Below are 144,179 nucleotides of genomic sequence, written 5' to 3' on the forward strand. Positions count from 1 at the left end.
ATAAATAATAGAATATAGTAGTTAAATATAAAAATTATGCAGTCAAACATTTAGGTAAAATTATTAAAAAAATTAAAAATACATAAAAATAAAATCTGAACTAGGTTTAACAACTTACTAAATTTGGAATTTACTGATGTTAAATTTGAATTGAACCATTATTATTTTTTACTAGATTGTTCATTTTATTTATGAATAATGACTCTCTTGCGTTATGTTCGTTGGGTTTTGTTACATGTTTCAGTAATTTAGTATTTTTTAAATTCAAATTGTGTGCTCCGTTTTTAAACAATGTTTCGCTATTGCTGATCTTTCTTGTTGTTGTGTGTTTTGTGAGAAGCGTTTTCCTTGAGTCTAGTTTTTATATTTCTTTTTGTTTGTCCAACATACTTCATCTTACAACTGTTACATTGAATTTAAATAGTTAAAATTAAATTTAAATGGTTGTTGGTGTACAGTAATTTCTCACCACAATGTGCCAAACGTATATCTGACCATGATGACTACGGTAATATATAATTCTCTAATACATAAGAAGAAAATACAGGGTTTACTGTAAAAATAAGTTTATTCGTGATTCACATAAACAATAAATAACAAAGAAATTAATTAAGCGTCAATGATAATATTTGTACAAAGTATATAAAACTAAAGCTTAATCGTTTTCCCCTTAAATACTAAATATATACATCATAAAACTTTCACAAATCACGTTGCATGCTACTATTAGAACACCTAGTGTAAATACACTTTGATATAACAAAACATTCCAACCTATACAAAGTTTATATATTCTGTTTTAAAGCTACTTATTTAAGGCTAACAACAACACAAATCACTCAATTTTAAATAGTAATTTACACAATCACATTAATAAAAAACTTGAGCATGGAAAATTTGAAGGTAGATAAAGTATCTACCATAATGTTTTGCCAAAAGTTATTTGAATAGTATTTTGTATAGTATATACTTACATAAAACATATACAGTAATGTAATGACTGGAGTAAACTTATTTGTGGCTTTCTTATACATTACAGAACAATTGTAATTTCCTGCATTAATTTAAATTAATTGGAACTTCTTAAGGCATATGAAACGATTTTTAATCCATATTGTACTCTAAAAATAATCTGTTAACAAAAAAACTTATTAGTTTGAGCAATGTTCTGAAAAGAAGACATAAAGAATAATTTAAAACTCAACGAATTTGATAAAAAATGACTTACAAAGATTAAATAATGTTGATGTTTTAAGTATTGAGATAGATTACGCATTCATTGTTGATCAAATGGTTTGTGAAATCGATCTTATTAGATTGTACAGCTTATACTAAATCAAGTACATAAATTACTATCATCACATAATTATTTTCACGTTTTACATTGTGTGAAAAATGTTGCTCAGCCTTCAAAACTGCTCAATAAACTCTATGATCTATGACATCATAACTAGTATCACAGTATCGGAACTTCTCCTCCTCCCTGGTATCTTATTTCAAGGAGTTCCTCCTTTTGTGACTCTTTCAACAGAGCTTTCCAGATATTATCCATTACCGGTTTCTTCTTCTTACTCGAGGTAAGCTCTCTCCGGGATCTGACTCAAAGCTTGGTTGGCAAAGTCTGTCAAAACTCCGCTGAAAACCGACGCCAGCTTCTTCTTGATTATGGAGTAGATCTCGTTGGAGTTCTCATTCAAAATGACATTCATTGCCTCACCTGAAAAAAAATATGTAAAATAAATAATAATAACGATAGGACTTACTGGTTCAGTTGCAAAATAAAAATACAATCGAAAATAAAATCGAAGACAGTCTATTCTAAACCGAAATAATATGCTTAACCATTTCTAATAATCAAAATGGAATGTCCGTTTAAATAAAATAAAATAAAATAATAAATTCTTTTATATTTATTATGTGCATTCTTAAGAAAAAAAGTGTGGCGGGTTTCCAGTAGAGTTTTGAATTTAAAATAGTCGTATGAATTTCAGTTCAATTGACCCCCGTTTAGATTTTGTATATATTACATATACAAAATCTAAACGTGCACCTCAATGTGACATACTCACAAAAATCCAAACTTTCACATTTATAATATTAGCAAGATGAAATTCTATAACACATTGGAATGTTCTGCAAATGCATAATCTGGAGTATCAAATTGTAAGTTATATAACATTCAGGTTTGTAAAATCGGAACGTAAGAAGTTAAACGAACACACAAAGGGTTGTGAAGCACGAGTTACAAGGTCATTTACCTTATCTACCGGTTAATTATAGGAAAACGCCCATCAACCAGTTCACAGACTAAATTGCCATTTTAATTTCCCCGACCAAGGTCACCATGTGTTATACAATAATTTAATGATTAGTGCAAATCTGTAGAACAAGAAAACCTTTGTACTCGTTTGGTCTGACAAGTCACATGTGTTGCAAACTAAATAATTTGCAGATAAAAGGTTTTTTCCCTGTACTCAGCTAGTCGATCCTAAATATTATGTAGCTTTGGACTCTAACTAATGTAGTAACAAAGCTACACATAGTTATACTTCTGGAGAACCAAGGTACAACAACCTTTTGTTTACAGTGTGTTAATGCAATTCAACACTAAGCAAAAATAACTAATTTTGAAAAGCTTTTAAAGTATTTAATGATTCTGTCAGAAACATATAAATAATAAGAAACTATCCAAAAATAAACTAGCCTATTCACGCAAATGATTGTATGATGACTATGTTAGTTTTTATCGTTACTTCGAGTCCTCTTAGATTAAGTATTTATTGCTGAGCTCATAAGTGACTTGGCGTTTTCTGCATGAAGTAATTTGTTTACAAGGTGTCATGTTGAAGATAAAACGACCATTAGGTGAAGAAACTCTAGAACTCTGAAGAAACTCTAGTTTTTGCAGAAGAGAATTCCAAAAGTGAATCTGGCAAGTAGAAACTAATGTTCTTAATCCAATATTCTTACTAAACGTTAAAGATACATTTTTAAGCTACTGAAAACTGTTGGCAAAACATCGTTGGAACTAGGATATCACGCTTACAAGCAAAATATCAATAAACAGCATCAATCTTTGTTACGAAACCCTAATCTTTGTTTATGTTAGGACTTATTTGTGTAAACGGGGAATATCATTTAGTCAAACGATGTTTTGCTTTTTAGTTTACATTTCGGTTTTAATTTACCTTTTTATTTTTTAGTTCACGTTCTATATATTGATATATAAAAATTTGAAAGAATGGTGTTTTTGGCCTCTGGGGACATCAAAATGAAAAAGTAAATCGGTCCCGGGCTTAGGTCTTACCATGAGACCTACGGTAATAGCTACTTCCCTATAGGGAAATTCGCTAAAACCTATAAATTATCTACAATAGTTAGTTAAAGTTTCAAAAGTAGCGTTAACTAAGTATGTTTAGTAAAGTTTAAATGAACAAATGTTCTGTACCATAGTGAATTTTTAACATACAAGTCCAGAAGAATTAACAATGATTTATAATATTGCAAACCAATGTTGGGCTAAATTTCGACCTAACCTTTGCAGGTAGTTTAACCAACCTTTTAACAATTATTTTGCAAGTACTGTACAATATGAACGGCATGGTCAAATATATATATTTGCTCACCCAAATGATTGTCACCATCCAGCTGTTCAGCAGGTCTGAAGGAGATTGTTATTGGCATCATGTCTATGTCGAACCCGTCAATCTCCAGATGTTTGACTCCATCACGTGATATCTCCCTCAGGTACACCACCCATGATGACGTCACATCAGCTGTAAACAGGTGATCATTGTTAGCGAATAATATCAACCGTATAATGAATGTAGATTGCATTCAGATATGGAAAGCGTTTATAGTTTTGTCAATAAACGGATTTGAATAACTAACAAAATGTATCAGGTCATATGATAACCATCTGTCTGGCACAGCTGATTTAATTTAGTCTACATTGGAAGAGTAATATATAGCTCAATATATTTTTGTTTGATTCCGTTTATGTAATGTACTGTGTACAGTATACACTCTGTTAGTTGAATATTGAATCAGAGATAGAGAACAAAGTAAGATAGTTTTGTGGGAGAATTTCGTGTTATCGTGTAAAGATTTATAATTATGACATGATATTTTGAAGAATTGTATTGATGATAGTAAACCTACCATGAATCAGATTTCATAGGCACGTACAACTTAAAGATTCAAAAGGACTTAAGAAGCCTATAGGAGCTTCAAGGTTTGAGTTGAATGATAAGTTTATTTTCTAAACTTCTATCTCATGAGTCAGTGAAATCTCCACAACACCAAGGTTGACGTTTGTTTTCAAAGCCATTCTTCTCTTTGAAATTGAAACATTTTTTATTTTATATCGAGTGCACCATGATTATTTGTCATTATTTATTGTTTACTTGTTTAAATACTTACTCATGTTGACAGAGAAGGCACCAGCACTGTGAAGAGGGAAGTTTACTATCAATCCTTCACTGTTGTACTCTCCTGTGATATGCAGGAACGGTGTCTTCCCGGTAACTTCCAGCTTGTTGATGTCGTCTAGAATAGTCCTGCAGAATAAAGAGAACATTTTGGGATTAAAAACACAATATTTTCTCAAATGTATGACTAAAATAGAGATAAGTTATACCAGAAGTAAACTAGTAACACAATAATAAAAGAGTTTTTGTTTCGTCCTTTGAGCGTTTCAAGTAAAAAGTGAAACTTAGACATGAAAGTAATAGATTAGACTCAACTAATGTTAAGAGTTTGAATAAGTAATTACCAAGTTTAAAGAAATTTCCAAAAGTTATAGCCCTTCTCATAGCTGACCGTTGATGAATAAAAATTGTGTGACAGATTATTACACTACTCAGACACAATTAGAACTCGCTACGTGTGCATTTGTTTGCCCAAACGAACAAGATGGTTCAATATTTGAACTTGAAATCTTGTGTGTTGCTAGCCTAGAGTTTAGCGTCCCGGACTTCGGTACGGGAGGAATGGGTTCAATTTCGGTCACACAACACATATGTGTTTGGACCGCTTTGTCTAAAAGCTTCGATTTAGTACACTGCACATTGCCTCCCTGTAAAAAATACCCCTGGCGTCAACATCAAGCAAAAAATAAGGAAAATGACTCACGTGACTTTGGCAATTTCGATGTCTGTGAAGCCAGTGATGACGACGTGCTTCATGTTGATGTCTAAAGTCAGGTTGTGTTCGTCGTGTTTGATCTGAAGGAATGGAACTTCCATCGGGTCCAGCGGGGGTACTCCCAGCAGCATGCTACCTGAAATAAACAACCAGAGAATGTGTTAGAACAGTGGAAGAATAGTTCTCTAGATAATTAACGGATCTTAGTGAAAAAGAAACGATGAGTCGTCCATTTTACACTCGCCCTTAAATAATTTCGGTGTTGTACTTAATTTCTTGGTTAAGCACTTTTAATTTAATATTAATTTTAATGCTAAAATAAACAAGAGAAAGTAAAGAAAATGGAAAACTCAACTAATCTGAAGACTTACCAGATTTGAAGTACTTTAGGACATTTTCTAGACCCTCCTTGACACATTCGTTTAGTCTTGGACTGGTCCTGGAGCATCTAAAGGGCGATACTGTAAACAAAACACAAAAGTTAATAAACACAGCTTAAAACAAAGAATATTCCAAACACAGTCATGAAACACCAGGGACAAATATAATAAAGGAAACAATGTGCGAAACATAGCAATGAAACACAAGAGCCAATACAGACAACATGATGGCAAAGAATATACAAAACGCAGCTAAGAGACACAACAAACGACCATACGAATAGCAAAATACCCCCACCACAGCAAACCAATTACCATTTGCCTTAATTGAATTTAAATTAAATCCATTTATATAACATTAGGTTTAAAGAGGACCTAGGTTTGCTGCAATTTTCATAAACAAGCAAACTACAACATTTTACAATATTCTCCATAAGAATAACATGGGAATTTTTAATTCACAATTTTCACCGTAACCAATAACCATACAAAAACACTTCTATGTACTACATTATTTGTTTTTAAGCTCTTCAAAATGGTCTAGAGAAAAATTGGAAAATTTTGTGTTTTTAGGGTAAAAAGGCTTCTAGGGACATCAAAATGAAAAAAATAAATCGGTCCCGGGTCCAAGTCTTACCATGAAAGACCTACGGTAATAGCTTATTCCCTATATAAGAAATTCGCTAAAACAGGTAACACACAATAGAATAACAGACCACACGCATAGCAAAGAAAGGCAAAAGATATGTAATACAAATAATACTTGTATTTACAGAAACATTCTTTTTAAGTACAGTACTATTATATTCGGATCATTCTAGAACACGTCAACACTTGTTTTGTCTCATAAAGAAATCGTACACTAGACTTGATTGCACTGATGTGAAGCGTCATACGAGTTTCGTAATCTTGACCTTAAACGTGTGTTGTCAATAAGTTGTTAATGTTGCTATTACTAATTGCCAATCATCATATAATTGGTTAATGGGTATCCAATTTACAATATTCATGTCCAGCGCGACATTCCAATCATGTGAGTCAGGTGATACTTTGAATACATCGAAAATGTCGTAGTAGCCAAAGACAGTGATTTTACAATAAGCTTTGACAATAAGTTTTTTTATCTTTAATGAAGCATTCCTAATTATGGTGACTTTTTTAGTTAACTGATCAATTTTATGTTTGTAAAATATACGAATATCATTTCATGCCCCGTTTAAAATAAATCAGTTAGTATTTAAACGTTTCATGTGCTTGACATAAGTACCTGAAACCTATATATTGGAAATGAAATTCGTTGCATTACTGAATAGTTTTTACAAACTTAAACGCCTGAATTAATAGTTTTAGTTAGAACTGGCATGCACCCAAACCCCGTCACTGTACTAACTCTTAGTCATACATTATAAGTGTATAAATATTTCTATTTGTAATTGTCACAATTAGAACTTTGTCACGACAATCAACTTTGTAAAAAAAGTCAGCACAAATGTGACAATGACCAAATAAAAACACAAAAAACTCTACTCCTAATGGAAAGCATAACAAGCAACTAATTGAATCTGATTCCCAAACCAAGCATAAGGCCTGGCGCACACGGTCGATTTTTCGATCGGCCGATAAAAATATCGGCCAAAAATAAATTGCCCTTGATTTATGTCCAGGCGCACACGTGGCGATTTTTTAGTCGGGAAATGTTTTTTTTTTTAGTGCGTTTATGCTATCCAAAAATGGACTTTGTTGAATTAACCTGTGTTTGTGCTCTTCTAATTAGATCAAAGAAAAAAAGAAGACAACTTAAATATTGGGTTCATCCGATAGTAAGTCAGAGACTTTTAAATCGACAGTTTCATAAACTATACACTTTACGTGATGACAGTAAACAGTTCTTTAATTTCTATAGAATGTCTGTTTAAAGTTTCAGTTTTTATTATAACAGCTGTGGTCTTTTTTAGCAAAGAAAACAACACAACTCACAATGAAGTTCTGACTCCTGTGGAGAACAACAAGCAACTGGCCGATTTTTTAGTCGACCGTGTGCGCGGACTGATAACAATCTGTACGTTACAGATTTTCGGGCGACAATCGCCTCGCCTTCGAATCTGTGGCAAAACCCAGATTTTAAAATCGGCGTAATTCTCGATCGCCTGTGTGCGCGCTTCCATTCAAATACATGATGCACAGATCGGCCGATGAAATAGTCGCCTCAAAATAATCGCTCGTGTGCGCCTAGCCTAAGAGATACCGGTACATGAAGATTTTTTACCGGTAAAATAAATTTCTCATAATAGTCAGTCATCATCCCCTTAAAACATGCCATAAAGGTTGTAGAACGCCTCCAATCAGTTTTTATGACGTACAATTTTCACGCTGCTATGTAATAGGTGAAATTATGGCAAGTAATTGCCCTGAAGTAGGCATAAAATGCGCCTTCAGACAATAATAATGTTGAGTTAAGGTAGGATGTATCAATTTAAGCGTTTAATAATCCTCTAATTTGTTTCCTCATCAGAAAATGCAAAATTATCGTTAACTACTTGTAGTACCATTTTAAATAAGCGTTTTTTCACCGTAAGTTAATTTCAATTATTTTTCATTGTTATAATACTTTATTGCTTGCCTGAACCCATAATATTTTTAGCATATTACTATTTACCTTTTTAAATTAGTGTTTTGAATCATTCAATAGCTTTATACGACTATACAAGGCAGGTATACATCATCGTTAGAGTCGAAAATACCATGTAGGTCTTTGGTAGATTATGGTGTTAATTTTATCTGGTCAAAATGGTTGTACTATGGATTGGGAAACACAATGGTACAGTGGTGAATTTTACTTTTGTAATCTTTAACTTCTTTGCCTTTAAACTGAACAATTATAGGCCTAACATTAAAGCAAGTTAATCCTTTTTTGGCAATTTGCTTTCATACAGAGTCGTGGATGACAGAACAAATTGGAATTTCAGGTTGTCCACGAACTTATTTCAACCAATATTATTTGTAAACAACTACATAAGGTCAATACACCCTACTTAGTCAAGTGTTATTGTCAATGTAAGCGATGCCAAGGTCTATAAGCCTTCCACCCAAGAAAGACTCAAATGAAACCACGGATTCGACAGCAAGGAAGTCACCTTATCGTTTGTTAAAACTGTTTATATTGTAGTGTTGTACCATGTAATTGTATTTATGTAAATGAAAAACAAATTGTTTTACATTTTTATCTGTTCTATGTTGTTTTTGGTTCTGGTTTTAGTTTCGCTGGTTATATCTATGAATTTTTAGCATGTTAAATGTAAATGAAATGAAATGAAAAAGCTCCTTTATTGAGGCGAACTGAATAAAGAAGCATTTTCATTAAATGGGTCTATAGTCTTTTTCGATCAGTGTTTGAAAACATTATTCCATTATTATAGCATTACTAACCTTAGGAAGAAGAAGCTTTAAGTATTAAAATAAGGAGAAATATTTATAGTAATAATATTTAGGAAATTGTATCAACATATTAACAAAATAGTCTGAATTTTATTTTAAAGAAACCCACTAATGCAAGGATTAAAAGATGTAACGATTTGCTCACGCTTGCATGTTTAAATAGGGATATGTGTGACGCCCAGTATAATGGAATTAAATACATGAATGTTTAATCTAAATTAACTCAGCCACAAAATGTACTAAATTTTTATTCTGATCAGTCACATTAATGTATTTTTTTCCGTTATTCAAATGTTGTTATGGATAAATACTATGAGTAGACAACAAAAACCTCCCCAATTAATATTTGACACCTAGACAGATTCGTTACTTTCCACAGCTAAATCCTTTGTATGCAAGAGATTATAGTGCTAGCCTTCAAATCTGAATGTCACCGGTTCGATTCCAAACGAGATAGTTTAATTGGGCTATATTTAATAGAACTGTTTGGAGTTAAAATTGTCACGAGATCAGGGTATTGAACCCTCTTACGAATAATGTAAAAAATACAAAACTTATCTATTCTTACCTGTAGGGAACGCTTCATATTTCAGCAGCAGGTGTACCACTACCACGAATATCATCAGCAATGTCTGCGCTACGGCCATCTCTGCTAGTGTCTACTACTTGAGAACTCACACTGCACACTGCGCCACTAACTCTGTAAACACAACACCCTTCAGACTCGCTAGAATGTTCTATAGCTGCGCACAACAGTCTAGTATAACCTAAGATAAGGGGTTTCCTAATGTGAGGGTGTTTACGTCATGGAGATTAGGGAACGGTTGTGGAAGTCATTGATTGTTAATACTTCGCCTGAGGGGGTAACGGTCAGGGGGTCTTTCCACTTAGCTTTCCTGCGTTGTTTCTATAGAGTAAATTTGTTAGAGTTCTATTTATGTGCTATGGCTTGGGGGAGTGCTGGTTTAGGGGCTAGAGCACGGGTCTTCGGTCACTGAGTTCCCGGGTTCAATTCCGCCGGATAACAAATAGATCTTTTCTAAGTGATAATACCGCAATTTCTAGGTCTAGCCTGATGTAATGTGAAAACCAATACCGGGCTAGTGTAAAATGCGCCATGAAAAAATGTACCTTGACTATTGCAGTAATATTCTGCTTAGTAAAAGTTATTTTATATTTGCTTATAATAAACCTAAATAGTTTACTGCCTCAGAGTTTAGGTTTTTCGAAAATTTACAAAGAAGGTTATAGTTGATAATATTAAAATACATATTTTAAATTAGAAACTATTTTATAAAATCTTTGTATTTAAGTTTTTAGAACGTCGAAAACGTTGTCTTCCCAAACAAATCTGAAGAAAAAGATAATGCATTAGAGTTTTAGCTGGTTAAAACCAATCGGATTTATTCTGTGACCTAATTATATTTACTCTTCATTTTGGAACATTTTAACTTGTGTTTTAACAATATTGGCAAACATTTCAGTACAGAAATGTTGTTTATTCCTTAAATACATTTTCAAGGTCAATACAGTACATACTTTCAAGAACACGATTAATGTGCTGTATAGGATTTTATTTATAAGATTACCACCTATTAAGAATACAAACCAAGTTCAGTCAGAATCTTTTAATTAAAGCCCCAATGATCAGTAACAGCTGGGTCCAGTTTCGAACCATAAAAAAGCTACTGACACAGCGTCGAACCAGCAACCTTTTGATTGCTATGCAATCACTCTAATCACTGGGCTAACCAGCCAGTCTAAAAACAATTAAATTAAATGGACTTTTTACTAAAAGGGAAATATAGAACTTTATTTTCACATATTATAACAGTCCGAAACCGTACAATATCCCAGGAAAACGTATTAAAACATACTGAGGTTTGATTATATCGTATGATTTCTGCAGTAACCACTGAATAATATATGAGTAAAAATTACCTTCTGTTCACACATACAAAAAAGGACATTATATATTTCATTACTAGTACTGAAAGTGGTATTTTCTGGTTCGTGCTCAAGTTTTATGAGTGAGGCCAAAAGCTCAACACAGGAACACCAAATTTCTCGTGCGAGGCGAAGCCGAGCCTGTAGGGGGCATTTCATGTGAGTATGCGGTGAAGAAGAGGGCGGGAATAATTATTTCGGTATATAACTGTGAAATGAACTGTTTTTGTTACATGTTTATCACTGCGTAAATTCATCATTAGATTGTTTACTACGGAAAAGAATGTTTACTATGGAAAAGTAATGTTCACTATATTTTTTGGATTTTGCCGACGTAAACAAACAACGATTTGTTATTGTTCCAACAACTGTTTTAATTTGCAACAACCAACGCTGAAAAATCAATGTAAAATTTAAGTTTAAATTGGTGGCTTGATCTAAAACTTGCCATAAGTTTTGTATTGCTACTAACTGTAATAAGGAAATATCCAACGTCTGTTTTAATTAAGAAAATAATTAGTTTTTGTAGTGTAGTGAAAAGTAATGTTCAAAACACGAGTCGGTGGTCATTACATATTCTCGACCATAATTAAAGTGCTTGATAAATCCATCGATGTATAACTACTACATATATTGTTATAGTGTTACTCGTTCAAAGTTATGATCATTGTTCAGTAAATACGGACTTCAACCTAAAACACAGCAAAAGCAGCATTTTGTTCCCATTTTCTATTGGTGACAAATAAAACAGCTGATATTATATTATAAATAAATTGTGCAAAAACAATAGCGCCCGTGGTGTGCGAATCGAGAACTGATTGAGAGCAAGGAGAAGTAAATTTAGAGCAAGGGGAAATCAGCTGATCGCATTTTCCTTGCAATGAATTAGAGTTTGGCAAACAATTACTTTCTTTACTATCAGCTGTTTTAGAAAATAGCTCCTTTCTTCACGGAGTAATAAAAGTAGTTTACTAAGATGGGAAGGTGACAAATAACAAAACTAGATAATTTTACACTTTTAACGCGGCCACTTATTACATTTACAAATGTATAGTAATTTATAATCGTAACAAACCTAACCATATCGTCATACGTTTAGAAAGTGTAATCTGACATTGTAGTACCTTCCAAATTTAGAAAGGAAACCTTATGCATAAATAATACTTCCAATTCTAAAAATTTACCATGTACCTAGAATTATTGTGATCAGCAAAGAATCTCAAAGAATGTTATCTACCTGAGAAGCAAGGAGAACCAGCGTAGTTTCTGTTGTAATCAAACTCGGCAACAAAGAATCATACGAAGGTCGAGGACGAGAAAAAAACTAATATTCTCATGTTTTGCTCGTTAGAAACTTCACTATATTGACGTCAACATTGTTGTGTACCAACAGCAGATAATATGTATTTAAACATCAGCTGTTGTTTCACACTTGTCACGACACGACAACATGTTATCGCACATATAAATCATGTGGTTTATACAATCAAAATTAATGATTATCAAAAATGTATTACGTCGTAGTTTAGAAACTGATTTCCATACATAGAGATGAGTTTCACTTCTTTATGTACTGTCAGTGGGTCAGGATTTGAATGGTTTATAAATTAGGGAATTTCTTGTGACTCGTTCTCACTAATACTTTCTAATGTCAATTTAACAAATGATTCCAATACATTGGATTGACTTTCCCAAATTAGTTCATCAGCAATCTAAAAAAGTTGATGTAGTAGGTTCCACTTTTTGGTATTATTTTTGTTATTTTAATTAGAAAAGCATAAATTTTAAATTCTCTCGCAACAGTGTGTTTTCAACCCAGATGGCTCAAATAAATTAGCACTATGTATCGTGTGATGATTATTTTTAAAGCTATTCAAAGTAATAACTATTTTAAAATATAACATTTTACTGATACTTATTACAAAATAAATTCCAAACGAAACAGAAATTACAATCTTTAAGGCTTAACAACCGATATTTCCTTGTATAGCAGAAAATATTATATTCTATGAACAATTTTTCAGTAAGTTTAGTTGAAATATTCATGGAGGATTACTCAGTGAAATTGGATACGGTTAAACGGACACGCTTCCTCAATCAAATCTATCTAAGGTCAACGTTACTATAAAACGCGTTTCCGTGTTTTATTTGCAATTTTAAAATCTACATACTATTTTAAATTTGTATAGCTAGGTTAAATATTAGATTACTCTAATTTTTGTGCACTCAGCTTCTATGAGCTTTTTTTATGTCTGAACATTTACTATCATTAAAATTCTTTATCTGTAATATTACTTTTGAAAGTGTAAAAATTAACACTTAAGTAAACCACAGGTTCTTCTGTAGATACTCTTATTAAAACATTAGTGTAGGTTAAGCTATAACTCACGTTTAATTACTTAATCATTTTCTATATGGGATTGAAAGTTATATATGTTACCATCATATGCCACATTATTAGTTTTCCTAAACAAATAAACTCACACTCCGTCTTCAATCCTTAGAAAGTGCAATCATTCCCCAACCCCTTGAATATTTCGTGTTCGTGACTTTCTTGTTCTTTGAATTTAACATTTAACCTCCCTGCGATCTGCTCTATACTCTCATTAATCTGTAAAATGTTGGGTAAAGCAATTTTCTAAGAACAAACTATACAATCTAAGCCAGGTAATTTATTATTGGTTAGTGAATAATCGAACCTATCGTTAATAGCATATTCTAGTTTGTTTGTAAGGGGATGTTATGTAACATGTAACTCTCAAAGCGTAAAATCGAATCCATGTGAGGATTAAAAAAAAACCTAAATAATTACAGTATTTATGTTTTTCAAATCTGTAATATTCTTCCAACGTAATTGGCATTTTTATCGGACGATAATTCGCATAAATTCCAACAACGTGCGATTAAAATCGTTCCAGCCGGCGTTTAACTACTACCATTATACAGATTATCTACTTCCTTAAAACCGCGCGTTCAAGTCACTCTTTTGACATGAGATGTTTTGATACATCTACTATGCAACAAGTGCTATGATAGGTAGTTCACCTTGGGTATAGAACTCCTCATTGCCATATCGTTGAGTTTGGCCAACACTTGGGGATTTTGTGTTAAAAACTTTTTCCCCTGACTGAATTTGATACACTACCGGTACGGTTTGATTCTCTTGGTCATTGTAAAAATTAAGGTTAAACAGCTGTTTTCCTAGCCATTCTTAATCGAAACCAACTGATGTATCATTCAAGGTTTGGGTAGTATTATTTTATATCTTAAGGTCTGTTCAGTTTTAGCATAGATAAAACATTCTGCGTTAGTAGATTCGTCATTTATATGGATTAGCTGAAGCCTATTTTATTGTTATTTCTGTCCTGTGCACTGAAGAGGTCATGTTTTGTTTACAATTTGTTTCTTGTTATTTCAGTCATTTAAAACCTCATTTATTCAAATAAAACGATCTAATCACTAACAATAACTAATCTCTAAGTTATATAACCAAATAGTTTAAGTCATAACGTCAAACGATATGGCAGAAGATGAAAATAACCCTAAAATCTTAGAAAAAATTTCGTCTACGCACATGAACTAGACACGAAAAACAAGCATCAACATTTACAATGGGGTGATAAGTCGACTTGTGTTGCTCCTTCTATGGTTTTAGTTTAGATGTTCAACAATTTACCTTATAGGGTTGTTGGTTTTTTTATACGATATTTTTCTAATTATCATTTCTTTTTCCATACCCTTAGCAATTTTTGGTAAATCTTTTTTTAGCAATTTCAGGGGTGGTCATACTAAGAGTGTCCTTATTTGCTTAGGGAATAGTAATTTTGTTTGTTAAATATATTGTAAAAGTAGAAAATACAAACTAATGTGCTCATTAAGTCATAGACAAGCAAAATCTACACGATTAACGACCGAACTACAAACTATTTTTATCTTGCATCGTTATATAAGCTACACTAATAGAAATTCTCCTGAGGTTCCTTAACATTTTATGATAACGCATACATCTATTCGTACAGGATTTCCTAGTCATTAGTTTTATCCTAAGTGGATTGATCCTGTTATAATCGTTGCCAGTAATATCGTCTGTAAGTATACGTCACGGCTTCCAACAAACAAGATATTAAAGTACAAAAACACGGTAGTTTAAGCCTTGATATGTAAATTAGTTTAGTACATTGGTAGGTTTGATAGTATTGGTTAGTTTAGTATATGTAAAACTTTTTTTGTATGAATAGGCTAATTCTCAAATAAATAGTAATAGTTTTTTCTGTAGTTAACATTGTATATTGTAATAGTTTTATCATCATTGAGGTTACTCGAAATGTAACAATACACAATAACAATGATAGATTGTTAGCTTACAATTAATTTGTCTAAAATTTTTGGAGTGGCAGTCCAACAAAAACTTAGCTTTATGGACTAACTTTATGGATAATAATAAAAAATATATTCCAATATCTCAATAAATTAAACTAAAGTCTTAACTTAAACTTCAGTACTGTCAAGCCCACTTCAAAATCTATTGATTACGCTGTCCCAGGCGCCTGTTAAAGACAGTAGCCAGAGTAACCTTTGAGTTTAAGACAAATTAAACCGAAATTGTGACTGGTAATTTTAGTGCTCGTATGGAATTCGTTAAGGGGTGGTTACACACCAAAGCATTTAAAATAACGCTTAGTTTATTTATATTTTGTTTATTTCAGTTTTTGTTTACAAAATAAATTTGTTACTAATTTGATATTATTATTTTGCTATTTAACTAATACACAAACCATTAACACAAACTTTTGTTTTTAGTTATTTTAATTCTATTAAACAGGCTATAACATTAATTGTTCATATGAAACAAATAAGGCTACAAGAGATGCGATTGAAAGTTTTTCGTAAAATAAATATGTTGTTTGTTTTGTAAAATAAAATTCCAGCTAAACTTCCATGTCCATCATTTAGATAAATATTTAGTTTTTAACCGCAAGTCTCTCAGCCTCAATTAATTCTGACAATGGGACCTTCAATAGTTTGTATTCCTAACATGAAGGAAACTGACGTGCCGAAGTTGCGAATAACTTTATTAAAGGTAGGATACCCAGCATGCATCACAACAACTTGTTTCCACTCAAAATATTTGTCATTTATTATAAAAAACATATCAAGATCATATTGAGGAATTATTCTGTAAATACTAATAACTTCAAAAGGTTGGTTTGTAATTTATGTTGTCTTTCTTATCAAATCATATAGCTTAACTTATATTGAATGTCTATAAAAGTATTGTTATTAGAAAGGTTTACCAACACCACAAAAACTGTGTAAACTCATAAACCTAGAAAGAAGGAATTAAGTTTCTATAAAGGAGTTTTATCACTCTTAATACTGGATATTTTGAATTTTTAAGTACTAAACGGAATCAAAATGTTTTCTTAAATTATGCCTAACATTTAGCTCTGAATAATAAACCTAATGAATCTTTTAAAATATATCAAAATCTTCACAATATTTGTATTTATTAAACATGCAACTTTTAAGAAGTTAAAATGAACTTTAAGTTTGTGAAACTATGTAATGATTCTTCCAAATAATGCACTATTTCTTATAAATTTATTACAAAACAAAATCGTGACATTGCCATTGTTATTAGTTGCAAATGAAATGTTACATTGAAGTTAGTGTACGTACCTAGTATACAAAGAATGAATTGCACATTGTCAAAACGAGTATAATACCTGTACTACGCCAAATTACGAGATTACAGTATCGATTGCCAGTACAGTATTAAATGCCATATTTGTCTCAGAATACAAATATTTTAGATAATCTCATATAAACATATTTGAATTAAAATATGTATCACATCTGCATCTTTTTTATCAATTATGATTTAGATTTGGTAACAAAGCTTATCTCATTTAACTTTGTAAACTTCAAGTTAAATTACTGTTATCGATCACTCACTGAAAGACAATACATCAAAACAACTAACGACCCTTAATACTTTACCTACTTTCAATAAATAGTAGTGGTCCTAAAGCGCATCCCTGGTGCACACCACAGTCACTCCCCGCCTTGCAGCTCCGAGCAATGTAGACTGAGATGACGACAGGGGCAACAGGGTTTACCTTGACCTTGCCGGACTACTCCACTTGACCGTGCCCAGCACGATAATGCGGTACCATAATTATCGTGCCGCACGATAAAAACCAGTTTTAGTTTTTTTTAAGTGTTGTATAATGTTATGTTCTAGTAGTTTTCGTCAGAAGTCAGGAAACACCATTAGTAAAAGGGTGTGTTTATTTCCTGTATATTTGGGTTTCCTGTGGAATCATTTGATTTTGATAACGTCTAAGGGGTGGGGATTTTGGATTTAATTGCAAAATTCAAACTGACATCTATATCACTGTTTACCCATGCACACATACATTTCAATATAAACAAGTAAATACTATTGATATACATATTGTTTAATACCATTGATTGTTTACGAATAAATCTTTTTAAAGGTTTAAAGTAATTAATTATGCCTAAGATATTTGATAATACCACAATAGGTAACAGATTCAAAGGACCCCTAGTGAAACCATTTCAGTTCCCTCTCAAGGTATGTTCGTATAAATGGAAATATTTAATAAATATTAATTATTCAATAATTTAATTTTTAACCATGAAAATTAAATACGATAACACAACAGTGGAACAGTGTAGCTTATGATATCGTTAAAGATCAGCTTAAATAGAGTTTTTTTTTTTTTTACTTTGTCTGGTCAGCATATTTCCACTCGGCCGCTGGGTGATCCATCCACAGAGTAACGATTACATGCTTTATTTACTATTCTTTGCTCTGTGGACCCATCTCACTTGATTGCCGATTACTTCGATCACTCATTAGTTGTTCAATTAAATTTGCAATAAAATTATAAATGTGTGTGTATGTACTATTTATATTTAATGTATTATATTTAATATTTCTTCCATATAGAAATAATATTAGTTTAACGAGTACTTAGAATTGCTGCTACAGGAAAGGTAGGGTCCAATAAAGATTTTTCTTCTTTTAGTGAAATGTTTATTATTTCAGTATGATATGGATAAATTTTCAAAATTTTTTCAGAACATGTTCATTAAACAAGCAAACTACAACGATTTACTTATTCTTCTTAGGAACAACATGGGAATTTTAAATAACAGATTTTTGGAATTCTCTCCTCAACTAAGCACATAACAACGCTTCAATATACTAATGTTTGGTCTTAAGCTCTACCAGTCGGTCGTCGGTTTTTAGCAGTGCGTGTGCCTTAATGTTTTCGTGTCGTGTCCGTGACTTGTGCTGCATGTATTATTTATTAAACTTTCACGCAATGAAAATGAAGAAACCACGTAAAAAATGTAATTATGTAAATAGTTCAGTTTAATGTATGATGACTACGCACCCGACGATGGAGTTATCTCCGAAACGGCCGTAGTGCTCAATTAACAGGATTGCGAAGACTGTACCCTTTATACCCCTTTGTACCCTTTAGCCTTTATATATATACCAAATGGTTTAGAAATAAACTGGAAAACGTGTTTCTGTAAGGGCCAAAAATGGGGAAAATGTCGTACATTTTTGTACAGTTTTCGTACCATAATGTTTTCTCGTAGTTTCCCCGTGTTCCGACACCGATACAGTAACCGGTTCAAACAATTTAACCTGGAGAGGAACTGGTTCTTCCTTCGGCCAAAAACGTGAACACCATCCTGACCACGTGAGTATTAATTTATGAGAGATTTTATCCGCATAATTGCAGAACATTCCTGATCTTATAGTGAGGTATCTGAGCGCTGTTATTTAAGTGAGGTGTTAAGTATTAGTTTGGACTGTCCAGGTATTTTGCGGTCCAAGGTTTAAGGAAGGGCATATACTAAAATGAATTAACTTTTTGTTAGCTATAAGTGGGGTGTGGCCTATTCTGGGGTATACTGTTAAAGTATAGAATAATGTCCCATTTGTTTTACAAAGTTCTATTAAGTCCGATTATAGTTTCATCTAATTAATAAACACAAGGGGATACGTGCAGAATTTGCGTATTTTGATAGGGGTCCGAAACTCGATTCCGAGGAAAAAAGAACATTGGAATACCCTTATACTTTTCAAAGGTTGGTTATTAGGTAAATAAAACTAAAGTTATAAGTTTTAGTAAATAAAATGTGTTGCTTGTAGATATACACCATCAAGTGATTTATCTATTTCAATCAGTGGCAATTATAAAACAGTAGCCCAGACCCCATTTTCAATAACTGTGCTGACTCTTGTTTACAATCTGAAATATGACTGTGGTTAAACATTCAACCATGGTCAGCTGTTAGATAACTATTCATATTTAAACCGTTATAAAGAAAGTTTGTCAGCAACACGCGATTTTTGAAAGTGAGCTCAAAAAAATATTGAAACGCAAGGGGGATGAAGCCCTTAAGGAAATTATTTTTTTCATTACCATTCACAGGCACGCTGGACCATACGCTTTAAATGACACATCAATCGTAGACATCTGTTAATAGTAGGACAGCTGAAAATGGATGTTACAGAAAAAACCTTTATTGTATTAAGTACATATATAAATAGATAGATTAAATGCACATAATCTATAAAAATGAAGAAAACACAGAATGTTATTTTACTTGTTGGTTACGTGCTGATAAATGTTATAAAATTGTATGTACTGGTTCGAAACCGTGTCCAAATATAAATAGTAAATTTATGCCTCGAATTACCAACGTGGTTGCATTCTTAATATTAAATTTTCATGCACTAGGCCTAAATGCATTTACACTGTATCCTATGTTTGTTTTATGTGATAGTTTCTGAGAAGCATCTATAAGTATAAAAGAGGATGTTTGTATATATATTTGACAGTGATAAACTCAGACACCGCTGAACCGATTGCCACGAAACTTGGTACATACGTGTAGAATTTCATGGAATAGACAACATGGTTTATTTCATGGTTTATACACCATCAATTTCGTGATCCGTCCAATCGGCTCCGCCCCAGTGGCTCTGGAGTTTGCCATGTTAACCTTATGAGAAATGGAATTAATGAATCTTAACAGCTGTTTCAATTAAACAAGTTGGTTCTGTTCTATGATGTTCAATAGCATTAAAGTTACAAGGATTACCAACAGGGTGCAGCACTATTATTTCTTTTACATTTATGACAACAGCTAATTTGCAACCAAAAGGTGAGTGAGCATAGCGAACGAACTTCAACCTGGAGGCGAGTTAGCGTAGTGAACGAGCTAACCTGAAGGCAAGTGAGCGTAGCGAACGAGCTAACCTGAAGGCAAGTGAGTGCAGCGAACGAGCTCCAACCTAAAGGTGAGTGAGCGTAGCGAACAAGCTCCAACCTAAAGGTGAGTGAGCGTAGAGAATGAACTTCAACCAGGACGTGATTGAGCCATGCGAACGAGATCATCTTGAAAATTAAGAAGTTAAACGGGGCAAAGCCCGCGGGTTACAGCTAGTCACTTATAAAAACATATATGGCGGTTCAGATTAATCTTAGGAACAAGAAAAACATTTCTGTTTTTGGAACTACCTAGGTGGAATTTACCAAACCTCGCTGTCTAAAAAAGGTCGGGATTTGGTAATTTCCTAGGTCGACTTGTTAGAAACCTACTAACAGCTGACAACATCGACTTCCGTTGTGGTATCCAAGGTGATTTCAAAGCCTATGTTGTTGACATTGTTTTGTAGGTTTTGATATTGCCCTGTGCTCGTGGCTTTGTGTTGTATTACTGACACATCCTGTAAGCTACATCAGGTTCAAGTGTGAAGGTTGTCCTCAAGGCCAGACAGTGTAGAATGTAAGGCAGAGCTAGGTGCCGTTCACAAGGCAAACGACTTGATTCGTCATCTTCTTTGTGAGACAAAGTCAAGTTTTGTTCGACTAGTTCAGAAGGAGTTTTATTGTACATACGTTCGGCTGACTCATAGAGGCAATACAACCTTCCCCTTGTGGTCAAAATGATGCTTCATCAAAGTATAACTCAAAAACTCATTTATTTAGCCAGATTGACAATATACATGCAACTTTACTAAGACTAACTATTAACTAACTTGTTAGGTATACAATTAAAATTGAAATGCATACGACTGTCCGTCAGCAAGACATGCACAGACACAGTAGTAGTCTTTACCCACGAGAAATTTCTTTTGAAGTATCCCGGGTCGGCCGTGTCTGATGTGTACTTGATTTGAAGAGGGAGGGAATTACATAGATAGATGAATTAAAGGTTTGATGTCTTTCAAAGAAGGTATACGAATGAGTTGAATTCTCAGCTTTAAGTTATTAAAGATCAGATTTGAGTAGGTGGTTATGGTGTGAAAATTATAACAATTTGACCCAGAAAAGTCAGGACTTCCGGACTTCCAGAATGTTAACTAAAAGAAATGATAGAATCGCAGATTTAAATACAGCTTCAAGTGTGTTTGTAGGGGAGTCCGTGGCTCCTTTGAAGAAGGCAAAGGAAGTGGGTTCTTATGCGTTTATAGGGTAGTTTCATATAGCATGTGTGGATAAATTACACCGTAATAAGTAGTAGGAAATACCTCATTGTTTGGAAATGTTGCTAGTTGAGGCAGAAGGAAACTTTCTAAACTGTTAATTAATTGCTGATGTTTTGCCATTAAAACAGACATTGCAAGGGTAGGGTTGCAGGACGTAATTGTTCGACAATAGTAAGTAGGTTTACAAAGTAAGCGATTCTGTTGTGTTGTTAATTATAGACCAAGTGATCAATTTGCAACTACGGAATACACTTCAGAGTTCAAATATTTAATTCCCATGGGCCTATGATGAAAAGGAAATACCTGCCTGTTGTTACTAGTCTAATATATCAATTAATCAATATATTTAACATCAGTTCTAGTATTATTTTCAGGACACAGGCGCTATTTATAATTAAATAACTTCTTGATCAGCATTGTACGTGCTATTAAATTTACGCAAAGTCGATTTCAATTGGAGTGTCCAATCGAAATCGATCACCACTTACCATCTGTTTTGTATATTTACCGTCTTGTGAGTCACAGTATAAGAGTAAATATATGTTTTAAGTGTTATAAGACGTTTCTTTTATGTACTTTCCGTTTTTATAATTAGTATAAGGAAAACATTAATTTAAATGAACATGTAAAGGGATAAAATATCAGTTGAAAAAAACGTAGATCTACTTGCAAGTCCTAAAATTATTCGGGAATTATACTTGAAAAACGTACAGAATGATTATATAGCCCGACGTGTATCGGGAAGAAATTTACATAATTGATTAGTGTTCAAAATTACAAGAGGCAGTTACAGGCTGGGAAGTAAAAATTACGGTTCAAAACGGTTAAAATGATTTTAAAGATAGTTTAGTGACAAGAAAATAACATTAAATATGAAATGCACTCTTCATATATACCTAACAAAAACATACATTAAATTTGTTTTAGCTAAATGAACTGGATACCCCGCATCAGCAAAACCTGTGAATTTCAGGTTAAGACCTTAGATTTATTAGTCTTCAACCAGGATCACAGACAGTACTACAGGCATTTAACCTTTTATTAGTAAAATACGTGATCCAGAAGCTAAACATGTTAAAATGTGAATTTCAATTTGCCTGATTGGAATTTTTCTAAAATATTTCTTTATACGTCCGATCTATTCTCATTTATATTTATTAAATAACTTTAGGATTAACGAGCATGAGTTTTTTCGCTTTGAATGATGTGTTTTTTTTTCAGTGAAACGTTATTAATGAACATGCTACTAACATGAACATTTTTACCATACAGTTTTAAAAATTTCCTCCGTAACCATTAAGCGTACAAGTGCGCTTACTAAATTGGGGTTTAAACCTCTACAAAATAATTTCAAAGGGAATTGTGAGATATTTTGTTTTGATGTTCAAAATGGACATAACACCCCCCAAAAACCCTGGTCCCATAGTCCAATCATGTATGCTGATTCTCGAACTCAATCGATTAAAAAGAGAACTCGTTTGTACCAGACTTCGTTAAAATCGGATGGATTTTAATAGAGTTCTCATGCTTGTCCTCTTACGTCTTGCTATGTATTTAAATTTGACCGAATGTATGGCCTTTGAGACATCAATTCGACAAGAATTAAGTGGTCCTGGGTGTAAGTCTTACCAGGAGACTTGGACCACGGAGCTTATCAACTATTGGGGAAATTCGCCCTAAAGGGAGTACAGTATTTTTAATTCGTATGTAGTTTATTATAATTAGTGATCTTATAATGCACGTTTACCATCTGCGTTTCTAAAGTAAATTCAGTGAAGTATTCTCTCTTATTGGTGGTTGGCAAAACGACAAGGTGTGGTGAACTTTGAAGAGAAGAAATTCCTACGGACGAGGAAAAGAATCCCGTGTGTCCCCACGTGATGTGGACCAGTTTTACGATCCCAAGAGGTTTAATACTGGGACAACCTTGCTAAAAGGTATGCAAAAAACGTACAGTCTGTCTCATAAGTAACAGCCGAAGTCTGGAAAATGGTTTATGTGTCAAAATAAAACAAAAATCAAAATAATATTTTTTTTAATGGCGGCCGTTTAAAAAAAATTGTCACCGTTTGATATTTTTTTTTTAAAGACGAGTTATTATGCCTAATGCTTTATCTTAAATTTGATACCGAATTTCATAAAGGCAGCTTTAATATTTTTTAGATACGCGTATACATTTTACATACTAAACAAAACATAATGGTGGATATCCCTCTAACAAGGCATAGGTAGTATTATTTATTTTAGTATTATTTTCATCCATAAAACCATTTTCCGTAGTTTGGCTGTTTACTTATGGGTCACTTTGTATACAGGCTGATTTGTTGATTTGTGTCATTGATACAACATAAACAGATTGTTGTTTTCAGCAACGCATTAGAGGTTTTGAAAAGTACGCAGTGAACCAAGATAATAATGCTTAATAAGTCTGGATTTAATAAGTCAATAAGGCATTTATTTGGCCAGATTTACATTATTTATTTTCATATAACAAATGCAGTTTATCTTATAAACTAGAATATCTTATAAAATAGAAAATAGCAATTAACAATCGTTATAAATTTTATGAATAAATTAATTAATGAAGAAAGCGCACTATATGCCTATGACCAGTGACCACCGGACACTGCAGTAATATTTCTAGATACCTACTAGTAAATTAAGAAAGTTTTTTTTAATAACAATATTTGACTAAAATTGTAGATGGTTTGGTAATCTCAATACATTGGAAAGCAGTATACCGTTATAATAAAGATGTTTTTTTTAAGGGTGTTAGAATAATTCTTATGGGTAGATTAAGACTGTTTGGCAAAGAATATGGGCACGACCTGGAACTTGTAAAAATATAAATGTAATTTTTTTTTTAAAGAGAGGGGTTTAAGAATGTAAGGGAGGGTGATGAGTACATAAATGATGTACAACGACATTATGTATATGATGTTATACATCAACATGTATGTATACATGCAGCATGGAATACACGCCAACTGCGGCTGGCTTAAAGCCCGACGGCGCACCTATACGAGGATTTGAGTTTTGGAATCGTCGTTTAAGTATTCTATATACGTTGTTTTAAAACCTTTCTCCAAATATGATAAGATTTTGACGATTCATTTTTTTATAATCTATTACCTACAAACTTTTATATATAGGCTAACAATCTAATTGTGGATTTTATAGTAAACACTTGCATAACTCAAGAGCAATAAATTATTAAAAGCCAAACTATATATAATACATAATATATACTAGTGTACATGTTGCTCGAATTCGAGCAATTGTAAAGTATTACATGATTTGCAAACCAATAACAATCATACTTAGCTATCAACATTTCAACAAAAACACACCTACCTTCCCTGTAGCAGCAAATCTAATTACTCATATTAAAATTAACTTAATGCTATTTAAATAGGAAAAATGACCATGTTAAGGGAATAATTAATCTTTGTATTAAAAGCCAGGTAAATGGAAATTCGCTTAGTCTGAAGGTTTGCTGCGGATACACAATTTTAATAACAGCAAAGATTGAAGAATCTGAATTATTACTTATATCCATGAATTTATCTAACAATTATTTCCTGTAAAATATTATTACAGCAGTTCAAAAATATTGAAACTAACTCGATCAACAAATGATGTTGAAAGAATTCCATACTTATGACATTAATATATAGTTTGACAGTTTCATTTAATCAATGTTAAATGTTTACATTCGGGCATAGACAAAAATGATTCGGGCGAGTGACATATTTGATTAATGTTTATGATCCCTAACGTTCCTGTTCTAATAATCATGCAGTATTTAATATGTTTGAACCAGCTGTGTGGAATTGTGAAATCAAAATTAATTTGACAGTTAGTTCTGCTTGTTTACATTTTAAAATTTTGTGGGTTTGTTCTTTGTTACCATGGATACCATCAATAAATATTTCACTCTTAATTTCTGACAACAGCTGGAGTTCCATAACAAATTTTGTTTTGCATGTTAATCTTATGGATAAATACGAAACTTTAAAGGGCCCCAGGGCCTCACTCTCTAATTATTTCCTTAAAAAGAAAGTTTCCTGCAGAACTTCACGTTACGCTCTTTCAAATGACACCAAAAACATGTCAATTGGTTCAGTAGTTTCGGAGGAGTAATTGTCACAAAAAACCTGCTTGCGTATTAAATAAGTATAGATATAATATGTAATCTGTATAATCTATACCGGGTGTCTTAATAATTTTATTTTTATTTATCTCATTTAATAACAACCACACCGAATTCACTGGAAGGCTCTGCTATGTTACAGTCTGAGGGATAGTGTCAGATGGGCCAAACCACGCTAAACCTTCTTACGCCCTCAGCCCTCCTCGGATATAGATCGACAATAAAAAAAATAGCTTTCTCTTTAATAGGCCTACATAAAGTTGTTCGAAAATATGATATTTAGAACCAACATAATGGTAATATGGTAACCAATAATTCATGGACGCAGCAAATTGTCCTACTTAGCTAGTATATATATATATTCATTTCCACTGGCAGTGTTGACCAAATAATAACTCCGGTAAGTTATTGGTTCTTCAATAATTTAGATAGAGTAAAATATAAGGATAGATAGAGTAAAATATGGAAAACTTTCTAAAAGTATTATCGTGGTCCAAATATATGTTTAAATCAAACCATATACAGCTAGTTTATATAACTTTTCCTTTCCCCTACTGGACCTCCGTATAGGTAGCCGGTTACCTTTCTTTATGTTGTTTTTGTTAGTTTAGTTTCTGTTTTGCGTAAGTGATTCATGATTACTTTAATATGGAATATTAGTTACAGCCGGGAGCTTATATGTAACAAAAGGTCAGTACCCAAATGGCTTTAAGTTTTTAGGTAACTTTAATTAGAAAAATATCATTTCTGTTTTTTGAATTGGCAGAGCTAAGTTATCCTGTTATAATATGATAAGGGCATTCTATACCTACCTTAAATAATATGCTAATTAAAATATATCTTAATCCTGCAATGATTTAGATTTCCGTAATTATTTATTATACATTTGTTACTGTATGACACTCTACCGTATGGGATTTTGATTTTGCTTCTTGTCTGTGTGGGTCACCTATGTCACTTTTCCCCAGAGGGGAATGTTTTGATGTTTTGTTGACATCCAATAATGGAATGGAATGTCAAAGAAGGAAGGAAGAGCAGGAGCAGAGCAGCAGACGGAGGAAGCGGAATTCCAGGGAAGGGTTAGTTTTAGGGTTTGGCTTGACAAAAAATTAAGTGGTGACTCTAGTAGCAGGTTAAAATATGCGTAAATTTTAAAGTTATTATTAGGCCTACCTTTAGTTTAAAATTTGACGTTTGGGTGACACAAATGTTTTTTAAGGCAAAGTTTTAAATTTATTATTCTTCTATTGAACTTTCACATCTAGGTCAATTCGACCTAACCATGGATTCTATAGAAAACAATTTGTGTTTGCTGTTAGATGGCCTGGCTCTTCAAGACAGCGAAGAATTGTGTGACTTTTCCCTTGCAGATCAGAATGAAGCTATAGGTAAGCAAGAAACAATTTGATTATCTGCATAACTTACTAAGTTAAGGCTAGACCACTGTAAGGTTAATATAGGCCTTTGGGGCCTAACCTAGGCCTGATTTGGGGTATAGTTTCTTAACTGGGCTACGCTAATAACTTATCGATTGAAACTATCGATTCGATTAGTAAACCTTCGGCTGCACTTTACTAAATATCCGTCCTACACTCATTCAAATGATATTTTAGTGATAGGCTACTATTGATATTTTATATCAATAGTAGGCCTATATAGATTAGGCCTATTCTATATAGCCTAACTTAGCCTATCGATTGATTTTTTAATTCAAATGAGTGTAGGACGGATACTTCAGTGCAGCCAAACCTTCATTTGATTTGTCATTATCTGGTTAGGTTCAAACTTATATTAGGCTATAGGCTATCAATATTTTCAATCGATAATTTAGTTTCAATTGATGTTAGCTTAACCACAGAAAACATACTAGGCCTACTATAACCCAGAATGCCAACTGCATGGTAAAAAGCGTTAAGTACTTTGAGAGAGCTTTGCCTGTCAATTCGTAGGCAGTGCCACCAGCGTTGCAATGCACTCAGCAACTTAATTTTTAATCACATTGTTAAAATCCATTTGACAAAGTTCATAGAGAGCAATAGAAATATAAGTTAATTTCAAGAAGTAGGGTTCGCCATTAGTCATACATAAACCGAAGTCCAACACGCTAACCGCTAAGCTGGCAAAAGATTCTTAAGTTAGTTGGTTGAAGCTGGAAATAAGTTAGCCTACTTATACAACTTAAGTAACTTACCTAGGTACTTATAAATTACTTCTAAGCTACCATCTAAATTAAGTTACTTGCATTTTACACTAGTCATTCAGAATTTTCTCTTTAAATAGCCTACGGTACTGCCAATGTCCTACATATCTAAAACACACCTTGGATTCTTGCTACTGAGATATATATTGACAAGTCAGGGTTACAGTTTCTTAACTGGGCTACTGGGCTAAGTTACGCCACAGAAAACATACTACTATAACCCAGAATGCCAACCGCATGGTAAAAAGCGTTAAGTACCTACTTTGAGAGAGCTTTGCCTGTCAATTCGTAGGCAGCGCCACCAGCGTTGCAATGCACTCAGCATAGCAACGCTGGTGGCGCTAACTTAAGAATCTTTTGCCAGCTTAGCGGTTAGCGTGTTGGACTTCGGTTTATGTATGACTAATGGCAAACCCTACTTCTTGAAATCAACTTATATTTCTATTGCTCTCTATGAACTTTGTCAAATGGATTTTAACAATGTGATTAAAAATTAAGTTTTTGTTTCAACCCCAGTGGCATTTCTGCAATTTAAGTTAAAACAGAAACCCTTTTAAAGGAAAGCAATCTAAGCCTCTGAAATGTTTGTGGAATGCTGAATATCCTGTCCCTCTTGAATTGAAGTCCAAAATGCTAACTAGGAAGCTAGAGCAACACGGCACTTGAGTTGGACTTGTAATACTGATAGGCTATGTAGACATTTTGGTAGGTAGGCCTACCAGCTAATAATTCCTGAACAAGGGAATATGGTTTGTTAGTGCATCACTAAGTATCAGCATCGACCAACAAAGTAGAGAAGACACCATCGTTGAACAAGGGTCTCTATCGGACTCGTGCCTTGGCTGGTAACATGAAAAAAGACCAAACCACATTAGCTGCTGGTTCTAAAGCATGTTTTGTTAGCCTACTGTAGGCCCTACATACTTTGACAACCCCTTGGTATAAAAAGGTGTAAGTTAGGGCCTATGTTGTATTTAATAGTAAGTTACTGAACATTTAATAGGTCTAAGTTTGTAATGGAGACATTTATTTTTCAGCTGCTAAGGGGGTTACTCCCTCGACACCATCTGATTTTGTTCCTGTTGTCAAGAACACTGTGACATACATTGTTATGGCAGTACTTTTCAATGATGACGGAGAAATATTGATGATGCAAGAAGCCAAAAGCTCATGTGCAGGCCAGTGGTACCTCCCTGCCGGCAGAATGGAACCTGGAGAGGACATTGAGGTTAGAGTGAACCCATAAGTGCTAAAACCATTGTTAGATCTTGATCATATTTTAAAACATGAATACATAAAAGCCAGCTGTTCTTTTAACCTCAATCTAAGTAGGCTAATCAGCAAAAGTTATTTTTTGAATTTACAGGTTTCAATTATCCTTGCATTTGCCCGTCCAGGTAGTTAACCGAAGAGTAAACTGCATAGACTAGGTCTACTGATAAAATTTAGTGGTAGACACCATGACGTCGAAACACATCGTTACCATATCTTATGGGTTTGTAGACTGTCACGCTAGTGACTGAGCCACGAAGTTACTATCAGGATGTATTTAGGCCTACAGTAGATTCCCTCTTATCCGAACACCTTTTGACCGGACATCGGTTTAACCCTATTACAATCGGCAGAAATGACATCTCTTTAACCAGACAATTTTTATCAGCACATTGGTTTAACCGGACTAGATCGGCAGGAAGTGGGCGGTACTGAAACAACTGTTCTCATGGGAAAGATTTGAGACCAGTGATCACGAGTCTAAATACAATGCTCTCCTAAATTTAAATCAAATATCAGTAAAAGGTCCGTTTTAACGAGTTTTGGAAACATCGGTTTAACTGGAAAACCCGTTATCCGGATTGGCCTCGGTCCCGAGGAGTCCGGATAAGTGGGAGTCTACTGTGTAGGCCTATATACTTATATTAAAACAAAAATATTAGTGAACCCAAAAAACTACTTAAAAATGCTAACACCTTTCTTTAAGTACCTATTAATTACCCAAAAGTAAAAATAAAATAAAATAAGTACCGTACGGTAGGTATCCAACACAAGTAATGACTATATCTCACACTATAGTGCTCTAACTTAAATCAGTTACAAAAAGCAAGCTGTTCCCTAATTGAGTTGTAGGGCCTAAATTGAGATTTGTTACGCATCTGCCTGTTTTATTAACCTGTTTCAGTTTGCTTTTTTGACGGTAAAATTTTAATAATGTTGCCAGACTAGATGTCAAATGTTTATTGGTCAATATTTGAACAATAGACAGAAGTTACTAGAGACGTACCTAGATAGATAGATGGTGAAACAGGTAGATGTTGTTGCAAATTTTTAAAGGGTCCTCTTAGAAACTCCAGTTTAGAACAATAATAATAATCATTATCACACACCATAAATTTTGAAGGTGTCTAAAAAGGTTTATGTCTAACTTGCTTAAGATTTTTTGTAGCCTAGTCAATATTTTGTTAGATCTGTGACCTAAAATTTTTAATACCCTATTGGCCTTTTGTACCAAACAAATGTGTCTCGGTAGGCTATGGCTATAAATTACTATTTGCTTTCGTAAGAGATCAAGTCTAACCGTAAAACGGTGTTTTGTGAACAGGAAGCTGTGAAGAGAGAAGTCCTCGAAGAGACCGGTCTGTACATGGAGCCTACCTCTCTCATCATGGTCCAGTGTGCCAGCAAAGCTTGGTTCAGGTTCATACTAGCTGGTCATGTCACCGGTGGCACACTGAAGACTCCTGGGCAAGCTGACTCTGAATCCCTACAGGTTAGTTTTGCCTGGATTTGGTAATAACTAAGGCTATACCTAATAGCATACATAAACTAAGGTGGTATATCAATGAAGTACTTACTGTTTTTTTTAAATTAAATTACCGTAATTCCTGATATTAATTTTGACTGGAGACATGAATTTCAAGGTGTACAAGGGAATCGTTTTAAGTCGAGCATTACAAGCAAGTCTTATGTGAGTGAAAATTCACCCAGTAGTCAGGCGCAGTTGAATATCCTGATTGGCTTTTCCTGAGGTTAAATTTGGGGACCATCAACCCAATCAGTTAACATCTTATGTGGGATAAATTTGTTTGGGCTCTCACTAATCCAGCCAAACACCATAACTGGGTAAATCTATCTATATATTAATAGGCAAGCATCTATATATTAATAGGCAAGCATGTTTCTTTAAAACCTTTTCTCTCAGCTCGTGTGTATCGTAGGGAAAATCTACGCATACCGTTAGAAAGCTATTTTCCTGTAGGTGTGCAGAATCCCTTTAAAAATTAAAATAGACTCAAAAATAAGCACAAAAATGAATTTAAATTTAAAAAATTAACATGGGTCATGTGGGTTGCTATGGTGACTGACGAAATAACAACAAAATATAAACAGAAAATCAAAACAAATGGAAGACATTCCAATCACATGTTTTATTTACAGTGTGGGGTGATAATAGAGAAGTTTGCACAAAACATACTTTTGGTCGATTTTTCGACCACGGGGCGTGCTCTCGTTCTAGATTAATGCATGCCTATGAGACAAATGGGGAAACAGTAAAGATTGATTAATTAGAACCACGACAGGCAGAGTCATAAAAATTCCTTACAGCCACAGTTACAATGGCATTGCTTCCAAATCACAGCAAAACCAAAACCATGAATATCTTTTTGTTTTAAGAGATTACAAAGACATCATCATCGTATCCAGCCATCATGGCAAAATTGTGACCATTTCTACGGATGCATTCTGCGATTGCAAAAATAAAATGAGATTAAAAACTTGACTCAGCTCAACTTTCTAACTTTCTCAATCAGTTTAACTTTAAGGTAAAGCTCAGCTCAAATACCTAGCCACACCCCACCTTGGTGTATACGTATTCATATAGGGCCTACATGTGATGTGGTATTGTAGGCCAAATGGGTGAAGGACCCAGAGCAGATGAGTCTGAGATGCAAGGACATCTTGTCATTGGTGGAGAGAGGACATCAGTTCAGACTGAGACAGGAGCCTCAACACCCTAGCATGTTGCCTGCAGTGCGACCACATCACAATCTGTTGCTGATAGACTATGTTGTGTGTTGTAGGCCAAGTGGGTGAAGGACCCAGAGCAGATGAGTCTGAGATGCAAGGACATCTTGTCAGTGGTGGAGAGAGGACATCAGTTCAGACTGAGACAAGAGCCCCAACACCCTAGCATGTTGCCTGCAGTGCGACCACATCACAAGCTGTTGCTGATAGACTATGTTGTGTGTTGTAGGCCAAGTGGGTGAAGGACCCAGAGCAGATGAGTCTGAGATGCAAGGACATCTTGTCAGTGGTGGAGAGAGGACATCAGTTCAGACTGAGACAAGAGCCCCAACACCCTAGCATGTTGCCTGCAGTGCGACCACATCACAAGCTGTTGCTGATAGACTATGTTGTGTGTTGTAGGCCAAGTGGGTGAAGGACCCAGAGCAGATGAGTCTGAGATGCAAGGACATCTTGTCAGTGGTGGAGAGAGGACATCAGTTCAGACTGAGACAGGAGCCCCAACACCCTAGCATGTTGCCTGCAGTGCGACCACATCACAAGCTGTTGCTGATAGACTATGTTGTGTGTTGTAGGCCAAGTGGGTGAAGGACCCAGAGCAGATGAGTCTGAGATGCAAGGACATCTTGTCAGTGGTGGAGAGAGGACATCAGTTCAGACTGAGACAGGAGCCTCAACACCCTAGCATGTTGCCTGCAGTGCGACCACATCACAAGCTGTTGCTGATAGACTATGTTGTGTGTTGTAGGCCAAGTGGGTGAAGGACCCAGAGCAGATGAGTCTGAGATGCAAGGACATCTTGTCAGTGGTGGAGAGAGGACATCAGTTCAGACTGAGACAGGAGCCTCAACACCCTAGCATGTTGCCTGCAGTGCGACCACATCACAAGCTGTTGCTGATAGACTATGTTGTGTGTTGTAGGCCAAGTGGGTGAAGGACCCAGAGCAGATGAGTCTGAGATGCAAGGACATCTTGTCAGTGGTGGAGAGAGGACATCAGTTCAGACTGAGACAGGAGCCTCAACACCCTAGCATGTTGCCTGCAGTGCGACCACATCACAAGCTGTTGCTGATAGACTATGTTGTGTGTTGTAGGCCAAGTGGGTGAAGGACCCAGAGCAGATGAGTCTGAGATGCAAGGACATCTTGTCAGTGGTGGAGAGAGGACATCAGTTCAGACTGAGACAGGAGCCTCAACACCCTAGCATGTTGCCTGCAGTGCGACCACATCACAAGCTGTTGCTGATAGACTATGTTGTGTGTTGTAGGCCAAGTGGGTGAAGGACCCAGAGCAGATGAGTCTGAGATGCAAAGATATCTTGTCAGTGGTGGAGAGAGGACATCAGTTCAGACTGAGACAAGAGCCCCAACACCCTAGCATGTTGCCTGCAGTGCGACCACATCACAAGCTGTTGCTGATAGACTATGTTGTGTGTTGTAGGCCAAGTGGGTGAAGGACCCAGAGCAGATGAGTCTGAGATGCAAGGACATCTTGTCAGTGGTGGAGAGAGGACATCAGTTCAGACTGAGACAAGAGCCCCAACACCCTAGCATGTTGCCTGCAGTGCGACCACATCACAAGCTGTTGCTGATAGACTATGTTGTGTGTTGTAGGCCAAGTGGGTGAAGGACCCAGAGCAGATGAGTCTGAGATGCAAAGATATCTTGTCAGTGGTGGAGAGAGGACATCAGTTCAGACTGAGACAGGAGCCCCAACACCCTAGCATGTTGCCTGCAGTGCGACCACATCACAAGCTGTTGCTGATAGACTATGTTGTGTGTTGTAGGCCAAGTGGGTGAAGGACCCAGAGCAGATGAGTCTGAGATGCAAGGACATCTTGTCAGTGGTGGAGAGAGGACATCAGTTCAGACTGAGACAGGAGCCCCAACACCCTAGCATGTTGCCTGCAGTGCGACCACATCACAAGCTGTTGCTGATAGACTATGTTGTGTGTTGTAGGCCAAGTGGGTGAAGGACCCAGAGCAGATGAGTCTGAGATGCAAGGACATCTTGTCAGTGGTGGAGAGAGGACATCAGTTCAGACTGAGACAGGAGCCTCAACACCCTAGCATGTTGCCTGCAGTGCGACCACATCACAAGCTGTTGCTGATAGACTATGTTGTGTGTTGTAGGCCAAGTGGGTGAAGGACCCAGAGCAGATGAGTCTGAGATGCAAGGACATCTTGTCAGTGGTGGAGAGAGGACATCAGTTCAGACTGAGACAAGAGCCCCAACACCCTAGCATGTTGCCTGCAGTGCGACCACATCACAAGCTGTTGCTGATAGACTATGTTGTGTGTTGTAGGCCAAGTGGGTGAAGGACCCAGAGCAGATGAGTCTGAGATGTAAGGACATCTTGTCAGTGGTGGAGAGAGGACATCAGTTCAGACTGAGACAGGAGCCCCAACACCCTAGCATGTTGCCTGCAGTGCGACCACATCACAAGCTGTTGTTGCGATTTGTCATCCTCGCCAGACAGAAGAGCAGGTAAAATTGATGTTGTGAAGCTTCAATTTAAAGAATTATGATACAGTTCTCCTTGTAGGCCTATAAAGCTAGTTAAATTAAGCCCATTCAAATTTATTGATTAAAAATTTATCAATTAAAGATGCTTTTGAACGTTTGCCAGCTATGCGGAGTTCATTAGGGTTGTTTAAGAATTTAACCAAAGTTAGGGATATTTTGAAAGTTACACGGTGTTACTGAACAAGATGTTCAGAATTGATATTGTCTTCAAGACAAATAAGGACAACAGTAAGCCGGGCTCGACTGATGGGCCAATCACCAAGCAAATTTTTTCAACTTTAATCTCTGTTGTGATGGAAACTGATGGACATCAGCTGCCTGGTTGTGCACCCTTCTCCAAACTACCTAAGCCAATTACGATAAATATTTTACCTCCCAAACAGTTATTCTGCTTACGTATTATGTATCCATTTACTGCCTATAGATAATAGAGCTAACCTTACCCCCATCTCACGGAAACCTAATCACGAAACGTGATTCATATTTGGCTGGTGCTTCAATACCACTTTGCCTTTGGCTACTGTCACAAGTCTAATTGTCACAAAGGGGTGGGAATAAACAACTGAAATAGTAGAGAATAAAGACAAAAACTCAGTGCCAATATCAGATTTTAACTACCTCGCTTTGCCATGGTTGTGTTTGTATCATTGTCCATCACTTTATTGAAAGGCTGTTTACTTTTCTTATGTTTCTAGCAACCGAGTACACATATTGCTGTCAGAGAAGACTGAAGTGCACTTGCCAATTTGTGAGGTCAATCATCATCACAATTTACATTCAACCATCCGAAAGTTCATGGTGGTGAGTTGGCTGATACTTTTAAAGCAAACTAGGCCTATAATTTTGTCATTTTTAGTATTAGTAATGAAATAAATCGCCATGTCATTACTGTAGTTTAAATTGGTAAATAATAGTTAAATAATAACATATTTTAACAAATTTTACATTTCATAAGATTTTATATTATTTGCTTCAATAAGTTTTTGCTAAAAGTAGTGTCCCACTAATACATTGTTGTCCGCAGGAGATCTTTGGTGCAGACGTGCCTCCTCACAAGCCCCATGGTGTGCTGAGTGTAGAACACTGTGGTAATCCCGAGGGTGCTCATGACGGCCTCCTCATGACCATTCTGATAGCCTTCCGGGTGCCTCTAGAACAGGTCTGTACACGTACTGGTATCTTGTAGTGATGTGATGTAGTCATTGTAGAGTTTTACGGCAACACCCATGTGCGTAACTTGCTGTCTCCGTGACTTCGGTAATTGTCTCCCGCAACTGCGTCAGTAGTGGTAAGCATAACTTGCAGTCTCTGCGACTTCGGTAATCGTCTCCCGCAACAGCGATAACATATGTGAGCGTAACTTGCAGTCTCCACAACATCGTTAATCGTCTCCCGCGACTGCGGCAACACCCATGAGCGTAGCCTGCAATTTCCGTGACTTTGGTAATCGTCTTGCACGATGGCGGCAATACCTGTTATCGGCACCTTTTAACAAACAGTGCTAACATCCACCATTGGTAGTAAAAGTGGCTTGTCTTCAATCGCCATGAATAGCGAGTATTGACTTTGCCGTATTACAATTCTGTTGAGGTTTGACGTTTGACTCGTGTGTGGGACGAAAATGAAGTTTTTCTACCCTGAAGAAGTGGGATGTTTTTGGGTTTTGTGAAATGTTAGACTTAATCTCCAGGATGATGTAATATGTGTGTGTGTGTTAACTGTATATGACGAGTTCTGTATTTCACCGGACAATTAAAGGTGAGTAAAGCCCACAAAATTGTCACAAGTTAATAAATACGTCGCCTACAGAAATGCCATTAAAAAAATAACAATAGGCCCTACAATATAAACAAATTCTACTTTGATTAAAATTTTTAAACTTATTTATTTCCAAGCAACTAACTGACGTTAAAGCATATTTTGATAAATTTTATGATTTAAAGCAGGGCTTTAAAAAAATATCCTTAAACTTAAAGAAATGAGTAATTTTGTACAGGGAAAGTTATAAACGCATGGCCAAGCCAGAGTAAAGTAAAAAATGTAAATTACAATCTGTTCTAATGCAATGGAATTTCTTCTTAATCAATATTAGCTTTTTCGATTAGACTGTTTTGGTAGTGGTTGTTAAAAGGTCAACAGTCGTTTATGTTACTTCTAAGATAAGCCATCCGATTTGATCAAAACAACCATTGCATAGACTTGTGTAGTTCATTTTATAAAAGTACAGTAGACTCTCAGTAATCCGGCAGATATAGGACCGTGATACTGCCGGATTAGTGAAAATACCGGATTACTGGAATGTTATCAATAAAAGCACTTCAAATGCAATTAAAACACGTCTCCGAAGATTGCGTGATCGGAAACCTCTATTGCCGCGATCGGGCATGACGACGATGACGTTACCGTAATCGTGGGAGACGATGATAACGTCCACACAGTCGCGGGAGATAATCATGATTTTGCCACGATCGTTCATGACGACGATGACGTTTCCGTGACCGCGGGAGGCAATGATAACGTCTACACGTCCGCGGAAGATGTTCGTGATTTTTCGCGATCACGCATGACGACGATGACATTTCCGTGACCACGGGAGATGTTCATGATTTTGCTGCAATCGCACAAGTCGAAGATAACGTTTCTGTGACTGCGGGAGTAGACAATGATGTTTACACGGCCGCGGGGGATGATAAAATCTTTGCCGTGACCGTGGAAGACAACGATAATGTCTACATGACCACGGGAGATGTTCATGATTTTGCCGTGATCACGCAAGTTGACGATAACGTTTCTGTGACTGCGGGAGTAGACAATGATGTTTACATGGCCGCGGGAGATGATAAAATCTTTGCCGCGACCGCGGAAGACAACGATAATGTCTACATGACCGCGGGAGATGTTCATGATTTTGCAGCGATCGCGCAAGACGAAGATGATGTTTCCGTGACTGAGGGAGTAGACAATGATGTTTACACGGCCACGGGAGATGATAATATTTTTTGTCACGACCGCGGAAGATAACGATAATGTCTACATGACCACGGGAGATGTTTATGATTTTGCAGCGATCGCGCAAGACGAAGATGATGTTTCCGTGACTGCGGGAGTAGACAATGATGTTTACACGGCCACGGGAGATGATAATATTTTTTGTCACGACCGCGGAAGATAACGATAATGTCTACATGACCACGGGAGATGTTTATGATTTTTCCGCGATCGCGCAAGACGACGATAACGTTTCCGTGACCGCGGGAGGCGATGATAACGTTTCCGTGATTGCAGGAGGCGATGATAACGTCTAAACGTCCGCGGGAGATGTTGGTTACTTTGCCGCGATCGTGCATGACAACAATGACTTTTCCGTGACCGCAGGAGATGTTCATGATTTTGCCACAATCGCGCAAGACGACGATGACGTTTTCATGACCGCGGGAGAATGTCTACACAGCCGCGGGAGATAATCAGAATTTTGCCGCGATCGCGGAAGACCTCCTGTCAAAATAAGCCGGAGTGGTGCAGTGTCGGATTAGAGAGGGTCTACTGTACTATGCTTGGCTCCTATAATTTTGCTCAGGAAACAACATCTAGTTTAATTAACTCACCACTATAAGTTTAAATTTTTGTGGACTGTCTCAGCAATCTTCTCTACAGTGTCAAACAATATACTTTTAATAATTTCTTAGAGTTTCTGAAATTTTTGGGAGTAATATGCAAAGTGTGAATTTGTTTATTAATTTTGACTGGTCACCAATCAACAACCACAATTAACAACTTAGGCTTGTCCTGCAGTTCGGCTGGAGCCATAATCATTAATCATATTTGTCAAAGGGAAAAAATCCATCTTGCAATTTCTTTTAATAGCATACAAAGAAAGAACACAACATGAAACAACCTTTAACAAAATTAATCAACATAAATGTGCAGTCCTAGACCCTCGATGCCAAAAACTATGTTTAGATTTTCATAAAAAGTGTACCGTGTTTTTGTGTTGTGTTATGTGTTCTTTGTCTGTGAATCTCTTCATTGTCTACTGGTCATGAATATCGGATATCACATGCATCACTCATTTTGCTAGGGGCCACAGAAGTCACTGTAGTGTAAAGCAACAAATTTTTATTTGAAGGTCCCAAAAGTAAAAAAAAAATATCTGGCCTAACTAACTAAAATACAATTCCCGGACCTTTCTCTTGTTTTGTGCCTTGCTGCAGGCGATGATTAAATTCACAATTCAGAATAAGTGAGAAAAAACATATTTTGGGAGCAGCCAACCGGCTCAAATTGTTATTGCACAAAATACTGTATGCCCAACTATCTCGTGTTCAAATCATTGAAAAGGATTGTCTTATTGGTACCATAGGTCGTACGTTTTATCATTGTCCCCCTCCCTTCTAAATTCACTGAAATTTACTTTGATCAATGAAGAACTTGGAAGCGAAATGCTTATGGAGAATAGTCAGACTCGAATTTTACTGCCGAAATGAGCTTCGTGCGGTAGCCGCAGGGATGTGATCGCGCTGTGACCACTTTGCTTTATTTCTCTCTCTTTCTAAGCTGATTCTTTGTCTCACTCAGTCAGTTGACTTGGCCGTACGTGGTTGCAATAGTAGCCCCTTTGCTACTTAGTGGCCGCCGTGGGAACTAGTATATCCGGGATTCAAATATTCCCAGACTGAATTTTTAACATAGGCGTTGCTAGTTTGTAATTTGTATTCATTGCTTTGGTCAGCTGGACACCCTGAATCGCAAGATGTATTATTTTGAGGCCCTGTCATATATTATGATGGAATCCAAAACATGGATCATCCAATGATGAGTTAGAGCTGTCACGGAATCATTTGGTATGGTACCATATTTTATTTTTTAATAGTTCAATACAATCTGTTCTCCACAGTCCTTTTCTCCACCTGGCAAATGTTTGATCAGCTGTTTGAGTTGTGTCGTCTGTTCCAGGTGTTTCCCATAGACAAGTATACCTGGCTGATGGTAGGTGGTGGTTTGGGAGATAAACTCATTCAGCGTGTACCTCGTAACATGACTGTACCACTGCACGTCATCTCCTAGTGTACTGTACACTCTACAAGTAAATATTAACCTGGTACTATCACAATGCAAAGAACTGAAGAGGGCTAGGACTCCAAATCACGGACAAATTTTATTTGATTTGTTTAGTAGATATTGACTGAATGTTTACTTTACTTCTTATAAATTACGGTAAGATTGTCAAAATTTTCTATTTTTTGATTTGATTATAAAACTTTATGTTATTACAGCTAGGAAACAAACATTTAACTTTTGAATATAGTTGCTGATAAAATTATTTAGATTTTTTTTATCCGTGTAGAATTTCTTATCCATTTTTCTACTTGACCGCTGAACTTGACTATCCTGATAGTGAATTTCCCGTAGGGAAAGGGAGTAAGCTACATTTCATCTGAATTTTCATCTTAAAATTGAAAGTACATTAATATGACATTAAATTTTGTCAGGACATATATGAACAATTTACATTGAAGGTTGATGAGTGTTATGGATGATTCAATTTTATCCAAGCATCTAGTGAAAAAGAAACTAGGGTGAAATTAGGATTTTGCCTGAGGTGCCACCAAAAATAAATATAAATAGGCTATGGAGTTTTTGCAGGCAAATTCAATGAATACTTAACAAATTCAATTGTCTTGGCTGTTATGCTCAAGTTTTAACATAATTATAGCTTATGTAGTTTTAAATGTATTTAAAAGTGCCTGATTAATATTTATTGCATTGTTGAAAATGTTTTAAGATTTTAATGAGCTTGAATGGCTGAACATAATTCTATTTTGTTATTTTAATCTCAATGTAATGAAGTACTAGTAGAAAAAAAATGTATTTATGAGCTTAAATAACATTTAATTTTAGTTTTGCCTATTGGATGTTTCTAATGGTAAATACAACAAATTAGTTTTACAATCTAAACAGGTACTCTTTTTGATACTTGAATAAAGAGAGTGAGAATTAAAAAAATTAACAGTTGTACAAAATAGATATATTCATATATGGTTTTATCGTTTTTATCTTTACTTCTTCTACGTGCTGTGTATATTTATTTTATACTATTTTAATTTTGAATGATGTTTTATATTGTTTATAATCAAATATATTTATTTTATTTTTCAGTTATTTTAAGCATTACTACTTGTAATAATATCCTATCCTATATTTCTTTTGTATGGTGATGGAGACTGAATTTGTACTTAACTATTGCCATTTACATTCATGTAGATAAAAGTAATGTTGGCCCTTGCCTCTTTAGAGGAATTTTACGAATTTTGAATCCACCGTCAATACATTATTTTTGTATGTTATAAGACTATTTAAATGTTACTAATTGTTTATGACCTTGATTGTGCTTATACATCATCATCCATTTGTTCATCACATGTTAGCAATTTTATTGCTTTTTCTGTTACCGAAAGGTTTATGAATTTGATTAGAATTATTTATTGTTGTTGATTGATTACTAACAGAGAAAAAACATCTCTAACCGAATTTTATTACAGTGATGCTGGCAAATTGTATCTATATAATTTATTTTAAGGTTGGTTATCAAAGTTTATATATTGTTTATTTTTGTTAATAAAATGATTATAAAATTGAGTTGAAGGAATTTTATCATACTGCACCTTTTTTTAAGCTCTCTAAATCATAAAAGAATATTTTTTTACATGTTATATCTTTACAGTTAGCCTATCACCATCACACAAAACTGCATCCATCTTATTCGGCTACATAATAAATCAGCTGTTTACTAATGTGCAGTATTCAACTATTTGGCTATTTTTGTTTGAAGAAAGTTAGATGCATCACATTTTACTACAAGCATATAAAAGCAGCATTTCAATTTACTGTACAATATATTTTACTGACAGTATATTTTACTAACAGTATATTTTACTTTGTGCAGTATATTTTACTGAAGACCCGAAATGTTGTGTATTGTTTTTTACATTTGTGATGGAAAATGTCCGCAATAAACCTTTTGAACAACAATATTTTACTGTATATTATACTGTACTGTATATTTTTACATTCCAATTAGTTTATATATACTGGAAAAGGTATAGACTATGCATCGTAGTAAACTCAATGATGATGAAAATTTAATTCAATTGACAATATATTTTAAGGTTGGAACTGATTTCTTAGTAAAAATCGGCGGACCATGTTAGAATAGGGGAACATACAGCTAATGTCACACTCCAGTTTATTCCTTTCCATCCTAGAAATTCATTTTCAACTACATCAGCTATACTACCAATGTATTACAATTACTTTTGCTGTAGTATGAGAAATAAAATATTCTGGCCATTTTAGTGTTTAGGTGGGAGGAACATTTAGATATTTTAAATTATTTAAGTAATTTAGAACAATATTGAGATGACATATTTTGTAGTATAAATGACAGAAAGAGACCATTGAAACGTAAGAAGAGGTGGCAGAAGACTTTTAAACCCTTTGAGGTCAATTTTTTTTTCTTTTTTCTGCGAGTATAGGTTGCCATTTTCGAGCAGTCGGGGAAATGGCTGGCGGCGACCTATACTCCCTATACTCGCCATTCGACCACAAAGGGCTACCACACTAGCAAATCTAATTCCAATAGATTTTTTGCAAAAGAGGATTTTAGAAGAGAAAACATGTTTAGAGTAGCCTATGCTATTTTTTGTATATTACCCGGGGACCGAGCCATGGCTCGGTATGGAAACTTGTGTTATCCTAATAAATAATTTTGGCTTTTATTATTTAAGTTTCAGTGGAATTTCAATGTATTATGATGGAAATGCCAACTCTGCAATCCAACACATTAATTTATTCATCTTACACATTTCTTACTTTGTAAATAAATAAAACAAATTTATTATACAACAAAACATAAAACAATGTCCTCAAAGGAATACTGTAAAAATAATTTACTAGCCAGATTTCCTTTTACAATTATTCCTATGCCACTTGATATTCAGGCATTTCAACTTTTATCTCATTTTCTAGTTGAGCAGTTACATCAAAATTGGACGATTCCATATTTTCTTTATCAGATGACTGGACCTCTTGGCTTCTATATGCACAAATTGATATACACGGATTAGAATGTTTTCCCTCCATCTTATGTAGTTCCCCGGCTTTTTGAAGGGTTGCCTCCTTATCTTTGAGCCAGTTTTTCTGCGCCTCCAAGATACATTCTGAGGTGCAGAGTCTCATCCAAGCCACTGCCTCTTCTGCTGATAGTCTGAAGTGTTTGACTAAATAAGCTCCTGCCAGACACCCGGCTCTGCCCAAATATTCACGGCAGTGGATCAGGACGACACCTTCACACTCTTCAGTTAGCTCAAGGAAGGCTTCCAAAACCTGGAGTACAAAATATAGCCACAGAGTATATTTGCCAAAGTATTATGTTGAAACACATTTCAACATAAGTTTTTTAACTACTGATTTCTGGATTTGATTTGAGTTTAGTGAGTGGAATATATTTTTCCACTTTGACTTGTGGATTTGACTATAGTGAGTAGAGACATTTCATCCTCTTTGACTTGTGGATTTGACTAGTTAGTATAGAAGACATTTCATGCCCTTTGACTTGTAAACTGGACTATAGTGAGTAGAAGATATTTCATCCCCTTTGACTATAGTAAGGAGAAGACATTTCATCCCCTTTGACTTGTGGACTTGACTATAGGGAGTAGAATACATTTCATCCTCTTTGACTGTGAATTTGACTATAGAGTGAAAATTTAAAAACGTACGTTTTCATGTCCCTGGCCTTTTACTTCGAAGATACTGGATTTGTAGTTTATTATTATGTGTTTTAATATTTTTTGGGACGGGGGCAACATGTTACACACATTTATTTGGTTTTAAATAGGTTCTAGGTATTTTTTTCGTATTTTTAAAGTCCCGAAATTCACGACCATGACTTGTCCCTAGGGTACATTTTCCAACTTTCACGCTGTTTTTAGACTAATTATTCATGCCGAAAGATATAAAGCCATATTTTTATGTCATCAATGGTTATTAAACTTACAAAAAAGGAGCATATTATAATTTTATTGTCATTGCAAACTGACTACCATGACAAAATAAGTCTGTCCCTTGATTTGGCGTCACGACCATTTGGGAAAAATTTCCTACTTTGGAGCACGACAGTGGCAAGCCTGGCGTCGATGGAGTCAGTTGGTTTTAGAGACTAGTTCGGGGTGTACGTCAGGATTGTAGTGCCGGTCGTTTCGAGTTGAAAGGAGGAATTACAAGATTAATAAAGGAAAGATTGTGTTTTTTGTAATTTTGGTGTGTCCATGACCGTACGTAGTCATTCGATGAAGTAGACATGGTGTTAATTTTTGTTTATAAGATATTGCAATTGCTAGAATAATCTAGAAGTCCACCTTGTATCCTCGAACATGAGGTGCAGGGCTACCGCCAGAACAGAGCCAAATAACACGTAATTTCACGACCAAAGTTTCACGACCATCGCAGGTTTTTTCACGACCAATCCAGCCTTATGGATTATAGTGTGTTTGGTCGTGACAATAACTTTAATATAATTGTAAATTGAACAGTTTAGTTCAATTGAAACACATATTTTTATTATAACTAACAGTATAATTGAAGGATTGTTTAGAAAGATTTAGATTATTTCAGAAAATTCACGACCATACTGCCTGGTCCCTGACCATCACGTTTATGATTTCTATCATACAAATTTCAAAAATTAAAATATCGTCATATTTCAATGTTTTATACACAAAAGAAGCATACCTCTATACAAACATAACGATTTTTCGGGTCTCAGGTAAGTTTTTTCGGAGTTATACAAACTTAAAAAGATTTTATTGGCTTTTTCAATTTTTTTGAGGTTTTTTATTTTTTTCTAGAAAGACCAAATATACCAAAGTCTCAGTGACCTTTTTATTGTATAATGGTCATAAAAGTAAATTAGTTTATAGCAAAACATAGTTATACAAATAATATTTAACTATTTTTAATATTCATTTTATATAAACGTGTGTTATGGTTGTGACAGGATTTTGTGTTTTTCCACTAAAGATGCTTTTTTTTTAAAAAAAACTACCAAAGATATTGCGTTACCATGGACATTTTATGAAACTTAAAATGTTAATGAAATAAAAAAAATAATAAACGTATTGAAAAAAGGGGAAAAAAATTTGCAAAGTGCTTTTTCTGAAAACGTACGTTTTTAAATTTTCACTCTATAGTGAGTAGAAGACATATTTCATCCCCTTTGACTTTTAATGTGTTATGGTCCTTATAATTCTAAAAAAAATAGTGCCCCCATTGCTGCAACAATTACGGTTCAACAGTTATTGTAAATTTTGAGATTTTTGCCTAAAATATCATAGTTACTCCCACCACTTACCCATGATAAAAGTTGTTGACAAGCTTGTGGGAGAAAGTATGCGTCAGAATGCTGATAGGCCTACCGTTTAGGCTTTTTTATTTGAGGCATAAAAGATGCTATAAATTAACAATTAATAAATTGTACCTCGATCCAGTCCAGCTCAGCTTGCTTGAAAAGTTGGTGCAATATTATAGTACTGTTGCTGGATTGATTAATTTAGCCTACTTTCATTTTCATTCTAAAAAAGCTACAAACTTAAACTATGGGGAACGGTATGTCTACAAGCCTCCATAGGCAAATCTATAGTGATTACATCTACATCCAAAGTCGTCTACAGTCTCTTTGTTGATGGATAGCTTTCATCATTAGACATTGAGGATCTCTAATAATAACGAACAAACATATTTTAGATCCCAAAGAAGTTGGATAAGTCTATTAAATCAATCAACAAATCAAAATTATGAAAATGAAACTTTTGAGAATGATAACAGAACTATGCCTTGAGAAATCATGAAGGTGCAATAGTTGGTTTTAGTAGAGGGGTTGTGCTGTCTTTTTTGGATCAACTAGCTTTTTAATATTTGTTTATAACCATACTTCCTGCAAAAATTGCCAAAGTTATTTTTTCAGTTTACCCTATAAATTTAACTCACAAATATTGCATATAATTTTAAACTATACACTGTAGCTACCCTAAATGGACTGGGGGAGCTAGCTAGCGTAGTGGTTAGAGCGCGGGACTTCAGTCCCTGAGGTCCTGGGTTTGATCCCCGCCAAGTCACCAATGGATTTGATCTAAGTGATAATGCCGCAACCCCTAGGTCTAGCCTGAAGTAATGAGAAAAACAATCTCAGGCTCGTGCCTAGCGTCCCATGACAAAAAAAAAAGAGAAAAAAAACTATAACTGGACTATAGACCAATGATATCCAAGTGTCTAACCTCATCTGTCGGAATGGAACCTGCAATGTTGATGTCATAGTGTGGATAATCAGCTCCAACAAATGGATTGGCGTCATACTTGACATGGCAGATCCTGATGATCGTCTGCACCTCCATGTAGCGGAATATCTTGATGTAACGCCGAGGAGACAAGTATCTCTCATTGGAGGCATCCAGTGGTCCATTGAACATCAACAATTTGTTTGGGACAATCCAGTTAAGTTTGACATCATCCATGTTGTAAAAGTCTTCAGCATTAAAACTATAAAAGTTGATGAATCCAAACGAGATTGCCTTTTCCATGGCTTTCAGAAAGTCTATCGGACTGGGTAATGAATGCGTAGAAAGTTTGTCAGCAACCTGTTCTGGACTCATTTGGAGACGTGTCATTGCATACGCTCCAATCAAAACTGCACCGTTTCGTCTTTTTCTTTCACTACCTGAAGTGTAGTTCACGATAATTTTTTCCTTGTATTTTTCCTGGGTCAGTTTTTTGTTTAACACATTAATGAATTTGAAGATTGTTCCTAGGCTTATCCGGCTTACAATTTCAGAATTTTCATCTCCAGTAAAATCGTCATTGGTGGTAAAAAAATGCAAATTCTTTGTCCCTTCTGGAATTTTGTTTTGGTAGTAAGTAATGAAATACAACCTGTTTTTTATGAATTCTGAAACCCCTAGGATGTCTGGGTCCGTAAGATCTTCTGGTAGAAAACTAGTCATTTTGGGGGAAAAATTAAAAGTAACAACAAATTTTTGTTTTGGGTACTTTATTTGTTCAGCTGTTGAGCAAAAATATAGTTCAGAAGCTAAAGTTCCACCTTCCACTGCCTTAAGAATTTAATTTATGCTTGGAGTAAATGTTAAACTCAATGCTATACAAAGTGAATTTGTGCACAGCTTGATTAAAAACTCCTATCTGTACATTACATTTTTTATACATTCTTTATGGTTTATTTATTTTTTCACATGTTAACACTTTTAAGGGAAAGCGGTCCAAACTCATTAAAGTTTTGATCCTTTGTTGATCAGAATTATATATTTTGTTTACTTATGAAACAGTTTGTACACACGTCTCCAAGTATGTAGTGTGTTATATTGTTGGTGAATCAGAAGCCTACATTCATTAAGTCTTTTATTATTCTTTTAATAAACACCTTCAAGCCTTGTAAAGAAAACTTTTTTCACTCTACCTAAAATGGTTATTGATCAAATTAATTCAAACTGGTTGAATATATTTGCATCGATTTTAACTCACAATGATGCTGCAGCTCATCTTTTGAGTTTCGCTTGATTAAATGTTGGTGTCTTGGACTGAAATCTGTAATTGACATCAGCGCATTCTGTCGAGGCTCATCAATTCAATTCAATATTTCTTTATTCATTAAAGCACAAAGTACATGAATAGTGTCATTCTCTTACATGTTTTCATATTACAATGCTCTTATATTTTATAGATACAAAGTTCTTAAAATCTAACATAAGTTTATACGTATTAAAAATTAACGCTCCTTCTATAATTTTAAAGTTCATCAACGGTTCAACTATAAAATTCAACTATACATTCATTTTAATTCTGGCTTCAGGTTTGCCATGTGAATTGGATTGAATGTGTCAATGATAAAACATAAATAACCTCAAAAGGCAATAATAAAACCTTCAGTATCCAATAGCATAGATAAATTATACTCTCTTAGCCAATCGTCAATAACAAAACAATAGCTCTTGGATTTGTCATCCTTTCGGATCACCTGAAGATAATTCCAAATACAAATTTTTTTTCAACAGTCACCTGACAAAGTGGGCTTCCTTTCATTCATTATAGTACAGAAAGTTGCTAATTGCTGCATTTACTTACTTTTGCCGCAATCTTTTTCTATTGTCGACAAAACCAGTGTCCAAAACAAAAAACACAAAACAGACTGCTTTTATTATGCACATAATCCGTGTACGATTGGAAATAGGTTGTTAAGAGAAGGAAGGATACACAACCAACACACCTGAATAAAAAGTCCTAGGAGGTCAATAGAACAGACAAAGTTACACATTATAGGTACTGATATTTTGCTCCTTTAAGGGACTTCTTCAGAGGTATAGAAGGTAGAATGGCAGTTACAGTTCTGGCAGAACTGTAACTCAGATGAGTTAGTTGTGTATCCTTCCTTTCTCCTTAACAATAATTCTAAAGCCAAGTTGCTTTTCTTCCTTTAAAAATACTTTGAATTAGGTTGGCAACACTTAAAGATGATCCAGCTGTTACAGTGTACCCTATGTGGTTCAACCTTTAATATAACATAACCTAAAACGTGTTGTTTACTGTTTGAAAGACTAATTATTTGTATGCTTTATAACAACTGTAGGAAACATATAATGTGAAACACAAGTAAAAATTGTCTTTGCTGCACTCGGGAAAAATTCCACACTCGCCTGCGGCTAGTGCGTAAACATATCTCTCGTACGCAGCAAAGTGCCACTTTGCACAATAACTATTGTAAAGTGATAATATTTGTTTCCTGGACATTACAAAAATTAAATTCAACTACACTGTGCAAGTTGTTATGGGAAAAGGTAATTGAAAATACTCTCTATAAGGTATGCGTTTAATATACAACTATTGTACTTCATTGTAACACTTGAATTCATTGTAAACAGTTAAGACCTATTTTAGATGTAGTAGCCCCAAATATCAATAGAGAAGTTGTAGCCGTTCCCTCTCTGGGTTTTGAGGTGCAGACACAGCTTCCCCGTGTTAACTCCTCCCCAGGTGACGAAGGCGTAGCCTCCCTCCCCTGCTGGAATTCGGTCTGTCACGTTGAAGGCAGTAATGGAGAACTTGCGGTTGGTGTCGAACCCTGGGCGAGGGTAGCACACGTCATGTGACTGCACTCTGAACCAGGAACTTTTTAGTACTGGGTTGTCATGGATGATCAGGCTGGAAATGAAAAAAATAGAGGAGTTGAGATTGAGACGAAACTGGGCGTATTTTAACCAAAATATTAGTGAAGGATGAATGAGAGGAGTTGAACGGAGTGAGATGCCTTTGAAATATGAACAGCTGTTTCTTTAGAAAGGACCATTTTAATAGCCCAATGATTAAAGAGCTGGGTCCAACTTGGAACTATCACCAAGTTTTCGACTAAGGGATCTAACTAGATGATTGGTAGCTAGGTTGCTTTAAAGTATGAAACTAGATGAAAGTATGGAATGACATCATAAAAATATTGATGATTTAAAGAAAGGAAACACATCAATAAACTAAACTATTTGTTTTTTAAAACTCTTATAGATGGTTTGGAGAAGAATTGGGAAATTCTCATTTTTGGGGGCAAAAATGAGAAAAAGCAATTTTCCCCCCATAAAACCCTGTTCCCACGGTCCGAATCATTCTGGTTCGCGAACTCGTTTGAATGAACGTAGGTTTACATGTTTGTACAAAATGTCATCAAAATCGGATAATTTTTCCTCAAGTTATCGTGCTATAACATAATATACTCGTATATGAATTTGAACGATGGTGATTTGGCCTCTGGGGACATCAAAAGAAAAAAGTAAATCGGTCCCGGGTCCAGGTACCAGGGTCCATGAGACCTACGGTAGTACTGTAGCTTATTTCCTATATGAGAAATTCGCTCAAACCAATTAATTGATATTTGCACAGTTGTAAGTTTTGAAAATACCTTAATTTGAAAACTTATTTATGGTTACGAAATTGTTTATTTTGGATCACTACACTATCTTTTAGCGTTCAAGTAATAAAATGTACACCTTCTTAATAAGTCGGTACAGTATACGCAATCTTACTTTTGTAGATTTATTAGGAAAACTTGCGTACCGTTACCACTTTATTAGTAAATGGGTAGCTATTTTTCCAGTCTCCCTTTTGACACACAAAAATATTACATTTGAAGGCCTCACAAGGAGAAATAATAATTACATTTTAACCTTGTCTATACCACCTTGCCTCATAGACAGATGCTTCCCTCCTACAGAATATTAAAGAACAAACTAATATAACAAAGTTGACGCATAGTCCACTTGTTAGTCCCCGAGGAAATTGTATCTAATTGACATGAGACGGTTAACAGCTGTTTCACCATTCACCAGGTGACTCAACTCCAATCAGCTGTAGGCAATGACCTTGACTTGTAAACTTACTGTTCCGGGCCATCAAACTACATCTGTTCACCGTGAATGTACATGTTTGTTGTTTACAAGTTTGTGGCAGAATTATTCTATCCCACGTTCAAATCTAGGTTTCGTATATTTAATAATCAAACTTTACGCTACATAACAGTTTAAGTTTGACAACGAACAGTAAGAAAACAATCCTTATTTCCTTTGATGTTCAATAGGAAATTGTTGTATGGCTAGAGTAGAACCATTAAACGTTTAGATGGGACTTGTATCTTTCTCACATTAATTTATATTTCATGGCTATATGAGACCGGGAATTCATAACTTTTTAGGCTAACTCAAAAATTGGAATCTATTTCCTACTACTGAAAATTTACTGTTTTATTTTAATGTAGAAGACGAAGCCATAGAGGATTAAACCATAGATTTAACATACCGGTAATCCCTTAGATTAAACCTACCTGATGATGTCGCTGTGCTAACGAAATGCGTACTACAATAATTGGAATGACAGAAGGTAATACAGTATTACGCTACTCACAAATTGCCTTGTGCTTTTTGACTATGGAAAACGAACCAAACCGTATTGATTGGATTTGACGACACCAGCAATTATCTTTTTACTTAAAGAATGTATGCTGTTATACATTTAAAATCAAACTTCGCAAAAAAAATGAAAGCAACTTGATTAAGTAGTTGCAATAAGAATAAGGAGTTTTAACAAACAGTCTAGGTATAACAAATATAAGAAAACATAGTGGTTCCGATTACCCCCGAGAAACAACATTAGTGAGAGGATTGGTTATTATTAATATAAACTAGAGGTCGTCCAGTGGTCGAAAACTCGACCATAAATATGTAGTACAGACTTCTCTATTTTAACCCTACACTGAAAATAAAACATGTTATTAGGATTTTATCAATTTGATTTGATTTACTGTTTACGTTTTGTAGTTATTTCGTCACCAGCACGGCAACCCATAAGGTCCATTTAATTTTTTAAATTTTTTTTCCAAATTTTGGTATATTTTTAGCCTATTTTAATTTATAAAGGGATTTTGCATATCTTCAGGAAATATATTTTTAGTATGCGTAGGAAATATATTTTATCCCTGTGATGCACACGAGCTGAGAAAAAGGTTAAAGAAACATGCTTGCCTATTAATATATAGATCCTTGTAGACTAGAAGCATAGACTAACCAACACGAGTATGTTTTATCTATGCTAGAATATACCTAGCAACCCAGTACGGATTGGGCTAGTGTTTCACTGACAGATGATTAGGATTGACAGTAGGCTAATCAGTAATCACATGGGCTGAAGTATCTCCTAATTGGAATTGACATCAGTGACCACATGAGCTTATAGGCCAATCCCGCTCGAAAAAGCAACTGGATAATGACACCCGTTCGGGAAAGTTTTCACCGGGATATTCCGGCTATTGGATTTTACATTACTATTTATTTTATCTTTAAAGCACGCTCTATAGGCTACTGAAAAGTCGACGGTAAGAAGTCGAACAAAAAGGAGTATTAAAAAAATGATAACTCTAAGGAACTTGCTATGAGCTACTAAAAATGCTTTGGTAAAACGACTTTTATCTAGCTTTTTATGAAGCATATCTTACTTGTATTATAGCCTTTCTCAGAGGAGTTACCGAATTATTAAAAGATACACAGCAAACCTGCCGACTAAGCGAATTTCTATTTGTCTAAATTGATTTTCAATTAAATCCATTTAAATGATATTAGGGTTAGGAAATACCTAGGTTTGCTGCTACAAGGAAACTAATGAAGTGCTTTTTTTAAAAAAATATCGATAGCTTAGTATTAAATAAACAAATTTGCCAATTTAGATAAAATATATCCATAAACAAGCAAACTACATCATTTTACTATATTCTCCATAAGAATGTATGAGAATTTTAAATTTTAAATTTTTTTAAATTTTCTATTTTACCAATTATCTTACAAAAACACTTTGATATACTAAACTATTAGTTTTTTAGTTCTTAAAAAGGTCTAGAGATCAATTGGAATTTTTTTTATTTTGAGGGTCAAAAATGAGGAAAACCAATTTTTCCCCAATAAAAAACCCCCGTGAAACCCCGTTCCGCTAGTCCGATCATGCTGGTTTGCGAACTCAAATCGAATCAAAATCTCTTTATTCCTAAATAATGTTACATGTTGTTAAAATTGTGTATGTACAGGAAAAATAATTCCCAAGTAGACTATCCGTCTGTGTTTGGGAATGAGTTGCTAATACAGCTATACACAGGTCCATAAATATTCAGGAGTACTTAGACAATTAATGATGATAGTAAATAAAATATATATATATATTAACAAGATGAAAAGAAAACCTCATTCAAGTTTATCCCACCTTACACCTTTATACAAAATTTCATCAAAATCTGACAAAAATTACTCATGTTATCGCGTTCACGGAAATTCGCTAACAAATCACAGTGTTTTGTCATAAATATTTAGGATTACATTTTCAATGTGAAGCCATTTAGCCTTTTCCAGCATGCTTGATACAATTTTAATTTTCCAATAGAATATATATGACATTAAGGGCAACGTAGTATTCTAGTTGCGTCCTTACCATTTTCTACCACTACGCCTGGACCTTGATCGCAAATTCACTAGGGCCATGCTAAACCATTCCTCCTAGGCTGATAACATAAACACTATTTTCAGTACGAGAAGTGGCGTGCCCAGGATTTTGCACTGAGGGGTCGGCTAGCGGCTAGGACCTTTCCTGCCTGGGGGGTATTCCATACCCTCCAGCCAAGCGGGGGGCCTCCCCCGGGATTTTCAGGAATTTTGGAAAATACGGATTCAATATTGCTGATTTAGGCTATTAAAAAACTAACAACTTTACGTTCTATATGGCATTGAAAAGACAAAATATTCATCATAAGAAAATACAATGTTTTTAAGACATATAGGTAACCTGGTGTAGCAAATAACTGGACTCTCCTACCAGAGTAAACATGACAGAAATAGTTCAATGCAGCTCTTATCCGATTCGTTCCTCACTCCGAACAGTGTTGACTATGCAATAAGCTCAAAGTAGCTTATCAGATGTTTAACACACAAGCGGCTTTTGTTGTAAAGAAAGATGATAACAAGATATTACTAACTTTTAAGCCCCCGATTCCAGTCAATGACAGATTTAGTAGGATAATCTAAAATAAGCCCCACCAGTGTCTCATCCATATTAGAATTCATATTAGGAAATTCTTAGAGTAGTTTCTCAAATATGTCTCTCCTCCATTAATTTGACATGTTTAGCGGCTAATCGCTAGGTGTAAATACAGTTTTTTATGGTTTAAGTTTGGTTGTAATAGTATATTTCATCACTAGAGCCCAAAGTGACTCTTTTTGATCCGAGGCCAAGTTTTACGATCGAGGCGAAGCCGAGGTCGGAAGACGAGTGAGGGTTAAAAAGACACTTTTTGCCCGTGTGGTGAACTATATTTTTCGTCATATTGCATCATTAATTAACAAACAAAAGCTAGAAAACGAAATAATTGTTATGTAAAGATAACCTCTCAAAACGACTTCAAGCTTGTTTTCAATTCTGCTTTTGCAAATAAGCAGCTGTTTAGTAAGTGATTCAATCATTTCGTGTATTACGATTGTGTTACAGTACATCGTACATTATACCATCGATATGTCGAGCAATCGACAACAATATGCAAAATCCTTACCTAATAAATCAATCGATAAATAATTTCGATCGATAAGATTGCTACAATCGAAATCGTTTACAACAGCTGATTTTTACTCCCTATATACTAAACATTATTTTTACTCCCTTGGTACTTTAGAGCCACAACGTATGCATTAAAAGCGGCTGTTTTTGCTGCAGCATGACGAAAACACTTTATCAATTTAATGTAATCTATTTCGGATATTGTTGTCTCAATTGTAGATTTCTATTTTACTAGCACTAAATTCAGATTACATCTAACACTCAATAGATGACATTTGTTGACCTTGGATCACAGATTGTAAGGATTATGATGTAATTTTAGATGTTGTGATGTTTATTCAATGATAATGAATGTAACCACTTATATCCTGACACTTTATTTCAAACGTTTTCCCCAAAATGGTGTACCAAACTTACTTAGAAGATAGTTGATCAAAAAAATATATACCGCAATGAAAATTATTTATGTTTAAGATAAGGAATACATTACGCTACAATATGGATTCTCATTCTTTAATGTGCACTAAATAGACTTAAACCTGGATGTTCATGAGAGATTGTTTACAGTTCAAGTGTTATTAAAATGTTTTCTGTTTCAAAATGTTAAAATATTTGTCTCTAAAAGTTAATAACAATATTGTAGGCTATACAAGTCATCCCCGTCATCTATACTTACTGTAGTTTCCATCAGTTAACTTTATTTTTAACATTATCCTAATGATATTTTAAGAATATCCAATCTGTATGTTATTCTTCTTGTTTCAAACCGTTAGATGATACGATAGAGACGTGTTTCTTGGAACTATTACTGTAGATCCATTTGTGATAGATCAATCTGATTGTACTAGTCACTGTTTAATACGCTGACTTTTTAACCAAGTCGAACTGATAATGCCACTTATTGTAAGCTATCTTTATTTATGTCACGTCAAATATCTCATTCACAAAAATAAGAAAATATATTTTAAGACCCTAAATTTTACTAAGAACTTGAAAAATTGGCGACTAAGGGTCCATAAAGATGGGATGTCAACTTTATAATCCAATAGTCAATGGTTATATCCTACATAAATAGCCCACAACCGCTAATTAAGATTGCTGTGACAATCCATACAAAATGTAGCGGAAGGTATGGAGTAGGACTCATCACTTTTACCAGACGCCAGAGAAATCAGAGTTTAAACAATAAACATTAATGGGCGTTACAAAACTTACAGAAGGCGGAGAGTAGGTTAAACGCAAAACTGCCTAAAGGCTGACGAGTTTGTTAAATTAGATGAGTAATGTGTAATGAAAGCTTTGAAAACCTTTCGTTCAGTATTACCAACTTATTACATCAGTGAGTTGTTGTAGACAATATTAATTAAATATTCGTATTTATGACACACAGTTGTTAATTGGTAAACAGCGTATTTCAGACGTCCATAACTCCGAAAGGTTTTGGTATAACTCCAAAAAATTAAATATGACAAATAATGTTTAAACATACCTTGACGGACAATCCTTAACATGTATTGTAGAGACGCAGGCAAATGGAAATTTACGTAGTCTGCAGGTTTGCTGCGGCGAGGGAATAACTTTTTCTCCCAGTTGAAAAGCACGGGTACAGCAGCGAGTAATTGATATATTTGGAATGTGTTGCTAAATTTAAACCCATCGATGTAAAGAACTACTGAGTTGTCTAAACCTAATCATGGCCCAGACTCTGGTTCGAAGATTGGATTATCAAAAGACTTACAAACTAGATGTGTAGTAGTTTTAACGTTGGAAGTTATTTTTGTGGACTGTCCGACTGAAACCTGGGCTGTCGAGACGTTGTCGTGAAGTTCCAGTGAGCTGAAAACCTACCGTAGCTGTAGTAGGCCTATCCTCTTATGCCTCGTGGTTGAGAAGTTATAGACATTTTCTTTTCAACAGAATGTAGCTGGGTCGATCTCTACAGAAGCCCAGCAAATGTCTGAGATCAAAGGGCTTCTATACTGTGGTTCTAGTTAGGAAATTGCTAATCTTAGTCCATCACAAGGATACACAGATCAACTTACTCCATATTTGCTCCATCCAACTTACTCCATCCAACTTACTAATCATGTATTCAGATTCAGCGTATATTGAAATGCGAACTCAAGTGGGTGTGTTGTGAACTGATATTAAAGGTATTTGCCAAATAATCAATGTATGTCAAACCATGTTGTATAACTTCTCGCCTTAGAAGTTCTGTAAACGTTTCCCTTACCTAGTATCAGATGCGTAGCAACACTCCAACCCGTGAAACTCAATCGGAACTTCTGGCTCAACCTAGAGATAATAAAAGACGTGTGAACTATTACTGTTCCGGCTTTAGATAACGATTCCCACAAACTGAGATCTACTAGTTAGACGGTTTTTACATTTACCATCTAACTATTTACAAATTTTATATTTATACATTTACAAAATGTCTACTCACAAATCATTGTAGGGTGGGCGGCCCAGTCTGTGGCCCATGGTGATGTTGTGTCGTCCATCTTTGACATCGTATGATCTGCCTTCCGTTGCCAACACCAACAGCAACAAACACACAGCTGCGAACGTCTTATCACCTGTCAAGGTCGCCATCTTGGTTAACTCTGCGCTTATCAACGTCAACGCTGTAACTTATCCCTCTGGTTGTGAATCACTCAGTCATTTATCTTCTTACAATGTTGGTTTTGCTAAAAGGTATTTGGTATTTTCAGAAGTTTATCTTAACTAAGCCGCTTCTTGTGCAATAAAGATAAGTTTAAAGTGAAAATGTTATTCGCGAAGGAAAATTCCCTAGTGGGAAAGTGCTTATATGTGCAGCACTTAACTTTTTTTCGCAAGCTTATTACAAACGTTATTATCCATTGAAATTCAAATTAAACTCACTAAGGAATAGAACAATGGTCCCCTCGACGTTTTCCATACCAACACATGGAAATCGATTAGCAAAAGGAGCAAAACTATTCAAAGTTCACGTCTTTAAATAGTTCAATGTTGTGTTAGTTGTATGTGCATAACAAAGTTAAAAGCGTCATAGCCTTAAGAAACCTTTTCATATTTATATATTTGGTGCCATTGTTTATATTAAATAGAAAAATCGGTTTGAATTAGTAATAATGTTTCAACTCCTCTCGCATGCTGACTTAGAAGTGCGCTCTCATTGGTTCGTTTCGCAAATCTTTTACCAGAGATGTTAACTTTATAAGTAAACTGTCTCCGTTATTTTCCCAACGAGGTAACTATCTAAAATATTGGAGGTAAATTTTAGTGTAACCCTTTATTGAGTCATTTTATCACAGTTAACATAAATACTAAACCTATAGTTAAGCAGCTGGATTTTTCAATATAATTTTTAATCTAACTTGTGTAAAAAGAGTCACGAAGAAACACCGAACCGTGATTTTTTCCAAACAAACTATATGTAACCTAGTCATAACATCGTGGTTGAAACAGAGGTAGAAATAAATGCACACGCAAATTGGCGGGAAATTCACACGTATTCCCGCGCTTTTGGAACGTAACATTGTCAGAAACACTGTAACAGGGTGGATTAGCGTATACCTCGAGGGCAAATCTGTTTATGTTTATATCCCGGCAGCTGTTTAAACAGTTACGCAATGTTAACACTACCTTGCGGCTATCATATATTTTGCTGTGTTTGAATTAAAACTGAAAAAAATGGTACGTATTGAATATTGATGGCCAATAAACATTTGTCATGCCCACCTTTTTCCAATTTGTTAGTTTATAATCGTAGCAGTTAATTTTTTTTTGATGAAATGTCATTTTTAGTAATGGTTCACTTGTCAAAAGAGAATTGGCCAAACTATAATAGGTACATTTTTTTAAACTAAATCAACTAACTATATAAGTTATGCTCGACAGTATCATAATGTTATTTGGGAATTGGCTGCTCAGTCAGTAGCACGACATATTTTTTCTATTTAATTTTATTTTATTTTTATATTATTTTATTTTTATTTTTTTGCTAATTTTATTGGAATCTATGACGGAAAGGAGCGATGTCGTGTGTTCGTGTCTTGATGCTGTATATTGCAGTGTTGTTGTACAAACTAAAAAAAACTTTACACTTAAAAGTAAAAAAATAATATTCTTACAGATAAAATGTAAACCACCACAGTTTGCCTGTTTTTCGCAATAATTTGATTGGGCATTTTTGATTTCATACTATACTTTAAAATTTAAAAAAAACATAACACTTTCTTCCTTCCCTGCAGCAGCTAACCTATGAACTCGTCAACCTGAGGTTTATTCAATATGAAGTAAATCTGACCTTTTGAAGAAAAATTTTAGTTAAAATACAATTAGGCAAATTGATATTCACTTAGTCCGCAGGTTTGCTGCGATGGCGTATTTAATATACAAATTATTGAGATTGCTGAAAGCGTAAATATTTTTTACGTATTCAATCATATCTAAACTATGGGTCCAAACATATTTTCACAGGGGACTCAAAATTGTCAGCGCAGCCACCGGCCGCCGGTATAACCATGGGCTACATAGTCAATGGAATAACATAGCACTTTAATGACATAGCATTCAGCTACTACAGTCTTAATACTGAAATTCCTTAAACAGCAAGGTTGTACACAGCCAAACAATCAGTCAATTAACTATAGATAAGAGACTGTTGCCACCAGAAAGCCTTCAGTACTAACTGAGGAAATAATATTAAGTAGCTAATTGACTTTAACAGATTTTAATCTTAGAAGTAGTAAATGTGATTTTCGAAATAGATAAGTTTGTTTTGTGATTTGATTTAGACTTGTGGAGTTTCCATATTTTCATGTTATATATAAATGGTTATTTTGAATCTTCATTATATTTAACTTTACAGAAATACGGAAAATTTCAAAGGAGAAGCAAGAATAGCAATAATAATAATGCAAATAAATAATACGGACAAAATTTTTGGTTGGATTAGAGACTTGCTCTAAAACAAATCCTGAAATGGTATAGGGTGTTTTCTTAATTATTTTTAGATCAGATTCATTTTACAATGAATACCTACTAACTTAACAACAATTCCAAATTGTTATATTTGTTTAAGAAAATAAAAATAAAAACATTACTGTATTTGTGGTAAAATAAAAAAAAAATAACTCAGTCTAATAAACTAAAAATATTAAGTTTTCTTGGGGACAAGCTGGTTTATACTGGTAGAGCAAGGTTCCGGGTTCAACTCCTGCCAATCACATGTGGTAATGTCAAACCATCTAGACATAACCTGAACTAAAGTGGCTTAAAAAATTACAAAAAAATAGAAAACTTCAAGTAGACCTCTCGTCAAAATGCATAGTAAAAATGTAAGGCCATTTTGGTATATCATCTCCGGTGACGTTTGAGTACGCAAAATAAACCAATTGGGTGTCTCCTTTTTTGGGCAATTTTCCAATGTGTGCTTTATTTTTCGTTACTTTTGAATATGGATTGAAATGGCATTTTTATTCCCATATAAAATATGAAGCTAGTTTTAGAATAGTTGAATTGAGATTCCGACAGTTTGTTCTGATACAGTTTTGTATATTACACCAATACAGCATCTTCTGATATGAACTGTGACAGAACAAAAAATGATGAGAGAAAATCAAAGAAAATTTAATTTTGCTAGTTAGAGTCCTGTAGTTATAGCTCACTCATCAACTCATCAAGCTCATCAAGCTCACTCATCATTTATTAAAATTAAAATTCGCCACAGCTGGTCCATATAAATAGTATGCCTATCTTTTTACCTAAAGGTAAATGGTCACTGCACGGATAAAAAAAATATTTTTAAAAAAATATGGTTTTATTTGGCTGAAGTTCCTTTGCATTTTTAAAACTAACGAGTAATAAATATTTTAACAATTTTCACATTTCGAAATACTTGGATACTGTCTATATAGATGGACCACAGTGGCAACAAAGTGTATTAATGCTGTTTGATTTATGGTATTACCAATGTAAACATCTAACGTATGAGAATGTGATTGTCCTGAGATGCGATGTTTTGCTCGTGAGGACTCTTTCATCACTTGTTTGTATGTGAAAGGCACTTAGGGGTTGTATTTAAGACAGCCTCTAGCATCAGTAGTCACCAATCCATCAGCGGTCTCCACCATGAGAACAGTGAGTACCAACCATCAGGATTTACATTTAAAACTGTTTATTAAAAATAAATAAAATTAATAAATATTTTTTTAGAGTTATTACAAATATTTTAAATAAGTATTACTTAAATATTTTGTAGAATATCGGAATCACATAAACAAATAAATGGATTTTAGCTTGCAAATTATGGAGGTGCTTTAAATTTTAATATTTCACAATTTGGATTACTCTGTAAAATATGCTTATAGTTTTTTTGGTTATACACTTTATAACATTTTACATTTTTTTAGTTCACTGTTAAAACAACCAGTACAAACTTATTTTTTTAACTCCATGATTTCTGTCTTAAAATTAAAATTAAAGGATTGATTTTTATATTAATACTTGATTTAATTGCTAAAATTCTGATTTCAATTTAGTTTGATTCGTAGATCTTTAAGGTTGCTATTTTGCATTTTCGTTATGTTTATTGTTTTATCGATCTAACATATATTTAAATGTCAAATAACACTAGGTTAAAAGATAAGCTAAATTATTAACAGTTTAATAATATTTACTTATTAAAGAAATCAATTTAACATAACACAATTTTTTTTTTTAAATTCGTTAAAACTACTGTACTTAGATTTCTTTTTATTATTGATGAAACTTTGTATTCTGATATTGGTTCAAAGACCTTACTCAATTACTCTGATACAGTTAATTTTAACGAATTCGATGTTAGTAATACATAGCTGCTGATAAAAGATAAGTAGGCATAATGTAATTACATTAGTAGGGTATTATAAATACGTTATTACTAAACTAATGGAAAATTAATCCATTAAGCCTCCAGTGAAGTAAATAGACACATTTTAAGTAAAACATTTACTACGCTGTAGATAGTGGACTAATGACTAATTGGATAAACATTAATTTTATCTCACAAATATATTTAAAAATAGATCTCATAACTTTAAGTTTATATTTCACGCATTTACAGTATAGGTTATACTTATGTATATTGTTTGACAACTTCTTAATTTTAAAATGCGAGTATTTATTATTGAACTGTTTGACAAGTGTAAATAAAAGATTTTTCTATACTCCCACTTTCGTGTTAAATAATATAAGGTAACAGGGCAAGGCTGTGAAAAATAGACTTTAAGAACTGCACTAGTTTTCCTCCTTTTTAATGACACCACTGGTTACAGCCCTTGTTTTTTACAGGACATTAAACATATTAAATATACAAATGGAGGCTATTTATTTTAATTAAAAAAAATTAGGATTTAGTAAATTGTTTTACGAAAACTACTTTGTCAGGGGAGCGAGCTGGCCTAGTGGTAGAGCGCGGGACCACGGTTCCTGAGGTCCCGGGTTTAAATCCTGTCAAATCACCAATGGATTTAAATAAGTGATAATGACGCAATCCCTAGATCTAGATTGAAGTAATGTAAAAAAATACACGGCTCCTGTCCTAGGACACTAGCTAGGACAATAAACTACTTTTTCATTTTGTTTTATATTATAAGAAAAATAACACATCGACAGACAAATAACCTGAAAATCATTCGAGGCATAAATTTAAACTAAAAACATTGCGAATAATTTGTAAACTGCTTAGTGGGAAAGGCGTTACCGGTACTATATTTTCTATTCAGTTGAAGGTTTAGTTTTAATTAGGTAGGAATAGTGATGCCAATGTTTTATTTCATACTAGCCCCGAGTAAATATACGTAATCTATATATACGAAATTCCAGAATACGTGCCTAAAAAATGGCTATGAGTAAATAAAATAAATGTTGGTTTGAAAATAATATTTTTGTTTGAAACAGTTTGTGTATTTTTCAGATCTTCATCATAGCCGCTGTTTTGGCGGCTGCCTACGCCAGGCCGCAACTATCTAGTCAATATGGTCTGCCCAGCGCCGCACCCCCAGCGTTTGCACCACCTCCTGTAGTATACGCTCCACCTCCACCACCACCCCCAGTATACGCTCCACCCCCTCCAGTGTACGCCCCACCCCCTCCAGTGTACGCCCCACCTCCACCCCCACCACCAGTGTACGCTCCCCCTCCTCCTGCGTATGCTCCACCCCCACCACCACCACCTCCACCTCCCCCACCTCCTCCTCCACCCCCACCACCCCCACCACCAGTATACGCCCCACCTCCCCCAGTATACGCCCCACCTCCCCCAGTATACGCCCCACCTCCCCCAGTATACGCCCCACCCCCACCAGTCTATGCTCCACCTCCACCACCCTACGCTCCTCCCCCACCAATCTACGCCCCTCCTCCTCCAGCATATGCTCCACCTCCCCCACCACCACCTCCACCACCACCACCACCTCCCCCACCTCCACCACCACCCCCACCACCTCCTCCACCCCCACCAAGCACCTACGGACTGCCTTCTTTCTAAATGCAATTGGTAAGTACTAAGATTTTACGTACTCTGCTATTTCATAAGGAAATGCTTATTGTCAAAAACGGAGTTAATTAAGCAATAAAGACTATTTCCATGATTAAAAAACAATCAGCTATGAGCTTTAAATACCAAGTTTAACTTGAAGTTGAACATGAATGACATTAACTTTATGACAAATAATAACTTACATTTCTAGTTAATTTATGTATTTGATTTTTACATTTACTGAAAACAAGGAATTCTAATTTCATGAATTAGTCTGCAAATCTGCATGACTACAAGGGTAGTCTTTTATTTATGAAAATAATACGATGAAACATTACTTACATACTAACTACCGTAGCCACAGGTAGTTAACCTCGCCTAAACTATGCCTCCAGCCTTTTCTGGGCCTGTTCATCATTTCGTCCTAGCCTCATTAGGGCCAAGTGTACTGTCCTTTGTTATATCACTTATATCCATATGAGCTTCAGCCTGCATGGAGGCCTACTGCCTTCTAGGTTGTTCCTCAAGTTATTATCAAAACCAATCTAGAAACCCCACACTATATATAAAACTATATATATATATAATGCGGTCTATAAATTATGATCAATCTTTAAGAGCACTAGTATAATACTTTTTCGTTACCGTGTATCTTAACAAAGTGTTCTTTGTTGCAGAATGAAGTACTCGAGAGATTTCCAACTTTGTAAACGCCTCGCTCTGCCCCAATGGCGTAAACTGAACTTTGTAAAATGGCATTGTTTTATTAATAAAGTGTAAGGTAAATAAAGAACTGATTTGTTATTTAAGTAGCCTACTATACACAGTGACTATAACCAAAAATTGTTCATATAGAATTACAGCTTTTTAATATAACAGCTTTTGGTTGAGCATAAAACAGAAGTTTCTATTGTTATAGCATAATTTCTACTGTTCATTCAATTTTTGACTTGAATGCTTTTGATTACCGTTTACTAGTTCTTAAAAAGTACACTTAGCTCAGGCCATTTACTCATCAGGGCGTACACCATTATTCTATGCCGTTGTTATTTCAATTATTTTACTACATTGATAAACTTTAACAAGAATTTTAACTTTTAAAATGAGAATTTTAAAGTTACAGTAATTTAAAGGTTTTGAGGAATAATTTATACCATCATTACAGTCATTATACAATCTAACGGCTTATATTTGCATCAGTTTTACTGAAAGATATCTCAGTTTGTTGTTGTGTTTTATTTAATTAAATACAGGCGTATAGCGTTGGATTGTATATTCCACATCGACATAAAACGACATAACACAAAAAGAAAAAAACAATCCTATCGACATAAAACTACATAACACTAAAAGAAAAAACAATCCTAGGTCAGTGGGTATTGTTATTGGCATAGTAACTTTGTCATGTAAAAATTAACTGTACCAAGCTGACTATAATAACGTATAACGTATATAACGTAATATAAATTGAATGTTGACAAGAACTAACGATTAAATTAAAACAAGAACAATATAACTTCATTTACAGTTTTTTACACAACTAAATAAGGACGAAACATGTTTACTATAATTGAGGATAAACCAAGGATCATAGCGAAAGGACAAGTATTCTCAAAACCTATTTTTTTTTAATTGAAACATCCTGTAATTGCATAAAATCGTTATTCTATTTTGCCTAGGTTTTTACGAATAAGTTAACCAAATTGATAAAATATTGTAGCAATAAATTCCAAAAAGATTTCACTCAATAGCCATTAACTAATTACTTGTTACTAACTTGTAACTAATTGTCTGTTACATCTTATAAGGATGTCTCAGTGCTGGAAGTGACGTAATAGATATCTATAACAGGTGTTAGCATGTTGTGTGGAGACAATCAATAATTGTTATCAGATCTGCATCTTATTCTGTAATTTACACACTATGAGACTATGTATTGGTCACCATAGCTTGCTAGAAGGAAATTAAAATGCATTTTTGTTGCCAACTAAAGAAACAATTTTCTGATGAGTGATTATTTATCTAAAAGAAAAATTGTTAATTATATTTATGTATAACCTATAAAGTCGGTGAGGCCTAGTACCAAAAAATATTTATAGGTTAATTAATTATCTTAACAGATAAGAACTTGATTTAACCTTAATAAGATTTGCTACTTGGACTTCTTCATAGCCTTAAACATACATTACTAACTGTTAATTGCTCAACTTATTTTGATGGAAAGTCGACATTAGACAACAATCATCGATCAATATATTGTAAAAAATGTAGTATGTAAACATTTTAGTGACAGATTTACAGAAATAAACCAGTAAACTAAATTATGATACAATGATACCAACTTAAACAAAATTATAGCGTTGGCTACTAGACTTTTTCAAAATTATAAAATTCAATTTCTGACAAACAAAAAACTAACGCTGAAATTATGGCTTCACCATTACACCCACCTCTCGTTATAAAAAAAAATCTGTCAAGTGGTTGATTGAGAATCTACGAATAAAAAAAACCCTCCCACGTTTAATATATAAGATTGAATCACGTCGAAAAATATCCCTATGTGGCATTAAAACATGTATGGCCTACACTTTTCTACCACCCTTATAAATGTTTGTATTTTATGCGTTCCATTTGAACCTCAAATTATTAGAGCTACGGTATTTATTGCATATTCAAAACGTCTAAACGAACTAGTAAAACAATTGATTAATTATTGTCAAAATTGGAGATACAAATGTATAAAGGGTTGTTTGATAGGTCAAACTTAATGAACAACGATGGACAAGTTTTATAATGCTACATTTCATAACCAATGTACACTGGTATTCAATACAAAATAAAACTCTTGAGTTCTATATCATGTTTCTAAGCAGAATAAAGCACGAAGTGAATGTGTTCTGTAAGTAAAAGTGTTAGTTGTTGTTGTTGATGTTGTTGTTGTGTTTTATTGATTTTTTTGTTAAGGGTGAGGAACCAAGTTACATAGTATTTAAGTCAAAATGGTTTTAAAAAAAATTACAGACTATAGTTTACATATCCTAGTATGTGACGCTAGGTTGCTGAACTCTTTGTCACTTTCACTGCAAGCGACCTCCACTCCGTCTTGACAGATCTAGATATGTGATTGAATATCTATTATTAGCCGTAAACACTTGATATGATCTTACCACCAGTAGATCATGCTAAACAATATTCTTCCTGAGCTGGTACACACATTTAAATCTTTCACAATCATATTTTTGGCACGATCCCAAAATGATCCAATTGTAATATTTTTATTTTTGTTGTGAGGTGAACTTTTAAGGAGATTTGAGTGAGCTTTTCTTCTTTCAAACATAGAAGGAAGTGTTCAAAGTTCAAATTCTTATACTTTAAATACAATAACCTTCGATTTGGAGTCACTATTTCACAATTTTAAATAAATGACTATAATGAAAATTTGTATAAACAATTCTTACTTTAAAAGTAACTGATTAAAATGTTTTTGTGAAAAATCCAGTATAAATGTTAGTTGTTAGGAATGTAAGGACAGAACACCCTGATGAGTTTTATCTACATATTATTTTCATTAACAAATTTTTATATGTATAAATACATTTTTTTAGGTAATTCAGCTGTTCAATTTGTTGATTTTAAAGATCATACGTATAAAATATTAGTTTCATAAGTAACTTTATAGCGAAAGTTAACAAGAATTACCACGAAGTTACGGATAGTACTTTTTATTTGTTCGTTAAATAATCTAATGTATAACTAATATTTAATATTTCTTCACGTTTAGACGTTTAAAAACCTTTACAGTTTTTGTTTAGGTAATCATTCCAAAAGTAAATGCTCATTTCTAAAAACGACCAGAATCATAAACTCTAGAAAATGTGATTGGGTTTTATACAGGTCTTGGCTCTCTACCAAATAAAAGTAATCGTCTTTGGTATTCCACGGCGTTCCGTCGTCTTGAAACAGTTTGATTTATTCATTGATTGCACTACCTATCTAAATCTTTCGTTCATTTGTGCATGTCTATAAGTATAAAAGAGGATGTTTGTATATATATATATATATATTTGGCGGTGATAAACTCAGACACCGCTGAACTGATTGCCACGAAACTTGGTACATACGTGTAGAATTTCATGGAATAGGTTTATACACCATCAATTTCGTGATCCGTCCAATCGGCTCCGCCCCAGTGGCTCTGGAGTTTCACATGTTAACCTCATAAGAAATGGAATTAATGGTTCTTAACAGCTGTTTCAATTAAACTAGTTGGTTCTGTTCTATGATGTTCAATAGCATTAAAGTTACAAGGATTACCAACAGGGTGCAGCACTATTATTTCTTTTACATTTATGACAACAGCTAATTTGCAATCAAAAGGTGAGTGAGCATAGCGAACGAACTTCAACCTGGAGGCGAGTTGGCGTAGCGAACGAACTTCAACCAGGACGTGATTGAGCCATGCGAACGAGATCATCTTGAAAATTAAGAAGTTAAACGGGGCAAAGCCCGCGGGTTACAGCTAGTCATTTATATACGCGTAAGTCAGTATTTGAATACAAACTGTCAAACCAAATGGAACTGTAAAACCTTGCCCTCCATTTATTTTCTGGTTACGTTTTAATTTTCTTTTAGGAGTTTGATAAATTTTCTAATTCAGGACATGTAAGTAATGTTTATATCTGCTTCACAGCGGGTAGTGTTCAATAATGCAAGGGAAAAAGAACCATTTTATATGGTTAAATGTGTATAATAGAATAATTCATAAATCTTTTTTGATTACATGGTTTTTTTAACTTCAGAGATTAAACCAATTTCAACATAAGTAGACATCAGGCATTGACACTTTTTCTGAGCGATTTTATTTGGTAAGTAAACAAGATTGTTTGGAGAAATAATAATTACCAATATATGGCTACTGCCTAGGTGAGCGAGCTGGTCTAGTCGTTAGAGCGCGGGACTTCGGTCACCGAGGTCCCGGGTTCTAATCCCGCCAAATAACTATTTCATCCAAGTGATAATACCGCAACCCTCAGGTCTAGCGTGATAGGGGGAGTTCATACAAAAATTCAAAATCTTCAATTATTAGCCAAAAAAATGAAAGTTGTATGGATATTACCTATAACCATAGAAACAAAAAAATGGGTTGAATTTTTTCACCCCTTGTGGGTGTGTGTGTGGGGGGGGGTAATTTTTTATATTTTACAAGGGTTTACTAGATTTTGTACTGATTAAAACCCCATAAAAGGTCATTGATAACTTTTTGTTTCTAAATGTTCCTTAGAGTATACTCTATCATCTATAGGATGGGGTTTGTTTGAACACAAAAATTGATGGTCCTAAAACATTGCTAACATTTAACTAGGTTTTATATAGAAAATTAACAAAACAATATTATTAAAATATTTGCTATTAGGATTTTTCAAATCCGCTACAGATCATTTGAACAAGCTGAACAAAATAAACAAGAAAATTGCCTCTTTATCTCCTTTCGAAGCAGAACTGTGTAATATCTAGGGTAGAAAATACAACTTTTGGGAATCCATAGAATCAGCTGTGACCTTTGTTTGAAAACAGCTGTGGCCTCAACTCTTTCAATATAAATAAACAGAAAATATAAGATACCAATAAACAAAATAAATATAGGTTTTCTGTATGAAATAACTAGGTTATAGGTAGATGAAATAACTATTTATGAAGTAATTAGATTTTAGTAAAATTATATTACAAAAATACTCGAAAACAAAACAATCCAAGTCTGAAAAATCGCCATATACTGTTTACTTTAAACTATTTCTTTCAAGGAAAATAAAAATCGTACGGTCTAGTGTACTATATGTTTTGAATTGCACTATGCATACATGAGTCATATATAATTAAAATTAAAACGTTGGATTCAAAATCAATCAAAACTAAAGAGGCAAAACTATGTTTAAATTAAGTTTTAAAATCAATACAAGGAAAATTCGTTTGGCAGATTAACAGCGACAAAGATGTCCTGAACGTCAAATAAATTAATAACTTGGAATAATTAATCAAATTAGTTATTACTCGAGCGCTTTTTAATTTCCGTTGCAACTTGATTGGATTTGAGTTATTTATTTACATCGTTAATTATTGAAATTGAGCTATCTATCACTCCAGCACGCTCCGGGAAAATCAAAGTAATATTACCTCATATTTAAAGAGTATCACTTTTGAAAACATAAGCTTTATTGAAAGTCAGGGTTTTGCAATTGTGTAAGACAGGTTTGACATTTAACATGGGTACGAGTATTTAATATCGTAACAGATTTATTTGGCGATGGTAGGATTAAAATTCTATAAAACAGTTAGCTTAACAATTCCAGTGTACTTCATAATGTTTTATACTTCTCGTATTTTTATTAATTTTCTTGTTAATAAAAACCATTGCATTTCATCCCTTTTTGTTCTTACCAACACATGGAAAACTTCTTGTTATGTAAGTCACATAGGATAGCAAAATAATAAAAATTGACACAACGGCATTGTAGGCCTAATCAAGGTAGAAGTAGTGTGAACTTAAAAAATCTAATTCGCCTCCTTATTTCAATGTATAAAATAGTGCTTTAAATGATTTGTTTCCTGTAATTTTGTCCTATTATTTTTATTAATTAATCTACAAACTGTTTAAGTCACTAAGGTAAATAAGCAAGTTAAATACGATTATTATATTTAAGCCAAGTACAACATCGTCATAATCTCGGCTGTTACAGAACTTCAATAATTATTACGACGGAAAAATGAGTAGGAAATTATTATTTTTTTACAAATGACTACAAGTGTATTACAAAACTGTTTCCACATTCTGTTTCGTGGCTTATGTTCCATACATTCTTAAGAACATTTTCAAGAAACGGAAACCACATGATCTTGTAAAGCAGGTGTCTACTTCCGGCACATCTAGACAACATCCGGTAGCTGGATTTGTAATGAGACTTGTGTGGTGAGGTCAGCAGTAAACATGATAAGCCAAAAGTATTTTCAGTTTATATTATCTAAATCTTACATGAGCAAAGGACCATTAAACCAACATTAAGTTTAAATTATGTCAAAACAACTCTAACCAGTTGTATTTTATTTGCTTTCACTACACGAGTACGACAAGGTTTTTTAACGTTAGAGGTAGCTTAAGAATATTCATACTGTACCTAAATTAAATTATTATACTTCCGTATAGTGTTATCCAATTGATATTTCCAATGTTGTCCAAACAATCACTATGAAATATTGGGCAAGTGGTTTACAAATTAATGGAACAAGTTAAGTATCACTAAAAATAGTTAAAGAAATCAATACTTATTTGAAATACTTTTGAAAATACGTGATGAGTAGTGTGAGTTAAGTGTACTTGCTACAAACAAAACCAATCAAATAATGTCTATTAACTGTATTTCAAAATGTGATCGAATTTAAGTAAACATTCCAGTTGGTATTGTATTAATCAATTGATTTATATTTTTATTTTAACTGTGAGAATAATTTTGCAAAATATCTCCATGATAAAACAGATTCGAACTAAAATTTATTGAGAGAAAATGGTAAATAAAAAAATTACGATTCAGTTAAACTATCTTAAACCGGTCTACTAAAACAAGATTATCTCGGCTCAAAATACAGGTAGAGAGGGAAATTAGGTTTGTTTCTAATTACAAGTAAGCCTAATCTAAAAAAAGAAAATTCCTAAAATATTTTCCTAAATAGAAAAAAAAACACCTTTTGATCGTTGAAAACTCTTTATTATTATTATGATTATTAAAATTATGTGCGTGTGTTTAAAACACAATGAAAATACTGAAATCAGTATTTAGTTGTTTTTTTTTAGAGTTATTACCCGATAAATAGAAGTACGTAACAAAGTTTTTGCTTTTTTGGACATGGAACTCTTTATTTCTCAAAGTGTTGTTTTTAGTATTACATAATACTATTTAAATTGTAATATATTATAAAATACTTTTTTTTAGACCTACATTTAAAGAGTATTTAACCCAGTAAACGTCACGCTGTAGGGGATATGGCACTGAAAATGCTAATTTCCTTAACATTATCACTAGGTCTTTCAAACTTATACCATTTGTTTTATAGGCATAAGAATAGGTATAAACATAGTTAAAAGTAATTTTTTTCGTTAAGTTACACCCTTAATATATTTTTTAGTTTTTTTTTTAGGCAATTAGCTAAATTTGATATAACTTCATTTCTAATTATTGGATTTTAATCATTAAACCATCAGTTTGCAGGGAATAATGTCCTCTAAATATTTCGGTAGAATTATAACAGTATCTTTAATTATTAATTTTTTATAGGTCATTTTGTAATTTAAAAAAAGTACCTGGGGACCGAGCTTTGCTCGGGGAAAATCATTAGTTCACTCTGAAAGCACCTTAGTATTGGAGATGCATAAATCCATTCCCAAACTCCACACGGCTCGCCTTCACCACCATTTCCTACGTCATGGACCTGTTTCCCTCCATTCCCATTGCATTTAAAGATTGCAAATACCTTAATCTAATCGTCATAAACAGTTCCCACACTCCGGACTACTCGCCTTGACTACTTCCTTCACCACTTCCTACGTCGCGGACCTGTTTCCCTCCCTTTCCATAGCATTTTAGGATTGCAAATACTTTAATCTAATCATCATAAACAATTCCCACACTCCGGACTACTCGCCTTGACTACTTCCTTCACCACTTCCTACGTCGCGGACCTGTTTCCCTCCCTTCCCATTGCATTTTAGGATTGCAAATACCTTAATCTAATCGCCATAAACAGTTCTCACACTCCGGACAGCTCGCCTTGACTACTTCCTTCACCACTTCCTACGTCGCGGACCTGTTTCCCTCCCTTCCCATAACATTTTAGGATTGCCCATACCCTTATCTAATCGTCATAAACAGTTCCCACACCCAGGACAGCTCGCCTTGACTACTTCCTTCACCACTTCCTATGTCGCGGATCTGTTTTCCTTCCTTTCCATAGCATTTTAAGATTGCGGACACCTTAATCTAATCGTCATAATAGTTCCCACACTACGGACTACTCGCCTTGACTACTTCCTTCACCACTTCCTACGTCGCGGACCTGTTTTCCTTCCTTCCCATAGCATTTTAGGATTGCAGATACCCTAATCTTATCGTCATAAACATTCCCCACACTCCGGACTGATCGCCTTCACTACTTCCTTCATCACTTCCTACGTCACGGACCTGTTTCCCTCTATTCCCATAGCATTTTATGATTGCCTTTGTTACTTCCTTCACCACTTCCTACGTCGCGGATCTGTTTCCCTCCCTTCCCATAGCATTTTAGGATTGCCCATACCCTTATCTAATCGTCATAAACAGTTCCCACACTCCGGACAGCTCGCCTTGACTACTTCCTTCACCACTTCCTACGTCGCGGACCTGTTTCCTCCCTTCCCATAGCATTTTAGGATTGCCCATATCCTTATCTAATCGTCATAAACAGTTCCCACATTCCGGACAGCTCGCCTTGACTACTTCCTTCACCACTTCCTACGTCGCGGACCTGTTTCCCTCCCTTCCCGTAGCATTTTAGGATTGCCCATACCCTTATCTAATCGTCATAAACAGTTCCCACACTCCGGACAGCTCGCCTTGACTACTTCCTTCACCACTTCCTATGTCGCGGACCTGTTTTCCTTCCTTTCCATAGCATTTTAAGATTGTGGACACCTTAATCTAATCGTCATAAACAGTTCCCACAATCCGGACTACTCGCCTTGACTACTTCCTTCACCACTTCCTACGTCGCGGACCTGTTTTCCTTCCTTCCCATAGCATTTTAGGATTGCAGATACCCTAATCTTATCGTCATAAACATTCCCCACACTCCGGACTGCTCGCCTTCACTACTTCCTTCATCACTCCCTACGTCACGGACCTGTTTCCCTCTATTTCCCATAGCATTTTTTGATTGCCTTTATTACTTCCTTCACCACTTCCTATGTCGCGGACCTGTTTCCTTCCCTTCCCATAGCATTTTAGGATTGCAGATACCTTAATCTAATCTAATCGTCATAAACAGATCCCAGACTTCGCACTGCTGCCCTTGACTACAATCATAGATAAAACCATAGACTATAAAACATACTCCCTACAATGTATCGAGTAATCTTCAGTATAATCATTGCTAAATATTATGCTAATTATTAAGTGATGTTTTCCTTTTGTACTGTATTTGTAATTTGCTAGTATACTGTGGGTAGTTGGCTTACTATGAACACATGCTACAACTTCAAGTCTTTTGTTTACTTTATCCTTGTTATTTAATTCATCCAACATGGTTACCTAGCAACCCATAAGACTAATGTTAAAAAAATGTGATTTTCAGTTTCATTTTTCTACGTAATTAGATTTTTGTTGGCAGTTCTAACTGCATGAAACTCGTTTTTAGGCCAAAAATAAACTATTTACAAGATTTGAAGAAAATCTTCGGAGCCGTTTTCGAGATCTTTCTGCAAGCAAGCAAGCAAGCAAGCAAGCAAGCAAGCATACAAGCAAACATTGCTCGTATTAGAGTATAGGATAAATTGGTTTTCTGTGGAAATAAAAAAATCTTTTTTTAACCTTAGAATAGACATACATTTACAATTCTACCTAATTATTTAGATAATGACATTCTAAACACTTGGTAACAATTTGAATCATGTAGCATAAACCGTTTTGAAGATATATCAAATTTAGTAGTTAAAGACGCTAAAAAACTGATTAGCGGGAATCGCACGCTAAAGTTACACTTGGCAGTGTAACCATGGTGATACTTATTGTTGAGTTATGGATCAATTTTTCGTTTATGCAAGCATTTTATTATTATTTATTATATTATTATGTAATTATTACTTAATTATTATATAATTAATATTAAGAATAATGATAATTATTATTATTATTAATACTAAAATAAGTCAATGACCAGATTTTCTAAAAATATCTTCCGTATTTTCCTTAATATAACCTAAGCACAAAAAAATATTTTATTTTTATTTTTGTCCAATTTTTCTTATTTTTAGCATTAGAAATAAAAAATAATAGACAATATTAAAAAATCACTTTTTTGAAAAAAATAAATTATTTCATATCCCCTTTACATGTCTCGTATTGTCTACTTGTTTAGTTATTCTAACCAAACTGAAAAGTTGAAACTTATTTAAAAGTATTATTTTTATCACTTTTTACTTTTACATAATTAAATCAATCAATCAATCAATCAATCAAGAAATTTATTTACACAATAAGCACTAATACATAACGTTTGTTACTAAAGTGCAAAAATCACAAATGGTTTGTCTGCACTAAAAATATTGTTTCTTATATGTCATACAGTTTTGTCAGTGTGAATCAGTAGCATGCAGTTTTTTGAGTCCTTAATAATTGTCTCTTGATCAATTAGGGTAATAACAATTAAAAAAGACAAAAAGACACAAATAATCCTGTTTTGAAATATAATACTCAGGTAAATAAATCTGAACTACAGGAGCGCGTAGCAAGTTTCCATTTATGTAAACGAACTTTTAAATAAATAACCGCTTCAGGCAAGCTTGAAAATACAGTTACTTTAGTGTTAAAACCAAGGAGTGGAGTGGCAACCCTGTTAACTTTGAAGAAGCCTATTTCCATCCAACCTAATTAGTCAAGCAAACCCTGAAAGCGAGAGAATGACGTAATGAGTCAAGTTACAGATAATGACGTAGTTAATGACGCAGCGAGAATGACGTCACGGTTGTCAGGCTAAACTACTTTACAAGTTATACAGTGACACTTTTAAGGATGAGTTTATGGATGATGAACATTGTTAATACGGTTAAGTAGCACTTATTGAATTACCAAATGAAGAGTTATGTTAAGTAAATAATTGAAATAACTGTACTGTAAGATGACCCTGGTTCATTGACGACTTTGAAATATTGAATCTAAATCAATGATCCATCCTTCCATTATTGGTTTTTAATCGAAAAGAAATAATTAAACGTAATGATTAAGTTATATTTACTCACCTTTAGACACTGCTCAAATGTATATAATAAATATTAAGTACACGCACGTTGGTAGTTTACGTAAAATGTAACAAATCGTGCAGAATATTTATGCTAAACTGTACCTAAAGCTTGATTCTCAATCTGCATACTGGCGTACGAACAGTCTTCTTCTCTACTGGAATCAGAAAAGTCAACAAAAAAGTACATGCACTCGAAGACACGGTTAAGAAATATTAAAATCATGACTCATCATCATATGCCAGCAACACCACGAGTTCCCACCCATACTACAGTATTACAACTATCATTGACAATGATACTAGAGTAGTATTCCAGAATAATAGGGAGACAACACAATATTGTCTCTTTCTTTGCCCTGTGACATTTCTTATCCAGAGTATTTGTTGAATAATTTCGTAATCGTGTCCGTGTCTTAGTGTGAGCAACTTTTGTGATTTTACCTATTAAATATCATAGTTACTCTCATAGCTTACTCATGATAAAGGTTGTTGATAAGCTAATGGGAGAAAATATGTGTCAGATTGCTGATACAGTTTATTATAATTGTGATCCAGAGGCTAAAACTTACAGAATAATGTCAATAATAGTGTCCTGTATTGTTAGTACCGGTGTAATCTTTATTTAATGTTAGAGTATAGTTTTACTGTTTAAACTTATCATAATTTATTGAATGGGAATACGTGAGTGCCACATAATCAGACCTACCGCCAAGTAATAATCCATATCAACTATCTTACCGAGCTGTACAAGGTCAATAGCTTTTTGATAGACACAATAATAAAATGCCTATAACTCTTTCCCAATTAAATCTACGAATCAACAGTCAAAACTGTAAACATGTTTGAATGAATCTAGAAGTCCAGTCTGTTATATAAACGTCTATTTTTGTATATTTAAGAAAGTGGAAAGGTAATTGTGAATATTGCAAAAATACCACCACATATAATTACTGTAAATACTTTTGTAATCTTGGAAATACTTTTTGTTAATACGTTTAGTAGACTACAGATAGATAGGATTTGTAGGAAATTTTGATCCAGTAATGGAAACGCAATGGGACCAAGATATACAAATAACTTTCTATATTTGAACGCGGGGGCTTTATAAAAGTGACTAAGCGAATGGTGATCTAAATTATGATGTACACATTTTGCAGTGATGATTACAAAAATAAAGTAGATAAACGGCTACATAAATTTACAAAATATTCAATCGAGTTTTTGCCTAAAAAGAATTGATCCTTGGAATAGTTACCCACAAAATTTACCGTTCTTCAGCGATTTGTGTAATAGTGCAAGTAAAATGTCATTATCAATATTAACTGTAAACAAAGCAAATATAAACTTTGTAACTGTCTAACCATTTTATCGGAAACAAAATAGTACGAACAAATAAATCTCACCCTAGTGAATATAAACATAAATCTGAAATCCTAATTTCAGACAAGAAAATGAATCTTTCTCTAATGAATGAGAATGAATGAGATAGGCTCATAAGCAAGGTTATAAAATGAATCCGTGCTCTTACTTTCACAACAATCTGATGGAAGTTTCGGTAGTGCACAAATAACTTGCATACTTGGTCATTTAATGTATAAAAATAAATACCCCCGCCGCAGCAAACCTGCCGACTAAGCGAATTTCCATTTGTCTGAATTGATTTTCAGTTAAATATATTTTATAACATTAGGTTTAACGAGTACCTAGGTTTGCTGCTACAAGGAAACTAATAAAGTGTGTTTTTGAGTAAAATATTGATAGCTTAGTACAAAATAAATAAATTTGCCAAGTTTGATCAAAATATATCCATAAACAAGCAAACTACAACATTTGACAATATTCTCCATAAGAATAACATGGGAATTTTAAATTTACATTTTTTTTTAATTTTCTCCGTTACTAATAATCGAACAAAAATACTTTTATATACTAAATTATTTGTTTTTTTAAGCTCTTTAAAAAGGTCTAAAGAGAAATCGGGAAATTTTGTGTTTTGAGGGTCAAAAGTGAGAAAAACCAATTTTTACCCCATAAAACCCCCCGTAAAGCCCCGTTCCCATGGTCCGATCGTGCTGGTTCGCGAACTCATTCAAGTTTATCCCGCTTTACACCTTTAAACCAAATTTCATCAAAATCGGACAAAAATTACTCAAGTTATCGCGTTCACGGACGTATATATATATATATATATATAAGTCTATATACATAGATAATATAAAAATTTGAACGAATGGTGTTTTTGGCCTCTGGGGACATCAAAATGAAAAAGTAAATCGGTCCCGGGTCTAGGTCTTACCGTGCCACCTACGGTAATAGCTACTTCCCTATAGGGAAATTCGCTAAAACGAACCTCCAAAATGACAGATATTCATTCCTAAAAATTCATCCTTGGGAAATACTACAACTTAAACACTTCTAATGTTTACATAATCGAAAAGGTAAATAAAACAATATTCATATATTTTAATATAAACTTTATTTATTTATTAATTACTTAATTATTTACAATTAGCTTTACCTGAGCGATAAAAAAATGTACAAATCCATTAAAACGAGTGGAAATTCTTTATCGAGTCCATCGTACAACAAGATAAAATCATTTGCTCAGATCAACAATTCTATACTTTCATCCACAACATGTTTAGAATATGGCACTACATAACTTCTAGGCTAAACCATCCAACAACTTAACTTTCCCGTTTATTAACTGTTTTTAACGTCTTTTATCAATAGTTAACACACTGACATCATTCCACGTACAGTCACTTATCGTTTGTTTAGTTTTTGTTTAATCGGACCGATCGAAAGCATATGCATACAACTAATTGAATGTTGGAAATGTAAGCTAGATAAAACATTATATTAAATGGGATTATAAAAGAGTATAAGATTAACTACGAAAGAGTTTGCATAGATGTGCAATAACGTCTCGGGGAAAATAGACAATCGGGTTACTGTAGAAAAATCGGTTAAGTATGAATAATATCGGATGTGTTGTAGTTAACCACGGATACGAATAAAATTAATTAAGCTAAATAAGTTTTTGATGGTTTATAATATACCAGAGGCGCTGATTAAATTGACTGAGTTTGAGTTAACTCTGTGACAACCCAAGGTTGTGTATTTTCCCCGAGATCTGTATCTAAAATCTAATCGATAGTAAGATGAAGAAGAGAAGAAATATTTAACTCGTAGTGTTTGCCTAATGAAAAATTAAACTCTAATTCTAACTAAATGTTTGACAGAACTTTGGTTTTATTATCCCCGTTAAACTGTCGTATTTTACATAACAATGTGTAGTTGCGACAGCCTTTTGACACTCCACGATGGAGTATATTCAATGAATTGACGTTCTTTGGGTTTTGAGTTCAATTGTATTTAGGAAAAAATAAAATTTGTTTAAATAATTAAATAAGAATTGAATATCCTTAAATTTAGGATTACTAAAGTTTATTTAAATGTATGCGACCACGATACTCGAGTTTTCTTCCTTAATTTACATTCACTAAAATACCCTCGTTTCGAGTGATTCTGCATATGCCAGAATCGCAAATCAATTTTTTGGTCCCACTTTGTAACAGCGATTTTGGTTTGGTGTAATAACTTAAAAAATATTTCTACAAAATGAGAAAATGGCAAACTAGATCAGTAATGGTAATTGTATTGTTTTAGTTGTATTATGTTAACAATTCGAACATTCTTCAGACGGGGTTTGATTTTGAAATTTAAAATCGCATAATTGACTTTTAGCATTGATTTAATCACCGAAATACAAATTTGGATGAAGAGCCGTCAAAACACGTTCCAATCTAAATGAATCAATGCGGTGCAAATAAATTATCATGATAAATGATTTAATGTTGTACTTGCAAATTCAAAACCCGTCTTAAGAAAGTCGAACTGAGTTTTAAATATACAATGCTCGCCTAGCTAAAAGCACATAGAATAAAAATACGAAAATTGATCTTTTCTTTTTTATTTACAACACTATTTACATTGAACACGTAGCACGGAACTTTTGATAACGTTCGCTGAGGTTTGTGAAGTTGTCACTTGCTAAAATCTGCTTTCATAATTTTTAGTAGATAAACTTCACTCACAAAGTAACTTAAATTAAATATCACTGTGTATTATTAATTTTCCAGGAACTAAAAAAATTTTGGTTATTTGAAAATCAATTAAACTGTTCTCGTAATTAATGTACCAAATGTCAGGGAATGGAAAAACCAGCTTCGTCATATGAATGTGTATATTTTGCCCCGAAAGCAGAGTTTTAACAAGTGACTTTCTAGGGTTATGTTTGAGAAGAATCATGACATTCACTACAATGAAACGCTAGCAATATCTGTCAGGGGCTTCATACTCTGACCTTGAAAATATGTTCTATAAGTAACTAACAAAATAACCATAAATTTTACATTTATTAAAATTTATGTTTTCCGTTCTATAAAATAAATAATTTTAAATCCAATCGCAATAAATTCACTCACTATCCTTTGCAAAAGAGAATTAAGCGAATTGTGGTTGATTTAAATTTATGGATTTTAAATTGTATAAAGCCATTAGTATAAAGCCCAACATTACAATAAACAACCAAGTTTTTCTGTACATTTAGGCCAGTTTGGAAGCAAGATGGATTCTTAAACCGGAAAAAGTTCTACTTAAAATATTAGTTGACCCTGCTGCATAGTGCTTAAAAATAAAATAAAAATATTTTTATGATGAAACAGCCGTTTGGTAATACTATGCCAAAGAAACTGTAGTAGGCCTATTGAAGTTTTCTACTAACCAATTCATCACACAGTCTGCCTGACTATTTGGTTGTTTGAAATAATAACCTATAAAAATACTTTGTACGTATCTTCGAATCCACTTTTAAATATATGACAGACGAAAAGGATGACGAATTCTCAGACTTATAAGAAGATTGGTTGTACCAACCAGCATCAAGTTGAGGTAAATAAGTGAATTTCATATCCAGGTACGAATACTTCTTCTTTCCAGTACAATATTTTTACTTGTGTCACAAAAGTCTTTGAAAACTTAAATACATATGAATGATCGTATTTTACAAGCTATAATCCAAACATCAAACATCTAAAAAAAAAAAAAAAAAAAAAAAAAACCTTAAGCCAAAATAGCTTTTTTCCCATTGAGTCACACTTGAGCAAGCTGAAGATACATAATATTTCAATCTAAATTGAACTGAATTTTTCTTTCGTTCTCAACATTTGTATCTAAAATGTTATTCATCCTTTGTATCAGTAATTAAGTTGAAAAGTTATATAGAAACTGTAATATTTATATCAATTCAAAAATGAAACTAAAAATATAACGTTGCACTAACAGCAGGGAATGCGTTTTGTTGGTAAAAGTTTATAAAAGTACCATCTTGTTATTGATTTCTGAATTAATGGAAGTTCACAGTTCCATTTACCTAGTAGAGCATAGTAATTGCTAAGGGGTGGTGACAACAATGAGTTACCCCCCCTCCCCTCCATGTGTGCTCTATGTACAACCATGCAATTGGTTATACCACCATACCACCCACGGTGTAACTAAAATTTAGTTAGGTTGTAGGAAATAACTCGATTCAATATCCTTGGTCAAGTATAGTTTAAACAGTCAAAGAGGCTAGCTCGTCCCGCCTGTTGACCAATCGAAGGTCTTCTCGCCGCCATCTTTGTTAAATGATGCTTTCCCTGTTTCTCTCGTTGTCTTCTGCACTGCTGTCAGCACTGCTGGCCCCACAAATCTGCATTTCGATCTCCGCTAGACGATGCTCCACCTGAAATGTGACTTAAGTCAACTCTAAATCAAAGTTTAGTTGGGTATTTTCAAGAAAAGGGCTCCCACTATTAATTTTTGCCCTGTTAAAATGAAGGTGACGTAAATGAGGTTAGGTTAGGTTGTAGGTGCAGAAATATCATTCACAGCTTATTCTGATGAATTAAAATATAAGAAGGAGCTACGCACTTGGACGACACAAAATCCATTTTCTCTTAGTTTTTGCACACTTTGATTATCTATAAGATTTTAAAGATGCAATAGTTTACAGTGATTTGACTTTTAGTTTGGTTACTTAGTATCATAAGTGACAAAAATAAGTAGTTGGGAACAGCATTTTGTCGGATTAGTGAAACTAAACTACGTTCATTTACATACTAAAATTGGAAAACATTTTGACATAGGAATGCGATCTCTTCAACACCTCATCTTCCATAAATTCACAATTTGCAATGTCAAATTAGTATATCAAAGATTGATTAGTTAATTAAATAAACGGTATCAGCATTCTGACACATACTTTCTCCCATAAGTTTGTCAACATCCTTTATCATGTGTAAGCGGTGAGAGTAAATATTCGGAAATGGGATCTGTAAAATTTTGTTCAGAATTTAAAGGACTATAACATACTAAATTTTATCAAAATCGTTCGGGCCATTTTTGGGAAAATCCAATTTTTCTGTTATTTTATGGGGGTTTTATGGGAAAATGACATAATTTACAATAACTTTTGAACCGTAATTTTTACAGAGATGGGATTTGTACCATTTTGTTCCGAATATAAAGGACTATAACATACTAAATTTTTATCAAAATCGTTCGGGCCATTTTTGGGAAAATCCTATTTTCCGTTATTTTATGGGGTTTAATGGGGAAATCCCCATTAAAAATAAAAATTTCTAAAAATAAAAAAAAAACTATTAAAATTGTAAGGATCATAACATACTATGATAAATCAAAACCGGATTTTTTTCTAAAATCCTATTTTTCGTTATTTTATGGGGTTTTTATGGGAAAATAACATATTTGACCATAACTTTTGAACCGTAATTTTTACAGAAATGGAATTTGTACCATTTTATTCAGAATTTAAAGGGCTACAACATACAAAATTTTTATCAAAATCGTTTCGGCCATTTTTGAAAAAATCCGATTTGTCCGTTATTTAATAGCTTTTTATGGAAAAATCTACATTAAAAATCAAATTTAAAAATAAATTTAAAAAACGCCTGGAGATACCATGGATTAGAACCTACACACCAAATTTCATCGAAATCGGACCACAGGTTTAGTCCCTAGCTCTGTACACATCCAGACAAACAGACACACTGACATCACTTCGAAAACCACTTTTTTGGGTCCAGGGGGGACCAAAAACAGATATATCCACTCAAAACTCAAACTCGAAGATTTTGAGGAATACAATACTTTCTCCATATACTATGGTATAGGGGGAGAAAGTAAAAAGTGTCGTCTTTTCTGTTAGGATACATCAGATATACATTGACATTGAATAGGAACAATTATTGCCATTAATTAATGGTCCTTCAAAAACACTATTCGCTTTCGCTACAGCTGCCAATTATCCTGAGAGCTATGTTCCTCAGCACTCACCTCCCACTGCTGCTGACTCAGCTTCATGCTGAGGGCTGCGTTCTCCGTCTCCAGAGTCACCAGACGCTCCCTCAGCCTCTTGATCTCCGCGATGAAGGCCTCCTGTGATATCACGTCGGGACTGGGTCCTGGACAAACAGGGAGTTCTCACATCGAAGCTATTGTAAACACGAGAAGACTATATTTGATGTGCCAAAGTAATGAGTCATTGGAATTTTTAGAAGGCACCTGTGTGTTAAAATACGTTTTTTTAAACCTTTCCTCTATGGTTGGTCTCTTTAAAATTTTATTACCTGTTGGTAATACAACAGTTTGTCTTCACACCGTTTCCATTCATAACAGCATTTTTTAAATCAAAATTGCAATACAAAATATATATGTGTACACATTCTTAAATCATATTACTGTATCTGTTGCTATATAAATATTATTATAGGCTTTACGATGATCGAGGGTGGTTTAGTGTGTACATACCCGAAGGTGGTTTAGTGTGTTTAATGTATACATACCTCAGGGTGGTTTAGTGTATATCTACCTCAGGTTGGTTTAGTATATTCAGTGTATACATACCAGAGTGTGGTTTAGTGTATACATACCAGAGGGTGGATTAGTGAATTCAGTGTATACATACCCGAGGGTGGTTTTTTTCACCATAATACATACCCGATACATAATACATACTCAGCACTCATCATAATACATACCCGAGGGTGGTTTAGTGTATACATCCCCCAGAGCTGTTTAGTGTATACATACCCGAGGGTTGTTTAGTTTATACATACCCCACGGTTGTTTAGTGTATACATACCCCAGTGTTGTTTAGTATATACATACCCCAGGGTTGTTTAGAGTTTACATACCCGAGGGTTGTTTAGTGTATACATACCCGAGGGTTGTTTAGTGTATACATACCCCAGGGTTGTTTAGTGTATACATACCCGAGGGTGGTTTAGTGTATACATACCCCACGGTTGTTTAGAGTTTACATACCCGAGGGTTGTTTAGTGTATACATACCCGAGGGTTGTTTAGTGTATACATACCCCAGGGTTGTTTAGAGTTTACATACCCGAGGGTGGTTTAGTGTATACATACCCCAGGGTTGTTTAGAGTTTACATACCCGAGGGTGGTTTAGTGTATACATACCCCAGGGTTGTTTAGAGTTTACATACCCGAGGGTTGTTTAGTGTATACATACCCGAGGGTGGTTTAGTGTATACATACCCCAGGGTTGTTTAGAGTTTACATACCCGAGGGTTGTTTAGTGTATACATACCCGAGGGTGGTTTAGTGTATACATACCCCAGGGTTGTTTAGAGTTTACATACCCGAGGGTTGTTTAGTGTATACATACCCCAGGGTTGTTTAGTGTTTACATACCCGAGGGTGGTTTAGTGTTCTGGGAGAGAGGCACGTGGTGGCAGGATTGCTCTTCGGAGGTGTGTTCGCTGGACAAGATGGACAGCGGCGATGCGTTGGTGTGCTGCGATCTACTGTAGCCACACAGATAATACAGATTGTTCAGCAGAAACTAAAGTTGACATCTTAAAACTATTTTCATATAGTAAAAACACAAGTGAGAGTATTTTATCAATAGAAGTATTGATCGTAGACTTTGGAAATTACGTTCAAGAAAGTTACCTACGTCATCAGTGGTAATTGCGTAATCATGTGACTTGAATGTTATTGGTTGTCAATTAAGTCGTTCAATTAAGATTTACTATATTGCTAACAAAAAACAGTATTTAATGTCAAATACTTTGTAGGTGGTCAAATAACTAAACTCTAGTAAGAGGGTCCGGTTTAAAATTTGTTGAAAGTTAAAAATATTCTAACCATTTTTACATGTTCCTCATGATTGCAATTTACTTTTATAAACATGATATATGTTTTATTGACACCTTTTTAGTATTAAACCCACCTTTCTTACACCAAAGACAGAAGTGCTTTAACCCTAAACCACCGACATATTCCATATACATTCAAATATTGTTGGAGATACTTACCTAGCTGTCGTGGGACTCAGCGCAGGGCTGAAGAGCGAGTTAGAGGTGTAGGCGGAGGGTGGAGGCCCAGAAGTGGCGGCCGAGAGAGGAGGTACAGGATCTAGAGGAGGCAGTGGTGACACCCACATCTCCTCCAGGGGTACTCGCCCCTTAGTCTCTACTAGGCCCGGCGTGGACTGACTCCTGCCCATGGCCGCTGGAAGACAAATCAGGAATAATAACAAATACGTGTTTAGTGCGTTTTAAACGTAAGGGTAACTTGTGACATTTTCAAAATCGTAGTTTAATTCCTTGTAAAACAAGATGACTGTCTTAATAAGATTTAAGATAAGGGTCCGGCATAAGGTTTAAGATTATAATACATATTTGATAATGAAAAACTTATTTTTCAATCTGAATGCACTACAGAAACTAAACCCCGATTCTTTTCTGCAGCCGCAGGTCCTCCGAGAGTAGTAGGGGTAGGCTCGTTGTAAAGCTCACACGATGCTATTATCCGTGGCCATAGAGCAGTGGTCACCTGAGCAGCGTTCGTTTGTTATCTAGTCGAATTAAAAAAGTAATTATTCAGTCATTGCAACTCAGCAGCGAATGTTTCGTGCATTCTTTTAATTAGGATGACATGGATTCCGTTGCGTAGCACAATCATGTGTTGGGTTAGCAACTTTAGAACAAAAGCTTCTGCGAAAAAGATGCTGACAGGCCGTCCAAAGTCAGATCGGACGCCAGACAAGTAACATTCAATAGAGTTCTTACTGGTCTGGAAAAAAGTCTTCGTAGGCCTACCCAAAAACAAGCATCTGCTTTGAACATGTCTTACCACTCGGCTACTCAAATATTTAGGTTCGAACTTAATTATTATGCCTACAGATTAATTTGTATTAATATGTTTAATTTTGTTGATAATCCAACAGATAATCACGACGGAACCTCTCCATGTCGACCTAAAAAAATCATGGAAATGCCGTTGAGTTGCAATTACTGAATCATTACTTTTTTTAAACGACTCAATAATAAACCCGAGTTGCTCAGGTGACCACTGGTAAATGACTTTAGATAATGACATCGTGTAGGCTCTCCAACGAGCCTACCCCTACCACTCTCAGACGACCTGTCGCTAAACAGTGCACTCCAGAAAATAGATTGTTTTGCCGCACTCTGTATATTATTCATTGATAAATATATGCAATTAAGGTAACTCGTATCAACAGTTCCTTAGCGTTATCTTTCACTTCACTTTTTGAGATGGCTCTTGTTGACAAACGTGACGAGATAAAGTGTAAGGTAAGACTAGGCCTATAGTTTTTATACGTTTTGATGTGAAATGTATGTGTCCATAAAGTTGTTTTTGTGTTCTTAATGTATCTGACGACTCAAACTTGGATTACTAACCGTATTTTTGAATTCGCTACGGTAGAATTACAGTGCTAGATTTTTCACCACAAGAAACTGTTGATACTTGGACATAGGCTATACAAAACTAGAAAGTTTTTTAGTTGTAAGATCAGGCAAAATTAAGTGTTCCCCGACAATTATGTTGTTTAATAGGAAATTACTAATGGTAAAAAAATATTCTTAAAATCTTTCATAGAATTAGCAGTTTTTGAATTATTTGGGCTATATAAATTCACCATTTTAAAATTTACTATCAGACCAACTTCATTATTTTTTCCATAATAGGTCTTGTGTATGTTAACATGATTACCAAATTTCATAATCATCGAATGAAATAATTCACAGATAAAAATTTTTTTCTATAAAAAACAGAATAGCAGATATGTGGCTAAATATGCATTTTCAGACATACCTTTACATAAACCATTTTCTTCCTTTTAGTATGAGGATTTTTTTCCCAAAGTCCTGAAACGTTTTTTATGGACACCCTGTATATTAAGCTTACATTTAAAAATGAACTAAGTGTTAAACCACAGAAATGATGTGGGATTTTAATACTAACATTGTGTGGCAGAGGTTAAGTTATTTGTTTATTTTTAAGCAACTTTTAAGTCACTCAGGGGTAATTTGGAGAAAATCGTCGTTTTAAAATTTAATTTATTCAATAGGTATTATTTTCAATATTTTTTATAGGAAACCCATAAATAACTGCTTTATTTACACTATCCTGTCTACTTAGGGATGGATAATACCATTAAAATACCTATAATTCGTTATAAGTAGTTTAAAGATGCATAAATCTTGAGAAATATTAAACAATGTAGTTGATCTCTTTGAAAATTAATTACGCTATGTTAAATTGGTTTGAAGTATAGAAAATTCGTCATGTAATTAGGTTCGACATGAATACTAATTTGAAAACCTTTTCAAACATAAATGTTTCAACTACAGATGATATTATTTTGACCATATAATTGGTTAATAATTTTATTCTTCCTCGTAAAGTTTCTAATGTTCTAATAATACTTAATATCTTCACAAACAGAGCAAAGCAACAAGCAACATGAATAGTGTTCACTCTATTCGCGTCCCCACGAAACAGAATAACTTATCGACACCACCATTAATAATTACCAAGTGGAAACCGGGTCAACCATGTTTGAATGGGCAATCAAATTCAATTGCCAAAGGGAAATTAAAACAAATTGGAACTCAGTTAAGTTCAACACCGTCCAAACCAAAACCAACAGCGTTTGATGGTGCCCGTCCGTGTAAATAGAGTTTGTTTGTTTATTAATAACTCACAATTGCGTTTACCTTAACTCAACCAACCTAAAACTCGTCTTTTTACTTTCTCCCCCTATACCATAGTATATGGAGAAAGTATTGTTTTCCTCAAAATCTTCGAGTTTGAGTTTTGAGTGGATATATCCGTTTTTGGTCCCCCTGGACCCAAAAAAGTGGTTTTCGAAGTGATGTCAGTGTGTCTGTGTGTCTGGATGTGTACAGAGCTAGGGACTACACCTGTGGTCCGATTTCGATGAAATTTGGTGTTTAGGTTCTAATCCATGGTATCTTCAGGTGTTTTTAAAATTTATTTTTTAATTAGATTTTTAACGTAGATTTTTCCATAAAAACCTATAAAATAACGGACAAATCGTATTTTTTCAAAAATGGCCTGAACGATTTTGATAAAAATTGAATATGTGGTAGCCCTTTAAATTCTGAACAAACTGGTACGACTCCCATTTCTGTAAAATTACGGTTCAAAAGTTATTGTAAATTATGTTATTTTCCCATAAAACCCCTATAAAATACCGACAAATTGGATTTTACATAAAAAGTCGGTTTTGATTTACCTTGGTATGTTACCTTGGTCCTTACAATTTTTAACGTTTTATTCATCTTATGGAAATTTTGATTTTTAATAGGGATTTTCCCATAAAACCCCATAAAATAATGGAAAATCGGATTTTCTCGAAAATGGCCAAAAACTATTTTCTTAAAAATGTAGTACGTTATAGTCTTTTAAATTTTGAACAAAATGGTACAAATTCCATTTGAAAAGTTAATGTAACTTATGTTATTTTCCCATAAAAAACCACAAAATAACCAAAAAATCTGATTTATGGAGAAAAGCTGGTTTTGATCCAAAATAATATGTTATGGTCCTTATACTTCTAAAAAAAAGTACAACACCCCATTGTTGTAACAATTACGGTTCAAAAGTTGTTGCAACTTTGTGATTTTAACTAAAAAATAGCGGTTTACTCTCACCGCTTACCCATGATAAAGGTTGTTGACGAGCTTATGGAAGAAACTACGTGTCAGAATACTGATACCGTTTATTTATTCCTCATTCTATAGGGTATGCCTACTGTTCAATATCCAACAAATAATAAAATATTAAGCGTGCCAAAGCCACAGATAACTAATACGTTCAAACAATTGGTATGAAATACAGCATCACTTGACTTTTATTGGTACACAAATTCGGATGATAACATTCAATAAAAGTGATATTCGATATTTATTATAGTTCGATAAATGAAGTTGTCAATTTTAAGTTCGTTCCAATAAATTCTGCAACACTTGAATATCAATCTCTTTTACTGCAATATTGAAAACATTTTTCATTTAATTGATTGTGAGTATCGACTAATTTGGAAATAATGCATACATACCAGCAATGAAATCACCTGCAACAACAATATGTATCAATTACCTTCTTGTTACACGGATTCATTAGATATTTTTTGTGTTTTTATGGGTTAATTAGTATTAAATTCTAAATAAATATTGGGGAAATTGTTAATAAGTAGAAGCTAAGCCAAAATTATAATTAGCTCGTCACATTAGGCTGCTTCATTTATGTTATTTATATTGTTGTATTATGATTGACACAACACAAACGTCTACTTAAATGAATATCATTTGTAAAAGTGTAACTCTAATTTAAAAAGTCTTGGATTTATTTGTAATGGAATGTTTGCCACACAAGTTGTGTATATCTATATTAGAAGGTTTTATCAACATACAGTTTACTCGTATGCAAAACATTTTCCTCTGCCTACTCTCTTTATTATTAATCAGCTGTTTGTATGCATACATATGGATGTTTTGGTATTTTACCTACACTATTTTTGGCCACTAATTTGATGACGTCTCAACGGCTTTCATGCTTATCACTAAAATGTTGGTTGGTAATTAATTGGTATATTAACAATCATAAAGTAAATGTTTTTGTTAGCTAGTGAAAGAAAAAAAGTTGTTCATTGTCAAATAAAGTTGGGTTAGACGTCTTCACGTTAATTTATTTATATATATTTTTGGGCCCTACATAACAAAACAAGGTAACAAAACGTATTTTATTTAAGTTTAACTACAATTTAGGCCTAACGGTAATAGCTGTTTGGACGTAAAGACTGCTCTGGAGCCAAGTAAAAAATAGGCTTACAAAGCTCAAGGATAAATTTGTAAAGCAATGGGTGTATTTTTTAAATTTCCTCTCCCACCCCCTCAATGAGTATTTAAAGTCATTTAAGCATGAACTCGGCTTCCGAAGATGATGAAAGAGGTCAAAGTCGAGGGAAAGTGCAAGAGAGGTAGACCGAGAAGGAAATGGGAGGAAGATATAGAGGATGCTTTGCGTGAGAGGGGCAGCTCCATCCGTGAAGGTCTACCACTCACTGCAGACAGAAAGTCATGGAGGCGCCTTGTAACCTGGACACCAACCGGTAGAAGAGGACAGGATTAAGTAAGTAAGTTAAGCATGAAATGTATTTCATTCATTTTATGATTAAAGATATATTTACGGGGTGCAGCCTGGTCTAGGGGTAGAGCACGGGGGCTCCGTCTAGGAGGTTCAGGGTTCAAATCTCGTCAAACAACAATTATTGACTTTAAGTAACAAAGCCTCGTCCCACTAAGCCTAGCCTGAAGTAATTTGCATTCAGTACCGGGATAGAGACTTTTTTATATTTTCTACTCTCGAAGGGAAGGGTGGTTACGGACTCCATGGCCGGAACTAAAAACTTCTCTCCCATGACCATCCAACAATGATCTTATATACTCCAGTTGTGTACATACCTTTCTCTAGAGGCGCCCTCTTGTATTTCTCCAGTCTCTTGACCGCTATTGCCTCCAGCCTGACTCTCGCCGCTGGGTACTCCTTCAGCACGTCCCACATGTCCTTCTTGGAGAGGACGAAGAGGTCGCTGTAGCCCACGGACCTCACGGACGCCGTTCTTCGGTTGCCTGGAGGATAAGGTGGATAGTAAAACACAAAAAACCCGAATTTATTGTCGATAGGTCCACGGACAATGGAGTAAAGTCTTCGTCACTTAAACTCTTTGGCAAGTTCTCTTTTGTTTTTTATAGGAGTTACTCTGCTGCAATTTCTATCAAGGACTATTGATGATTTAATAAATTACATAAACATATTTGTATATGATAAATTTATCTAATGCTTGACAATGACACCTTAGAGTATTGAAACCGGTCACTATTCCAACGACAAAGGGTTACATTGTTAACAAGGTATTTATTTAACCTTTATAGTATTAATTGTTAAATAATTCACAAGGCAACACCATTAAAAATAAAGGTTATCTTTTCGGCATAAACTTGGCATCTATATCCAGGGTTCAGGAGTAGTATAGATAAGACTTGTTGTGTTTTGCCCTCCAAAAATCATAGTTTTCTTGCAGTTTTAACAGTTTCAAAAACGAAAAAATATATAAGGTACTTGAAATCTAAATATATTTATTCAAACAAAATCGTTGAAATAAATGAAAATTTATTTAGAAATATCAACAAAGAAATTACACTAAATCGTGCTCATGTGAAAAGTTTAATTCATCATAATCAATAGTATTTTAAAATTAATTGTTTTAAACAGCAAGACTAGAAGAACATGCAAAGTTACAATTAAACAATTAACAAAGGTTTGTCATGTTTAAACCAAAAACACGATTATGAATCCCTTAATCTTGCACTTCTGGAGCTTGATTATATCTTGAGTTTTCAACTCACATTAAATTATCATCAAACTTTGTAACTGTTTTATGATTTATGAGTTCTTTTGTATAGTTTTAGGTATTTGAAGTTTTGTAATCTAAATCCTTTTTCACACAAAAACAGGTACGACTTTTACACAGGAAATGACTTAAGAATAGTAATTATTTATTAAAACTTAAATACAGTTATTATATGCGTATATTTATATTAATAGTTAACACTATTTTATTCTGTTTATATTAAGTGGATAGGTAAGGTTGAGACATCAGGAATATTTAGGAAAAGGAAAATTTAGATCGAAAACCGGCAACGGTATCCGTAAACTTAAATCAAACTTTAGATTGGTTTATGGAAAACAAGAAAATAAATTTTAAACATTTTAGATCTGTTATTAACTTACACATTTATTTTATGTGTTGATTAGTAGTTTAGTAACATTTTTTATATTTGTCTGTTAGCTAAAGTATATCAGATATTTTAGGAAAAACAATTTACAAAACAATTTACAATGTCAATTTACGTATGAAAAATAAAAATAGAGAGAAGCAAATAGAGAAAGAGAATATTTTTTTTAACTTCTACTCAAAGAGGGCTACTTAACAATGCGTGAAATATATTGATAAAGAGAGTTAAGAAAATGTAGAACAGAACATGCAGTGAAAAATCTTAATGAGAAATAATTATACATGTTGTATTTTTTACTGTTGTATATTTTATTCCATCTTAAGAAAAATTCACGACAATTTTAAATATACAACTGAAATCAAGGAGGATAATTTTTCATCAAACATTATCTTCCAAATCCATGTTGTTCATAAAACTTAGAGTATCACAAATTATTCTGTGAACTATATAAACGTAATTAAATTTAAAACATTTAACGTCGGGACTTTGATAGATATTGTAAAAGGTGAACAAATATCTCCTTCGTCAAATCATAGACAAAAAGAAAAATACAATTTTACCACTACAATTAAGGTTAGGCACGGTTAAGAAATTTTACCTAGTGATAATGCCGCAAAGAGTAAAATGAAAAACAATCCCGGGCTCGTGCCTAGCGTCCTAGGACAGCAAACTACTATTGGCAATTCCAAACTACAATCAAATTGGAAAACAGCAAATACCATGCGAGACGAAATAGATAAAGAAGTAAGAAGGAAGGGAGAATGGATGGATGGCATATTTACCCAGCTGTTTACCTGCGGTGCCCATGTTCAGGATGGAGATCTCGCCAAAGTAAGATCCTGCTTTGAGAGTAGCCAGGACAGTCCTACCGTTGTCGGCGACAACTTGTAGACGGCCTCGGTTGACTATGTACATCTCCTTGCCCACTTCCCCTGCAGCAGAAACCATACTCCGATGGTCAGTCACAGATAATTGTGAATAAATAATGAAAACGTATAAAACTTTAGTAAAAAATAAACAATGTGAACAAAGTAAAAACAAAAATTAACCGCTCAACAACAACAAACTACTGCTGTCACTTCTAGAATCAATGCAGGTGAAGGTTGCTGGTTGGTTAAGTGAAATCGGTCCTGGACGCATAATTTTGATTTCAATTGGAGTTCCGGCACATAGGGCGAATGAATGGAGTCATTTGATTGGCTGATCCAACATTAACAAATTGCAGATGCAGATATTCGATATTTTTAACAAAATCGATTATAAAATGAAACTGTTATAACCTAACTAACCAAACTTGCTGATAATGAAAAAATCTAATTTAAGGTTTACAAATCGATATTTTCAATCAATATTAGTCTAGCCCAGTTAAGAAACTGTACGCAAATACACCACTGTTGGATCAGCTAATCAAAAAAGTCCATTAGACTCCATGATGGATAAAAACCTCCATCAAAAAACACAAAAAACACAACCCAACAATATTATAAGTTAATAAATAAAAGTTAGAGTCATGTTAGTGGTGTTTATACGCCAATTGACGTAAACATTTTGCATTAGGATGCAATTTATTCAATTTTAGTTTCACTTGAGCAGTAATTATATTGTGATTTCCTCCCTTATATTGGTACTAATTATTGTTTTATTAAGGAGTTTTGATTCTTGTTTATCACTATTGACTTATATGTGAGAGTTTTGTTTAGGTAATTTTCCTTCTTCCGTTGTACACTAATCATGTTATGTTTTAGGTACTGCACTTCTTCATCTGATGTCGAGATAGTTTATAGATTATGAAACGCTATGAGATAGTTGTAACTAATCGATAAGGAAAATACCCCCAATAACCTTGCAACGAAAATAAAATTTTTTTTGAATTGAGCGACAGAACCTTTTATGTAGCATCCATACACAATTTTCCTTCACATCTCTAATTCGACCTGAAAGAGGATGATCCTGGTTTTGACTCCCTTTAATACTCAATTATACCCCAGTCATGTATATAAAATAATTGTATGAGTTTACCTTTTCTACAGATATAGTCCCCGGGAGAGAACAGCACTGGCCTCAGTCTGAGGACGAGCTCACATAGGAAGCCGGCCTCGGTGTTCTGGAAGATCTCCACCCTCTTGAGAGTGTCCAGGTGAACGTTGATGGCGATTTCAGCCTTCAACTTGTCTGGAAAAGGAAGAACGCAAATATTATTCACATCAATTCAGCGTATTAACCAATCTCACCTCAGTTAAAGAATGTTGTCGATGAATTAAAGTACAAATATAATTGTGTGTGTTTTTTTGTAGTTTACCTAACGTTGGTAGATAACTCAAGCAAAAATGAAACGATTTTGACTAAATTTGGTACAAATGTGTAAACCTACATTTATTCGAACGAGTTCGCGAACCAGTGTGATCGGGCAATGGGAACGGGGGATCATGGGGTATATTTATGGGGTAACATTTGGTTTTTCTAATTTTTGAAAAAAAAAATTAAAATTAGCAATTTCTTTCCAACCCATTATGAAGAGCTTAAAAGACAAATGATTTAGTATATTTAAGCATAATTATGCGCCTAATGGTTACGGAAAAAATTCCAAGTAAATGTAAATTTAAAATTACCGTGTTATTCTTATGGAGGATAAGAAAACTGTTGTTGTTTGCTTGTTTATGAGCATATCTTGATCACATTTGGAAAATGAATTTATTTCATGCTAAACTATTAACTTTTTACAAAAAAAAACTTTTTTTCCCTCTCTGTTGAAGAAAACGTAGAGTAGGTCTACTCGTTAAACTAATGCTATTTAAATAGGGAATAAATGTTATATTTTTAAGGAGACATTTTAGTGTAAATCCAATAGGCAAATAGAAAATTCGATTAGTCTGCAGGTTTGCTGCAGCAGGGGTATTTGGGTCTCGTCATATTCACTCTTGAGGGCAATGTTGGTTAATGTGTGGTGCTTGTTAAAAATAAACTTAAATTGGGTAATTTGAGTAACTAAAAATAAATACTTCTTCCACGCAAACTATAAGGCCGGGGCCACACGGAGCGGATGAACCGCTTCCGGTTGAGGTTTCCCAGCCTACGTATTGAGATTCTAGCATGGTTTAATTCACTTGTTCTCGTTGTGGTCATGGAAGAAACACGTATGTTAGTTTGGGCATTAGAAGCGTGTGGTGAGCTAGAGCCTAAGGCAAACCGAAATCATTGGGTCCATCATTTCATAACCGATAAACCATTTGTGTTTCAAACCTTTTACGAGCACATGCGAAACCATAGTTCGGAGTCTTTTTTTGTTACTATCGCATGTAGATAGCATCGTTTGACGAGCTACTTCAATTGCTTTGACCGCATATAACTAAGGAAGATATACTCATGAGAAATATACAACATGAGAAATCCCACATTATCTTTAACAAGTTCTATTGATTTGTCTGTATCGAACATTTTACACCTATAAACCGAAATGCACAAGCACAAACTAAAAAAAAAACCACTACAAATGCTTGAAAATGAGCTCTAACCGCGCGGACAATCCGTATCGTGTGGCCACTCTCATAAGACTACGTGTGTCATCCCCTCCAACGCGGCTTATGATCGCGCGGACAATCCGCGACATGGCGCGGACAATCCGCCCAGGCGGCTTAGGATCGCCCCGTGTGGCCACTCTCATTTGATTCAATGTGTTGTCGGACCACGCGGATCATCCGCGTGGTCCGTCCGCGCGGATGATCCGCGTCGTGTGGCCCCGGCCTTTAGGATGGGATGAGAGAAATACTCCAAACTATACTGAGAATAACACTACAAGATTAGTAATATTGAAATAGTTCAACTGCACTTATTAGTTAATACTACTCCACAAAAAAGCTATGGTGATTGGGTTAAAATTCTTTTGGGCGAAACATTATCTACCTAGGATGAAAAAGTGTATTTCATCGCTTGGGCCTGAAATGGTATTGTCACTCCAGGTTCATTCAAGTTTATCCTTTAATATTATGTTCTTTAAGCCACTCCTTTTGAACCTTCTTAAGCGAAAGTTCACCAAACGTTCGATAAGAAGCAATATTATTTTTAAATTGGAGTTGTTGGAGAATATATTTTTCAAATTAAGTTGAAATGGATAAACACTTTGAACACAGTAGCAATTTAACTAAGTAGGGCAGACAGAGTTTTAAGAATAAAGGAACGCTGATCTCCACTAAGTATGCAGAGTCTTCCACTTTCAGGGTTATTGGGCGTTTCAAACTAAGGCTTGCACTGAAAACAAATGTTAAAAGTTTATGATGTCGTTGGAAAAAGTTATTATTTGTCTTTAAGTAATTTGTTTTGTTAATTTTGATTTTGCGTAAATTTTACAGTTACTCAAAACAAATGAATGCCCGACATAATCTAAAGTATTTTATCGAAAAATGGAAAGTGGTGAAAAGTCAAATTTACTTAATGAAACAGTTTGAAGTTCACAGGTAAAATTAAAAGTACGTAAAATATAACAAAATCTATTTGGAAGAAAAAATAAAAGGTAAGTTAATTTGTAAGTATTAAAGGAAATCCTCATTGCTTATAAAATGGCTACGTATACTTCTAAATTGAATTGTCAACCTTATGTTTAGTAAGAAAACATATTATGTCTAATAAGCTATTTTAATTTTAAATAGTCAAATTAAAAATATATTTAAGACCTTATACCCAATTTTGACAAAGAAGTACGTGCTAATTTATTTGCATAAGAGCAGACCAGATCTAAAGCTGCACAGCAGATCCAGTCAAGTACAATATATTTTTGTAATTAAAGTGGTTAAAGTAACTGTAATGTTGATTATCCAAGTGGTCGTGTAACAGCACACAGTGTACAGTGTATTTCTTTGACTCTAAATCTTTGGCGTCAGTTTATTACATATCTATATTATTACAGCATTTGTTATATGTTACTTTCGTATCAGTTGGTAACAATGATTAATCACCTGGTAAACAGCTGACTGCCTTCTCCTCGTCAGAACACTTCTGTGTGAGCCACAGGTAGTCGAACCATTTGATTACTTTCACCTGAAGATGGTTCGGAACTCTTCTCATCCGCATGTAGGTCTTCACTCCATCCAGCTTGGCTGAAACAATAATAGTTCAATGTAGTCGAATTTTCGAATACATAATCGAATATTTGAATAACAATCGAGTGCTTTGTAGTTGTTCGTTATCAAAACTCGTAAATAGATCATGTGTTGAATTTTTCTGTATAATCGAATGTAAAGTGATAATCAACCCTATTGAGTTGCTAAAAGTTGTTGATAAAACATAGAAATCAATAACAGGTGTGTTGAATAATAAGTACTATCGAATGTGAAGTGTTAATTGTTTCTATTCAATATTTATTAGTTGTTGATTAAACATAACAATCATGGGTATATGGATTGAATAATCATTGCAACCGAATTCCTAATAGACAAATCATGCCCACTGAATGTTCATTATAGGGTTCAATAGTAATTCAAATCAACTGCATATTGGTGTTTGAACAGAGGAATGTAGGGTTATGTCCTGTAATAGATGAAGAAATTACTATGTATACGGGTTATAGCCTATTTCGAAACCATATGCATGGGTTAAGTTGAATTGACCAGGACGAGTAAGTTTAAAGTAACTGATATCCATATATAACTCCCAGAGTACCCAACTTTTGAGAAAACTAAAAGACACACCTCCATAAACCATATACTTAAAATGTTCGTCATGACGAGAAACCTTGCGCAAAACTATTCATCCTACTAATATTATAAATGAGAAAGTTTGGATGTATGGATATGTATGTATGTATGTTTGTGACAAGTAAACGCGGAAAATACTGGTCGGATTGGGCTGAAATTTGGCATGATGATAGCTCACATTCCCGATTAACATATAGGCATGTTCTTATCTCAAAAACCCTTTCGAGTTCCGCCCCAGTGGCTCTGCAGTTCCTCATGTTAACCTTATGAGTATTCATATTTTTAAAGGGAATTAAAAAAATTAGCCAGCTGTGTCAACTAAAAGAGTTGGTTCTATGATATGCAAAAGCATAAAAAATTTATAAGATATACCAACAAGGTGCAGCACTATTATTTTTTTCAGCAACAAAAAAACTGTGAAACGCAATGAGAACTGTCAAAGTAAGATTTTTATTACAGTTATGTTTATGTTTTTAATTTCATGAATGATTTTGTGATATTTTGCGAATTATAAATAATCCATCTTTCTCTATTGTGTAGGTAAAGTAGTACAACATTATGGCTATGGTAGATGTGTAATACTATAGCATACCGTAAATTTGAGTAAGCAAATGTTATCAAACCATGTCTTCCCACATTGCAAACGCAAAGATCGAGTATAACTGCATTTATACTTATTTTCCAACCCCGTACGAAGGACGGGTACTCTGCTAGTTATTTCATAAATTGCCCATTAAGGTCGTAATTCCTTTCTAAGTAAACTTTCCATATGCGTAATGTTAAAGATGCCGCAGCTGTACTTATTTGTATGTTATTCTTTGTATTTATTATCTTATTTAAATCAGGTGTGATTATTTGTTTGTATTACTGTATTCTGTTTTGTTTAATTCAGCTTAACTTAACCAATCAATAGTTGTATGTTATTCTTTCTATTTATTATCTTACTTAAATCAGGTGTGATTATTTGTTTGTATTACTGTATTCTGTTTTGTTTATTTCAGCTTAACTTAACCAATCAATAGTTTTAATAATACTTATAAAGTCAAACGGGATGAAGCTCGTGGGTAACAGCATTGAATATTGGAGTTCTATTAATAGTCAAAGGTAACAGCAATATAAATAAGTACATTTTTGTCAAAGCCAGTGCAGTAGTTGCACAACAGTACAGTGATTGAAGGAATAACACCATAAAGTCGAATGTATTTGAATTAAGGTTGGCTTTATCTAATAAATACAATAATCAAAAAGAGATCAGCCGTAATAGAATTTGGGTTGAATCTAGATGCAATGAGAATTTGGGCTAATCATATAGTCATCTTATTGTATCGATCTTGTATAGTAGAAAGCATTTTTGAATACACCAGTTTATATTTTTTTTATAGTTTTGGACAGTAATTCTTGTGTGATAATTATAACTAGTTTTTAAAAATTTTTAAGCATTATAAAAATTATAACAAAAATATAGTTAAAAATTGTTAATAAGTTATAATATTGTTAGAAATTTAATATTTCTCAAAATATTGTTAATTTATGCATGAATAATTATCCCTCCATATTCTAATGTATTGTATCTATAATGCATTGTTTAAATATTTGTTTGTCAGCATCACGATATGCAAACAACCCAGCACCACTATATTGGGTTTTGGTTTATGAACAAATATTATTCATATCAATTCAGTGTATTGAGCAATTTGACCTCAGTAAAAATATTATATTGCAATTTTATCAACATAAAGTGCTTGAATTTTTTGTATGAATCATTCTAAATATTTTGGTTTTTCATGTAAAAGGGTAAACAAATAACACGATTAATTTTACATCCTTTTCAAAAGCTGTGATAATTGAATCACGTGAAAAGTAAATAGGTGGAAATTAATTTAAAATAAATGTATAATATATGCATATATTATTTACGTCATATTTGATTTCAAAGAAAACTAAGTTACTTAAAGATCACATGACATTTTCTAAAATCATTTTTTATATTTTTAAATACTATAATACTATTTTTTATTTTACCAATCTTGAACAATAACATACGTGCAACACATTAATATAGTTTAAACACTAACAAAATGTAGGCCTATTTATTTGTTGAATATAAATGTTATCTATATTTTAGTTTATATATTCACAAATGAAATAACAATTCGTAAACAGCCCAGTTGATGTTGTATTGATTTCACGAAAGTGCTTTAGTATTCTGAGAGTTACCCGCGTCCGACTGAAACTAGAGGCACGTAGCTTGTGTCCGTTACATCTACATCCAGAATATAATGTAGTAAACATTTGGACAAAACATTCATTACAAGATATCTCACAAAAACAAACATACAAACTATATGATTGATTATTGTGTAATGTTTTACTTTTCATAAATCTGCATACATTTATCCATTTATCTCAGATAGCTGGATGTGTTTCAGGGTGAAATAAATTTTAGTTATTTTACTCTTATAATTTATAATAAACTAGTAAACTGAAAATTATGAATTTTATAGTTATTTTTTATGCTAGTCATTGTTAAACGTAACAAAAGACGGAAAATGTGTTTAAATGGAAATTTTTACATCCTAAATTAAATTAAATATTATAATTTCAATTTTACGGTTGATTGAGATGTCTTATGTATATTGAGTAGATATATTTGCAGATATTTAAAGTAGATTTTCCATCCTTATGTAATATCTAAGGCTAAATAATTGTTCTTAAACGGAATGTCAAATGTGTTTTTACTGTAAGAAAAATAATTTTCAATCTTGTGGGGTAAATGTAAAGTCTAGTAAACTTCAAATGCACACTGCATCCCATACAATTTAACTTAAGAGAGTATGTTTTATCCGTAGTAGTATAAGTAGTTTCCTGCATTTGCATACATAATGACATATTATTTAACATACGGCCTTTATATGTGTAATATGTATTGTTTATACATATTACAGACAGAATATGTTTATAATAACGAATTCATACTACAATCACAAACGTAATATTCCATTTTTTAGACATATACATTTTATTAAGTCATGCTGTTTGGGAGCAATAATAAAACAACAAAATTTGTTACGTTTCTTAAAAGCGGTGTTACCATTTAACTAAGAAAATCACTAGAGTATATTTTTATACATTTTACCCGCAAAAGTTTTTTAAACAAACCTTTTCAATTCAGTTCTTACAATTGAAAAGATGCACTTTACAGTATTGTTTACTTATTTGACATATTTGTTTTGCTAATTTGTCCATACAAGTTTTAACCAATGAGGTTCTGGGATTGAGAGAAAAGAAGTAAAATTCCAATGCTTTGAATGTCAAATTATCAGATATTAAGGCCAATTTAATTTATTATACATTAAGTGAGTGGTTGGGACAATGAGTCGTTGCATCACAATTCAGTAGAAATGATAGGTTATAAACAAAAAGATAACCTCTATTTTAGACATTATGAGTAGTGAATGTTAGTAAAAAAAAGAGAAAGATGCTGAAGATGGGTTTTAATGATAACTCGAAATATATCTCCACATTTTTTAAATATTTTTTAAAACTTTAATTTAGTGATGAGAAACCAACAAACCAAGAATCTAATTGTTCGCAAATCGCGTAGTTAGCCTTAAAACTATCTTTAAATGCGATCGTTGCGTAAACTACTATTCCTTAGCGCAATATTATTGGGATTTTTATTTGATTTAACATACTCAAAACTTAAAACGAGATTAACTGCGTTTAATTACTACTCTATCTGATATATCATAATTCTGCATGTAATATTCAGGAGATTGTATGATTTTATAAAATGTAATGTAAGTTTTATATACTTAACATGTACATATTTTTATAACATACAGGATAGTATAGAATAAATGCAACCCACTCTGTTAAAGTTTCGCGTAAACATCAAACTGGCAGGATTATATTTAACGAGGCAATGTATTACAGCTGTGACGGAAACAGGCTATTTTTGCTGGTAATTTATTAACGCTCATCCTTCACATTGTCAGCTGTTTCCTGCGAACCAGCATATGCTCGATGCTGCAGCGCAATTATATATACTGCTCTTTATACTTGAATATTGGTATTAATTTTTTATTTTGTATGCTTCGGTTGTTTGTTGAAAATTTTTACATATTTTCACTGTGATTTAAATGGAAAAAAATTAAATTCATTAGAAGTTAGAACTATTAAAATTCAAGACAAAACCGCTATCTTAATTTCAAACGTCATATACAATATTCATAAATAAATATTTTAATTAATTTCCCTCCTAGTTTAAGGGCTATTTATGTATATTCTACTAATAAATCCATATTCTTGTGTTTTAAACAGTATCCTGCAATTGAGGAAAATGTTAAAAAATGTCAGATTTAAAATTTAAGACACAAATAAAAGAAAGAAAATAAACTTTGTAGACACTTAGGCTATTCAAATATTTGACCACTTGTACATTTTATGGTTCAGGATTTAACGATTACGCCCGTTTTGTTTAAATTTTCGTAATCAAGTTTACAAGGATGGTCATGATCTCTTTTGTAATCTTAAAGTACGTGGACTCTTCCGAAACTCACCATCCAGTATTGCTCTTATATTATTTTCTCAACATTATAGAGTTCTTAGCAAAGGTATAATAATAATTGGATTCTACTTGCAACCACAAACCAACCAAGAGATGTATGGAATATTTTGAATTGTATGATCATTAGGGCATTTTATATTCTAATTTCTTTTTCTAATTTCTTTTTTGTTTGACAACGTATTAGATATATCAGTTGGATGTATTATGAAATACTTGAATCATTTATTCAGGTCTATTTAGATTAGACCTATTATAAAACTTTAGGGTAGTACATACGAGGGGAGTAGGCTCATAATAGGCCTACTAACTAAAAATATATTTAGCTAAATTTGGACTCTTTTCACTCGTAAGTTTAGTAATCAATGCCATAGAAAACAAATCATAAAAACTGAATTTATTCACAATCTAACGTTAAAGTTCAACATAATAGTAAATATTTGAGATTTTGTTGACATACACGTACAAGATGAGATGACAGCAATGGATTTACGACGTCACAAATGTCCGGAAACGCCGGAAGTGGTAAAGAAATAACGGAAGTGCTAAGTAAGAGACATCCGTCCATCGCCGTAAGGTCGTAGTCCGCATTTATAGGTCGTATATTTGAAACCCTTCGCCATCATCGATAAGACCATGGTGGGCAATAACTATATATGATGTTCAATTACAATACAAATAAGATAGGATACTAGGCCTACCACGTTTTAACGACAAATTAACTTTTATAGTTCAATTCTTGTTTTTGAAACTCGGACAACTTGTTTCAACTAACAAAGACAAGTCACTAAATAGTTGGAATAAAAGTTAAACAGATAAATATAATTTAATGAGGTAAGAACTGAAGCCAAATATCCCCTTTTCACTTGCCAAAATATTCGTCCATAAACGAATTTTTATGTAGCTCGATTATCTATTGAAAATTGTTTATAAAATCATGCAGAAGTATAAACGTATACGTTTAAAGGATTAAATATTTTAAGCAATTATAAAGTTATTTCGGTTTAGTTTGATTCCTTTAGATTTGCGATTTAGTTTTTTCAGGCTATTAAAATTGGTAAGTAGAAGTAACGATGAACAACAAAGTACAAGGAATTAATTTTATTTCGATGGTACACGTGCATATTATTGCATATTATATTATGAGAATTTATACTATGCTGCAATGTAATTGGACGTAAGTCTGTATTGTAGCATTTAAATAAATAAATAATATTACTTGTACAACATACAGAGTATTATCAATTGTAACAAAGAATAAAGAAATAAATCGTACACAGATGCGTTTTTCTCGTGGTATTATGAGCTAAAACTATGGATGCAATTGTACCGACAAAACAGTTATGCTACAGACACGGCTGTATTGAAACTAGTCCATCTGTTAATTAAAGTTGGCGCGAACGCGGGAAATGAACCGGAAACACTTGGAAACCGGAAATTACTGATCACGGAGTACCAGATAATTGTAACATACCTGCAATGACCATAAGCAATTGTATATCACTGGGGCTCGTGTCAGTGAGGTCATTTATAAACGAAATTGTTCTATAGTTTTATATTCTATCTGAAGACTTTTTTGTCTTGATATACATTCATGCATCTAGACACTTATTGTAATACCTATAATTTGAAAATTACCATTGCGACTGATACGAAAAGTGGAATCCTCAATCACTTGCAACTTGTGATATTTAGTTAACATGATGCGACAAACTAAAAGGTGATAACATGAATATGATCAGCTGGAACTAGTCACAAGGATGCGAACTTGTTGGATAACCTCTCAATAGAGTGTGCTAAAGTTTAAGTTCTACAACTATATTTTTTTCCTCCCAAGGGCGACTTGTTCCAATTGTTTCAGCAGTTGAATTTGACATCAAACATCTATGAGCACTGAGTTGTGAGGGAATCTGAAGATGATCAAAAAGCTTGCAAATGAGACAGAGTGTTGAAATATTAACCTCAAGTACCCTCCTCCCTCCTTCCTGACCTAATATCCTATAATTTATCCAAGACTCATTTATGTGAGTGCAGGAACGAGTCAATGATCAGTGTACCTTTGTTCCTGACGTAAGACCAGCTGTTTATTTTAGCTAGACTCATTTATTACAAGACCAATGTTCAAAGATATCTAAAGGCTAAAATTTTTACTATAAGTTGTTCTTTTATATTGCCATGATGAATGCGTACCTTTAACACGGGAAGGAACATATTTTGTAGTCTATCTAAAGTCTAAGTTATCAGTAATCTCTTACTGTAAAGTCTAGATGTTATCAGTAGTTTGGTAGTGCCGTAATGATAAGTGGCACACCAGAAATGAACACTTAGGTCGTATACTAGAGACGTGCAGTAGCACCCTAGAGGCGCAAACTACCTCACAAGTACTGCTTCATTGGCCATAGTACCTTGGGTAACATACTTCAGGAGAAGTAATGTAGTAGGCTAGTTGAAATCATTATTCACTGTAGGCTACATCAGATGGTTTCTAAATTTATAGTCTCATTGTTTGAATTTACTGAAGGTTTTTGTTTACCTAAACCAGACAAAGAGAATTATCGGATAGTAAATCTTAAATATGATTTGAGACTGAATAATTTATTTTCCTTTGGGTGTAAGTGTTGGTAAAGTTGTAGCAATTTTTAAGGCAGCTTTGATAAGGTAACAAGAATTATTTTTTATTGTGTAAGTTTACATTAATTTATTGACGTCACTCATATAGCATCATATCCCAATTTGTATCTTTCCAATATGTATTTAAAATTCTAAAATCTAACAATCTCCTCATTTCTAAGAAATTATTCCGTAGTTTATCAATTGATGATGCTTACAGGTTTGAAATACCTTACTTACAGTTTGTTGGAGTTTACATGAGAGTTTAGGCGTTTATTAGCTACCACCAATTGCTATTTTTATGTAGAGTTTACGATGGATAAAAAAAAAATAGTACCCAGATTATGAATACTTTAGGTAAATAATATTTTTTTTTTTAAGTTATATTGTGTCTCAATAAATTGTATTGTTTTCAAAAAAGTGTGTTTTATGCAAGGTTTACTTTAATCCTTGTTTTAATAGATTATGTTAACCTTAATCTTTTGGTTGAGAAAATTATATATTTCCATAAAAAAATATATAGTTCCGTGTCTGTAAGATTAGAAAAAAAGAAATTAGAATTGCCATAGTATAATATATTGTGTTGCTTAGTCTATGATGATACGTATTATAGTATAAAATAGTATACGCAATAGAAAATGCATTATTGTGAAGAGTCGGTGTACCGACTGAGGTCGGTAGCGTGACGTACACAGACTAAAGACCTCTCTCTGTTTGGTTAGGTCTTTATTCTATAGTATCACAAATCCAAGTTCTGGTTGTCCTGGGTTCCCGTCAAAGTGCCCATGACAACATATTATCAGTACAGTCAATTGACTAAATACCATAATTTATGTTATACAGTCAATGGTACAGTCCACTCATTTACTTTACCGGGTCACTCCTCGCTTTGCTGAATGCTTTCCATGCACAGGCCCGAGGCCTATGTGGTCAAAAACAAACTAAAAGCGACTGCCAACCTCTAAGAAAATATGTATGCGTTTGTGTGAATTTATGTTAAAATATTATACTCTACAAACATACAACACTAAATTACACGCTTATGCCCTAAATTATTTACTGCTAATGGACAAACCACTGATATAAAGGTTTTTTAGTTGTAGTTAAAAAGTGTTAATCCTAGCCAAACACGCCGATAGCAACGGATTATTACGTATCGAGCCCAAACAGATGATCAGACTGTGTTATGCATTCCGAACGCGAGCTCCGGTTGGAGTCTCCAAATTACATTTCAATTGTCCAATATAAACCAGACTCTGCTTTTGGTCCTGTGGCGCGGATTCTGTTCCACAAGCAAATGTATTCCAATTGCATATATCGTGTATAACCTGGGCTAAATGTAATATACATTATTGTTTTATCGTTCACGGCAAGTTATTATGTAAGTATAAGCAATTTTATATAACGATTTACTAAGTGAGATCTATTGGAAAGTTTGGTACGTATAGTAGTAGTTAACTCTTAATAGATATTTTATAGTTACTAGTAGCTATTTAATAGTTACTCTAAGTAACTATTAAGTAGTTACTTAATAGTTACAATTCCAGGTCTGTGTCCAACAGAGTAGAGGGGGTTTTTAGTGAGTAGTCTGTGATAAACTCAGGAGTCTCACACTACAGGCTGGCTACCTGTGTGCGTAAAAGCATTTTCCCTCCTCACCCTAAAAAAAAAATTAATAGTTACTAGTCTTGTGGTAGATATGTGGATATTGTTTGCACGTCTTTAGCGGAACGCATTTAGTCTTTTTGTACATAACCAATTATTTACTAGTTGGTCTATTTAAATAATAAGAAGTTTTTAGCACCTAGTGCTATACTTTAAGATAGCTTCCATTGTTTTCACATACATAAATATTGTTTTATAAGCCATTGTTTTATAAACCAATAGTGCAACAGTTACTAAAATGTGTTACTAAGATGTATGAGTATGTAAAGGGTAAAGACTTGCAAATCAAACTAAAATATTGGTTAGAATCTGAAATCCAATGAGTGTCAGTTACTGTGCGAGGCTGTAATTAAAATCCAATAATTTTAAAATAGAGTTTAATTATTCCAATATCAACATTTAAGACGAATATTTAACGATTGGTACATTGAATGGAATTGAGGATGAGTCATGCATTTTTAATTCACATTAGGTTATTTTTGATAGATTTAAAATTTAACAAGGCTTATATTTCAATATGTTGATCGATTCATTCTTCAAGATTGTGAGAGAGCTATACATAGGACGTATATATCACGCAGGATAACATGGCCTTAGGTGAATTACGGGACATATCAGGTCCCAGGGGGGTTATGTAGGGGGGAGGGGGGTCCTAAGTGGATTGCCCCCTTCCCTACACACCTCGGTACCGTTGGGGCCACACAGAGAAATGTTTGCTTTGTGTTTCCACACTTAACTCTTACTCCTTCCTTAGAATATATATTTTATAAGTTTGAACTGAACGTGTATTTTCAAATCTCAATTTCATTACTTAATATCAAGTTTAATTGTACCACTCTATTGTAAGTTACTCGTTAGCTTAGTACTAATTAATCTGTTATAAATTCTCTGGTCACAATTAAAAGTAAGATGATTTCAAATGGTGTTAATTTACTTACTTAAGTTACCTAATTTACCTTTATTAACATAAGCCAATAAATTGACTTAATTATGTTAATAAAGAAAGTTTAAATTAATTAATTAATTTACCAAATATAAGATAGGTTATTTTACATACTAACCTTTTTAGCGTAGTTAAAGATTTTACATATTATTTTACTTTCCATTTGCAAAATAACTTTGATTTATTAAGGGCTGGAACAGTAAAAAACTATACTGTACAACTTAAGTTCGTAGCACAGTTTATATAAGTTTCTAATTTTATATAATAACTATAAATTAATTTATATGAATTGTGAGGCCAAATTGCATCACATAAACAATAACTCAGCCCACGCACTTAAGTTTACAAAAATCGGAAAAACAAGTACTCTTGTTAAAAATACTCTACCTGATTGGATTTTAATTTTATTTTCATCATAAAAACTGTTACATTTATTCCAACAGAGTACATGTTGAAGTTAACCCTTGGGGGGAACGATTCCGTTTCAAGTGGTTTACACTAAACACCCCACGGCAACTGTTGTTTTTCGATTGCAAACATGTATTTTCTTACCGATCTGGGGTGGATTGTCAATGTTATTTCACTCATGTACACAGGCCGTGAAATTAATCAAAACATAAGCTGTAATAACAAGAGATTTCCCGGTAAAGTTTTTTGTACCGCAACGAAACCTTGGAATTAGGTTTGAATTTGAGCTTTCTTTAGCTAGAGATATAAAAATTCTTATTTGCTTAGACATTCATTTATAAAAGAAATTCTTGTAATTTTTTACCCCTACAGTTTGCATAGTGATAGCAACTTTCGGAAGGTCAGTGAATGCTTTAATAAAAGTTTGTTAAGGTGTTGAAATAAAATAAACACTAATACACTCATGTTTAGTAACAAAATACACCACAACCAAGAAAAAAAGTTATTTTTTTATAAAATAGGAATACATGAACATATAGATGGCGGATACTTAAATTATCTATAATAATAATATGGCAAATCCTCAAAAACGGAATTGAATGTTCAGAGTATAGGCAATAGGCACATAATGAATTAGTATAGTGATTATTCTCGTTATTAGATTAAATTGTTGGGACCAACAGAAAAACGCAATATACAAATTAAACTTTAACATTGAAACAGTTGGAACAACATTATATTCCCAAGCTACCTCAATATATTTTAGGGTCCAATTTTCAAGCAAATACGTCGTGTAATAAGTTACATGAAAACTGCTTTGACGTCATGGATAATGGCGTCAAGACCAACGACGCAAACAACCCAATCAGCTCAGCGACGCGCACTGACTAGATTACATCATCATACAGATAATGACGTCATGACCAACGATACAAACTATACAATCAGCTCAGCAACGTACACTGACTAGATTACATCATCATACAGCTAATGACGTCATGACCAACGATACAAACTATACAATCAGCTCAGTGACGTGCACTGACTAGATTACATCATCATACAGCTAATGACGTCATGACCAACGATACAAACTATACAATCAGCTCAGCGACGTGCACTGACTAGATTACATCATCATACAGATAATGACGTCATGACCAATGATACAAACTATACAATCAGCTCAGCGACGTGCACTGACTAGATTACATCATCATACAGATAATGACGTCATGACTAACGACAGTAACTATACAATCAGCTCAGCGAAGCGCGCCGACTAGACTACATCATCATACAGATAATGAGGTCATGACTAACGACACAAACTATACAATCAGCTCAGCAACGTGCACTGACTAGATTACATCATCGTACAGATAATGACGTCATGATCAACTATACAAACTATACAATCAGCCCAGCGACTCGCACTGCCTAGATTACATCATCATACAAATAATGACGTCATGACTAACGACACAAACTATACAATCAGCCCAGCGACTCGCACTGCCTAGATTACATCATCATACAGGTAATGACGTCATGACTAACGACAGTAACTATACAATCAGCACAGCGACGTGCACTGACTAGATTATATCATCATACAGATAATGACGTCATGACTAACGACACAAACTATACAATCAGCTCAGTGACGTGCACTGACTAGATTACATCATCATACAGGTAATGAAGTCATGACTAACGACAGTAACTATACAATCAGCTCAGCGACGTGCACTGACTAGATTACATCATCATACAGATAATGATATCATGACTAACGACACAAACTATACAATCAGCTCAGCGACGTGCACTGACTAGATTACATCATCATACAGATAATGACGTCATGACTAACGACACAAACTATACAATCAGCTCAGCGACGTGCACTGACTAGATTACATCATCATACAGATAATGACGTCATGACTAACGACACAAACTATACAATCAGCTCAGCGACGTGCACTGACTAGATTACATCATCATACAGATAATGACGTCATGACTAACGACACAAACTATACAATCAGCTCAGCGACGTGCACTAAATAGATTATATTATCATAGAGATAATAACGTCATGACTAACAACACAAACTATACAATCAGCTCAGCGACGCGCACTGACTAGATTGCATCATCATACAGATAATGACGTCATGACTAACGACACAAACTATACAATCAGCTCAGCTACGTGCACTGACTAGATTACATCATCATACAGATAATGACGTCATGACTAACGACAAAAACTATACAATCAGCACAGCGACGTGCACTGACTAGATTACATCATCATACAGATAATGACGTCATGACTAACGACACAAACTATACAATCAGCTCAGCGACGCGCACTGACTAGATTACATCATCATACAGATAATGACGTTATGACTAACGACACAAACTATACAATCAGCTCAGTGACGCGCACTGACTAGATTACATCATCATACAGATAATAACGTCATGACTAATGACACAAACTATACAATCAGCCCAGCAAGGCGCTCTGACTAGATTACACCATCATACAGATAATGACGTCATAGCCAACGACGCAAACAACGCTATCAGCTCAGCGACGCGCACTGACTAGATTACATCATCATACAGATAATGACGTCATGACTAACGACACAAACTATACAATCAGCCCAGCGACGTGCACTGACTAGATTACATCATCATGCAGATAGTGACGTCTTGTAACGACACTAACTATTCAATCAGTCCAGCGACGTGCACTGACTATATTACATCATCATAAAGCTAATGACGTCTTGTAACGACACTAACTATTCAATCAGTCCAGCGACGTGCACTGACTAGATTACATCATCATGCAGATAATGACGTCATGTAACGACACAAACTATACAATCAGCTCAGCGACGTGCACTGACTAGATTACATCATCATGCAGATAATGACGTCATGTAACGACACTAACTATTCAATCAGCTCAGTGACGTGCACTGACTAGATTACATCATCGTACAGATAATGACGTCATGACTGACGACACAAACTATTCAATCAGCTCAGCGACGCGCACTGACTAGATTACATCATCGTACAGATAATGACGTCATGACTGACGACACAAACTACACAATCAGCTCAGCGACGTGCACTGACTAGACTACATCATCATACACAATGACGTCATGACTATTGACACAAACTGTATAACCAGAACAGTGTGTCTTATCTTTGATTTTTAAAATGCAATTTTAATCTCTGATTAATGATACAAGCTTTACTATCAGTTCAGATCCATATAGTGGACTCGGACTATGTTATAAAGGAGGCTGATGACGTAACAGTGTTCAACTTTGTTAACAGCTTATTTACGCAGTGTAGCGTATTGAATAGATTATAACGTCATGCTGGGTAAACCCTCCCACACGTGAATTTGGCTTAGTACGAAACTATTCAAATTTTTGAATAAATATGAAAACGCAGACTATTATTTATTAAAAGAAAACAATTATTTCATCTTTAAATAATGGTAAAATTTTATTTGGGCATTTGTCTTGTACATACTAAAATGTAACCTACCAGAATACATTCAAAAAATTAATGTAAAATCAGATACATTTGAAAGTAAATCCTCGTTGAGAAATTTTAGGGACATAATTGGGTAGTTTCTCATTCTCTTAATAGATATTTGTTTTGGTTCAACTAATATCGTTTTTCAAAATAATATTATTTGGTTTTACGAGCATACGTCTTCATTCACATTACATTATTTTCACTTTTGTTTCAGTCGTGTTGATGTTAACATAAAATACATAATTTTTATAAGACTGCAAAAATGGTTTTTATACTTGTACTTTAACATCAAACGATATTTATAACATAACCAAAGCATCACTTTAAATAAAACAACCGGATATACATGATACATGTTATGCCATTTAATCACAACTATGATTATGCACAATAATCTATTATGTAGTCTATGTGTCTGAACTAAGAGTTCACCCCTTAATTTTATTATAATTGTCTTTTATGTTGAAGCGATAACACATTTTAAGGTATACAAAACTCACAACCTTTATAAGGAAAATATGAAAAACCGCTAGTGCATTCCATATTTTCATCTACGGTTCAATATCAATGCAAGTCAAGTTATGCAGTATATCTAAAAATAGTGTTTAATAAAAACAATTATAACGCAGACCCATCAAAAGTAATGGATTCTCTTAAAAATGCAGTAACGATTTTGTGTCGTGAGGTGAGCGCTTCGAAAATAAATGAATGGAATTAATACAGAAACTCCGTGCAGGCCCAATAACTCAAATTGTAATTGGTGTCACATAAGTATCGGTTTTCGATTGATCAGCAGCAACGTGGTGGGGGGGAGAGGGGGGTGTTGAAATGATTGTGAGAGGATTTGGTTGGTAGATGGTTATTCTGAAACTTTTACCACTGTTTGCACAGTTTATATCCATTATCCACCCATGATGATGCTGATGGTGAAACTTATAAACCTGATATTTATTGCAAATTAGAACGTTAGAAATTACCAAATGTTATTTTACAAATATGGTTATCTCCTGGTGGATTTAGAGCTTTTAAGAGTACACCGATGAAGGAATATGACAAATGAAACATGAATTACGAATATGGAATACTATTATGAGTGTAAAATGTTATGGCAGATATTATTATTATCTGACCTAAACTTACCAATTGCTATGTAGTTAAAAAGAACATAAGTTGTTACTGTAGTCATGTAGAACTAATACCTTAATGCATAATGAAAATGTTTTAGTAAAGTGGCATTAAATGGAAAAAGTAAATTTAAAATTATACTTAAAGATATTGGTGTTCTATAATTATTGTCCCATATACAGTACAGTACAGTGCAGTGCAGTACAGTACAGTGTATAGAAATCACTTATAAAAAAACTGAGAAATTTAACCATTTTTCAAAGTCAAACAACTTAATTTATGTTTTTCACAAAATATACCACCTCATATACAGGGTGTCACACGAAGGGGTTTAAACGTTTGATGTAATATTACTTGCTCATTTATGCTCCGAACATTTTAAAATTTTACACAATTTATAAAGTCGGTTTTAAATACATTCTGGGAAAGTTTCAGCTCCCTACTAATGGTGGCATAATGATTAATTATACTTAAAACTCATTAAAAATAGTGTTTTTGGTTTTGTAAAATATTTGTATTATCACATCCTAGGAAAATAAGTCTGTTTTATCAGGAAATTAGAACATAACCTAATGAACAACCTAAAAGTAAAGTAACTAATTATTCAAACTGTGAGCAAATTCATCACTAGTTAATAAATAATAATAATTAAATGTAATTAGTTAATAAAAAGTAAACAATATGCCACCATTTTGTTTCTACAAGGGTTAGGGAACTGAAATTTTCCCAGAATATCTTTAAAACCTACTTTATAAATTGTGTAAAGTTTCAAAAATGTCGGTCTATAAAAAATGGGCAAGAAATGTAAAATCAAACGTTTAAACATATTCGCGGGACACACTGTATATAATATTGGGTTAACAAAAATATTTCTCTAAGGATATCTGTTTCGTTTTTGATACAAGTACAAAACAGTTAAGTTCGATAAAAAAATAACTTAAACATGTAAACATCTAACATTTAAATAAATAAACATGAACATTAGTAATTATCAAAACTGTCACTACAAATTTTTACATGATTGGTCCGATTATATAATGGTAAAAGTATTACATAATTATTATTGTTATTTTATAAACACCTAGTTCTGTTTATTTGCAAGTTCGTCCGACTAGTGCTGCTATCTACTGGCGCAGTTGTTAACCACGACGTTATCCTGACTAAACGCAGTACATTGATACTTGAAACCGTGTGAAACTCTGCATAATCAATAATGTTACACACAAACTGAGTGCTGCAACAGCAATCTTTTGACCAAAATAATATAAAATTTACGTTATGCGAAAAGGCTAGATAATCATAATGTAAACTTTAAAATTAAGAAAGTACCAAATCAATCGTAACACAAAGATTGTAGCTATTGGTTTTCTTCTAATAAATAATCCTTTAACATAAGTTTGGCTTTGAAATGTGCTAAGACACGTTAGAAGAAAAATTATCGTGTTACTAATGTTATGTACCTATTCGTAGTAAATGAAGAATGTGAAAGAGGAGAAAATACAGTTTTCGTGTATTAGTGCTTAATTAGTGCTTAAGTGACCTTATAGACTACAAAGTATGCAAATAATCTTTGATTGTGAAAGTGAAAAAGTGAAATGAAAAAAAAAAATGACTACAAGGCCTTACTCGTCGAGTAAGGTGTTTGTAAAACTAAACAATGTAAAATATTTTACCGAACTAAAAATTTAAGTTACATTATAAGTAAATGAGTGAAACAAATCTCATGCTTTGTAATTTCTGAAATTCAGGCAAAAAAGCAGACCGTTATAACTGCTCAACGTAAAATTTTGCTAGTTTGAAATCAAATGATGGAACACTACTTATGCTAAATGAAGCAGAATAATCTTTTCTAAAAACATGAACTAAAACTAAACAAATAACTACTAAGCTTCGTGGAATAACAGAAAAAGCAGCTACACTACAGGGTGATATGGGTGGATTATGCAGATGAAGAAACTGAATGCAAACAGGTAACTTATTTTACTGCGAAGATTTCTTTACATAGAGTATAGTTATTTACATACTTTTATTTAATCAATCACTTATAAAATAAGTTAACTTATCACTAAATTATTAATACTCAAAGGTTTTTCTGTTTACAATGCAGTAGTGCGTTTATGTTTACAGTATTAGAATTTGTAGTTTACGTCATAACATATATAATTTGTGTTTCACACTTTCTATTATGTATGATTCAGCCGTTAATAAGGAGGCATTTACAAGTATTTAGGTAGTCATTTTATTGCGAATGAATACAGTTTGTGTCTTCATTTTAGTGGATGTTCTGGAATTCACAACACATTTAGAAGAACTCCTTATTGATTTTTTTAGGATATTCTTGATCTCTCGAACAGTCTATAATTTTACTGAATCAATCCACAGCTCAGAAAAGTATATTTACTTTATTGAATAGAAAGTAATGTGTTTACCCAGTTACCTTGATTTAAAAGTAATCACATTTTTCTAATGTAAATCTATTTGAATCAGAAGCTTCATTTAAAACAAAAGTACTCATATTGAACAAAATCATTTTTTTACAAAGCTATAATTATTTACTTAAGTAAAAGTACCGTAAATTTTGTATGAATTTATAATTCAATCAATCAGTTCATTTATAATGATAATGTAGATTATAGTGATGTTGAAGATTTGCTTTACTCAGCTTAACTCAGCGTTACTAAATTAGTCGTCAGTTATGAAATTGTATTGATAATTTCTTTTTTACTTTATTAGGTTTTGAACTATATACCGTATACAATCCAATTTGGTCATGACTAAGACATCATTCAAACAAATAACTGCAAAACTGTAATTATGTAATATGAAATTTATCTTCTTATTCAGTTCTTGAACAACTAGGCTATTAATAAATATCTTACTCTTTCAAATGTTAGAAATAGTTAGTGGTTATTTTTTATCCTAAGTATGTTCATTTTTTTCAACCAAGAATGCAGTATTAAAGTTTATATTTTATAATTAGATAATAATAAGGGAAGTTTCATTGCTTACAACAGTCATAATTGATTATACACTTAGTCTTAGTTATTAACACATAACATTAAATAAAACTTCTTTTACAGCTTATTAATAACTTTTTTATATTTATTCATTATTTTAACTGTAATAGTTTTAATGTTGTCAATTTATTCTTACCAACAACGACCCAATCAGGAAAACCTACGAAGCCGGGCTAGAGGAGGAAAAGATCAAACATAGACAGTCATCGGAACACATCTAAAATAGGAAGCAGAAGAAAGTAGGGGATTGGGGAGACTGGGGAATAAAAACTACTCACTTAAGTTGGAGCCATCTGGAAAAGAAAGTTTGGTCAGATAACAAATTCGAAGGTAAACTTATCCTACGTTTGTCTAAATCTAGGGGTGATCTTCGATCTGGTCGAATTGTTGAGAAAAAAGTCTTTCCTAAAATGTTTTCCACTACTGTGTGACTTTGTGATGCATTTGATTACTTTTATTTTGTTAACTCTTTCAATGTTAAGGTGTGACGGTAAGACACTATAGGAAATCTAACTTATACAACTTAAACGACGTATCTTAGGTTCAAAGGTAATTTCGGCTAATTCATTACAGGATAATGCTAAAGCACTGCAATTTTTTTTAATTTTAGTAGGAGCAAAGATAGAATAACTTTGACTAAAGCAATCTTTTGGTAACACCGGAATTTCTTTGTTTATTCAGAAAAAAAGGTTAAATTAATTTGTGAATCGTCAAGTAATGTAAACGTGCAGTCTAACTTTCATGGTAGGTACCGAAGATCAGGATGTCTTTATTTTCAAGTCCACGGAAATGTCATGGGCAGTTAATCATTCAACAGTCTTAGGTGTAAAGATTCTTTTTACACAAAACACACACACAATACAAAATTTCACTGGCTACACGCACATGACGTCCTAACATTTTATAATCACCACACAGTTTTATAATGTTTTTTTACATGTGTTTGTTCCATATGAGGAGTGTCTGAGTATTAAGTTTTCGCAATGTCCGTGATAAAGATGATAGAATAATATGATAATGTAAGTGAACTTGAAAACGAAGCCATCCTGAGCCTTTTGATAAGAATGAGAACCTCTTAGTGATGCACGAGAAAATTCCACTCTTTTATTGGATACATAATTTTAAAAAGAATTCGTAAATAAATCAACTGCAATTTGTGTTTGATTAATTAAAAGTGTCTATCAATACACAAATTAGGTCAGACAACATGGTTACTGTCTGAGGTCGAAACTAGTTGCTGCATTATTACACAGATAGATTGCACAAACAAGTTATTTTGATTCCAATCCCAACCTTTCACGCGTTTCAGTCGTTGTCCATCGTTGTCGTGGAAATGAAAAAATTGAAATGAGGTGAAATAGGAAATTATTAATTGTCAATCAATTAACAGTTTACAAGTCATGAAATTAAAATTGAAAGGGCTTAACACTATTATAGCATTTAAAGTAGGTATAGCTCCTATCAATAATGGTATTTTGGAGCATCTGTCGGTTGGCATACATTAAAAATATTTACAACCTCTTTTTTCGGTTTTACAACGAAATGAAGTTAGATTTTAGTAATTTACAATAAACACCAAAAGAGAAGTACTTTTGACTGACTGACGTCGTTTTCGTACGTTTTGTGATAAGTCAACCTTATTGTTTCGCCATTTTAGGTTCATGAGCCAACTTTCCGAGTAATTCATTTTACAAGGTGTTACTAGGTGCTACCATCTGTAAATACCATATCTGAATCCGGCCCCTAAAGCAGCCTAAACAACAACAAAAATTGTTGATATTCCTCTGACAACATAGGTGTAGTCAACCAAATCTTAAACACTTTAACTTTTCGTAGAAAAATAAATATTTTGACAGAACTTTGGGGAACTGTTCTTTGGATTAGGTTATATAAACTTGGCTTAGGAGAAAACATTTTTAGAGATGTATGTTAAACATTTGTTTCCTTAATGTGCAAGAAGTGTTATTGAATGTTGGTTATCTAGGCTTTACATCAAACATTTTTAAAACTTTATATCACTACTATTAAAAGTCTTGATTTTAAAAGATTTACATAGTTCAATGTTTCAAGAAAGTGGGAAACCCTTGCCGTATACTCTTGTAAGAGGTTTCTGTTTTGAATAATTAAAAATAATTTACTTTTATATAAGATGGTACAGGATCCGTGGATTTGAATAAAACAGCTATGTTAAAAATAAGTAGAATACCAAACATAGTTTTAGAGGTGTTAGTCAGGGGTATTTATCTAAAGCCTATAAATAAATAAACTAGACTCGTGATGGAAATTCAATTAAGAATCATCCGTAGTAAGTATTTTTGAAAGTAAATGTACAATAAAATGTCCTAACCGATAAAATAAACAAAGTTTGTTTATCTGTCAATATTCTTTCATTTGATGTTGATTGCCAAAAACAATCGATTGTTCTGCCAAATTTTCGCCGTATCTTAAAAGCCCTTCAAAAGTGAGGATGTCAAAATGTCGAAAGCTTAAAAATCACTGACAGTTTCATTGAAGTGTCAATCTTCAAGAGTGAATCGACATTTTAAAAGTAGCAGAAGTGATGGGTTCAAAAGTTTATTCGCAATTAGTTTGGATGTATTCAGTTTCTAACCGTCAGATTATATACTATAATATTATATAAGATTATATAATACTAACATTTACAATTAATTGACACAATGGATGCGATATAATGTAAACTTGTTAAATTTATGATACTTAATTAAATTGTTTTTTGATCTTATTTGTTTAAGTTTTCTATTATGACCAAATATAAGGCTTTAAATGTAAGTTTGTACCTATTTTACCATTAATAAAGGGAATATTACTATACCTAAATTGTTGTCTTAAACCCCTTACACCACATTGAATAAAATTAGTTATTGATTTAGTGGTAAAAATGTACTATCGTTTTCAAAACTAAATTACATTTTTTTAAGACTTAAAATGTATTTTATTATGTTGATAAAGTTTAAAATATGTTACTATGCACTTAATAGGTACTTATTTTCAGAGAATAAGTCTTCATTAACTAAGAACAATCGAAAAAGCAAGTTTCAGCACAATTATGTCAATACTTATGTACGTATTGAAAAAACCCATAGTGTATTTTCCCATCGATAGTTTTCCTATGTATTTACTGTTAAAGCAAATAATAACGTACTTTAAATACGAAAGCTTCAACTTTGTATTTAAAAAAAATATTTATTTGAGTCCTGTATTGCCAATTCTTTATTTAAGTGTACTAAAGTAGTATTGTGCTCAAATGTGCATACAAAATAAAACTAACAAAGTTTTGTGAAAGAAGAATAAGTACTTAAATTTAAAATGCATTCTTTATCTGCTAAGAGTAGGTCTAACAATAAGATAACATACATGAGATGTCAAATATAAATTTATTATTCTATTAATGACCAGACAGGTTTAAAACAAAAAAACAACTAAATGTGTAGGAGCTAGATTAATTAGTTAATTAACTAGGTAATTGAATGGCTACAGTTTAGATAGCCACTTCGACCACTGGACAGATGTTATTGTTGGCCACATCAATCACACACTTGTCATTGTAGTAATTTGAAATATTGAAACTCGTGTCAATTGTTTATGCAACCATTTGCCTATATGATTAATTAAAACTATTATTGTAAGTGAGCTATGGTCCTATGGTTAACATATTTATCAGTAATATGTTAGCAATCAATGCATGTTATTATAACATGCGTTGGGTCAGCAATATTATTATTACGTTGATCGTCAACATATGATATACCTGTGTCTGTAAATCCTTCTATTGATCAAAAACTAATGGCGAAATCAAACTGGAATTCTTTGGTTAACTGTGCGAAGCAAATTGTCGTTTTTATATTTTGACTTCAGGGTCTTACCTGACGTTTCTGGCTTTGAAAAGTAAATAAATATGGAAACAAACAGAATGTACATTCAATGTTCAAAAAAATTTCAATAATCCTTTAAAAACCAAAACAATACACGTGGAGTTCTGCGATAATTTTTAATTACTCAAGACATTTAGAATAGATACTAAAAAAACCAGTATCATTCACAGTTATATACTCTAGTTCAAATTGCAGTTTTAGAAAAAAATATTCAACTTTGTGACCTACAAATGAAGACGTTGAAAAATATTTATTTACTCTTGTATTTATTTACTTAATTTTCATAATAAAAAAAAACTAATAATAAATGCTTCCTTTAATTTTGCCACCACCCCTTAAAGTTTAATAGAGACGAAGAGTGGACGGGTTAAGACGGTGACACACTATCGATCTTTTCCCCGAACAAGACCCCGAACCGAGCAGGGAGAAGGGAGAAGGGAGGTCGAAGGGAGGATGTTCGATAGTGTGTCACGGGTCCGTACACCGATCAAGACGCCGAACAAGACATCAGGCCGAGCAGGGAGACGAGCGCTCTGGAGGCGGTTTTTTGGCGAAAGATCAAAGAAAAGATCGGTCCGATGTACGGTCCGATGTACGATAGTGTGTCACGGTACATTTTTGCCCCGTACATCGTCGCGAGCGCCGCACCGAGCGGCCGCCTGCGCTAGCATTGATAGTTCTGATTTAATATGGCAATTAAACTCTTTAATTGGTAAAATAAATAAATGTTGGGTAATATGTTGCCGTTATATATTATAATCATTTAAGATGTAATGTTTGTGGTTTGTTTGGTCAAGGTTGAAAGTGTAGAAAACGTTAAATCAATTATATCAATAATATTAAGGTTGAATTAAGTAATTGATGTTGACTTAAATTCTTTCAAAAATAATATAAACATTAATATTATTAAAGGCAATTAAAATGATCATTCTGTAACGTTATTTCAATGAATAAAACCAATAGAAATCAATAGATATAACAAAGCATCCTTTCTAGAATATTTTATTTTTGCGACAATTTTTCAAAATGCGACTTTTAACAATATTTTTGCCTCTTCCACGGCACTGCCTCCGCGCTCTCACTCGCACACACTCTCTATCTCTCTCCAAACTTCCTTTTGCCGCGCTCGGTAGAATTCGTCTGGTCTTGGTCATGTTCGGGGAAATGTTCGGAGTAAAATTTTGCTGATATTTATCTCCCTTCTCCCTTCTCCCTGCTCGGTTCGGGGTCTTGATCGGGGAAAAGATCGATAGTGTGTCACCGCCTTTAAAAGCCTAATCCATCCTTCAAAATTATCAGACTCTGTTTGGCAGCTTGAAATTGGAAACTATTAATTATAAAACTAACAACTATCTCGCTTTTAGAATATTTTTAGCCTTAAAGATGTCTATTAATAATCGTGTCAAGTAATGATATTGTAATTATTATTATAATTTTGGAAAAAAAGTAGAGTGGTATTTAGTGCTTTTTCTAAGTGTAACCATTGATATATAACTACGTAGTTATTTATCGATGAGTGTAACAATGTAAATTTTAAATGCTTCTTATTTAACTAAGCTTAACGTGAAAATTCTAATATGATTTAAGGTTTGATCCAGTTATGTGTGCATGTTAAATAAAAATATATTCCCAAGCGGAAAATATATATAGACAAATATTAATCAAACTAAAAGGGAACTATGTGGTCAATAATAGGTATCAGCAAAAATAAATAACGAAAGAACCACCTAATTATTTTGTTTTATTGGGCCTGTCTAGGATCTCCGTGCCAGGCAAAAAGGTTCATTCCACGTTATTTCCATAACAAATTTAGTGGGCTTGAAACTCCATTTTATAAAAGCGTTTGACAAATCGTAGGTGTAAAATCTGCTGATGTTTAAAATAATAAGAAACTGTTGAAAACAACATTGTTTGCTAATCACAATCGAACTAAGCCGTCCAATAAGAATTTTTAACACAAGAGATAGCCATCGTTAAATATGTAATGTGGAAAGCGAATAGGGACCTCTTGTCGGGAATTTTCGATTTTGAGTTATATATATATATATATATATATCTTTATAGACTGCAGGATAACACTACCTACCGCATTGGATTGCAGGATATTACTCCCCGCGAGGTAGCAAAGTTTGGTAGCGTTATGCCTGCATTTCAAACACTTGGAAGCCGGGATAACACTACCTAGCACTCAGATTGCAGTTTATCACTACCTCACTCCAATTTTATTGTTTTTCACCATATCACTACTTGCAGGCTTAACACTACCCAGTGATACCAACTCCTAAAATCTTTTAGACGCTAATATGCTTTGTTTGTTTTGTCTAACTTATTGATTATGATAAAACGGCAATTTTTAAGTGACAAATTTATCCTAAACAGTTCAAGATGTTGAATTACCGGTAATGAAATACAAAACATAAAATTATTTAGTTCTCGAATATGGAGTTTAATTTTAGACATATTTTCTCAATTCTAATCACGTTATACTATATTTTTTTATCAAAAACGTTTAGTTAAATACCAGCTTTTATTTTAGTGGTTGACTATTGTGATCGAATGTATCTAAAGCACGCTGCAGAAGCATAACCAACAAAAAAAGCTATTTATCATTGATTTATAGTTAAACTATTGTAATTGAAACATTAACGTCAATCTTGACGGGTCTCACCTAGTACTTTTAATATTAAAAACATATTGAAATAAACTGTAAATTTATAAAACTAGAAAATCTTAGCAAAAGTTAAAATTGTGAACGGTAACAGCTCTTTTTCCGTAGCCATATACCATTCTGAATACACGAGTAAAGATTATACATCTATATTGTTATTATTGTATGTCTTTATTATTATTAGTTATATAGAAATCGGTGTATTACGTGACAGGTGCGACAAAACTTGTGTGACATAATGTCGGCGCGTCTTTCGCCTAAGTATTATATGGTCAACGTAACATATTTTGAATTAATCAATCAATAATTTGAATTGTCCATTAAATATATGACCTTTTGTTACCCAAAGTTTTTATTATTTTTTCGACTATTTGCCAGGCTATTTACAAATAATTTATAGACATATCAACATTTAATTTTTTCAGTCGAGTTTAATGAAGATTTTAAAAATAGTTAAACGGTTCTTAGTCTAATTAATTGAAGTTATACTAAAAATAAAGACGAGTTGATTATTATTTTAGATTGTTATGTAAATCAATTTGATATAATTGCTTTAATTGAGTCTTGGGTGGATGAATCACGTGTGAATGTGAGTATGGATGGTTATAACGTGTTTATGAACAAAGAAAGTAGAAATCGTAATGATGGTGTGATTGTTTGTGAAAAAGTATTTTTCTGCGTGCATGGAGGAGGTTGGTATTATGTTTTGTTTGGTATTAAGGTTGGTAAATGTTTTGAGCAACATGTGTTAAAGCATAGACAAAAAGGACTAAATAAAGACCGTCAGATGTGCTGCGGTTACCATAGGTTCTGGCACACAACACTGGGAGCGCCATGTATGTACGCGCTACGTAACTACGCGGCGCTCCAAACGGTGTGCGCCAGAACCTATGGTAACCATGGTAATCACAGCAGGTTGACAGTATATATTTAATTATCTTTGTATATGGTTAAAGTAGAGGTAACATTTGGCGGTGCGCGGCTTTCCCTGTTATCGGTGTACAGGAGTCCGTCTAGTGATCTACAGTATGTCCATTTATCGACGACCTTGAAGCCTACTTAGGTTAATAGGGTATAGGAAACACTGGCTGGTCGAACGTCTGGTCGGCGACATTAATTGCTGCATTTTGCAAAAAAACTAACAATATCTCACACTACTACGTGAATGTTTTATATGGTTCAGGTTTTATTAGTTGTATCGATGTGCCAACCAGAGTTACAGAAGATACAGAAGGCTATCTGGATCATTTTTTCACCGACTGTAAAAATACTAACTTCATTAAATCTGCTATTATAAAACGTGCTCTAACAGATAATTTTTTCATGGTTGCACAAATACAAGGTCCGAAAGATTTCTCAAAAGCTACTACAGATTTACAAGCCAAAATAGAGAAAACTTTTTTAGATTTTTCAGTTGGAACCCGCCTTAACTTTGATACGGCCTGGTCTGTTATGTTCAATAAGGAACAAGAAATTATTTCAATGTTAAATTCTTAATAAAAATATGTATTTACCTTTGTCTACAGCTCAAACTGTTGTAACTTGAGTTACGGCAATAGCTTGAATTTATGTCGTTTCAATCCGAGCTCAGGGGCAAAAACATAGATTTTAAATTCACAACCTTATAAGAACAACGCATATCTTTGCACTCGACCCCTATCAAAAATAGGTATTGCCTTTTTAGTCAAAAATACTACGAAGTAGTTTGCAATCAGAGCCAGAATAAGCTTTCCCCTACACAAAAGTTATTGAATTTTTAAAACTGCAAATGCTAAAGCAAGAGCTTCCTTTTATAAAATAATAGTGGTTTAGTTACCTTTACTTTCGTACTTATATTTGTCCAGTTCAGGGGCAAGCCACAACAATGAGTAAGCTTCCTTTTCTATAATTTGTGAATAGCTACGCTCAGCTGTTGAGAATGTGCGTGACTGATATGCTATCAAGTTCACTACACCATCTGGTAAGACAACACGGGTCCCAGGCCTACTGAGCTAGCGTCTACGGACAATTTGAAAGGTAAACTGTTGTCATAAAGAGCCTAAGTTCAGGGCCTTTTACCTTGTCAAAAGCCTCAATACAACATTCTCATAAAATAAGGATGTGTGTACTTCATAAGCAGGTCGTAAATTATGACGTAATGTAGTGGAACGAATATGAAATGACGTATGGCTTCGACATAAGCCCCTAAAACGCTCAAAAGTAAAACAAATAATTGTAATATTTAAACAAACTCGGAATCAAATTGAAATTATCTATGTGTTAGGGTAGATATCTCAGTACAGTAGAACACATCTTTTGTGTAAAAAAAACTGTTAGTTGTTTGTCTTTGTTTGCTTTTGTTGATATTATTTTCAACTAGTTGTGTGCCCGTCCTACGTACGGGAATCTTGTAGTAGGTTTGAACCTTCTTATATTCAGAACAGGGGTTTTTTTGCATAAGGCTAGGCGCACACGAGCGATTATTTTGAGGCGTCTATTTCATCGGCCGATCTGTGCATCATGTACTCGTATTTGAATGGAAGCGCGCACACAGGCGATCGAGAATTACGCCGATTTTAAAATCTGGGTTTCGCCACAGATTCGTAGGCAAGGCGATTGTCACCTAAAAATCTGTAAAGTACAGGTTCTTGTTATCAGTCCACGCTCACGGTCGACTAAAAAATCGGCCAGTCGCTTGTTGTTCTCCACAGGAGTCAGTGAACTTCAGTGTGAGTTGTGTTGTTTTCTTTGCAAAAAAGCCACAGCTGTTATAATACAAACTGAAACATTAAATAGACATTTTATAGTAAAGAAGTTTTTACTGTCATCACGTGAAGTGTATAGTTTATAAAACTGTCGATTTTAAAGTCCCTGACTTACTATCGGATGAACCCAATATTTAAGTTGTCTTTTTTCTAATTAGAAGAGTAAAAACACAGGTTAATTCAACAAAGTCCATTTTAGGATAGCTTAAACAACTCACTCAAAAAATCCATTTCTGGACTAAAAAATCGCCACGTGTGCGCCTAGACATAAATCAATGGCGATTTATTATTGGCCGATTTTTTAATCGGCCGATCAAAAATCGACCGTGTGCGCCAGGCCGAGTGCATTTTTCAGATATGCTGGCAAAACTATTACTGTATGGGAAGACATATAAACCTTCGCAAATAAAATGTCTGACAGATACGAACCAAAATGAATGTTTCGAAATTAAATGTCACCCAATCGTGTTAGTCCATATTTCCTATTAGGCATAGCCCAACACTGGTTAAAAGTAGTTAAAATACTACCTCAACCTCACTACTGCACACTTTATTCGGGTTGAAATTTTTATTAACAAAGTTGCTCTTGTCTTTTCCACGAGACACTTAGAAATAAGGACATAAATGCAATATACATACACACACAAATACATAATTGAATTTGGGGATTTGCTACGATTTAACCAAAGCAAATTACAAACAAAATAATTATTTGAAAGTGTTGATAGAGTCATCAAATTTTATGATAACCTTATTAAGGCCTGATCAATCAGTAAAATTTGTACAAATCCGTTAGCAAATATATAAATAAGTAAATAAGTAAATAAGTAAATAAATACTCAGTCCACAAAACATTGATACGTTAACAACGCAAAGCTTTAAAAATCCATGAGGGTTTGCTAAAAAAGTTCGTTAACTGATGTTTTATTATTTTCATAGCATTAACTAATATTTTGGATACCAGACAGAAAACGCAAATATCATACTGTAAGACATCAATTAAATTTAATAAGAAATAAGTTGCTGCACTAACGATAACTATACTTTAGTGATGTTTGTGTACGTAAAAATGATTCTTACTTCTACCACCGGTTCTAAGGAAAAGTATCAGTACCAAAAACCAACGTGTACAGTTAAGAAAATAACTATAGTACTTACGGCCAATTCAAACTGTCCTTGTAATCAAACTGGTGTTAATCCGTGTTAATGGTGTTAATAGGTGTTAATCCATTGGCAAATATATTGGCCTAAATACACAGGCTAAAAACCAATGAAACGTTAACAACCTAAAGCTTTAAAAATGCATGATGGTTTGCTCAAAAATCTTTCACTTGATGTGGTATCAGTACCAAAGTTATTGGATTTGGACCTTGGTTTTGGATTTTTTAAGTTTTCGAAAATCAAAGTTATTTTCCATTAATAGCATTATTTGTAAGCAGCTTTTAATGTTAACATATTAATGATAGTTTGAAGAAAGCACCTTTATCCAAACAAACATTTCTTATTTAAAAGATTACGTAATCTCTAAACGATAATCGGTACATATATCTAGCAAACATTCGGAGGAAATGTGACAAAAACGCACAAATCTGGGGTTTTGTACGTTTGTAGTTTTATTTCCTAAGTAGGGGTAGTACCGATATCGTTGTCGAAATGTAAGTGAGTAGAATCCAAAAGCCAAAAGTAACACATTGGAAAAGTGAAGTCACAGAATGGACAGGCAAACATAAATACAGACAGAAATTGAGTTAAGACTCGTTTCGGCTTTCTTAGGCTATGAAACGTAAAAATAACCAAAACCCACATGATCCTAAGCAATGTACAGACAAAACTGTAATTTTATTTATATAGATAGATAACGTTATCAATAGTTTTTATACAGTAAATTGCAGTATATTGAGGTAAACATAAATCAGCGAATTCTAATGCTATTCTTATGGAGAACATTTTTTGCTATACTGTATATAATTTGGTGTAAACATTTTTGGAATGTTACTATTTTCCCCGCCGTCACGGGATCGAGACCTCTAATTTGAGCCTTCTCCCGTCATTTTACGACTTCCCAGTCACCCACAATTTTGACGCTAAGAATCAGCTGACGTAATTAATATGGAATAGGTATTTTGTAGGGACATAAGTCCCTAAAAAGCTTGAAATGTAAAACAGCTTATTTTAATATTCAAACAAACTGAGAATCGAATTATTTATTTGCCAAGATGGATCCTTTTGTCTAAAAGTCGCTCTGTTTGCCTTTGTTGTTGTTATCTATATATGTGAAATCCAATGTTTGTTATATATGCGAATATATTACAAAACGATTATCCGATCGTGATGAAACTTAAGGGAAGTAAATAAGTACTATACAAAATTAACAGTTGTATTAGCCACATTAAGTATAATTTTATGGTTTTAGGGTTCCATTTCCCAGTTGTCGAAGCCAATATTGCTCAATTGGCTCAATTATAGATAACGATATAATGTTATCCCTGGTTTTAATATAGTATACAGTGCATTTATAGAGTTTACTGGCTAAGAAGTAGACCAACTGCGTGTATAGAATACTGGCCTGGATATCAGCTGTGTATGGCTTCCAATGCTATTCTTATGAAGAACATTTTACGTTAAATCTAAATTTTTGTAAACATTTTGGTATTTCGACTATTTTTCCCGCCGTCACGGGATAGAAAACTTTAATTTGAGCCCTTTCCCGTCGTTCTACGACATCCCAGTCGCCCACAATTTTGACGCAAAGAATCGCCTTACGTAATTAATATATATACAAGTTTATTGGACAAACAAAATCTATGAATTTTTCACTGTCTTAGAAATGGGTGCGTTTTTAATGGCTTCTACCTTAGATTCAGAGGACTTAGTGAATAGACATTCTTTGTCAATACAGAAACCTGAATACTCCTTTATAGATACAGACAATTGTACATTTATTCTTGTTTTAAAGTAAGGCCACTTTCTCTAAGATGGTATTCTACTTCACTAAGCTTTTGATGATGTGCTTGGATCAGCTTGGATCCGCCATTTTGAAATGAGAAAAAATATTTAAAATATGAACGCGATGTTGTGACCCACCATTTTGAATAACTTTTTTATGCTAAACTCAATGCCGCTATCAGTTTTTTGTTATCAAGTTTTCTTAATGAAATATTACAATTATTTTATTTAAAATGTCAATATTTAAAAAACAAAATATAAATAATAAAAACGGATTGAGGTATTGAGTTCAGCATAAAAAGTAATTCAAAATGATGGGTCACGGCACCACCTTCATATTTAAAAAACTTTTTGACATTTCAAAAAAAAATTAATTTGTCATAGACAATGACTGATGGTGTATACTTATCTTTATCTAGCACTATTTTGATATTATGGTCTTAGTTTGTAAATGCTAAAATGACAAAAAATAAATTTATAAGTAGTTTTAAAAACAGATTGCAGCATCATATTCAGCGTAACAATCTCGTTTGAAACGATGGGTCACAGCCCTAGCTTTACATAAAAAAAAACTGTGTATCCAATATGGCGGATCCAAGATGTCGGTCAAAGATTTACACCTAGTCAAAATGAAGTACTTACTACTCTAAAATGATCTTACGTGGCCCGAAGTTGACATCTTAATAAATGTAGAAAAAGTGGGGGGGGGGTCATTAAAAACTCACCCTGTATACCTATTCATATACTGTACAACATTTCCTTATTTAAATTATTTTTTATTATGATTAATTTAACATTATGAAATAAAATATGTTCAGCATGAACTACAATAACAATTCCATTAGTTTAAGGAACGAATATGAGAGACAAATGCAGGTACCACGATTACTAGAAAAATACCAGTATGGATCATAAACATAAACAAATGACGTTTTTGGCCCGATAATAAACATTATTTAACATTGCCTAAATGGAACTGCCAAATCATATGTTCAATGCTATTAGTATAGGATTCGGGCCAACAATGTCATTTTGTTTATGTTTATGATCCATACTGGTATTTTTCTAGTAATCGTGGTACCACGATTTTTTCTAGTAATCGTGGCAGGTATGTTACGCCAAGCGTCCCTGACTTTCATCACAATTAGGATTTTTTAACGGCAAATTACAATCACCAAAATCAGTCCAGTATATCAAGTTAATTGTTCCAGTACACTGTAATACAGTTTCAATGAGATTGTGTGGGATGGGGTGCAAAAGAGCGAGATTTAATTTACTAACCTGGTATGACTTATACACGGCTAGGCACAAACAAATAAGGAGATCTTACGACGTCGACCACGCCTCGAGGCAACTGTGAAAGTGCACGAAACTTAATGAACGGTTGGATAGCAATGTAAGCTTTAGAAAGAGGGTATTTTTAAGGAAGTTCGCAGAACACTTGTAGCCCGAGATATGTGCGAGTGTATGAATGTCAAACGGAGCGGAGAGAGCTAAATTTGCATAACACCTCACGAACAAAAAGGGTGGGTAACTGCCGAAGACAACTGTAAAACTATGTGAACCTTTGACACAATACAAAACGTAACACGAGCTATATAACAAGCATTTATTGAAAACTGCAGGACTATTACGTCCTGAAAACGAATATGAGAGACAAATGAAGGTACGCTACAACAAGCATCTCCGACTGTAAGACGACTTTATTTTGTATGGCAACTCCAACCACCAAAATCGGTCCGGTACGTCAAGTCAATTGTTCCAGTATATTGCAATACAATTTACAACTCGATTGTGCCTGATGGGGTGCAACAAAATTAGAAATTCGTTTACCAACCGAGTATGACTTATACACGGCTAGGCGCAAACGAAGGAGGGCTTACGACGTCGACTACGCCTCGAGACAACTGTGAAACACACTTCACAGAATACAAAAGGTAATTCGAGCTATTAACAAACATATATTGGAAAACTGCATGACTCTTACTACCTGAGAACGAATATGAGGGACAAATGCTGGTACGCAAAAACGTCATAATTATGATTTTTTTTACGGCAACTTCCAATAATCAAAATCGGTCCAGTACATTAAGTTAATATTGTTCCAGTACACTGTAATACAGTTTCCAACTAGATTGTGCGGGATGGTGTGCAAGAAATTAAGAATCTCATTTACCAACCTGGCGTGACTTATACATGGATAGGCGCAAAGACGAATAAGGAGGACTGACAACGTCGACTACGCCTCGAGACATTTTTTGAGAGTGCACGAAACTAACTACAGTTGGATAGCAATATAAGCTTTGGGAAGAGGGGAATCTGAAGTTCGCAGAACACTTGTGACCTGAGATGTGTGCGAGTGTATGGATATCAGACGGAGCGGAGAAAGCTGCATTTTTATAACACATCACAAATGGAAAAGGGCGGGTAACTGCCAAAAGCAACTGTGGATCGATGTGAATCTTTCACCCAATAAAAAACATGAGTTGTTAACATGTTAACGTGAGACTTACGGTAATTGCTTATTCCCTATATGGGGAATTCGCTAAAAGGTAATATAAGTTAATAAAGGCATTTAGTAAAACTGCAGGACTCTTACAACCTGAGTGACAGACGATAAATCAGGGGCATGTTTGCGGGACTATATTATGTATGTTCATTGGGGTATAGGCAACAGTAGCGAAAAATCATGTTACGGACACTGTAGCCGACAAAAGACAAATATATCGATGAGCTGATTTAACTCAATAAGCAGAGAAATAAGGAAATTAATTGAACAGAAGGTAATTAAATGGCCTGACAAACCAAGATGAACGAGCCGCAGCAAAATATTATGTACGGCGTTTAAAGCAATCTAATCACAAAGAACATTATATGACTGTAACGTTTAGAAAAGCTATATGCTAGTGCATTGATATGCTTATTAACATGTATAGATATTATACTATAGACGGAGGCTATACTATAATCAAGGCTAGATGGCTCCGGTTATGATAGGGCCAACGACGAGCTGATTGTACTAAATAAGCAACGGAATAAGAACTACAGAGGAGAAACCCTATTGCACAAAGATGTTGTGAGGGCACAGAATTACACAAGTCTGTTGAGGGGAAAGTCCCCTTGAATCTATTGGATTTATTTTGGAAATTCATTCTCCAAGTGTGTTAGAATGCCTATTTTGTAAAACACAAGACTCTTAAAAAGGACACTAAAAGTTTTACCTATAGGCCTTATACAAGGATGCTAAGAAAACTCCCCTCTTATTAAAAAAAAAACGGCAATTGCTCTCTTATCAGCACTGTATTTGAATGCTGTGCACTTAACATCCTAGGGTAAATCTATGTACACAGTGTGATTGAAAAGTCCCAGGACGAGGTAATATATTTTGTTGACCTTTATAAATAAAGGAATGGCACTTTGTAAATCAATTATCTATTATCCTATATATTAAAACGAAACAGTGTTTTTTTATTTCACGATTCTGAATCAACCACTTGACGGATTTTTATGATTTTTGTGTTGAAAGAAAGATAATTTTGAGAACTAGGGAATGTCGAAGCCATAATTTTAGTTTAGGGTTTCAGTTTCTTAGAAATTAAGTTTTAATTTTCAAAAAGTCTAGCAGCCGACAGACGAGTTAAATTCGTTTTAGTGGTGGTTTAACTAACAGCTGGTTTCTAACTGTCATTGAAATGTTTATGCTACCAGTTGTTTGTATACAAACATATTGATCGTCAGAGTTTGCCTACACACTATTTTACTTTAAAATGCAGTTTATTTTCTACCGTAAAAGATCTATGTTATCAGGAGATTGTGTAATTTTGAACTAAACATTTTAAACGTATAATAAAGTTTTGTCATTAATGCAATCCGTCTAAGTATAAGTGCTTAATCCTTGAAAATATAAGTGGTTTACGTGTTGATACATCTTTTTCTAGATGTTTGAATATAAGTATGACTGCATGAAGTACACATTTTATTCGCAATTAAAATGTCAACCGGTGTAGTAGTCTCCAGACAACTGACCAGTAAGCTACAGGGTGTCAGTAGAAACCAAAATCGATTCATACCATATCATAACTATACCAGTAGTATGATTCAGAAACTTGATAAAGGGGTACATTCCAAAAGTAGACCAAAAGGCTCGGATCTCGGATGGGCTTGGCAGGCTTTGCATGGTGGAGAGAAGAGACTTTTTAACTTTTAAAAGTGTATTCCAAGGAGTACTACAAGGTAGACGACCACTTGGAAGACCAAGTAATGAAAGACATCTTCAGACTGTTATCTTCCTGTCTTCCTGTCATATAGAAATGGCAGGGGATAGAAGAGAACGGGGGGCCAGGATCTTTTTAGAGGTTTCAGTGGCCAAGGTGGTAAAATAAGGTACGGTAAGTGATAGTTTTTAGGCCTATGCAGTGGAAGGTGGTATTTAGCTACTGTACTCAAGGCCAGTGTGTGTGAATCGGCCACCAAGTTGTAAACTAGCTGTTCTGAATCATATTCAGTTTTAATTGACCACTCGATTTCGGATTCCACTATAAAATGTAGGTCCCTTAGTTGCCATTAGCTGTGAGGGCTATTAATTAACAGTTGTGTCTAAGGAATGTCGGCCTTAGTCACTAACAAGACTACAAGGTCGCGCCACTCATCCTACACTCATCTGCTTAAAACACCAACTATGTATGGTCGTCATTTCATTGAACAGTATTAACAGATTCCCGTACGTAGGACGGGCCAACAGCTCGTACTTATTTAATACGCAAGCAGGTTTTTTGTGACAATTACTCCTCCGAAACTACTGAACCGATTGACATGTTTTTGGTGTCATTGGAAAGAGCGTAACGTGAAGTTGTGCAGGAAACTTTCTTTTTAAGGAAATAATTAGAGAGTGAGGCCCTGGGGCCCTTTAAAGTTTCGTATTTTTCCATAAGATTAACATGGAAAACAAAATTTGTTATGGAACTCCAGCTGTTGTCAGAAATTAAAAGTGAAATATGTATTGATGGTATCCATGGTAACAAAGAACAAACCCACAAAATTTTAAAATGTAAATAAGCAGAACTGTCAAATTAATTTTGATTTCACAATTCCACACAGCTGGTCCAAACATATTAAATACTGCATGATTATTAGAACAGGAACGGTAGGGATCATAAACATTAATAAAATGTCACTCGCCCGTATCATTTTTGTCTATGCCCGAATGTAAACATTTAACATGGAACTGTCAAACTATATGTTAATGTCATTAGTCTGGAATTCTTTCAGTTACATCATTTGTTGATCGAGTTTGTTTGAATATTGCTGTTATTAAAATTGCATATCCGCAGCAAACCTTCAGACTAAGCAAATTTCCATTTACCTGGCTATATTTATACAAAGATATTCCCTGAAAATGGTCATTTCTTCCCTATTTAAATAACATTAAGTTAACTTTAATATGAGTTCTTAGGTTTGCTGCTACAGGGAAGGTAGATGTGTTTTGTTGAAATTTTGATAGCTGGTTTGCAAATCCTGTAATACTTTACAACATGTACACTAGTAACTATAAATGTCTACCTTTTTCGAGGTATTATTTCATTTTTTTCATTTTTTTTCTTGGATGCTAGGCACGAGCCTGGTATTGTTTTTCACATTACTTCAAGCTAGACCTAGGGGTTGCGGCATTATCACTTAGATCAAATCAAATAGGTGACTTGGCGGGGATCGAACCCGGAACCTCAGAGACTGAAGTCCCTCGCTCTAACCACTACGCAAGCTCGCGTAGATTTTTCCATCTTAAGGAGAGTGGCCCATGAGGAGTAAGGCAAAATCCTCAAATTGAAGCATGGATCAAGTTTGGTATAAAATTATAGGTCTTATTTAATAAAGCACCATGCCGCAAGCCCGAACTCAAACGGACAACCAAGTCAAAAATGGCAGACATTCCCTTAATCTGCCTTTTTGAATCTTTGAACGGCTACCATTTTTATTGTAAGCTCAAATTTGCGGCATTGTATTTTACTAATAACCGTTCTGAAACGGCAGTTTTTTTTAAATCTTTTTAATCATTACTAGAGGTCGCCCAGTGGTCGAAACTCGACCAAAAATATGCAATGTACAGACATCTCTATTTTCACAACCACACTGAGCATAAAACATGTGATTGGAGTTTCTTCCATTTTTTTCATTTTCTGTTTATATTTCGTTGTTATATCGTCACCAGCATGTCAACCCATAAGAAACATGTAAGTTTTTCAACATTTAAAATTCATTTTCTGTGCTTATTTTTGAGCCTATTTTAATTTATAAAGACATTCTGCACATCTAAAGAAAAATATCTTTCCAACAGTATGCGTAGATTTTCCCTGCTATGCACTCGAGCTGAAAAAAGGGTTTAAAGAAAAATGCTTGCCTATTAATATAATATAGATTTGATTTTCTTCGTTTTGTTCTATCTACAGCCTAAATGGTACATTTTCGTAAGTTTGAAAATGTCAAAATCGGATTCCTCACCTACTAAAACATACATTTTGACATACAGAACAATAGGGTTCGACAAAATAACAAAATGGTATATTGTCATAATTGTCGCGCTCAACATAATAATTTTTATTGACCTTATGGCTACATTATCGATCATAGTTGTAATAACCATAATGAATCAGCATTATTTTGTTTAGGGTTTGAGACTATTATATTTATATTTTATCACAAAAAGATTTTTTAAATTAATAATTGAGTTTCTCCGAGTTTTTAACTGTACAGCCTAAACGATACATTTTCGATAGTTTGAAAATATCAAAATCGGATTCCTCACATACTAAAACATACACTTTGACATACAGATCAATAGGGTTCGACATAATAACAAACTGTATATTGTTATAATAGTCGCGCACAACATAATAATTTGTATTGACCTTATGGCTACATTATCGATCATAGTTGTCATAACCATTATGAATCAGCATTATTTGGTTTGGGGTTTGAGACTATTATATTTAAATTTCAACACAAAAAGATTTTTAAAATTAATAATTGAGTTTCTCCGAGTTTTTAACTGTACAGCCTAAACGGTACATTTTCGAAAGTTTGAAAATATCAAAATCGGATTCCTCACATACTAAAACATACACTTTGACATACAGATCAATAGGGTTCGACATAATAACAAACTGTATATTGTCATTATAGTCGCGCTCACATAATAATTTTTATTGACCTTATGGCTACATTATCGATCATAGTTGTCATAACCATTTTGAATCAGCATTATTTGGTTTAGGGTTTGAAACTATTATATTTAAATTTCAACACAAAAAGATTTAAAAAAATAATAATTAAGACTCTCCGTGTTTTCAACTCTACAGCCTTAACGGTGCATTTTCGAAAGTTTGAAAATGTCAAAATAGGATTCCTCACATACCAAAACATACATTTTGACATACAGATTAATAGGGTTCGACATAATAACAAACTGTATATTGTCATTATAGTCGCGCTCAACATAATAATTTTTATTGACCTTATGGCTACATTATCGATCATAGTTGTAATAACCATTTTGAATCATCATTATTTGGTTTAGGGTTTGATACTATTATATTTATATTTTATCACAAAAAGATTTTTTAAATTAATAATTAAGTTTCTCCGAGTTTTTAACTGTACAGCCTAAACGGTACATTTTCGAAAATTTGAAAATATCAAAATCGGATTCCTCACATACTAAAACATACACTTTGACATACAGATCAATAGGGTTCGACATAATAACAAACTGTATATTGTCATTATAGTCGCGCTCACATAATAATTTTTATTGACCTTATGGCTACATTATCGATCATAGTTGTCATAACCATTTTGAATCAGCATTATTTGGTTTAGGGTTTGAAACTATTATATTTAAATTTCAACACAAAAAGATTTAAAAAAATAATAATTAAGACTCTCCGTGTTTTCAACTCTACAGCCTTAACGGTGCATTTTCGAAAGTTTGAAAATGTCAAAATAGGATTCCTCACATACCAAAACATACATTTTGACATACAGATTAATAGGGTTCGACATAATAACAAACTGTATATTGTCATTATAGTCGCGCTCAACATAATAATTTTTATTGACCTTATGGCTACATTATCGATCATAGTTGTAATAACCATTTTGAATCATCATTATTTGGTTTAGGGTTTGATACTATTATATTTATATTTTATCACAAAAAGATTTTTTAAATTAATAATTGAGTTTCTCCGAGTTTTTAACTGTACAGCCTAAACGGTACATTTTCGAAAGTTTGAAAATATCAAAATCGGATTCCTCACATACTAAAACATTGACATACAGATCAATAGGGTTCGACATAATAACAAACTGTATATTGTCATTATAGTCGCGCTCACATAATAATTTTTATTGACCTTATGGCTACATTATCGATCATAGTTGTCATAACCATTTTGAATCAGCATTATTTGGTTTAGGGTTTGAAACTATTATATTTAAATTTCAACACAAAAAGATTTAAAAAAATAATAATTAAGACTCTCCGTGTTTTCAACTCTACAGCCTTAACGGTGCATTTTCGAAAGTTTGAAAATGTCAAAATAGGATTCCTCACATACCAAAACATACATTTTGACATACAGATTAATAGGGTTCGACATAATAACAAACTGTATATTGTCATTATATTCGCGCTCAACATAATAATTTTTATTGACCTTATGGCTACATTATCGATCATAGTTGTAATAACCATTTTGAATCATCATTATTTGGTTTAGGGTTTGAAACTTTTATATTTAAATTTTAACACAATAAGATTTGTAAAATTAATAATTAAGATTCTCTTCGATTAACATTCTAAAATAAGCATATTTCGGGGTTGGGTTTGAGTCTATTATATTTGAATTTCAACACAAAAAATCTATTTAAATCAATATTTGCGTTTCCCCGTATTTTCTTCTCTCTACAGCCTAAACCGTGAGTTTTCGAAATTTTGAAAATGTCAAAATTGGAATCCTTACATACTAAAACATACATTTCGACATACAGATCAATAAATTTTTACAATCTGTTCTTTAATAAAAACCTGTGTGTTTTCTAAATTTTCGATCATAGTTGTAATAAACATTATGAATCGGCATATTTAGGGGTAGAAGTTGAGAATGTTATATTTAAATAAAAAAAGAATAAATAAACAAATTTAAATATTTATTACCGATATTACTGGCATGCTCGAATTGAATCCAGACCTCACGTTGCATTGGTTTTAATTATTAAACAAATAATGATAGTAGTTAGAGTTTCGTTTAGATAGTATTTTAAATTAAGCTTTCGCAGACATATAGTCTAAAACTATGGTAAAGTGCAATACTAGTGGGGTTTTACAAACAATAGGGATAATAGAGCTCGTGATTTATCAATGATTTTCATTCTTCATCGTTTCTGTTTTCTTTAAAGCAAAAATGAATAGAATAAAGCTCAAGGCTGTAGAAAGCATAACGATATGATACTATTAAATGGATATCATGCAAATATAAAAATTTTGTCAAAAATTGTCATTGATATTTTGCCTATTTACTACATTGGTACTGTTTGAAAAAAGCCATTTAAGTACTAATTAGTACTGTAAAGAGTGTCGTAGATAGACCTTCGCCAATAGGGCTACTGGAGGGCTCCCCCGGGATTTTTTAATTAACAATTAACAGACCTTGACTGTAATAACACATAGACACTCGTATCCATATAGTCACGAACACGGGGATTTTAAAATTATAAACAATCCAAATATCGGAACATTCTTCAAGTTTTGTAGTCGCTGCTTCATCCCAATCACCTATAATATCTATCTAAACTGCAGTTTTATGCTTTTTATTTGTTTGTGTATTTTATGTTTTGTGTGTTATTTCTGTAACTACGTTGAATATTAAAAAAAGAGCTAACTCCATATTATCTTAGCGATTCTTAAAAAAATTCATAGCAGTATAAAAAGTTTAATGAAGCCGTAAAACCCTAGGCTAAATTATTACATTCAATGAAAGTTTATTTGTAGCAAAATATCAAACACGAGCTCACTACACCAGACGACTGAGGACCGGACGAAGCGTAGTGCGAGTGAGGGGAGTGGTTTGTAAGCTGTTGACTGTTCGGTGACACGAGTACGTTTGGCGCGCAAACAGCATACGGGTACCGGTTATTGGCAGTGCTGGGGATATATATTTGAGTGAGGAGCAATATACAAAAGGTTTCACAAAAGTCCCCTGACCAACCCCTTCAGAAACCCTGCCCTTCACCTATAGCCCAACCAGATTTGGTCGCGCATAGGAACTTTGCTGTTGGCTACTGCCACTGGTATTGTAGTTTATCTGGTACCAGTTATCGATAAACAAAATAATAAGCTTAATTATAATAGAAGTAAAAAAGATAAAATATTTTTTTTTTCAAAACATGTTTTTAATGGTGGTGGTATATAAGCCGGGTGGTTTAACTGTACCGGCTCCCTCCTTGCTTAGCTGTATACGATCCACGCACGGGTGGTTAGTCTATGTGTGCAAATGCAAGGTTAAAAGAGGCCGTCAACCCTTAAACAATAATAAAAAAGTAACTTACTTTTAAAACAAATTTCTGGAAGAATTTTTCACCTCCTATATGTTCAAGAGGTGTTGTATCTACCCCACTGTGGTAAAGCATGAAATATATTTAAGAATTTTGTTTGTAAAATTTTGCTAAACAACAATTTATACATGTATAATCGGTATTATACAACATACGAAACTTGACAGTGGATTGGGTGGTTTAGTATTTTTATTACAACAGGGGTAACCGTCATGAAGTGAAATGTTATTGTAGTACAGAGCTTAGTAAAAAATCTATGCGTGTTAACAGTAACAGTTTTGGTGAAAACGACTCTTTGACATATAAAAAACTAACAGTTTAAACTGTATATCGATCCTTATTTAGTCCAGCAAAAACTACACGGATTAAAGATCACCCTACTAAAACAAAGGTTCTACTTACAATTTTATCATTTGTAATCGTTAGTAATTATTGAAAAATATATTTCCCTCAGAAAACATAATATGTTACACCTACACCGAGTAGTAACTATGTTACATATACTTTTTGTACATCGAGTTAAAAGTCGTCCAAAAACCGAAAATCACAGACTAAATATATATTCACAGTAGGCCTATAAATAACTTGACGTTAATGTTTAAGGTTACGTAACCATTCAAAATGTTAGAACATCATCCACTAGTACACGTATACATATTGTCACTTCTTGTGTAATTTAAAACAGATTCTAAGCATTGCGTTCACCTACGATGAAACTTATCAGCATTTTATTATTGCAATGATTCTACGCATCATCGACTGTTTTTACTTATCCTACATTCATTTTAAATCAATCACTAAACGGAGTTAATAACAACAATGTTAAACTGAGATTAGTTGTATCTGAGAAATGACGTGTCTTTTATCATTTGTACTTTGGAATTTTATATTTCATTTAACCAGTTGCATTATGAGAATTTTAAATTTAAACAATTGAAACGATTGGTTAATAATATGTTTTGAAAAATCGTATGTTATATCATTCACTATTGGATACAGAATAACTATTGTAATAATAGTCAAAGGTCATATGCGGGATATTATAACGAGACAAAGTCCGTACATAATGGGAATTGTATAAATGAACGTAAAACTTCACAAAACATATGTAAGTTTATAATTTAGGTAATACGAAAATCTATATACCGGTAAATAAAATTAGAGTTTTGTCTGTACTTTGCTCAGAATTATATACTTTTAGGTTATTTTTACGTTTTATACATTAAAGAAGCAGAAACGAGTCTTATCTCTATTTCTGTCTGTCTGTCTGTCTGTCTGTCTTTCCCTTTGTCTGTAACACTCAAGATGGCATTTTACGCAATCTTCTCCGTGAAAACCAGAGTACCTATCAAGATCCAAGTCATTTTAATGTATTCACTGGATTGGCGAGAGTGTCTTAAGTGATTTAAATATAGCCTCACTACTTTGTAAATAAAATTACGGACGTTCAAAAATGCAGTTTTGTGCGATTTTTGTCAAATTATCGTTCAATTTTTATCACACTAGTGGCTTGTAGGGACATAAGTCCCTAAAAAGCTCAAATTTAAAACAACTTTTTGCAATACCGGTATTTAAACAAACTCAGAATAACATTATCTATGTGTCAGAATATGAATCCCTACCATATCTTTTGTGTAAAAACCAGTTTGTTGTTCTTTTTGTTTGCTTTTGTTGATGTCATTTTCAATAAATAATTTGAATCACTCCAGTGGTTTAACATGAAAAGGCAGCAAACATATCATTGTTTGTGAATAAATACTGGTTTACTAAGGTAGCTTTGGTCTTGTGGTTAATGAGGATAAATAAAAGCTTCCCTGTTTGGAATTTTAAAAATTCATTGGAGGTTCGCCTTCAGATGAATTGAAGACGCCTGCAATTTCATTTGCAGTATGCTTATTATAACTACGACGATCCATATTTATCCTGTCTACAAACCTAAGTTCTAATTCACTGTCACCTTGTAGGCCTACAACCATTTCTTCCGAAGCTCTTTTGTAAATTTGTGCAAATGGATTTTCTAATAGAATTTCAGCTAGTTTTGACAATATTTCAGGTTTTAAGTCACTATTTTCTCGACGCCTTTGACGAATTTCTGTTGCTGTTGATGTGTCAATAATGTACAATTGGCCATACACGGGGTCTTCATCATGTTGAGGCAGCAAATCTGAGATTGAACGATAAATCTGTCCTTGAATTTTGAAACAGTATGGTCCTTTTCCTGGAATATCTTTCTTACTGGCTGAAAAATAAGCAAAAGCCATCGCACTGTTGCATTGTCGAATGAATTTATACAGTTGTGGGCTCTCTTCAAACAAACTTTTAAGTTCTACATTAGTTTTTGACTGAGGAAGGTTAATAAGTCCGTTATGGCAACATGTCATAAAATGATTATTCGTTAGTTCTTCTCTAAAATGAAGAGCACTACATTGAATGCACTCTTGGTCCAATAATCCTGCATCATGGATCTTTACATTTCTCTCGTCTACCATGGGTCTCCTAAAAAGGGGTTGTAACATATCTTGATTAAGTTCGTCATTATCTACTCTTGCTCTCCTACGCGCACTGTCATTCCTATGAACAGTTCCCCGCCTTTGTGGTATTCCCCTGGCGTTCATATTAATTACAGTACTTATAATGAAAAGAATATATATCCAGCAGCCTCCATACCAAAACATCTTGAATCCCTGGTGATTTTATAAAAGTATGATAGAATATGATTACTCTACGTTGTATATTCACTGCACTAAAAAATTTACTTACGAAGGAATGCAAATCCACTATTTTAGAACCAATAACATTTATAGGTTATTTTAGTTGTATATATTTACACAACCTTAACCTTAAAATGTGTAGAAATATAAAGAAAACAACATCATTTAAAATAAACTTGAACATATGATTTAAAAATAAAAACAAAACAGAAGTTAGATTTAATTTCGACTCTTTGATTATTTATACAAAATATTTATTCTATGTCGTTTATTCCTTTAACACGACAATAACGTAAAAGCATGAAAAAATGAAACTTGAGTATATGATTTAAATATAAACAAAGAATGCAGACGTTTTTCCGACTAATCTTCAATATTTCAGTTTTATTATAGTATACATTTCATAGTTGACTGGCTAAAAGTAAACCAAATGTGTGTATTGATCACTGTTTTCAAATCTGTGGCACAGCTGTTTTAATTTCAAAAGATGTAAACAAATTAAACCCCATGTTGTTTTAATGGGAAAAGTTTTATTCTGTTGTGAATTTATGGTAAAAAAATAAGAAAAATGAATAGTTTTTCCTCAAAATTCACGTCAAGACCTTTAAAATAAGACCCCTCCCATCCTTCTACGGCCATCCAGTCACTCACAATTTCTTTACAAAAATTTGACTTACGGAATTATATATACAGGGTGTCCCGGAACTCTCTACCAATATTTTAGGGCATTGCTCCTGGGTAAGAAACATAACTAAATATCATATTTCAACTGTCCGGAAGTCCTTAGTTACTCACACAGCCACCATTTTGTTTTTTTCAGTTATTATTTTTTTTCTAAAGAATGGTTAAACATACGAAATGGAAACTTTGCACTAACATTTATAACAACTAGACAAAGCTACCAAAAAATTATCACGATTTTTAAAATTCATAAAACAAAATGGTGGCCATTTAAAATTTCTGTAAAATCAATGGTTTTTGAGTTATTTAAGAAACAAAATTTTAAATGGCCGCAATTTTGTTTTATGACTTTGAAAAATCTTCATAATTTTTTTGTAGCTTTGTCTAGTTGTCATAAATGTTTGTGCAAAGTTTCCATTTCGTATGTTTAACCATTCTTTAGAAAAAAATTAATAACTGAAAGAAACAAAATGGTGGCTGGGTGAGTAACCAAGGACTTCCGGACAATTTAAATATGATATTGAGGTATGTTTCTTACCCAGGAGCAATGCCCTAATATATTGGTAGAGAGTTCCGGGACACCCTGTAATCGTCTATGAAATAACGAACAGCTGTTCGGATCAAGATTATTTTTTCTAGCTGTCAATGATATGTTTACAAATGTTGTTTACAAATACCGCAACCATTTCGAATCACGTTGTGAAAGCAAATCCCAACCAAGTGAGATTAAAAACGTTTTTCTTACATAACGGATTTAATTAATCGCAAGTGCAATAATATAGCCTAATAGTGTAACCGTAAATAAAATTAAATAACTAGACATCGTCCAAATCGGAACCAGAAATTCTTTGAGTATAAAATGTTTCTTGAGTTTTGACAACCAGAAAGAAGACCTTGAATCAGTGTTGTATAGGGCTGGACACTGAAATGATCGTCGCCAATAGCTTACAAAAAAGGTTTCCACTCATTGACGGCACTTCAATGGCGGTTGTGTAAAGTGTAAAGTAAAAAATCACAACTGCAGTGGGTGATTGTAACAGAGGTTTAACAGAGGAAGTGCTAAACTCGCTTTTCCAATGTGTCACTTTCTGTTTCTACTCACCGTGTGATGCAATCGCTGGACCATACAGCCAATAGGCCCATAGCTCATATCTTGGGTACGTAAGCCTACATATTTATTCATAACAACCTTTTTGACGACGATCCTTGATACCGGTACTTTTCCATAGAATACATGGCCTACCTACTTAAGAAATATAATTACAAATGACCAAAACCCCAACATTGTGTGATTTTCGTCACATTTCCTTCTAATGTTAATAGATATACTAATCATTGTTTTGAGAATGCGTAATCTATTAAATAACAAAAAGTTGTTTGTGTAAGGTTGTTTTTTTTTCAAACTGACACCGATAAGTTTACGCTATAACTTTTTACGAGAAAATCCAAAAGCAAGAGATCAATAACCTCGGGACTAGATATTAATGTATTTAACTGGTCGGATGTACTATAGTTCTTCGGTAGGTTCTTACGTAGGTACTGGTTCTTTTCCTTAGAACCGTTGGTAGCTGCTAGAATCATTTTTACGTAGGTACCAACACATCACTGTAGTTTACAAATTAGTTATCGTTGGTGTTGCACCTTATTTATTAGAGCCGTCCGTATTCAATTTAAGTGATGTCTTAACTCTGTATAAGTTTTGCTTTTTCTGTCTGGATTCCAAATCTTAGCTTACCCGGTATGCTAAGAAAATGATAACCTATTTGAGTAAAACATTTGTTGGGCAAACCATCATGAATTGTTTACGCCTTTATATTGTTTATGTATCAATAGTTCGTGGCCTTTTTTGGATTGTTGTGTGTATGTCTGTTGGTAACGCATTAATGTCCTTATTTCTCAGTGTTTCACGGAATGGACAAGAGCACCTTTGATACTGAAAATGTCAACCGGAATAAAGTGTTAAATGGTGAGGTTGAGGTAGTACTTTAAATACGTTTAAGTTAACCGATGTGGAAAGTAACTTTCAATTATAGGCCTACTTTAGGGCTACGCTTCATGGATCTATAAAACATTTTTTAGTTTAATCATTGGACATATGGACCACGACGATCCGGGTGACATTTAATTGCGAAGCATTTATTTTGGCTTGAACTGTCAGATACTGTATTTGCGAAGGTTTATATATAATAGTTTTGCCAGCATATCTGCAAATATGCAAACTAACTGCTGTTCTTAATCTTAATATAAGAAGGTTTCAACTGACTACTATAAGATCCCCGTGCGTAGAACGGGCACACAGCTAGTTAAAGAATAAAATAACAGTAAATAAAGAAGTTGTGAGATGACAGTGGGGTTTAATTCAACAGTTGGCAACACGTATTTTAGGTAGTACTATCCTGCATTTCGTATCAACTGGCGTAGAATCGACGCACGGCTCGAGTAAATACTGAGTGAGGGATACTGCTACCCGGCCTCGAACGCCGGAAGTGGCGCGGAGGGGGGACGGCCGGTAGTGATATCACTGAATCTAAAAATCAAGTAGCATTATCCCTCCGTACATCGTTATATATATATATATATTTGAATTCCTTATTGAATTCTGAATCACTTGGTGCAAGTCCCATGTATCTACGATTTTTTTTGTTAAAGTTATAGGACTTTGATATGTTGTTAAGGAAAAGGGTAATTTTGAGAAAAACCATTTTGAAAATTTCGATTACGCATAAAAACAGTTTTTTCGTATTTAAGAAACGATTTTGGTTTCAAAAGAAAGCTTATAATGTCCTCTTTAGAGGCAAAACCAATTTTTGCCTTAACTCATCCCAGTAGTTTTCATTTAAATAATTGTTTTATTTAAGCATGTCGTAAAAATCGCATTTCAGAAAAGGGACCTCTTTTCGGCCCTATGTTATTTCTCCATAAGATAAGAAATGGTTTGTCGGGACCGCAAAATTTGTGAGATATTTTGTTCTCTGTACACTGAACTTTGTTGTAGTTCTCTTAATTTTTTCTAGAATGCAGGACAATTCATTTTTTGGACTAAAGTCTGCTTATCAAGTGAGTATTAGAAATGGGACCTCTTGTTTTTATGGCGAAATAACATTGAGCGACAAGAGGTACCTTTTCTCAGACCGTGCAGAGGCTAACAAAATGATTTATTTCGACCTTTTACGTCTTCAATTCGATATGTGATGTGGAAAGCGAATAGGGTCCTGTCTAATACCGATACTTAACTGTTAACCGATACTGTCCTGTTCTATGATAAATGAGGTATAACTATCGATAAAAACCCGAATTTCGATATTTTCGACCTTATTTAAATTTACTTATATGGGCCGTACTGAAAATTTTGCGTCGCCGACAAGAGGTCTCTTTTCGCTTTCCACATCACATATATTAATCATTAATATAAAATAATTCAAAATTTAGGGAAAACGTTAAACAGAATTGAGCCAAACATCATGCCTTTGTTCATTTACTGCTACTCCAAAAGTCAAACGTTTCAAAATGTTTCTTTGTTGACTTCTCTTTGACGTTTAAAGGAATGTTTTGTAGAGGACGGTCGTGTTGTATCGTACTGTCCAGTATCAGTTGGCAAGCCTGCCTCTATACTTGAGACAGCCACTGTTGCCAACTCTGTCATGATGATATATGTTGCACAAGGCTACCATTTTACCGTCAGAAATAAAATAACGATACATAGATACTTTCACCGTTCTTTTTTGTAGCGTTAACTCTGTCTTTCTTAAGAATTTATGTGAAGATTATTCTGATTAACTACAAACGCAGAATTGGCAATTGTAATTTTTTTATTCATACATTTGACCTAATAATAATTTATGTTAAAGTTTCTATATTTTTTTAATCAATGAAAAAATAACTTAAGATATGCTATAACGTACGAATCACAGATGCGTGTGGACGAGTTTCTTTAGTTCAGAAGAGAAACAAATTAATAACAGTATAGATCAAACTTTACTTTTGCTATAATTACTATAAGAAATACT

The 144,179-nt window shown here is 33.7% G+C and overlaps 6 protein-coding genes across 9 annotated transcripts in view; 2 read left to right on the forward strand and 4 right to left on the reverse strand.

Annotated features, from left to right (window-relative positions):
- Window positions 1-549: 549 nt before the first annotated feature.
- On the reverse strand, window positions 550-16,991 carry LOC128992498 (uncharacterized). Its single transcript, XM_054416092.1, has 7 exons — window positions 16,912-16,991; window positions 9,529-9,660; window positions 5,517-5,606; window positions 5,134-5,281; window positions 4,423-4,559; window positions 3,627-3,776; window positions 550-1,717 (listed from the first exon to the last, which is right to left on the reverse strand). Exons 2-7 carry the CDS (start codon window positions 9,605-9,607, stop codon window positions 1,569-1,571), a joined length of 753 nt encoding a protein of 250 aa, XP_054272067.1. The 5' UTR covers window positions 9,608-9,660; window positions 16,912-16,991; the 3' UTR covers window positions 550-1,568.
- Window positions 16,992-26,670: 9,679 nt separating this feature from the next.
- Window positions 26,671-40,378, forward strand: LOC128992374 (8-oxo-dGDP phosphatase NUDT18-like). Its single transcript, XM_054415925.1, has 7 exons — window positions 26,671-26,991; window positions 28,841-29,031; window positions 30,400-30,567; window positions 34,129-34,310; window positions 35,045-35,150; window positions 35,374-35,508; window positions 39,303-40,378. The coding sequence occupies exons 1-7, from the start codon at window positions 26,886-26,888 to the stop codon at window positions 39,411-39,413; spliced, it is 999 nt and encodes a 332-aa protein (XP_054271900.1). The 5' UTR covers window positions 26,671-26,885; the 3' UTR covers window positions 39,414-40,378.
- A 1,902-nt stretch (window positions 40,379-42,280) lies between these two features.
- LOC128993261 (dual specificity protein phosphatase CDC14AB-like) lies at window positions 42,281-46,439 on the reverse strand. The gene is made up of 2 exons (XM_054417047.1): window positions 45,680-46,439; window positions 42,281-42,731 (listed from the first exon to the last, which is right to left on the reverse strand). The coding sequence occupies exons 1-2, from the start codon at window positions 46,400-46,402 to the stop codon at window positions 42,327-42,329; spliced, it is 1,128 nt and encodes a 375-aa protein (XP_054273022.1). The 5' UTR covers window positions 46,403-46,439; the 3' UTR covers window positions 42,281-42,326.
- Window positions 46,440-48,265: 1,826 nt separating this feature from the next.
- LOC128993407 (probable salivary secreted peptide) lies at window positions 48,266-56,195 on the reverse strand. Its single transcript, XM_054417298.1, has 2 exons — window positions 55,984-56,195; window positions 48,266-48,611 (listed from the first exon to the last, which is right to left on the reverse strand). Exons 1-2 carry the CDS (start codon window positions 56,130-56,132, stop codon window positions 48,344-48,346), a joined length of 417 nt encoding a protein of 138 aa, XP_054273273.1. The 5' UTR covers window positions 56,133-56,195; the 3' UTR covers window positions 48,266-48,343.
- Window positions 56,196-59,657: 3,462 nt separating this feature from the next.
- LOC128993050 (uncharacterized) lies at window positions 59,658-62,055 on the forward strand. The gene is made up of 2 exons (XM_054416804.1): window positions 59,658-59,666; window positions 61,483-62,055. Exons 1-2 carry the CDS (start codon window positions 59,658-59,660, stop codon window positions 62,053-62,055), a joined length of 582 nt encoding a protein of 193 aa, XP_054272779.1.
- Window positions 62,056-79,385: 17,330 nt separating this feature from the next.
- The window catches only part of LOC128992107 (cyclic nucleotide-gated cation channel alpha-3-like), a 233,054-nt gene continuing 168,260 nt past the window's right edge, over window positions 79,386-144,179 (reverse strand). Inside the window, exons 5-13 of one of the 4 annotated variants that reach the window (XM_054415521.1) lie at window positions 114,200-114,214; window positions 95,261-95,401; window positions 92,331-92,483; window positions 91,106-91,243; window positions 88,977-89,144; window positions 83,493-83,688; window positions 82,867-82,979; window positions 81,487-81,614; window positions 79,386-79,873 (exon numbers count right to left, since the gene is read on the reverse strand). In XM_054415521.1, the coding sequence (XP_054271496.1) occupies window positions 79,772-79,873; window positions 81,487-81,614; window positions 82,867-82,979; window positions 83,493-83,688; window positions 88,977-89,144; window positions 91,106-91,243; window positions 92,331-92,483; window positions 95,261-95,401; window positions 114,200-114,214 (1,154 nt within the window). In that variant the 3' untranslated portion in view covers window positions 79,386-79,771. Of the gene's footprint in view, window positions 79,874-81,486; window positions 81,615-82,866; window positions 82,980-83,492; window positions 83,689-88,976; window positions 89,145-91,093; window positions 91,244-92,330; window positions 92,484-95,260; window positions 95,402-114,199; window positions 114,215-144,179 lie in introns of all 4 variants that reach the window. The other 3 variants (XM_054415520.1, XM_054415519.1, XM_054415522.1) reach the window with 3 other exon arrangements.

This window comes from Macrosteles quadrilineatus, unplaced genomic scaffold (genome assembly GCF_028750875.1).
Source record: "Macrosteles quadrilineatus isolate MER2022 unplaced genomic scaffold, UCM_ALF_1.0 Scaffold_4__1_contigs__length_99947679, whole genome shotgun sequence".
Lineage (NCBI taxonomy): Eukaryota > Metazoa > Arthropoda > Insecta > Hemiptera > Cicadellidae > Macrosteles > Macrosteles quadrilineatus.

Excerpts from the sequence above, each read along its gene's own strand:
- LOC128993407 (XM_054417298.1), bottom strand. The coding sequence starts at position 56,132 with ATGGCGACCTTGACAGGTGATAAGACGTTCGCAGCTGTGTGTTTGTTG. Across the intron at positions 48,612-55,983 it reads CGCCCACCCTACAATGATTT|CCTGATCATCCATGACAACC; the intron begins GTGAGTAGACAT and ends TTTCATTTCCAG.
- LOC128993261 (XM_054417047.1), bottom strand. The coding sequence starts at position 46,402 with ATGACTAGTTTTCTACCAGAAGATCTTACGGACCCAGACATCCTAGGG. Across the intron at positions 42,732-45,679 it reads GTTCCATTCCGACAGATGAG|GTTTTGGAAGCCTTCCTTGA; the intron begins GTTAGACACTTG and ends TTTGTACTCCAG.
- LOC128992374 (XM_054415925.1), top strand. The coding sequence starts at position 26,886 with ATGGATTCTATAGAAAACAATTTGTGTTTGCTGTTAGATGGCCTGGCT. Across the intron at positions 35,151-35,373 it reads CCATCCGAAAGTTCATGGTG|GAGATCTTTGGTGCAGACGT; the intron begins GTGAGTTGGCTG and ends TGTTGTCCGCAG. Across the intron at positions 35,509-39,302 it reads TCCGGGTGCCTCTAGAACAG|GTGTTTCCCATAGACAAGTA; the intron begins GTCTGTACACGT and ends CGTCTGTTCCAG.
- LOC128992498 (XM_054416092.1), bottom strand. The coding sequence starts at position 9,607 with ATGGCCGTAGCGCAGACATTGCTGATGATATTCGTGGTAGTGGTACAC. Across the intron at positions 5,282-5,516 it reads CCTAAAGTACTTCAAATCTG|GTAGCATGCTGCTGGGAGTA; the intron begins GTAAGTCTTCAG and ends TGTTTATTTCAG. Across the intron at positions 3,777-4,422 it reads TGCCTTCTCTGTCAACATGA|CTGATGTGACGTCATCATGG; the intron begins GTAAGTATTTAA and ends ACCTGTTTACAG.